Source organism: Pagrus pagrus (genome assembly GCF_965226575.1).
Source record: "Pagrus pagrus genome assembly, chromosome: 20".
NCBI lineage: Eukaryota > Metazoa > Chordata > Actinopteri > Spariformes > Sparidae > Pagrus > Pagrus pagrus.
Window position 1 is genome coordinate 6,729,901 of NC_140207.1, and position 111,110 is coordinate 6,841,010.

At 41.3% G+C, this 111,110-nt stretch overlaps 8 protein-coding genes across 10 annotated transcripts; 4 read left to right on the plus strand and 4 right to left on the minus strand.

Moving 5' to 3' along the window:
• The first annotated feature begins 1,327 nt into the window (after positions 1–1,327).
• Positions 1,328–8,742, plus strand: acbd5a (acyl-CoA binding domain containing 5a). The gene is made up of 13 exons (XM_084340768.1): positions 1,328–1,427; positions 1,701–1,827; positions 2,529–2,649; positions 3,270–3,342; positions 4,005–4,122; positions 4,547–4,771; positions 4,909–5,091; positions 5,374–5,468; positions 5,558–5,783; positions 6,029–6,231; positions 6,991–7,050; positions 7,151–7,260; positions 7,378–8,742. The coding sequence occupies exons 2-13, from the start codon at positions 1,731–1,733 to the stop codon at positions 7,388–7,390; spliced, it is 1,524 nt and encodes a 507-aa protein (XP_084196894.1). The 5' UTR covers positions 1,328–1,427; positions 1,701–1,730; the 3' UTR covers positions 7,391–8,742.
• Positions 8,743–8,798: 56 nt separating this feature from the next.
• mastl (microtubule associated serine/threonine kinase-like) lies at positions 8,799–14,958 on the minus strand. The gene is made up of 12 exons (XM_084340767.1): positions 14,666–14,958; positions 14,444–14,581; positions 14,209–14,348; positions 14,024–14,112; positions 13,821–13,927; positions 13,573–13,732; positions 13,262–13,413; positions 12,016–13,020; positions 11,788–11,929; positions 10,376–10,489; positions 10,117–10,218; positions 8,799–9,728 (listed from the first exon to the last, which is right to left on the minus strand). The coding sequence occupies exons 1-12, from the start codon at positions 14,831–14,833 to the stop codon at positions 9,571–9,573; spliced, it is 2,475 nt and encodes an 824-aa protein (XP_084196893.1). The 5' UTR covers positions 14,834–14,958; the 3' UTR covers positions 8,799–9,570.
• A 355-nt stretch (positions 14,959–15,313) lies between these two features.
• Positions 15,314–23,473, plus strand: LOC311249524 (ATP-dependent zinc metalloprotease YME1L1-like). 2 transcript variants are annotated; one of them, XM_084340614.1, is made up of 18 exons: positions 15,314–15,603; positions 16,207–16,326; positions 17,104–17,272; positions 17,428–17,529; positions 17,651–17,760; positions 18,176–18,326; positions 18,450–18,557; positions 19,020–19,193; positions 19,348–19,500; positions 19,588–19,720; positions 19,821–19,883; positions 20,537–20,649; positions 20,873–21,028; positions 21,171–21,322; positions 21,417–21,543; positions 21,752–21,825; positions 22,297–22,383; positions 22,479–23,473. In XM_084340614.1, exons 1-18 carry the CDS (start codon positions 15,568–15,570, stop codon positions 22,629–22,631), a joined length of 2,181 nt encoding a protein of 726 aa, XP_084196740.1. In that variant the 5' UTR covers positions 15,314–15,567; the 3' UTR covers positions 22,632–23,473. The 2 variants fall into 2 exon arrangements, with proteins under 2 accessions (XP_084196740.1, XP_084196741.1); XM_084340615.1 differs by having other exon boundaries at positions 18,450–18,533.
• Positions 23,474–24,567: 1,094 nt separating this feature from the next.
• Positions 24,568–31,881, plus strand: pks1 (polyketide synthase 1; the record flags this gene model as incomplete). The annotated part of the gene is made up of 6 exons (XM_084341118.1): positions 24,568–24,625; positions 24,706–24,859; positions 24,933–25,093; positions 25,187–25,390; positions 26,117–26,298; positions 26,386–31,881. The coding sequence occupies 6 exons, from the start codon at positions 24,568–24,570 to the stop codon at positions 31,879–31,881; spliced, it is 6,255 nt and encodes a 2,084-aa protein (XP_084197244.1).
• Positions 31,882–35,351: 3,470 nt separating this feature from the next.
• Positions 35,352–43,543, minus strand: LOC311249803 (phenolphthiocerol/phthiocerol polyketide synthase subunit C-like; the record flags this gene model as incomplete). Its single annotated transcript, XM_084341119.1, has 6 exons — positions 35,352–40,904; positions 41,036–41,217; positions 41,351–41,557; positions 41,787–41,947; positions 42,863–43,016; positions 43,486–43,543. 6 exons carry the CDS (start codon positions 43,541–43,543, stop codon positions 35,352–35,354), a joined length of 6,315 nt encoding a protein of 2,104 aa, XP_084197245.1.
• A 2,230-nt stretch (positions 43,544–45,773) lies between these two features.
• rdh12l (retinol dehydrogenase 12, like) lies at positions 45,774–50,941 on the minus strand. The gene is made up of 7 exons (XM_084339873.1): positions 50,787–50,941; positions 50,406–50,521; positions 48,432–48,587; positions 48,245–48,349; positions 47,039–47,248; positions 46,698–46,890; positions 45,774–46,333 (listed from the first exon to the last, which is right to left on the minus strand). The coding sequence occupies exons 1-7, from the start codon at positions 50,798–50,800 to the stop codon at positions 46,231–46,233; spliced, it is 897 nt and encodes a 298-aa protein (XP_084195999.1). The 5' UTR covers positions 50,801–50,941; the 3' UTR covers positions 45,774–46,230.
• A 31,946-nt stretch (positions 50,942–82,887) lies between these two features.
• Positions 82,888–90,117, minus strand: LOC311249082 (carbonic anhydrase 1-like). The gene is made up of 7 exons (XM_084339818.1): positions 89,880–90,117; positions 89,407–89,604; positions 87,606–87,724; positions 87,046–87,138; positions 86,872–86,934; positions 86,213–86,368; positions 82,888–84,391 (listed from the first exon to the last, which is right to left on the minus strand). The coding sequence occupies exons 1-7, from the start codon at positions 89,911–89,913 to the stop codon at positions 84,272–84,274; spliced, it is 783 nt and encodes a 260-aa protein (XP_084195944.1). The 5' UTR covers positions 89,914–90,117; the 3' UTR covers positions 82,888–84,271.
• A 2,404-nt stretch (positions 90,118–92,521) lies between these two features.
• Positions 92,522–95,211, plus strand: rbis (ribosomal biogenesis factor). Of its 2 annotated transcripts, none has more exons than XM_084340435.1 (4): positions 92,522–92,626; positions 94,073–94,188; positions 94,289–94,405; positions 94,744–95,211. In XM_084340435.1, the coding sequence occupies exons 2-4, from the start codon at positions 94,078–94,080 to the stop codon at positions 94,810–94,812; spliced, it is 297 nt and encodes a 98-aa protein (XP_084196561.1). In that variant the 5' UTR covers positions 92,522–92,626; positions 94,073–94,077; the 3' UTR covers positions 94,813–95,211. The 2 variants fall into 2 exon arrangements, with proteins under 2 accessions (XP_084196561.1, XP_084196562.1); XM_084340436.1 differs by lacking the exon at positions 92,522–92,626 and adding an exon at positions 93,746–93,965.
• Positions 95,212–111,110: the final 15,899 nt, after the last annotated feature.

Below are 111,110 nucleotides of genomic sequence, written 5' to 3' on the forward strand. Positions count from 1 at the left end.
GGTTAGCAAGGCTTCAGCTATATCGGCGGTGCAATTTACGTGAGCCTGATGTTGTCGTTAACTACATAGCTGAACAGCTACGAGGTCCCGGGTATCTCCATAATCTCAGGCCTATCATATCACAGTCATTATCTCGAGATCTCAAAAAAAATTATATCATTATCTCTGGAAAACAAAGTTTCGTTATCTCGAGATCCCAAGAAAATTATCTTGTTATCTCGAAAACACGGCAGTTGTTATTTCGAGATAATAACTCAAGATCTCGAGAAAACAAATGAAATTAACTCGTTATCACGGGAAAACGGAGGAAATAAAATGTATGAATGCATGGCCCTTTATTTTATTTCCTCTGTTTTCCCGTGATAATGAGTTAATTTCATTTGTTTTCTCGAGATCTCGAGTTATTATCTCAAAATAACAACTGCCGTTTTCCCGAGATAACGGGATAATTGATAAATAATCAATAATAAAGTGTATGAATGCATTGCGCTTTATTTTATTTCCTGTGTTTTCCCCTGATAACAAATTAATTTCATTTGTTATTTCGAGATAACAACTCGAGATCTCGAGAAAACAAATGAAATTAACTCGTTATCACGGGAAAACGGAGGAAATAAAATGTATGAATGCATGGCCCTTTAGGGCTTCCGTAGATATGCTCCTGCTCCTGCTCCTCTGACATTGCTACACTGAATGATGTTTCCTGCAATGATATAATATACTACACTGTTGTTTTGTTTCCTCCAGATCTCGAATTAATTATATCGTTATCTCGGGAAAACAAAGTTTCGTTATCTCGAGATCTCAAGAAAATTATCCCGTTATCTCGTGAAAACAGCAGTTGTTATTTCGAAAAAAAAATGAAATTAACTCTCTCAGTCACGGAAAAACGGAGGAAATAAAATGTATGAATGCATGGCCCTTTAGGGCTTCCGTAACTATTAAAATAATCGACTAATTTCTGCTTTTGACTTGTCGTACTCGGAAATAAAGACACAGTGAGAGCTCTTGCTTTTCTCTCCCGTGTATATATCACTCTTCCAACTGAAGAAAAAAAACATGGATCGACTGGAGCATGATGGGATGTGTAGTTTTACACTAAACTCTAAATAAGTACATGGGCGTTATAAATGCAGGATGGCATTACAATATTATAACATTACATTTGTTATGTTTCACCTGTAAATACTTCTCTGCTATATCCAGGAGACATTTTTAATTTTCTGTAAAAGCAGCTTTCAGGTCCTGAAACTACATTTCCACAAAAGACGCGGAGGATTATGGCGCTTGTAGTACATGTCGATATACGATAGAAAACTACAACTCCCAGTGTACACCTCTGCCTGGCTTTATATTGTTCATGGCGTCTAGTCCAGGGCTAAAGACAGGTCGCCTTCGCATAAACAGATAAGCCGTTGACTTTAACGGTAAGTGTCATCGCTTTTGAGCGTTTCCGTCGACAGTTTGGAAGTTTAGGTTGTATTTAGTACAAATATCGAGGTAGTTAGAAGTATGTCGCATATTAAATATGTGTCCTACATACACAAACGACCAGCCTCCTCCTACTGGTGGTAACAACACACTGTAGCTACAGTATCTGACAAGTTAAGCTAGTCGCAGCTAGCTTAAATGCTATTATAGAAATGAACATATCTTTGTCAGCGCTTCTCGTGTTGCAGTGGTGTGTTTACTGTCTGTAGGTGTTGTGTTGACTGCCTCGGCGTGTCACGATGGAGGTGGACAGAGTTAACGTGGAGGATGACAGGCGTCTGATCCAGCTGAGGTTTGATGCCGCCGTCAAAGTCATCAAGAGTTTACCCCCTGATGGTGAGTGGTCTGCAACTTGCACTCGGGCCAGTTTAACCAATTCACTGCAAGGCTTAAACAGATAGGTATCAGACTTAGGCAGGTGCAGTGCAACAGCTTGGTCTGCGCGATTTAAAAGGCTTAACCCACTTTACTAGCTGTGTACAGACCCTTGTCTCCCTGCCAGCAGTCTTAATGCACTATCACAAGAGCCACTTATCAGAGTCTGTGTTGTCTCAGTCATTCACAGATGTGGAAGAAAAGTGGCTAACACTTCATTTTACTGTTTCAGAAATATCATGCTAAGAAGGTGACAATTACAAAGTAGTGTATTTGAAATTAACTAGTTTCTGTCTAACTTCCTCTCAGCAGGCCATTATATTAAAGTGAGTCGTTGAAGCTTAATTTCAATACTTTCTACTACTAGTGTCTATAATTTAAGCAGATCAGTTCAACTTTGGAGCAGTTTTCCTTTTTAATAGGTAGCCACATATAAATACAACTTCATAAACAAGAATCAAATGACTTAGTTACTTAGTGAGAGTAATTTTCGAGGTAATAATTGTGGTAATTTGGGGGTAATTTTAAAGAAATTTCAAATATGGTGCTTGGTAATTACCACCTACTTACCATGCAATTTCTGGACCTGTAAAATGAAGTGGTTAGTGAACAGACATTTTGCACATTTTCAGCTTTTATAATCATAGCTTTATTTCCCTCAGGTCCCTTTCAGCCGTCCAATGACATGATGCTCAAGTTCTACAGTTACTATAAACAAGCCACTGTGGGAGCGTGCAATATACCCCGGCCTGGTTTCTGGGACGCAGTTGGCAAAGCAAAATGGTAATGACAAAACATAATTTCCACTCCGTTAATATAATTGTATTTTGTCTTGAGTGCAGACAGGGTGTCTACGCTAGTTCGCCTTTTATTGGGGCAAAAGTTTGTGAATTTAATTGCACCATTTATTGTTTGTTTCTAGTTGCATAAATGCCACAATCTTCAAGGCAAATCATTACATTTAATGTTTGATCATGCAGTGAAACATTATTTGACTTGTGCATGTTGCTCAACACTTTGACCTCACTGTGATAAACACAACAGGGTAAAAATTCTCTCCACTCATCTCCCTCTGTTTGGTCTCAAGGTGTGTAAGCTAATCTCTGGACTCTGATTGGAATGTAACCTCTTACCCACTAACTTGGACAGTTTCCCTCATGGTCCCCTTACGTTAGCAGGGGGGTTGCAACACACGTAGTTTAGTCACAGCTCCTGTTACAAATGAATAGTTAAGTTTCACCGTTTGACCCACTGTCAACAAAGAACACACTGACCGCACATAAACTGGCCTTACTGACCTAATGAATCTTGATGATTTCGACTTTTTACAGTAAACACGTTTGATTTTTACTTGATAAAGTGATATCATAGTTATGCAGATTATGTTAAATGTAATTCTTCAGGGATGCATGGAACTCTCTTGGAGATATGCCAAAAGAAGAAGCAATGGCCGCCTATGTTGATGAAATGAAGCTGGTATGTTTCTCCATTCTCCACGAGTCACTTTGACAGCAGATAATGATAATATTATTATATTGTATGAATATGTTGCACAATAAGAGTTTTATTACATGGTAGGGCTGTGCAATATGACCCACACCTCATATCCTGTTAGAAGACATTTCATATCCAGATCAGGGTTGCAGAGATATATTGGTTGAACTTTTCATGGCTCTACATTATAACATGCATTGCATGCCACGCTTCTTCTTCTTCTTCTTCTTCTCCTTCTTCTTCTTCTTTTTTTTCTTCTTCTTCTCTAAATTTATTTGCAGAATGCAATCCAACTTTAAAAGTGCTCATGCCACCTGCTGAGCATTTAGATGCAGCCCTTGCTTGATCAGTGAAAGCATTTTGGCTGCGTAGTATTGTCTCAGTTTATCAGCTGTAATTTCACCGATACAGATAAATAGAAGATGATATAAATTTCCCAACATCAGATGATTTATAGCTCCAATACATACTGACCATCACTAAAATAAAAGCTACACACACAGGATAGATATTGTCATACTGCACAGCCCTATTATAAAGAAATACTCACAGTTTGAACTTAAATTCAAACCTTTCCATGACTGTTTCTGGAGCTAAACATCGCTGTCATTGAGTTTGCATTTGTTGCTGTATCTGATGCGTAGATCCTGGAGGGGATGCCCATGACTGACGAGGTGGAGGAGCTCTTGCGTGTCCTTGGCCCGTTCTACGAGCTGATAGAGGAGAAGAAAAAGATCTCACAGATATCAGACCTGAGCACAGGTGGGTTTTTATCAGCAGGTGTAACTCCTCCACCTCCTCCTCCACCTTTAACTTTGCTTGTTGTTGATATCACAAACAGCACGTGGAGCTTAACCTTTTATAATTTGCCTCTTGTTTGATGCTCAGCCCGTTTGACAATGTTTGCTAGGCAACTGGAAGGCAAGTATATGACTGTATAAATATGTTTGTGGTGCCATAGTTTAGAATTTGTTTGGTGTTTTGTAGCTTAGATGCTTTTAGTGTCACGTATGCTTAATTAGTTGTACAGAACATCTGGCATAGCACGCTTTAAGGTTTCTTTTGCTATCAGAATTAGAAATTTTCATACTCAGATAAATGATGATAAAACGTGTTGTTTTGTTTACTATATACCTCATTTATTCAAGTAAGCATTGTCTTTAGTTTGTTGTTATATTGTACACAGGCTTTGGCACAGCGTTGAATTCAATGCAGTCAAAAGGCGTCACGAAGAGCATCATCAGGACGATGGAAATGAACGGCACTCTGGAGACTCGTCCTGCCAGGCTCAAATCAAAGGAAGTGAAGGAAACGTCAGAGGAAGAGACACCAGAGGAGGAGGAGGAAGAAGAAGAGGAGGAGGAGGAGGAGGAGGAGGAAGAAGAGGTAGTGACAAGGGAGGTCAGAAAAGGTAACAAAATTAGGAAAAGCATTGAAAGGGTTTCTTACAAAGTCTTGAAAGTTTGGAAAATCCTTCATTACCTGTTATGTTTTCAAGGTTAGGAATATACTTAATTATACTTTTTCTTTGTTGTGATTTTATTTCAGACAAGAAATCAGCAGCTTCACAGCCAAAGAAGAAGGGCTCAGCCAGGAAGCACAAAACGCCCGTGTCAAATGGTAAAATGGCTAACGGGGGCACCCATCTGACCAATGGGAATCATTCCAGGGTAGCCCTGAACAGCGAGGAGTCCCAGGAGGGTGAGCCGCTGCTCAACGGTCACCACACAGGTAGGGAGCAGTGACTCTCTTGATGGTACATTGTGTCTGAAATGTTTCTAAATGGTTCAGCTCACTCGCTGCCTGTGCCCAATTATCAGTGCACCATGTGATCACATAATCTGCTAAACTTCATTCCTGGAGCTGTGGCTGAAACCTAACACTTTACACATCAGCTGCTCCAGGAAGAGTTTTAATGGCTCTGTTGAAATGGGACACAAAGTTCTTTCACTATTAATACACTGCAGTCTGAGCATTTCTCTTCTCTTGTTGTGCCCTCTGTACTGATATCAGATCCTGGTGTAGATGCCCCTGGCCCCGGTCACCTGGCCAGCGACTCAGACAGCGAAGTCTACTGTGATTCTGTGGACCAATTCGGCCAGGAAGAGGCAAGAAACCGTTTAAAACCCTCTTCTTAAGCACAGGTGCCGTAGCTCTTCCTCCATTATTGATTCATTGTAATGTGCTTCTTCTCCAGAGCTCAGAGCACAACCGCTCTCTAGACGACCTGGATGAAGAGGAGAACCACGTCCTGCCTCCTCTAGACGAGTCGCAGGTGACGCAGGAGCTCCAGGAGGAAGTTCACAGTCCACCACAGGTCATCAGGTGCGGAGGGGAAGATGGAGAGAACGGTGGAGGGATGACGCAGAGACAGAGGCTGAATGCAGGCATGCCGGACAGCTCTCTGGTCAGAAGAGGAAGAGGTAAGGTCATCCTAACAGGGTTTTTATATTCCAGGAATCAAACAAGGAATTTAAAGACATCACAGTTGGCTCTGAAAATTATGGGTGATTTGTTTTAGGGGCAAAAAGTTTCATTTAAACAGATTACTATTATTATTTACTGTCAAATGCACATGATTTGATTGGCCACTGACACATTAACATGATCTTTGGATGTATGTATTGTGTGAACATGTATTAATCATAAATAACTTCTGTGTTTCAAGGCTCCAGGTCTCCAGGCCTCGGCCCTGGATCCCTGGTGCCCATGCACGGTGGTGGCGATGGGGACGGGGGCCACTGGGGAGGAGCGGGGACACCCAAAGGGAGCCTGAACGAGCAGATCGTCGTGGCGTTGGCCCGGCTGCAGGAGGACATGCAGAGCGTCCTGGAGAGGCTGCACACCTTGGAGGCTCTCACTGCAAGCCAGGTCAGACCAGTCTGTCCTCTCATTCATCTTTAACTTCAGAAAGAAGAGCGACATGAAAGGAATAATGGTCCTAAAACAGTTTAGTTTAGGTGATTATAAGAGAGATAACTAAGAGATTCAGCTGGTTGAGTTCCAGTGCAAATACCAAAAGCAAATAATTCAGATTATACTGCGAGTTTTTAGAAGATTGGTTGGAACCACAGAAAATCATGACCTGGTTTGAACCACTTGGGACGACTTACTCTGTTTGAATAACAAGAGAAACTGGATGGAAATAAGAGAGGGGTAAAGGTGACGATCTATTTTTGGTGTTTGAATAAATGTTTGCTTTGTTGTAATAATTTACAAAGCAATTTCGTTACATCTAATAGAGTGAGTCAACAGTTTTTAATATCTAAACGTGTGTTAATCTGACTGTATTTTAGTACTCGATACAACTTTTTTTGTGAAATGTTTTTATTATGGATGTCTGTCATATTATAGACGTTGTAACTCTAGAGGAAGCTTATTTTTATACTTCTGAATGAGTGTGATCATATTCTGACTTCATGTAAAGACTAACACGTTGGTTAGACAGTAACGCTGTGTAAAAATTAACACTGCTAGCTGTGACTTCAGAGTGGAGATGAGGCTTTGAGGACAGAAGATAAGGAGTTTGTACTTTGTACTTTTGACTGAAACGCTCATATGTTGATGCCGTTTACTTTTTTTTTCCCCTTTTATGGACTTTTCTTTTTTTTTATTTCTCGCCCTCTGCAGGCAAGATCAATGTCTCTGTCTCCAGTTTATCTACCACCTCCAGTGAATAAGAAGAGTCGGGTATAAAACGATTTAAACATATTTGACCATATTATGATGTTTCATCTGAAATAATGTTCATTGTTGCCACTTTAACTTATTCAATTTTCCACTTTCTCAGAAACCATCCTGGTGGCCTTTTGACATTTCTCCGACCAGTTTGGCCTTTGCGGTGATATGGCCCTTTGTGGTACAGTGGCTTATTCGCCTTTACCTGCAGAGGAGGAGAAGGTATTCTTTCACAGCAAAATATCAACGTATCTACCAGGGTTGTGTTCATCATAAGTATCTCCTATCATTTTCATGCGATACCCAGTTTAACTCCTTTATCTTCTCCTTCGTTTACAGACGAATCAACTGAACCTGCTCTCACCCAAACACCCATGGGCTTTGACGATAAAGAAGAGTCCTCTTTATGTCTTTGGCTTGGGTTGCTAATGGCTGTAACTCCCCCCTGCTTCGACCCACAGCCCAGTAATTTGCTTTTGCACTATGAAGAAGGAACCTAGAGTAACGAGCGAGAGGGCGATACCTCTGAAGTGTGTTGTACTGTGGATGTGGAATCAAATAGAAACACGAATGTATGGGCTCGCAGCCTGCGATTATACAACCTTTTGAAAGCTGATACCACTGTACCAGAATCTTATTCTCTGTAAGATCGAGAGGGGGAAACTGTTGGGATGTCGTCAGCGTCCTTGTAAGCCAACAAACACAATAGCTTCTCAATTATTCCCATAACTAAGGCTTTGTTGCACAAAAAATGGGCCCTATACTTTGTTGTTTTGAGCATAATGCTTTAATTTCACAGTTCACTGTCATTAGTTGCCCAGGCAATGCTGCTATGATAAAATGTTGTAATAACTGTAATAGTTTAGAAAGGAGAATTGAATGTAAAATATATTCATATGTGAGATTCTTTTAAATCCTGAGAATAAGTTAATATTTATTGCTTTTAGCAACAGTTACAGTGAAGGCATCGCAGGCAAGCTTTTGGCTGCGTAAGTGAGATTTTTGTTTAAGGTGACCGCTTTATTGTTGTGTATAGGCTAGGCGAGGTTCTTATCACGTGTCCTACAGCATATCAATTTCAGTGCTTTACGTCCGAGTCTGTGTTGTTTTTTTTTCAAATAGAAGAAGTGCCTCAACATCACAAGGTACATTTATACTGTAGGTGGCATTATGATTTTCTTACGTTCACATATAGTAGCATAACTGTTCCAGTGCTGGACCAAATAATCATTAATCACACTACCTAGTGAGCCATGAGGTGGACGGCTGTCTGATGCATAACCCCCGTCACTGTCTGTGTTGTTTACGCGGTCACGTTTTTCTATATTGTATAATTTTAATGTGCGATGTAACAATGTTTGTACGACTATTGTGGAAAGATTTTGTGTGAATGATAGTAATTGTGTGCAAAGCAGTGAGATCTATACAAATTGTATACAATAGCTGTACAGTTCAGATTAAAATGCAGTATTTTAATTGCATTCCCATGAATTACTATTATTAATATAGAATACTATATCATATTTACAAATGTTTGCATCTGCGATAGCACTAATCTTTCCAGAGCCATTTATGTTTTAATAAAAAATGAATAGGTTTAACTTTCTACTGAAATGTACTAAGGCTTTCTCACCCTCTCTGCCTGTGGATAGAGTGGTGTTTGCATGTGATAATCCAAGCCTAAAATAAAGTTTTCATAAATCATTCGTCTAGATTATTTAACATATACAGGTAATTTACAAGAAACAATAACAAGTACATCATGTTACAAACAGATTTTATTTGTATTTTTCATTTTTATAGGTTGAACAAGATAAAATTTCACGAGTAAAAGAAAGCCAAGTGAATTTATCTAAAAAAAAAAAAAAAAAGACTAGTAGTGTAGAAAACAGAGATATCACATCAAAATTATCAATACAAATAACATAAAAGCAGCAAAAAACAGTCCTGTTAGAGCACAGAGTACCCAGCCAAGTCTTAAAACAAGAGCACTAAACATTATTAACAAGATTTACATATAAAATACATTAGTGGTGAATATATTAGCATGTTTCTCTTCGTAACCCCTCAGAGAGAAATTCAGGGGGCCCGCCCACCCAGTCTGCGAACAACAGGGGAACATGAACAGTGGAAAGGCTGTAGGTGCCCCGGTCACATGACTTTACACACATATTTATTTTGTGTTTGATCAATATAACACTAAACCAACACACAAACCAAAGCCTATTATAAGTATCTACTAGTATTTTGCTAGTAGAAGACATTTAAGAGACATAACTACTGAACTGGGTAATACTTAGTTTTAAAAGAAGTTGCTAAACGATGCAAAACTACAGTGAGTGAGCAGTCTCCTTATGACCAGTGATTGCACATAGGTAAAATGTTGTTTTTTTTAATATAACAACCGTAAACAGATAATCATCTTTACCGTGTATTCATTCATTTAACGGATCTGATTTTTCCAAGTGTTTCACAATGAAAGTAAGTGATTCATCGACAGCCGAACGTGGTCGACTGCTGCTGTTTGTAACTCTACAGGCTGAAGCCAGACACGGCGATGTGCTGAGCGTTGTTCCTCGCATCAAAGTACGAGGTGTCGGTTTCGTCCTCTGGCTGAGGTTTGAAAGGCATCGGCTGGTTCTGCAGGTTGTCCCAGTCCAAGCCCTCGAACAGGGGGTGACGCTTGAGCTCTGGTGGATGTTGAGACGAAATGATCAGAGTGCATTTCCCATTTAATTGACAGTTATACCATATACAACATCCTCAACAATCCATTGTACAGACTAGATTGTTTCCCTTTTATTTATTCTTCTGTCATGTAGCATAAAGGGACAAAAATACACTTTTACAACACCGGTGCTGTAAAATGACAATAAATGAACCTTTTTACCTTTTAGTTTTTACCATAATTGAAAAGTGGGTTGGAGATGAAAACTATCTTAAAAAATTAAAAAACAAAATTTGCCTGTTCACTGTCGATCACTTGTTCTCCCTTAATCAACTTTATTAATCACTTTATCTGAGGACCAGCAGTGTTATACATTGTTGAAATAAATTTAAAAAAAGAGTTGTCCTCACCCTTTAGGCCAGCTCTTTTGGTCATGTCCATGGTCAGGAGGATTTCAATTGCATTTCTTGAGTTGACACACAGTTCCTCCTCCTCCTCAGGCCAGGGAATATCTAAAGTTGTTCAGGTGGTACAAGAAGCCCGTCATTAACAGCATCAGGTTTGTTCAGCAGCATTTGTTCAACTAAAACTTTCACACAGCAGATATGTATTTGTAATACTTGTCAATCATATATTTTAGAGTGTCTTGGTGGTAAAATCCGAACCCACCTCTGTTGAGAATATTCTGGAAGACCAGCTGAGGCGTCTCGTCGTTGAAAGGCGGCACACCTGTGAGGAACTCATAAAGACACACGCCTAGCGCCCACCAATCCACCATGCAGTCTGGACGGGGGCAGAGAAAAAAACAGTCACATTTCATTTCAGACAGCAGCTGGCTTCAAACAGTGCGATTACTGTTAGAGTGTGCGCTAATTGAACTGCGGTGGCAGAAGCAAGGACTAAGTTAGACCGAAGATGGAGGGATTCAACTTTCACATTTCTTCAGAATTATTAGGAACCGATTTAACACACATGGACTTTTGACATTTGTGTCTGGCATTGTAGTTTCAAATAGTTTTGCATCTCAATACCTAAATTACAATAATCATGACCATCTATCATGGAGCTGAGGAAAACCATGACAGCTGATGAATACACACTGACACACAGGATCGTTCATGTCACAGACTGACTGCTCATGAATCTGAATAGCAGCAATCATGCTACAAATGGCATTGTGCAACTGACAGGAGATACTGGCCTCAGTGGGTTCAAATTTCAATGACTAATAGCACATCAGATCAATAGGCTATTATTAGATGCTATTTTAGATGTCAGTTGCTGAATGTCAGAGATAAAGCCAGTGCCACAGCACATTGATATGTGCCAGAGTTTCCCAAAATCTGCAGATTTCAAGAGCAGAAAAAAACGTTTTGTCCGGTTAAAAGAACATCAGCCACAACAATTCTGATCCCCCACCTGTTAACAATGATGTTAGGTTAATGTTAAAGAGATCCCGTTTATTTAGTCTTTGTAATCACACATTGTAAAATGCCATCCCCTTTCCTCTGATCAAGCCCCCAGTTTATTCACCAATCCAAGGGGAACAAACAGAACCAGAGGGGAAAGCAAAATGGGGGAAGAATCAGCTCATTTCCTCTAGCGTATTAGCAGGCTGGGTGATCATGCAAGCTTGCTTGCAAAAACAGCAATATCATTATAAACTTACCGTACTGACAACTTCCTGAAACTTAAAGAGAATGTCTGTCACAAGGACTGCCAAGTCAACCATCCAGAGTCAATTTCATTAAGACTGTGTTGGGCTATTTCTGGCAGTCAAATCGAGTGCTGCAGAGAATTTTTCAGGCTAACCCGGAAGTTAGCATCGCCCCGGTTCCCTCAACACAAACCCAATTATTTTTTCCTGTAGATTTTGGATTATTGTAGAAAATAAAAGTTTATGATACTTGCACACTTTGTTCTGCAAGATAATCTTCACAAATGAACGCCTCTTTTATGTCTTTTGAGGCAGCCGAGGTAACCGGACGTGCAAACTAATTTCTGGGTTTTAGGATCAATTCCTGCAGCACTCAACAGAGCCGCTGGTGTGGTGTTTGGGATTTTGAATTCCCTTTTCTTACCATGTGGTTTTCCCAAAAGAAGCTCTGGAGCCAAATAGTCAGGAGTTCCTAAAATGGGAACACCCTCAGCAGGCAGCGCACCCCGTCTGACGCTCTTTGGAGTCCTGAAGGGTGTGTGAGAGGTCGTCATGGGCTGAGGAGTCTGATGTGAGAGGGAAACAACAGGAAATGAGGAAAAATGGCAAAAACTGTATGACATGTTATCATTAAGTGAGCTTTCATGCTTACCTGATTGAGAGAGCTGTAACCGTTTGGTCTTTTCTGCACTGGTGTTGCAGTGCCGGACGCAGTGTGATAAGAGGCCGTTGTGGACATGTCCATAGCGTCGACGGACCCGATGCTAAGCCGGGACACCCTTGACATGCTGGAGCGGTTAATGGAGCTACAGTAGCTACGGAAAGCTACGACATTTCGCGGCTTGAGGAACGAGGGCGACTGTTCGACACTGCAGGCCAGATCAGGGAGCCGGTTAAAAAAGGAACTCTGAGATTCACCTCTCCAACCAAAGTTACCAAGTTTGGGTGTTTCAGTAGAAACAGCACATGGATTTTTTGGGAGCAACTCAGGTGATACTAAACCCCTGCTTTTTGAACACTTGTTTGGATTCAGAAATGCCTGACTTTCAATAGTGAGAGACGTTTCATGCATAGACCCGTCAGAGTCGAGGCTCAAGCTCCTGCAAATGTCACTGCTCCCAGCGAGCGGTGATGTGAAGCTTGAATGCGACAAGTCTTTGGCTCCATCTTCAAACACGTCCTCGGTCGGCTCCTCCAGTTCACAAAACAGACTTTTGGTCACAGCGATGGGGCTGGAGCGATTGGGGATCCGCTCTCCAGCAAACCCAATCCCCTCTGTGGAGGCTATGAAGTCACCTATTTGGATGGTGGAAAATGTTCCAGTCAGGCCAGTGTGAAACCTCGCAGTCTCCTCTGGAATCTCGTAGCATCTCTTGTAGTTTGCGTTACTCTTCTTGGCTTGGATCTCCGACGGCTCTGGACTTCTCTCAACATCAGAAAACATTCTCTTTACAGACAAGGCCGACGGACAAATATCATCCCGAGCTGGTTGGTTTGCTGGAGACTTTTTCTCTGCAAACTGGTCCAGATTTGACTCATCTGAGGCCTTAGCAGAGAGGTCAAAGGTGCCAACTTTGGTGGGCGCAGAGTCCTGTTCAGGCCTTTTGGACTGAGGATGCCCTCTTCCCTTCTGCTCATTTGTATGCTCATTTTCTTTCTGAAGAAGAAAGATAAAAGAAAAATAAATTACTATCAGAGCAAAGAATGAACAGTGTCGGATCTGATGAACGCATTTTCAATGACTCAGTAGCAAAGTTAGGGCTGGCCTGTGTAGATGCAGAAACTGTGTGGATTCAGGATCAATTAAGTATCTATCTATCAATCTATATAAAAATAAGAACCTGAATATTATGCCACGTGTATTAAGTCATAAGTGACATAGGTTTACAATCACTGACCTCCTCACACTCCCACAGTGGGCTGATGCCACCTTCAGTGTCGGTGGTGGCGCTGCCGGCACTCATCGTCTCAAACCTCTTCCTGGTCTTCAGCAGCCTGGGAGTCAGATTTTTAGCCAGGTTATGAGGACTGAACACATGGTTGTTCGGCCCTGTGGAGACAGAACAGAACAGTCAACACAGTCAGTGTATTTGACACACATTTTCACTGCCAAGATCTCACCAGGGAGTCAGTCCTGCATTACCAGTTATTCCACAAGGTTAATGAAGGAAAAACAAATGACGTCTCTTGGATATCTGCCGTAACATACCCATTTTCCAAGGGTGGCAAGTCGGAGAGTACGCCTGATCTTTCTTCTTCATCAAAGGAGAACCGAGAGAGTTATTCTTCTGTCTTATTTTGCCGCAGGACATGGGGCTGGACACAGCAGATGTGCTGCAGTGACGCTTGCCCTCGGCTGCAGGTGTATTCTGTGTTAAAGGTAATGAAATTAAGAAGAGTCAATATGCATGAAGCATGCAAATAAATAGGAAATCTCTTCACGTGAAAGTCACTTACAAATCCAAGGGAGCTGATTAAGGAGAGAACTTGACCCGGTGTGCGGAAGTAATCTTTATTTGGTTTCGCCAAGGATGGAGTAGTGAGGATATCCATGAGGCTGAGCTCTGAGAGAGAGAACAGAGACAAAATAAGGGAAATATTACTCATGTTACTAGTGATGGTCACAATGTGTTCAATGACAGGCTGATAGGAGTTCCTACCTCTGTCAAGCTTCACTTTAGAAAGGCCGAAGTCTGTGAGTTTGATGTGACCTTCGTTGGATATGAGCATGTTGTCTGGCTTCAAGTCCCTAAAAAGTGAAAATTCGGGTAAATGCATTGTCGTGAGACTAATTAACCAATGTTATACTCGTTTAAACACACTTGAAGAATAAGTTTAAAAGTACCTGTGGATTATACCATGACGATGGAGGTAGTCCAAAGCCAGTGCAACCTCTGAAATGTATTTCACAGACATGTCCTGGTCGAAGTAACCATAGATGTGAAGCAGGGATTTGACATCTCCACCAATGAGGTATTCCATCACCTGTAAGCACCATAAAAATAAAAGATTTAACAACAGCTGTACAAGTAACAACTTCACAAAGTAGCTACTATAAGTTAACTGCCAATAAATGTTACCAGATAGACTTTGGTGGCTGTCTGAAGGGAGTAAAACAGGTGAACCACGAAGGGGCTTTTGCTCAGAGCAAGTGCATCTCTCTCCGCCTTCATCTGGCCCGTCATATTTTTATCAACCATGTCTGCTTTCTTCATCACCTGAAGACAAAAAATGCACAATTTAAAAACTAAAATAAGCCTTACTCGTTCATTCATAGTCGTCAAAGACCAAACCCAACTCACTTTAATGGCATATAATCGGGAATTACACTTCTTCCGTGCGAGGTAGACCTTGCCAAAGGCACCGCGGCTGACAGGCTTCAAAACGGTGAAATCCTCGATTGAGGGCGGTTTAGGAATATCCACGGATTTTTCATTCGCGCCGGAGTCGTGCTTTTCATCCGCGTCCATGTTGTTAACTAGTTCTCAAAAGAGGCACTGGGTTGTGTCTGTAACAGCCAGCGAGCTGGGAGTAAACACTCGCATGTTAAAACAACAGTCTCGGGTTTGTTTTGAAATTTTGAATTCTACTGCTCCTTCGCGGGGTCCGCTGTCGTTACGTTTAGTTGCCCAAGTAACTGCCTGCGTGAAAAGCGTAAAATATCCTTAAAGTGCGCGGTAATTAAGTATTAGTTGATCATTTCAGGTACAAAATGATCACGTGTTTTACTTTCTGTCAAAATAAGATATGTTATAGAACGACTTTTATATTTTCGATATTGTTATTTTTTGTCAGGCGGTCAGGAACAGACATGGAAGTCAATATAGAAATTGTGTAAGAACAGACGAGCTTATTTTTCCTGTAAGCCACAAAATGGGAAAATGAAAATAAAATACGTGTTCTCATATATTTTTAGGCATTTTCAATTAATTTTTTTAAACAAATTTGCGGGTTGAGTTCCGCAAGCGATGTAATGATGCAAGCAGCAACCGGTAATGATTCCCCTTTGACGTCACTTTGTAGTCCATTTGACCTCGGATGCCGGAGAATCCATTTGGCGTAAAGCTAAGCTGCTGAAAGTTGTGTAACAAGGAAAACAAAAGGACACGGCTCCCGGGAGGACTCGTCCATTTAAGTTGCACAGAGGGTACCTCCTCATATATTAACCCTCCTAATCCTGATTTTGCTTCATCATCCGGCAAAAATGTTTTCTCTGTCAACGTCGTTTCAGCCACAGCAGGTAAGCCGCCTGGATAGCAGCTCTTTAATTTAGCTAGCTGGTGTGTGCCCTTTTAGCAATTTAGCGATATGTGTCCTTCAGCAATAATGTCAGAAAGGATATTAGGGGTGTTATATCAACAAGAGGCTCTGTTTATCGTTGCTTATGTCCCGTCTTCTCTCACGGTCAATGACAACTTTAGCTCGGCTAATGCTAGCAGTAACAAGTCAACGGTACATAATCAGCCCACGCTTACGTCACGTTGTCTTCGTAAGCTATATGAGAGCAGACGAGCTGTGTACGTGCGGTTTGGGTCATCGTGGCTGTATCACCTGGGATGTGAGGGAACAAAGATGTTTAAAGTAATATTAAGTGTGCTAAACCAATCTCCAAAGGGTCGAGGTTACATAACTCCCATACATCTGACGTATGTGACCCATACCGCTCCGTGTGTTTGTGTGGAGTCAGCTTGAATAACACTGACATAACAGTCCTGTCTGGAAGATACTAACCTGTAGCAACTTATGTGAGCGTTCAGTACACATAACAAATACAAGATTATGCATGTCTCTCCATGTTATGAGAGACTGTTCTTCACCCTCCTCTTGTTTGTGTGTCTGACAGATGATCCTGCCTCTCAGCCAGCTCATCAACGCCCTCCACTCTCTGAAGAACTCAGCCACAGCTTCAGTCCAGACCCTGCACAGAGACTTCGCTCCAGAGCACACTTCATATCTGAAAGAGGTGAGAAGGACATTGTGGACAAGGAGGGCACAGTACATAATCATCAATGACTTTGGTCCGAACTCGAATGACTTCACATACACATTTATTTTTATTTTTTTAAAGAGTTAGTGGGTGATACTGGACAAGACGTAAGAAAAATGGATTAGTTACTTTGGACCACCTATAGTAAACAGCAGATCTGTAGCCAGCAACATCTTGGAAACCTCTTTTCAGACACAATCACATATATCTAAACAAATCCCTATTTTTAAACTTAACTGAATCTTTACTATTATGCCTTTTAAAATTGCCAGGTTTGGTGTTTCTCAATTTTAAACCAGCTAAATTATGTATTATGTACCTGTCAAGTTGTCTGTCCGTGTACTGTTCACACTGATTACTCAAAATTAGTTAAGGATATTAGGATATTTTAGTGGTTCACTTGATTGCTTATTCTTTGACATATCTGAATTTATTTTGTGTGTTGTGAATATTTTTGGTCCTCAAAAATAATGCGACGCATTTCATTTGACTTTAATTGCATGTCCATGCACATGCATTTATGCATCCATATCCCTAAATAATTTTGTGTAGTGTATTTTGCAAATCCTGGAGCACTAAAACAGGTCAAACTTGTTCAGTGTATCTTTCAATAAGTTAATTTCTGTATGTCTTTTCAAAAGTAAGTCAAAAAAGTTTGTAAAGGCTTTAAAAAGCCACATAGGGGTCATTATTTTCATAATTATTGCCTTACAAAGGTATAGATTACCTGATTTTACTCTCCCTCCTTCACAGCCCACTGTGAGCCTGAGGGACCTTGGCCTGTCAGATATCAGGGTGAGTCAGCTGGATGAGCTGGTCAGCCGGTTACTGCCTACATCGGGACCAGAAGAACCTCTTGCTGTTCCTTCGCCATGGAGGACGAGTCACGTTTCCGGAGACAGCTTCTTCCACAACAAGCATGGTGAGCAGCTCGGGCCGCTGAGCTGAAAGGCGACCCAGCTTTATGGTTTTCTGAGAAAATGTCTTTTTGACTTTTTTGTTACTTTAAGAAACACATTTTACACATTTGTTGATATATGTAAAGTGAGGTTAAGTTGTGCACTTCTTGCCTGACAGGGTTTTCACACAGAAGGTTGTCGGTTTTCGGCTCCCCAATATTCCACAGACAACACCACAGTCCTCTAAGAGAAGTGTGCTCAGAGCTACAATTCCTGCCTGGTGAGAAAGTGACTTTAATAACACAACCTGCTTTGTGTACGTTATCTGTGTGTATGAACAGCTTGGCATTCAGGGTAGTGTTTAATGTTTTCATGTTCCTTACGTGTGTGTCTCTGTTTAGTATGGGTCCAAAGTCGGGGTTTCAAGACACTCAGAACAAAGCCAAGACGAATGGAGTCTGGTTATGACGGCCCGGTGGAGTCTGAGCCCTACACACCAGCCTTCATGAAGGTCAGCATGTCACTGCACAGTTCAGCAGTGTAACATTGTGTCCGCTGGATAGATTAGTGGCACCTTTTTGTGATTGTACACATGAGACTTAAACCAAAAGTAGCCAAAACTTTTAGTCCCAGGAATTTCTTTTCAAGGAACTAAAAGGTTCCTTCAGCCGGCTATTGTCTGCATTTCCATCGCAGTCTAGAGACCGGTGAAGTTTAGATACATTATCTGCTGACGTATAGGAAAGTGACAGCTTTTTCAAATGGCATTTTTGGGAGCAACTACAACGTTGTCTGTCCATCTGTTGTGTGTTTCTTCTGTAGCTCTCATGTTGATGTGTCAAAACAAACTGTTTATACGGTGAGCACTGAGAAAAGAGTCGAATCTTGAAGCTTACCAACCAACTCTCCGTCTGTTTTCATCACAGGGGTTGCTCCAGAGGGAAAAGGGACCAGAGGCGCAATCGCTGGACCAACTGCTCCAACAGAAGAATCTTCCCGACAACCAGCAGGAGGCTTTCAAGACTGGTTTCACTGAGGGCTTCATGAGGTCTCAGGCCTACACTCAGAGAACACAAGGTATGTAGTCAGCCGCTGCAGCAGGGTTTCTTCGGTTGGCAGTGTTGAGTTAAGACGCAGAGATCCTATGATTGGCACAAAGGACTTCTTATCTAACCTTTTATCCCTGCTCTGTTTTGGCAGACTCGCTGAGGAGAACCAGGGTGATCCTGTTGGTCCTCCTACTTCTTGGTATTTATGGCTTGTCAAGAACCCCGTTTCTCTCGGGTAAAGGCTCCTTTTCTGATGCTGGTTTGTTTCAGTTTTATTCTTTCCTACGCTTGCAAATCAACCCACAACCCTACATGCACACGTTAAACAGAACAAAGCTTGTTAGTCTCTATTTTCAGCTTAAATGGTTGATATCATATATTTTTAATGTGTATTTTCAAGCTAATCCCTTAAAGTATGTCAGATAAGACAACTCCTGTGGTGTGCATGTAGAGTTTAACTGATAATTGCTACAAACTATTGTGTAGTCGTGCTTAAAGATTGATATCAACTATGTCTGTTTTCATGCCAGCGTGCTGGGACTTTTCGAATAGTTGGAAGTGATAATGGTAGAAAAGAAGCATATTGGATGTTATTGTATTTACATATGTAACGCAGTAAGAATAATGTAGCCAGCAGTTATACTGTCTGTCATTTGAGACAATGTAAAGTCGTTCATCTGCTGTTACTGTACTGAACCTCAGTTGTTTTGGGATTTCACAGTGAGGTTCCGCACCACATCTGGTCTCGACTCAGCAGTTGACCCCATCCAGATGAAGAATGTGACATTTGAGCATGTCAAAGGGGTGGAGGAGGCGAAGAATGAATTACAAGATGTTGTCGAGTTTCTCAAGAACCCCCAGAAGTTTACTGTTCTCGGTGGAAAGCTGCCTAAAGGTCTGTTTTATATTTTCTCCACATGCTCCGTTTCCTCTGTTTTCATTGTCCAAGCAAAAAATGCTGAATGCACAAATTTGTCAGATGGTTTTGTCTTGTATTTTTTGATATGCTGTGATTGTATCCTTATTAGTTTCCTCTGTTATGCTCTCAGGGATCCTCCTTGTAGGTCCTCCAGGCACAGGAAAGACTCTGTTAGCGCGAGCTGTGGCCGGGGAGGCCGACGTGCCTTTCTACTACGCCTCCGGGTCAGAGTTCGATGAGATGTTTGTGGGTGTTGGTGCGAGCAGAATCAGGAACCTTTTCAGTAAGTCTGCTGAATGTAGAACATTTCAGTAACCAGTTGAGGAACCAACCAAACAACGACAATGTCTTTCTTTTTTGTGGTTTGCAGAAGAGGCAAAAGCGAATGCTCCCTGTGTGATCTTCATCGATGAGTTGGACAGCGTTGGTGGAAAGAGGATTGAGTCTCCTATGCATCCCTATTCCAGACAAACAATCAACCAGCTGCTGGCTGAAATGGACGGGTCAGTTTTCAGGATGTGACATTTTCAATACCCTGTAGTGTTCACAAAATGTTGTGAAGAACTTTTACTTCCTGTTTTTAAATGTTTTTGTATTTTACAGGTTTAAACCAAATGAAGGCGTCATCGTTGTTGGTGCTACAAACTTCGCAGAGGCTTTGGATAAGTATGTTTACAATACAAACACAAATGTTTGTATTTCATTTAATTTTTTTAATTCTAGCATTTCACTTGCTTATTTAAAGGGGCACTATGCAGTTTTAGAGAAGAAATTCAAACTCAGAAATCTAATATTTACAATATTAATGAGGTAATAATACAAAATCGGAAGTATTTATCATTTCCATAACTCAATATACAAGCTGTTCTCAAAAGTTTGAAGCTGGAAAGGTGTCAGGGTCCTCCAGATATAGTATGACAGTTGTCCTTTGAGTATGTAGATATAGTCAATGTATACAAAACTGTTCCGTTTTTTTTTACTTCCCACTCTGTAACCTTTGTCCTCTGACAGATGCCTCGGCCTTCTAGCCTTGTCCTAGTTTCTGTATGACACTGTGAATTGAACCATTTCATGGGTTGGGGTATATTTAAAGAAAATAATACAATTGTGCCACATTTTGTCAGTTTCTTATTACAAACTGAAGTTCCTCCTGAGGAAGAGCATTCATTTCAAACATTATGAAACACAACCAGCACAGAAACAAATGTACCTATCCAGGAGTTTCACTTGCCACCTGGTTTTAAAAGAAGTAAACTTATTTTTATTAATTTAATTAAACAAAAGAAAAAACAAGATTTGTGTACTATGATTCTTTTTAGTGCTCTGATAAGACCAGGAAGGTTTGACATGCAGGTGACGGTCCCTCGCCCGGACGTGAAGGGACGCACTGAAATTCTCAACTGGTACCTCTCCAAGATCAAAGTGGACACTGGTCAGTCTGAGTAAAATATCCCAAATGATTAAAGATATAGTCTGAAACTAATATGCGTTCTTACCTGTGATAGTTTTTGTTAGCATTTCAGTGATCCTGCACTTATAAGCTGTTGAAACTCTTTTAAAAGCATTCAAAGCTGTTAAAACGCTTGTGTTGCCTCTCGAACACTGACAACCTTTTTATAAAGAAGGCATTTTCTACTGTGTTTGTTCTTTCACAGCTGTGAATGCGGAGATCATCGCCCGAGGCACAGTGGGCTTCTCTGGTGCGGAGCTGGAGAACCTGGTCAACCAGGCAGCCCTGAAGGCGGCCGTGGACGAGAAAGAGATGGTCACAATGAAGGATCTGGAGTTCGCCAAGGACAAGATCCTCATGGGTGAATACACGCTGTGTTTAGACCCGCTCTGCATCCCTCACGTCACATGAGACGGATTAGCTCGACACACTCTGGTTAGGAGACAGGAAGAATGTTAACAAGAGAAAACATGAATCCTTTTATTTATCCTTTTTTAAACCAGGCCCTGAGAGGAAGAGCGTTGAAATCGACAAGAAGAACAAGACCATCACAGCCTACCATGAATCGGGCCATGCCATCGTTGCCTATTTCACCAAAGATGCAATGCCCATCAACAAGGCCACTATCATGCCTCGAGGCCCAACTCTTGGACATGTGAGCCGTCTACTTGTGGCTTAACATTAGTTTAACAGAAAGTGCTCAGTGTTACATAAACTAAAGCTAATCCGTCCTGTTCTCTGTCGTCTAGGTGTCCATGCTCCCAGAGAATGACCGCTGGAGTGAGACGAGAGCTCAGCTGCTGGCTCAGATGGATGTCAGTATGGGCGGTCGAGTAGCAGAGGAGCTCATCTTTGGAGATGACAACATCACCACAGGTGCGAGAATATGACAACTTGACTTTTTAGTCTGTAAAATGTTGAAAAATGTTGATCAGTGTTTCCAAAAGCCGAAGATGACATCCTCAAATATCTTTAGAGAGATAGTGATTAATTTCATATTTAACGTGTGATAATTTTGACTCTATCCTTCTGTTGTTTGTAAGAAAGCTTTGGTTAAATCTTCTCCTGTTTTTGTGTATGTTAGGAGCCTCCAGCGACTTCGATGGAGCAACCAAAATAGCAAAAATGATGGTGACCAGGTTCGGAATGAGTGACAAGGTGAAATTTTAATTTATGTGGTTGATGAGTGAACATTTTTATCCTTTCCATGAGCATAGAAGACAAAGTTTCTAAACAGTGCTGTCCTGGGGCTTTTACTGTGTATACATTGCTATAGGAACCTTTATTTATACTTAATACAGGAAAGTGTTTACACAAAGCCAAGTGTAAATATACTTTTGAACCGGTTATCAATACTTGACTTCTTTTTGTCATTTTACCTACTTGAACCATGTAAGGTTGTTTTCGTTACAACCAAACGCTACAGCAGTTAATTTCAGACACAGATTTATTGTGAAGTTGGACTGAAAACCTGCAATCCTCTGACATCACTACAACATATAATTACACCCAAGACAATTCAGCTCTGTCTTACCCTGAACTCCTATCTTAGCGTATAATGATGGGAACTAATGCTTGAGAAGGTCTTTTGTTCATTCAACTAAGGATGTAATTTGTGTGTCGCTGCAGCTCGGTGTCATGACCTACGGTGACGTAACCAAGCAGAGCCCCGAGACACAAGCTGCCATCGAACAGGAAGTCAGGGTTTTACTCAAGGTGAGCTTTCCCACGGCGCTCTCCGTGTTTATTTTAATCTATTAACGCCTCTTTCATTACCTTTTCTAATTAATCAATCTTTCCCTTTTTTCCAGGACTCGTACGAACGTGCTAAAAACCTCCTGAAGACCTACAGCAAGGAGCACAAAACGCTAGCTGACGCCCTGCTACAATATGAAACTCTTGACGCCAAAGAGATCAAGATGGTGCTGGAGGGCAAAACACTGGACCACCAGATACCTCAGTAGATATTTTAGACTCTTGTATCCTGTATATATGAAGCTGTGCAATTATGCACAGGCCTTTTGGAGGCCTTTTATTTCATTTGTTTGTATCCCTCTTATTATCAATGTGAAGACGACACTGAAATGATTAAGTTTCACCCCCTTACACAAAGTTTTATTTGATACAGTTATTTGCATTTCCCTGTAAGGACGAGGTTTCACAGCAGTTTTAAAGCACTTTGAGGTTTAATTGGATTTGTTCTCCACATTTTTGTCTACTACAGTTCACAAAGATGTTATATCAGTGGCCTCTTTGTCATCTGCTCGGAAGATAAATGACTTCTGTCGTAGTTTTATACATCAGAGTCATATTTGGTATCATAACAAGGTTCCAATACGAATGATTTAGACAAAGATCATGATTAATTAAGGTGAGATGATTTAATTCATGTGTCTGTGTCTCATTTTAAATCTGTACAGACTTGTGAACACCGTAGGACCTTAAATTACCTCAATCTAGAATGTACCATTTGGCTGTAGCAAGGTACAGGTGATACCGATCGCTGTTCATGCTGAACTCTTCATTTTACAGTGTTGTTTCAAAAACATGATGTCCTTCAGTTGCATCCACCATATGCTATCTATTTTGTGTATTCTTATTTATTTAAGTGCCCAAAGGTGTGTCCTCTTTTTCTGACATTAGCGATAGGCCCTCACGCCCTACTCTAAGATCACCTGTAACTGATAAACGAGGGGGAATTTGTAAATACTGTAAGCGTGTACAAGGATTTGGCTTTGTGCTTCTGTTTGTTCCTTTAGACGAAGGCCATCTTGAAGCTCAAATAAAGGTTACTCTTACCCATGAAGGTGTTGTACAGTTCTTGACTCAAATCAAACATAAGCTTGCATTAACTAACATGTTTTGGCCACTGGGGGGCAGCGCAACAAGGTGTAGCCTGGCACTGAATACATTCATATCCACTATGTTCACCTGCTATTTGCTAACTTTCTCAGTCTGCTGGAGCTGTACAGATACAGACACCTACTGGCTTTTTAGTCACCTGAATATGTTATTAGTTAACATTTACACCACAGATTCATCCAAGATTGTCACATTAACCATCTTTCACATCGGGAGGTGGAGGGGAGGCTGCCAAACAACCGATATAACTAACAGATATAAAAGAATCATTTAAATGTTGCAGAGTAGAGTATCACGACAGATTCAATGTTTATGGTGTGAAGAGAATAATCTTTGTAGATAGTGATCGAGCCAATTAATATACACAAACGAGGCAATTATATTTAACTACAACCAGCACAATGATTACATCCCGTAAGAGGGAGCCACAACCTTTTCAATTAGACCAGCTTTAACTAATTCACTACTACACTGTACATCCATATGAGATGGAAGCATACCTTTGTCTTAAATTATAGAAAAATGTCTTTCCTCTTCTGTGTTCTTTATCTCTTTGAACGCCTGATTAATGCAGTAATGTTCACCTTCATGGTGATACGTTCAGGGAAATCCTGTCACAGATAGTGTGGCCACAGGTTGCAGTCAAAATGAAGAGTCAGAGGACTTTGAAGTCTGCTAGTTAGAATTAGAGTCTTAGTACACAGTGTGTTCTTTTGTTAGTCTGCAAAAACAGGAACAAAAGCGTATTCACTGCTCCCTTTGAATGATCTTAACTTACAGTGTATTTAGTTCCAGATGAAGCCAACTGAGATGCATAAAGACAGGGCATTGTTGTGCCCCCTTCTCCCTTTCCATTGATGCCTAGGACAATGTTTATAAAGGGTGGGAGCTACAAAGGCACCAGTTCTGACAAAAGACAGCAAGCAGGACTGAACATTACGCTTCACTATGGAGAGGCTCGAAATTTCACTTTGGCTTTTTATATAAAATAACAATAACAGGTCTCCAAAGCAATTTCACCAGCATCTCAAAGGAACAATGGAGGATGCAGAGGATGACATAGCTGTAATCGGGATTGGATGCAATTTCCCTGGAGGTAAAATGAAAGCATTATGAATTTCACAGAGTTGATGTTTCTTTTTCACTTGTTTTAAGGTAATTATCTATTTTATTTAGGTGAGGGGTTGGACAATTTCTGGACGGTTCTGTTGGAGGGGAAGAACTGTGTTGTGGATATTCCAGCAGAGAGGTTTGACACCACTTTCTGGTACGACGCTGATGATAGTAAACCAGGAAAGACACAGACAACCAAAGCAGCTCTTATAAAAGGGTAAGCAGATTAAAATGAAGTGCTATTCCTCTATTGAATATCAATTATGACATGCTATTTTCATTTTTTGCAGGTTTAATGAATTTGATCACAAGTTTTTTGGCATTACTGAAGCAGAGGCTGATTCAATGGACCCTCAGCACAAACTGCTCCTGCAGTGTGCCTACAGGGCGCTAGAAGATGCAGGAGTGGCGATGGAAAGCATCAGTGGAAGCAGAACTGGAGTTTACATAGGTGACCGATATCGTTCAATGACACATTTAAAACTCTAAGAGATTTCATCATGCATACATTGTGACATACTCTGCTTTTCTAATGGTGTTGCAGGTCTGATGAACAAGGACTACGAGATGCTCCAAAGTAACAGTTCCACTACAATAACCCACTACAACTGCACTGGGACGGCAATGAGTGTGGCTGCTAATAGAGTTTCCTTCACCTTTAATCTCACCGGACCTTCTTTTGCCATCGACAGTGCCTGTTCTTCATCTCTGGTGGCCCTACATTTAGCCTGCCAGGCTATGAAGCAAGGTATTTGGTTCAATTTATATAATTTAAGTTTAATATATCAAAAAGATTAACTAATATTATCCACAGCATGTAAGGAAACAAGCGTTCAAGTGTTCAAGTTTCATGGAAGACATCTATGTACTGTGATGCAGAGGTCTACTTAAGTTAGCATGCTAACCGGCTATCTCCAGCCTGTCCTGTCTCCAAATACTACTTTGTACCGCACAAGGCAATAGTCGGATAGCCCCCCTAATTTCAGCTGAGAGATATATGTAAACAAAATAAACTCACAAAATGATAATAAGGAAATATTTTTACACCTATTTTCCTTACTAAACAGAAAAATACAACCGTCTAAATTCAACTTTCTCTCTTTTACCGAACTAATATGAGCTTGTTTGCCATGTTAACTCATAGTAAAACTCACTTTTTCACTTTTTTGATAGAAACAAAATTAAACTCACCAAAACAGCCTCATTTGTCTTTCCAAAATCCCCTCTGGTTTGATCTTTTGTGGCTTCATGCCCCCCTTGTCCCAAACTGCCGTGTTCCTTGATCCCTGAAGGCAGCTAGTAAGGCCACTTAGCTCCACGGCTAACTGAGCTACTTGCTAACAGAAGCTAGTAGCTGCAGCCAAAGATAGCTGAGGCATAGAGAATAGTGAACAGCAGTTAGTGGCAATGCTGCCTCCAATAATTTTTAAACTTAAAATGTTCCATCTTTTATTTCACTTTCTATTTCAACTAGGAGACTGTGAGATGGCTCTGTGTGGAGGTGTCAGCTGTATAATAGAGCCAAAAGTGTATGTTGCTCTCAGCAAGGCCAAGATGATCTCACCTGAAGGGACCAGCAAACCTTTCTCCAGCAGAGCAGATGGCTATGGTAGAGGGGAGGGCTGCGGCATAGTTCTCCTGAAGCCTCTGAAAAACGTAAGCAAGTATTCTGTTTTTTTACATTAATTTCACTTCATTAAAAAATGATGTACAGTGTGTGACAGTGTGACTTTCTATAAAAAGGCTTTAAAAGACTGCAACAAAATATGGGGGATCATCAGCAAAACAGCCGTCAACCAAGATGGTCGTTCAGTCACTCCGATCACCAAACCATCCATGACACAACAAGAGGAACTCCTGCGAAGAATCTACTCAGAGTCGGACCTTGCAAATGTCCAGTACATCGAGGCACATGGGACAGGAACCCCAGTAGGAGATCCAACGGAGGCAGGAAGTATATCTAACATAATTGCTAAAGCCAAACCTCCTGGTTCAGAGACTCTCCGGATCGGCTCTGTGAAGAGCAACATTGGACATACAGAATCTGCAGCTGGAGTGGCCGGACTCATTAAGGTACTCCTAATGATGAAGCATGCAACCATTGTTCCCTCGGTTTTCTACTCAGAAGACAGTGCCAGTATAGATGTAAAATCTCTGAGGATGAATATTCCGATTAAAGCTGAAAGATGGGAGACGAATGGGTCTTTAGAAAGGGTTGCTGGGATCAACAGCTTTGGGTTTGGAGGCACAAATGCACATGCGATTGTAAGAGAGTACAGACAGATCAACGTTCCCTCACAGATCCCAAAAGGCTGTCCAAAACTCTTTGTAATATCTGCAGCCTCTGAGAAATCATTGATCCTATCCATCACTGACACCCACCAGAGGCTTTGCAGTGACAAAACAGTTGACTCACAGGCACTGTCGTACACTTCAGCATGTGGAAGGAGTCATGTGAGACACAAATATAGGAAGGCCTTCCCAACATCTTCCCTCTCAGAGTTAGAAAGTCAGCTGACATCTACATTGAAAACCAAGTTTGAGTCAGTAAGGTCTGACATCCAGGTGGTCTTTGTGTTCTGTGGAAATGGGGTTGCTTACAAGGGTATGTGCAAGCAGCTCATGAAAGAGGTTCCTGTTTTTAGCGATAAGGTCAGAGAAGTTGAGAATCTCTTCAAGAGCCATCAAAGTTTCAGCATCAGTCAGTGGCTTGCTGGTGAGAATGACAATGATGGTTTCAGCAAGCCAAATGTCGTTCAGCCTCTTCTTTTCGCGGTTCAGGTTGGCATTGCTGCTCTCCTAAAGCATTGGGGTGTCAAACCTGATGCCGTGCTCGGACACTCTGTTGGTGAAGTCGCTGCTGCTCACTGTTCTGGTCTCCTGTCTCTTGAGGATGCTGTGAAAGTATTGCACCACCGCAGTACTCTCCAGAGCAAAGTCACAGGAGGGAAAATGCTTATCGTTGGTAATGTAGCTGTAGAAAAGGTGTTGAAAATCCTTCCAGAGTTTTCTGGAAAAGTTTGTGTCGCAGCGTTCAACAGCCCCCAGTCCTGCACTCTGTCAGGGGATGCGGATGCTATTAACCTCCTCCATCAGAGGCTGAGGATTTTCTTTACAGAGAAAAATATCTTCCTCCATGAGCTAGATGTTCCAGCAGCATACCACAGCCATATGATGGACCCTATTCTAGATGACATTGAAAAAAGTATTGATCCTTTGGTTGGCAATGACAAGAACTGCAAACTTTTTTCAACGGTGACTGGAGACAGTTATTCTGATGGTGACTTTACAACAGGCAGGTACTGGGCAAGGAACATCCGAGAGGCTGTTTTATTTGAACAAACACTACGTGCTGTGACCAAAGACAAGCAGTCAAGAAGAAATGCAGTCTTTGTGGAGATTGGACCTCGAAGGGCTCTTCAAAGAAACATACATGAGACTTTGGGAGATAACGCCATAGTTCTTTCCTCTGTCCAGCCAGGGAGAGATTACAACACAATCTTATCTACCGTGGCCAAACTATTTGAACTGGGCATCAATGTGGACTGGCATCAGCTCTACAAGTGTTGTGAGACATTGCCCACAACTTTTCCAGTCTATCAGTTCGACAACACAAAGAAAGAGTTGAATTTTGAAGCTGTTAGAAAAGCTAAAGAATCATCTGCTTTTTATCCTCATACGCTCATATCCCAAATAAAGCAGGGTGACAAAGAGTACACATGCGACCTCTCATTAGACACTGCATCATATCTGTGGGAGCATAAAAACAAAGGTGTTCCCATTGTGCCAGGTGCATTGTATGTCGAGCTTGCTTATGCATCAGTGATGGCAAGTTTAAGGCCAAAGAAACCTGTTTCTCTGATCCAGCTCAGTGTAAGATTTGAGAGCCTGTTTACACTTAGCTCAAACTGTAATCAGTTGAAAGTGACGCTGGATCATGCAGAGAATGAGGCTTCATTTAAGATACAGTCTTCTGTCGCAACACATGCCTCTGGCACATACACATGTACAGATGGCACACCACTGTTGGAAGAACCAACCGTTTGTCTTGACTCGATTTCCCAAAGGTGCAAATCGGTTATGAGGAGAGAAGAGATTTATTCAATTCTCTCTCAAGCGGGATTTGAATATGGCTCTGTCTTCAAACAGCTTGATGATGTATATTTTGGAGAGGAATTCAAGGAAGCTGTGGCAACCATTCAAGTTCCCGATGAACTTCTGAAACACCTTCATGACTATTTCATTCACCCTGTGATATTGGACTATTTCTTGCAAATGACTGCTGTGGTAGCTATCAGACAGCTAACAGTCAAGCAAGGATTCCCCTCAGCTCTCAGTAGTGTAGTCATATCAGGACCACTACAAGAGGAAATGGTCATGTACTTACGAGCCACACAAGAGACTCCAGACTTCCTTGAGGTATGTGGTAGCTTTTGCACCACAGAGGGTCGTGTACTAGTGGAACTGAAGGGTGTGAGGATCTCGTTTTTGGGCAACTGCTCAAATGTTCTTCTGTCTTGGTTCTTCCACAATGAAATCAATGCAATTCCTGTGAAGAGAGACTTACAGAGCTGCCAAATAAAAGCAATAGTTTTTGTAGATGAACTTGGCATTGCTAAAGGACTCCGGCCATACATACACTCAGAGTCAGTGCTTGTGGAGAGCAAAGAGCATTGGATGGCAGACCAAGTTCGAAATGTAGTGTCCCATGCACTGAACACCAATGAGGATTTAAAAAATGTTCTCTTTATTTGGGGTGTTGATGATCTAAGTCACTTATCACCTGAGATGACACTGGACTGCTTGGTGTCCTGCTGTGAGCTTTTTCGCCAGATTGTTTTAGCCTTGAACGAGAGCAAACGCTCTTGGACTGTCCATGTCATAACCTATAGGTCGACAGAAACAGTCGTGGACCATGTCAATCCTGGTTTTGTGCTGGCTGGTATGACAAGGGCTTGTGCAGCAGAGATGGTAGGTCTCTCTTTTCACCTGATTGATCTTGCTTCTGTGACCAGTGAAGACATTCAAACGTTGGTTCAGGTAATAAACACCTGCAAGCAACAAGAGGTCATGATCAGCAAAGGGAAAGCATCAACAACAAGAATAGCAAGGACCCCGATGAAGGAAGGTGGTTTAAGTGACACTGATGTCGACTCAGTTAATGTGAGCGACTTTGCTCTGCTGACATCTGATCCATACAGAATGGCTCACTTATCCGCCATCCCCTTCGAAACAAACATAAATCCTGTCCAAGAGAAGTCAGTTGAGATCCAGTTAACTAACTTGTGCGTGCATTCGTCTGACTACTTTCCTGTCACCGCTTCACATTTGAACTTTGGCAACACAATGTATTGGAACAAGCATACGTCGCAGAATCACAAGCTTCTCGCTTTAGATTTTAGTGGCATTGTCACCGCTGTTGGGAAAGATGTTTCTAATCTAAGAGTGGGAGATCACATTGCTTCATGTTATCCAGTCGCTGCTACTGCAAAGACTATAATACCTGAAGCAGCGTGCTACAGCACAAAGAGACTCCCATTTCTGAAAGAGACTCCATGTGTTTCCTACTTCATACTAGCATGGGAGATCCTGCAGAGAGTGCTGTCTAAGGTGAAACAACAGCAGAGAAAGCTGCTCATTATCTCCTCCAGCTTAGCCTCTGCTCTGATGAAAGTTTTGGCTCTGACAGCAAACAGGTCAGGCTGGAACGTTTCCTCTTGGCCACATTACAGACGACAACTTTTACATTTTGATCAGAGCCTTGCAGTTGTTTTTCTGCCCCCATTTGATCACACTTGGCAGGAGTTGTATGACAGTGGAGGACATGACAGACACTTTATTTTTGTATGTAGCAATCAAATGTCATCCTCGCTGCCAGCAAACATGTTTGCACTGAAGTGTGAACACATGCATGTACATAAAGTTGATATGGCTAATGTTCTCCAGAGAGCCAATCTGCAAGAAAATAACAGGAGTATCTCTAATTGGCTGATGTCTTTAGGCTTTGATACAGCATCTCTACCTTTAAAAAGGGAGACTCTTCAAGTATCAAGCACAAAGGAGCCTCAGACCAACGCAGATGCTGAGTCCTACTTCACAACAAAGACTGTGCAACAAGTTGTTCTGCATCACAGAGAATCTGATTGTCCAGTGTCTGATATCCCTTTGCTGACAAGGCCTGGACAACTCTTTAAACAAAACTGTGTTTATATTGTTACTGGAGGGCTCTCGGGTTTGGGGCTTGAGACATTAAAGTTCATTGCCCATAATGGTGGAGGTTGTATTGCAACAATGTCAAGAAGTACTCCGACTGATGAAATGCAGTCTGAAATGGAGCTCCTCCAGAGAAGATATAGGGTTAAAATCATGAATGTCCAATGTGACGTTTCTGTGTCGATGCAGGTAGTTGATGCAATCTCAAAGATTGAACACAGATTTTCTTCTTGTCCAATCAAAGGAGTGTTTCACAGTGCAGCAGTATTACATGATGCGTTAATCGAGACCCTTGATCAGTCCCTTTTCCGAAAGGTGCTGCAGCCCAAAGTGAGTGGAGCTCTAAATCTTCACTATGCAACACTTCACAAAAAACTGGATTTCTTTGTTTGCTACTCCTCGATCTCTTCATTCATTGGAAATCCCTCACAGTGTAACTATGCAGCAGCCAATTCCTTCCTCGACACATTCTGCCATTATCGGAGAAACCTTGGACTTGCTGGACAGTCCATCAACTGGGGTCCTTTGAACCTTGGTCTCCTGTTGAACAAAGACCATTTCCAAAAGTTCCTGGAGGCAAAAGGGATGATGACAATGGATGTGTGTGACATTCAAGAGGCGCTTGAAAGGTGTCTTCTGATGAACAGACCACAACAAGCCATATGCAAGTTCAACTTCAAGAATCTTCACATTCATGTACTTTCCCAAAATGCGTCTCTCAGAGAGCGGCTTTCAGCTTTAGTGGAAATTGAGCTAAAAGATGATGCAAGTAATGAACTCAAGGATCAGCATTTGTCTTCCACACATGGAAGTCTGAGAACAATTGTGAGTGACATCAGCAATGTTAGTGTAGACGAGCTGCACGATGACTCAGCTCTGTGTGCGCTGGGTATCGACTCGATGTTGGCCATGACTCTGCAGAATAAGATCTTCCAAGAGACAGGTGTGAATATACCTTTGGTTAGAATATTGGACCCCAACAGTACACTGACCACTTTGGAAACTATTGTAATGAAGAATGAATAATTACATGTACTGTACTACATCAAAAATGCTTTGAATAAAAGTAAGTCAAGGTTTTGTGATTGTAAGCTAATTTTAGTTTTTTGTACAGGGACTGCACTTCTGTTAGGGTTAGGGTAGCCGTCAAATGTGTTATGTTCGGGTTGCTGGCGGACCCAGAGGCAGAGACAAGGAGAGGAGTTGTTGAGTAAAAGGTTTATTTTTATAAGGGATTTTGACGAAGACGAGGGCAGGCAGGTGAACAGGTTGAGCCAGGAGCCAGAGTGGAGTGATCTCACTAGGTTCCCAGACAGGAGCAGAAATCATAGGTGAGCAAGTGCTTGTTTACAACCCTACAATAATCTTTTATAGTTACTAAGTATATTATATAGCTGTGGTTAGACTGACATCTTGGCACATTTCCAACTTTTTAAATACAGTGCTGTACTACTTTCAGATTTTTGATTATAATGTGTATATTTATGTTGTTAAGTTAGGTTTTCTCTGGAATATCTGTAAAATAACTGTGATTGTCAGTGTACTTTTGTTACATTTACATTTCCTGGATGTGTTGCTATTCAGCTGACACTTTTTTTTGCTTAAGTCTTGTTGCAAAACAGCTTATTAAATCACAAAATGAGATAGCAATAAACAAAAGCACTGATGTTATGTTTTAAGTATTGTTTAAGTATAAGTATTGTTTATGTACCCAAAGCCTGATATAGCTCATATCTTCATGCCATGGAACACAACTGTAGTGTCACTATTTGGGTGTTGCACTTACACTCAATGCTTAACATTCAAATTAAAATGTATTTCTGTCTAAAATGACTTTCAGATGGATTTTTGTAGCTGTACATATTCATTTGATTTTGTAATACTGACGCACAGCTGCATATTTGAAAGTGTAAAGAAAAAGAATAGGCCTTCAAATTGACTTCTTGTGTTGTAAATTGCAATTGCGTAATCTGCATGAAAGAAACAATTGTAAATTAAAGCTGCAAGCAGCAATGAACAGGCCCTCGCCCCCCCACGTACGTCGGGCCGTGGCGCCGACGGAGGGCAGACGCAGAGGGCAAGTTTGTCCACTATGTGGCCCTAGAGCTCACCCATCAATTATATGTCATGTTGTAATGTATGATTTGGAGAAAACAGCCTGTGAATGTCATGTAAATTGGATGATGTTTGTCGTCACAGCACATAGCTGAGCGAAAGATAGCGCCTCAGTAAGCTTCTGTCAGAAATGCATGTATGTGTATGTGTGAGAGAAAGTGTGTGTGTGTGTGTCTTTTGGTTTCACTTCTGTTTTGTTGTGCTTGCTTTCATTGTGTGAAGCTCTTTGTGCTACATTGTAAATAAATGACGTCTGATTGATTGATATCAGGCTGACCCACAACACAACATAGCCACCTAGTGGACAGTTTGTGTCCAACACACACCACACATTGACATGGCTCTTGCAGTGGCCAAGCATTGAAAGTTCAGACTGTCATGCCCACCAGGAATAACGTAGGCGAAAGCTTTTTACAACTTTTCATCATCAAGGTATGAGGATGAGTCTTAGTGACTGTGAAGTCTGTGGCGTTAAATCTGTAGGGCAAGTTAATTAAAGTTCGAGCCATGGAAATGGGTGGAAATGGCGGCAACATCTCAACTTTGAACCAAAATGGCAAACTTCCCGTTGGACTGAGGTTATGGGTCCAAGAGGCTTTTTTGTGCGTTTGGTCAGGATACTTATGCGTGCCGAAATACGTTAGCATATGTGCATGTAGGAGGCGGGGCTTCAAGTTTGACAAAATGGCCACTGTGAACCAAAATGGCCGACTTCCTGTTGGACTGAGGGTTTTGGTGCCGAGGGGTATTTTGTGCGTCTGGTCATGATACATATGTATATCGGAGGCAAAAGCTTTTGACAAGGTGTCATCATCAAGGTCTGAAGATGATATTTAGTGAGTGTGAAGTCTGTGGCGTTAAATCTGTAGGACTAGTGAAATAAAGTACAAGGCGTAGAAATGAAAAAAAATTAATGGGAAAAGCCATAAGGGGGCGTTAGGGGGCGCTACTGAGCTATTGTTCTGCACATGAGGGCAGTTGTGGTATCGATTGGTGAGTCTGCGAACATCCTAAAGTCCCGAAAAATGCGTTGGAAAAATGAAAATCGCTGCACGCCATTCAAGATGGCCGACTCCCTGTTACGGCAGAAATTCTGACAAAAATACTTCCAGCCTAAATCCTTGAGACCCATGACCTCTGTAAATTTCAAGATGATCCGAGAAAAAGTTTGCGGGGACAAAACGACGTTAGGTGGCGCTATGGAGTCCCCTGGCCACACCCACCCCCAATCATTTTGAATTATCAAATTTTTCACCACATGTGATGTATGTTCCGATTTTGGTGAGTTTTGGGGTATGTTAAAGCCGCCAAAAATGCGATCTTGTGGATGGAAGGGTCCTCGCACGAGATTCGTGCTCGGGCCCGAATAACTCAACCTTATCAAGAGCACAGATAAAATGGCAGATTGTTTTATTGCTCATAAAAAGGCAGAAAATAAAAGCAATAACATGTTGCTATGACAAGTGTTAGAATTCATTGGTATTACATTTTAAAACAACAGCGATGGCCATTAAAAAATGCTACATTATCAAAAAAATACAGTATTTTACAATTGCTGCAATATGCCAAATATCTGTCCATCTATAGCCAAATCATTTCTTGATTGAGAGGATATATATTGTAGAAGAAGATCATTGCTAAAAACATGAACAAAATGATTACTGCATCTGTGTTTATGTTATTTGCATGTATTTCCTTGTGGTGGCAACATGCACGAAGAGAACAATGTCCTTGTCCACACAGTGTGATAAATTAGTGGTCAAACAGCAAATGGCTCAATAATCATATAAGCCCCAATTGAAGATTTATGAGACATGCCAGAATACTGTATCACATGCTTCTTTCCATAATCATAAATGTGATAATCAACATCAAAATTGATGAGCTGGCAGTGATAACAACTGACCATGACCTAACAGAGGTGAGTGAATGTAAAACAGGCAGATAAAAGAAGGTTGACGGTAGCATTATGTGTACCGAAGCCTGTGGGACACTTGAAAAATTACAGATTAGTTTTAAAGTTTATTAAACATTACTAAAGTAATAAAAAAAGAAGGTACTTAATTAACAAATTATTCGCAACTAAAAAAAATACCCATCCATTTCAAATTGAGCATGTCTCCAAAAGAGTGAGTAAAATAATATGGTCTGTAGTAAAAGTGAAATACCAAAATGAACCAAAACAATAAACAGAGCCAAAAATTTACAAAAAAACCCAACAAAATTGACAAAAAACAGTATGAACGTGTGGCATTAACACAAGATTGCTGTTCTATTACAATGACCCTCATAAAATACAAAGAAAAACATTTCAATAAAGCAGTATTGTGATGTTCTGATAACTAAACGTATTTACATTTCTGTATGTGCATTTGTAATGTTTACAATCTAGTAGAATCACCCTTAATGACTGCGACTGGAAGAGGCTCTGAGTCCTCGCTGAAACTTTCACCTTCACCTCCTTTGCTCAGTATATCTACTACTGTTGACAGCGTGGCATTGGGATCCAATAGTTTCACCAACGGCACATTGACACCTCTCCCCTGAAAGATGAGATTCTGCAGAGTCATGGCCTGCATGGAATCGATGCCTAAAGATGAAAGAGGTGAATCATCTTTCAGCTCATTTCTGTCCGTGCCGATGGTCTCACTGAGCAGAGAGATGACGTACTCTCTAGGTGAAATAGACTCAGCTTGTTTAGTCTGAGATTCTGTCTCTTTGGTTTTTTGGAAAGCCTCCTCTACCAGTGCGGACAAGCGCAGGGTCAAGGCCACATTTTGAGAGAGGATGTTGTACCTGATGTTTCTGAAATGAAACCTGCAAACAGCCTGTTGGGGTCGATCGATCACAAGGCATTGCTCCAGGCTTTTATGAATCTCAGCCACATCCAACACCATCATCCCCTTTGCCTCCAGAAACCGCTGCATGTGTTCCTTGTTCAAGAGGAGGCCGAGGTTTAGAGCTCCCCAGTTGATTGACTGGCCAGGCAGCCCGAGTTTGCGCCGGTACTGACAGAACATGTCGAGGAATGTGTTGGCGGCTGCATAGTTTGTTTGGGATGCGTTTCCCAGAAAAGCTGAGATGGAGGAGTAACACACAAAGTAATCCAGCTGACAGTGCTGTGTTGCATTGTGCAAATTCAGCGCACCATTTACTTTTGGTTTGAGAACTTTCTCATAAAGAGATCTGTCAAGGGTCTCAATGAGCCCATCATGCAAGACAACTGCACTGTGAAACACTCCTCTGATTGGACGACCAGCGAATTTCTGGCCGATGACACTGATGACCTTGTGCACAGACTCAGACACAGATATGTCGCACTCCATGGTAGTGATGTAGTTTCCACACTGTTTCTCCACATTATGTATCTCTTGCTGCACATCTTGTGTGGGCTTGCTCCTGGAGAGTATAACAACGTTCTCACCCCCTTTCTGTGAGATGAACCTGACGGTTTCAAAGCCCAGACCAGAAAGCCCACCTGCCACTATGTAAATGGCTCTCTTTCGGAAAAGCTGTTTCTTTGTTGGCAGCAGAGGAATGTCAGACTGCGGACTGCTGGTTTCTTTCTTCAGAGAAACAACAGCCAGCGTCTTCGAGTTGAAGTATGATTGTTGTTTCTTTGAATTAAGGCTCTTGATTCTTTCAGATTTCACACCCTGCAAGATGAAGCTTTCAAGAGCAAATTTCCTACTTAGGTTCAAGGACTTCAGCCAGTGATAAATGTGCGGTCTTTCTGCACTCAAGGATCCCTTTTGCAAAATGACCGGCATCTGAATTGTCTGCACACGAACACTTTCCTTCACACTTTGGAACACATCCTGAGCAAGCGAACACTGGGTCTGAGTTTCACAGATCAAGACAACATGTTGGACACCTGGGAAGTTGCAAATTTTAGCAATCAGAGACTCATCAAATGGAGGCAAGAGGACAAATGCATCTATTTGATTGGCATCTACAAAGGATCCATTGCAGTTGGTGCCAACAACCACATTCCAACCTGACTTGTTAGAGGTGAGTGCCAAGACTTTCACCAGAGCCGAATCAACCACAGACGATACGATTCCAAGGTTATGTTTGGTTCTGGGCAAGGTTCGGTGCAGGATCTCCCATGCTAGCACAAAGTAGGACACACAGGGTGTTTTTTGAAGGAATGGGAACCGCTTGGTGCTGTAGCACACTTCCTCTGGAACTCTGACCCTGCCCCCTGCCACCACAGGATAACAGGAAGCAACATGGTCTCCCACTTTCAATTTCCTGACATCTTTACCAACTGCTGTAACAGTACCGCATAAATCAAGAGCCAGGAGCTTGTGGTTCTGTGTTGAGTGTTTGTCCCAGTACAGTGTCTGGCCAAATTTCAGATGTGAAGCACTGACAGGGAAGTAATCAGATGAATGAACACATATCTTAGTGGGCTGAATTTCAACTGATGTATCACTTAGTGGCTGGACCTCCTCCTCAAAGTGAATGGCACTCAGTTGAGTCATCTTATGGGCATCAGCTGTCTGAAGGACGTAAGGCTTAGACGTCATAGTGTTAAAACTGGCCTCTGAACTGTCATTGATTTCAGGCGGAGTATGGACAATGGAAGGTTTCAGAATCAGTCCATCTTTCACCACCAACTCTGGGTACTTGTCGCAAGGACAAGATCTTAGGAGCTCAGACAGAGCTGAAATGTCCTTAGCTGAGACAGTGCTTATGTCAATCAGCTGAAACGAAAGATCTGGTATCTCTGCGGCAAATGATCTGGTCATGCCAGCGAGAGCAAAACCTGGACTTATGTGGTCCAGTGTGATGTCCGATGAACAGTAGGTGACCGCTCTGATGGCGTTCGGAAAGCGGATTCGCTTTAGCTCAAGGACTATTTGGCGGAATGTCTCAAGACAGCTTGCCAAAGTCTGCAGGACAACATCAGCTGACAGAGAAGTGAGGTTCTCTTTGCCCCACAAAAACAAGACCTCATCAAAGTTTTTCTCAATATCTGTTATTTTGAGATTTGCCAACAGAGAAGGAAACCCATGGCTCAAGATATCATTTGCATGTGTGAAGGAAACATACCTAGACCCAGAGTCCAGATGTTGTTGAAGGCCTTCAGCGATCCCTATTTGGTCACAGAAGACCAAGGCCCTGGGCGGAGTAGCAGATGTGATGCCTTCAGGGACGACACTAAAGGCATTATGGTAGAAATACTCCTCAACCACATGAGAGCGACTGCCAAGGTACCTGACTATCACATTTTTAACCTCAACCAACACTCTTCCTTCTTTATCTGCAAAGCAACCACAGACCTCAAAGTGATTAACGCCCACATCAATCGCTCTCAGATGGACAATCATCTCATCTTGCAAGGGTTCAAACACGGTCAAACTTCCTATTTTGGCAGGAAATCCTGGCCTACCTGCAAAAATGTGCTCTACTGCAACTGGGAGGAGCTGCATCAGAAAATCCAGCACAACAGGATGAATGCAGTAGTCATGCAACTGAGACTGCAGTTCATCTGGGACTGTGACAACTGCAAAAGCCTCCTTGAGATCCTCCCCATAGTGCACATTCCCCTTATTCTTGAAGACGTCTCCATACTGGAAGCCTCCTAAAGCGAGGTACCCATAGAACTCCTGGGAACTCACCACTGACTTGCATCTTTTGTAGATGGAGGGTATTGAAATGCACTGCTCCTCAATCAACCTCTCTTTCTTTGAAACCACTGTGCCTGATGCATACACTGCAGATGGGGAGAGTACCGTGAACTTAGTTTCTTTCTCCATTTGTTCTAGCTGCACCTTCATTTCTGGTGAATTCTGGGTTAAAACAAAGGGGCTGTGAAAATTGACAGTGAGCTGTACTGAGCTGAGCGGCACTTTCGGTTTGGCGGTGGCCATGAATGCGGCTAAACCCAACTCAGCGTAGAAGGCACCGGGGATGATGGAAACATCATTGTGCTTGTGCTCTTTCAGGTAGAAAGAAGAGTCAGACTTCAGATCACAGCTGAAAATGTTGCTTTCACTTCCTGTCTGACAAAGAACAGGATGATTACTTGCTGTGTTTTTTTGGGCTCCTGCAAGTATAACATCTCTTTTCGAACAATCGAATTGGTATTTCGGGATGGGTAGTGGCATTGTCTCATGCCCTCTGTAGAAGGTGTTCCAATCTACGTGGACACCCAGTTCGAACAACTTAGAAACAACAGACATTATTGTTTCATGATCTTTCTCTGGCTGCACCGATGCAAGAACAGCAGTGTCATTACCCAGAGACTCCATGATGTTTCTCTGCAACGCCCTTCTTGGCCCTATCTCAACAAAGACTGTGTTCTTCTTTCCTTTAGTTGCTGACCTCACTGCCTGCTCAAAAGCTACTGGCTCGCGAATATTTCTAGCCCAGTACTCCCCTGTGCAGAAATCACTCTGCTGGACTTCCTTGCCTGTCACTGTTGAGAACAACTCTGTGTCGAGATCATTCACCTGTAAGGAGCCAATTGTCTCATTGATTTCTGGCAGAATTGGGTCCATCATGTGGCTGTGGTAAGCAGCAGGGACATCCAGTACACGAAGAAACAGATTCTGACTGTTAGCGGATGTGCTCAGCTCCTTATGGAGGCTCTCAATTGCATCTGCATCACCTGAGAGGGTGCAGGACTGCGGGCTGTTGAAAGCAGCAAGGCTAATTCTACCAGAGTATCGAGGGAGAAGAGCAGTTACCTCTGATACGGCCATGTTGCTGATCACAAGCATCTTCCCCCCAGTGACTTTGCACTGGAGAGTGCTGCGGAAAAAGATGACTTTTACCGCATCTTCAAGAGACAGGAGGCCAGAACAGTGAGCGGCTGCAACCTCGCCAACAGAGTGTCCGAGTATTGCATCGGGCTTGACACCCCAGTGTCTGAGCAGGCAGGAAATACCAACTTGGATAGCGAAGAGGAGTGGTTGGATGACATTTGGTTTATTGAAGTCACTGTCCTCAAACTCACTCTCAAGTGCGTCCAAGATGTTCAGCTTACTCAGTCTTTGGAAAAGCTGTGCAATCTCTTTGATCTTATCTTTGAATACAGGCTCCTGTTTTAGTAGCTGCTTGCACATGCCATGGTAAGTGACACCATTTCCACAAAAGACAAACACTAACTTTGGATCTGAGTAGGATGGGCTAATGTTTTTGCCTACAGTGGCACTTAACTTCTCTTTAAGATCAACTACAGATGAAACCACGATGGCCTTTCTGTATTTATGTTTCAGATGGCTCCTCCTACATGCTGATGTGTATAACAGAGACGCTAGGTCAACTTTGCTACCTTCCTCTAGCTGTTTAATGGTGTCTTCCATCATCAGAGTAAGAGATTTTTGTGAATTTGCTGACAAGACAAAATACCTTGCCTGTTTCTCATCATTCTTTCGCTCAATACTTGACTGTTTGTGCTGTTTGACGACAGCGTGTACATTTGTACCCCCAAAGCCAAAGTTGTTCACGCCGGCAATTCTTGCACCAGAGGCTTCCCACTTTTCTGCTTTCGTGGGAACTTTAATGTTCAGGGCTTTGGCATCTACACTTGCAGTCTCTTCAGAGTAGAAAACTGAGGGAACAATGGTCTCGTGCTTCATCATTAGAAGAACCTTAATGAGTCCGGCCGCCCCAGCTGCAGATTCTGTATGTCCGATGTTGCTCTTCACAGAGCCGATCCGCAGCATCTCTGAACCGGGAGGTTTGACTTTGGCGATGACGTTTGAGATGCCTCCTGCCTCTGTTGGGTCTCCAACTGGGGTTCCAGTGCCATGTGCCTCTATGTACTGGACATTTGAGAGGTCCGACCTCGAGTAGATACTTCGCAGGAGTTCCTCTTGTTGTGTCATGGAAGGTTTTGTGATTGGCGTGACTGAGTGTCCATCTTGGTTGACGGCTGTTTTGCTGATTATCCCCCAGATGTGGTCGTTGTCTCGAATAGCCTGTAAAGCAACAACAGAACTAAAATGAAACATCAGTGGCTATTTATCAACATTAGTCTGATATCTGATATGGTCGGCTGTTAATAAAAAGAAAAAGGAAAGTGTTGCATTTTTATGACTGATATTCTGACCTGTTTCAGAGGCTTCAGGAGAACAACACCACAGCCCTCTCCTCTACCGTAACCATCTGCTCTGCTGGAGAAAGGTTTGCTGGTCCCGTCAGGTGAGATCATCTTGGCCTTGCTGAGAGCAACAAACACTCTTGGCTCTATTATACAGTTGACTCCTCCGCAAACAGCCATGTCACAATCACCTGATAAGATAAAACATTCATGAATCATAATCTCACCTCATATTTTAAATTAAAACCACAGTGCCAGGGCACGGCTTTTCAATTAGTTGCTCTAAAAAATGTCAGTGACTTTAGTCAGACATACTGTACAGACCTTGTTTAATGGACTGACAGGCAAAATGAAGAGCCACAAGAGATGATGAGCAGGCACAGTCTATGGACAGCGAGGGTCCAGTGAAGTTGAAGATGTAGGAGATCCTGTTTGCTGCGAGACTCATGGCGAGGCCTGTGCCAGTCCAGTGGTTGATCACACTTGGGTGCACGTGTGAAGCGTTTGTCTCATAATCTCTGTTCATTAGGCCTGCAATAAAAGAACCATAAAACCGTTACGAAAACTACAAATAAACTGGGTGTTACCGCATGAAGATTATTCAGAGATAATTCAGGCAACAATAGTAAAAATCTGATGGAAATTCAAATTGTAAAGAAGAAGATCCAGGAGAAAATACTGGAATTTAAGTCAACATGAAACACGTTTTCCTACTATTACACCAAACTTTAACAGTAACAACACATTTATACTGACTTACCAACAAACACTCCTGTCCTGGTCCCACTGGCCTTCTCCATAGGAATTCCAGCATTTTCCAAAGCCCTGTAGGCACACTGAAGGAGCTGTTTGTGTTGAGGGTCCATTTGTTCCACTTCACTGTCGCTGATGCCGAAAAACTTGTGGTCAAATTCATTGAACCTGAGAAAATTCAAAACCATTAGGTCTTATGAACAGATCATAATTGAATACTTAAATTGTCCAAAAAAAAGTCAAATAACTTAACCTGGTGATGACAATAGTTTAAAATGAGCAAATCTGCAATGATTAATTGACTAGTTGACAACTTTGGGAGATTATCTTGAGCTTTGGGAAACATTTCTCATCATTTTCTGACATTTTATAGACCAAACAATTTATCATTTAATTGAGAAAACAATCAGCAGATTAACTGACGGTGAACCTTAACCTGCAGTCTTTCATTGCACAGCAATATAATTTAAATGAATACAGGTAAAGCACAGACACTGTGAAGGGGGCTTTCCACACACCACTTGGTTTGTTTCAAATACCAAAGTGTTAAGTGCGTCTAGATCTGAGGTTTCTTTTGAATGTGAGGAAAGCCCCTTCTTCATGTTTGATAATCTAAAATCACTTCTATCACGAGTTAAACCCTTTTTCTATAGTTTCCCAATTCCCATTTTTCTACATTAGAGTGTGAAAGATGAGTTAAGGAGTCTCACGACCTGAGGAAAGAAGCTGCTCCGTAATGATCAGTTAGTTTTAAAGATCATATATATTGAAGAGAAAATGGGATTTACGTTTCTATCCATAAATATGTTTGTCACCAAGAACATACCTTGAAGACTTTTGGATTAATGTCCCAAAAATGTTCAGATGTCTCAAAAATACAGAAATGGTCTGTTTTCATTTACCCATTACCCACATAAAAAAAATAAAAAAAATAAAATGTAGAGTGGCCCAAGCCAAAAATATTTATCTTTTAGAGACATAAGACAAAGACAAGTCAATAAGACTATCTTAAACACATATTTACAAAATACATTTAAGTAGGGCTATCTTAAGAAGTTTTTTCATACGGTTTAAAGGACATACCCGTCAACGAGAGCAGCCTTGGCCGTGCGGGATTTACCCGGTTTGCTGTCATCGGGATCATACCAGCTGGTTAGGTCAATCCTTTCTTTGGGAATTGGCACAGAACAGTTTTTTCCATCCACCAAAACCTTCCAGAAATTGTCAAGCCCTTCTCCTGCTTGGAAACATATATAAAGTACAGAAGAGCTCAATTGTGGTACTATAAGTTGTAGTAGATAATCATACTGGTGATGTTGTTAAACATTTTATAGCTGCACAATTTCCCTGATTTGCAAAGACAAAGTTATCATGAAAAGGGTATAAATTTAGCCATAGCATCCCAATTGAACAAAATATACATCCTTTTTAGGATTACAGGGATTCATTTTTACAAACCCTGATGGTCGTAAGAGGTTGTATGTCTGAAGTGAAAACATTTTTCCATCCAATAATGTTGAAATGATGCACATTGTTGTTTTCTTGTAGTTTTCTGATTTTAGATTTTCCATAACTACGTTTCCGGGATATTGTTCATTTATCATATTACACTTTGTGAGAGACAGAGAAATCTGTGAATCTGCAAATTGTCAAATAAAATATTAAGTTAAAAATTGAAATCGAGTTCTCAAAAGCAAATGGCTCACCCCCAGGAAAATTGCATCCGATGCCTACCACTGCAATACCGTCTTCAGCTTCTTCCATTCTGACTGAACATCACTGAGAAAGAAAAATCAAAAATCTTTACTGCATCACCATGTCAGCATCTCTTTTTCCTCCAGCATCCAGGAATAAACGTGTTAAGCATTCTTAAAACTGTGTAATGGGTCCAGTTTTGAAATGGCATACTGCATCCTTACATACCGTTTGACTTTGTCCTCAGTGATGGTATCACTGCCGGACTTGCGGGTGATTCTTATAGCCAGCTTCTTGTCTTTATTAAACATTAATGATTGATTGTATACGTGGCCATGGAGATGAAGGACTTCAGTGCACACATTTATGGCGCCTCGCAAATGATTAGACCAAGTTTAATGAGTACATCAATATGTTAAACAATAGGGGTGACTCTGGGTCTTGTTTCACTGGACCTTATCACACTAATACCCTGACTAACAATCATCCAATCGATCAAGGAAGTCAAGTTTAAAATATTCTCATGGGCAACGTTTTCAAATGAAACCTCACAACTTCATCTAAGATAATAATTTACCGCTTCTTATATTAAGTAACTGTTAAGATGTCTTTATGAGACAACAATTTTAGCATTACTACAATGCATTATGCAACGTATACAACACATGTTAAGTAAGAGTGTGGCCTTAATTTACCGTCCGTGAGCTTTATGTTGCGACGTTAAGATCAAAGTAGATGTTGAAAGATGCACTCTCGACCAATCAGGGAAAAAAAACTCTCCAGATGTTTTTTTTTACTGTAACAAGTAGACTCTCTTCTTCTTTCCACATTCAAAGATATAATGGCCATTAATAACAATGTATGCAAAATATCTTAGGTTTGCATGTTCTTATGTTTTGCAAATAAAAATCAGCCAAAGATCACTTTTATAGATGTTTTTACACCAAAAATTCACTCAAAGGTGCTGTGTTTGCTTTCATTTGTACTGTAGCATTTGAACTATTTTAAATGAAATACCTAAAAAACAACCAAAAAAGCCTCACTTTATATAACATGATTTTGTTCTTGGTTTGATAATTTGGCCGATGAAAAGATTTTCCAAGGACGCCATGTGAAGCAGAACCTGGTTATCTTTTTATCATTGTTTTATTGTCTTTATCAACCCACCACAGTCAATAACAGATCATTCGGTGGCATCAAAGTCGTAAACTGCGGTTGACTTTATTGTGCTCTATCGAAAAGGTCATAGAGGTAATGTGTGGGCGTAAGTGTAACTGTTGGTAATAAAAGAAATCATCTGGATCAGAAAGAAACTTGACTATAACTGAACCTTTAGATTGATTTTGAAACAGCAATAATGTAGCAGCTCAACCAGTTAAATCACATTTGTTGACAGACGCTAGCACGTTAATCTGTATTCTGAAGGCAGGAAGAACCTCCACCCTGTTTCAAAATGACTGACTCGTTCATTTTAGGCACAAATTGAATGCTCACAAGAACAGGATTTAGTTCTCTTATGTCCTTGAGATGCTTGAGTGACACTTTTTCACTGTAAAGGTGAGCAACTCAGCATCAACAGCAGATATTGAACAAGAATGTGGTGCAGACTTTTCACATTTTCTGTTGTAAATAAGTATGCAGTTGGACACAAATGTGTTTCTTGTGAGGAAATCTTGGCAACAATTGGTTTACAATAGGAGTAACATTAATAAACATTAGTTACTGAAGTAATAAGCATGAACTAACTAGTCATTTAACACATAAGCAGTGTCTAGCGATCATTTACAAATGGAGTTCATGTAAGCTAAGGTACACAGTATTTAATGGTTTGTAAAAAATACCATTAATATTGATTTATACAGTAATAACCATCAATTATGGTACAAAATATCAGTATATGTTTAAAAAGATGTAAATTAACATTTAACAGTTTATTTTTTATAAAAGTGTATAAGGGTAGTCACTGTCCACTGTCCGTCCTCCATCTTACCGAGTAAGTGGACAAGTGGACCGTGCACTGCAAACCCTTAATAAACGCTAACAAGAGACATTTGTTAATAGTTACTCAATGCTAATTATTCTATCAACTGTAAATGCTTATTACTATACCAACAGATGTCAAAAGCATCTTAATGTTAAATAATGTGTAAATTAATACCTCCGTTAATGTGTAAATAATTACCGCACATTATTTAACTATTAATTAACCGTTAGTTGATGCTTATTAAGGCTTTAAATACTGTTAATTTGTATACATTGAAATATCAAGGATGTGCAAGTAGGGACAAAAACAAAAGGATGCAGTGCAACATTGAGTTTAATTTGAGAAAATACAGGTACAGAAAAGATTTGAAACATGTAATATGTAAACATCTGTAGTATGACTCATTAGAAAACAGTTTTAGTCTGCATTATTCTACAACTTTATCCAAGTCTCCACTGCAAAACTGTTCAAAAAAATAACTGAAATGTATTTAATACTTTCTTCAAATCAGAATCGTAAACTTCATACAGATTATATGCTTTGTGTTTTTCTTAATTATAAGTAGTGCCACGTTGTGTAAATATGTATGTTAGTAAGTAAAACAATCCATATAAGAAGTGTTAGAAAAATAAGTAGCTGTAAGACAACTCATGCTGAGATAGTGTCTTGCACATTATTTCTTGGCAGACAGTAGTGAAAGAAGTTACAGTATATTGCACCGTTTAGTAAAGACACCCAACAGACAGAAGCGACGGATTTTATGTCGAGTGCCTCATTCCCACGTTAACGACAGCAGCTGACAGCTCAGATCCCACAACTTCTCTGCAAGGTCGTCGTTTTTACCGGCCGTTGAGCACTTGGCAGGAGCACAGTCACTGTGAGCAAACACAGACAAGGTGAGCAACTTCAAATTGATCTCTTTCACATGTTCAGTGTGTTCTTGCATGATTCACTGCATAATAAGTTTAAGGTTCAGTTCCTAAGGCGGGGAAGTGAGATGCATGTCAATGCCAGGTGTGAAGTGACGGACCTAAAGCTGTCCACTTGGGATCGGATCACTCAGGTTGACCAAATGTAGACGTGAAGGGTTGCAAGATGATTAACAGGATTAAAATGAAATATGATTGGTTTTCCAGGCCTTTAAACATTATTCAAAGAAATCAATCTGAGAAGGAAAAAAAAACAACTTTCATTCTTGTTGATATGGAGTGAGAGACATGGCCTCGAAGTTTATTGTACCTGTAGTATCCACCAGTCTGATTCTCTAGTGATGGCTCCACAGCGCAGTAGATGGTCGTCTGAGCTCCCTGGACTGAGTTTTTGGTGAATGGACTGACCATCTTCATGACGAACTGTTGAGGGCCACTCAGGTGACGCCATAAATCTGTCTGGACCACTCCGGGGTGGAGGGAATAGGTCGTCACACCGGTGCCTGAAAGACAAATCAATTACGTTGTTACTATACAACATGAATGAAACAGTATGTGTGCAATACCTGAATATCTGACTTCTGTTACAATTCAGGATACAAGACGCATTTGAAATGGCTAAAATGACTCAGGGATGAGTAAAATGCACACCTTCTAGTTTCTTAGCCAAAGTGTGGGAGAAGAGGACGTTGGCTAGCTTGCTCTGAGAGTAGGCTTTGCTCTTGTCGTAACTCTTCTCGCTGTTGATGTCCTCCAGGTTGATGGAGCCCCAGGAGTGAGCCATGGAAGACACAGTGACGATCCTGGCTGGAGCCGATTTCTTAATCAGGTCAATCAACAAATATGTCAACAGGAAGTGACCTAGACAACAAGGAAACAAAGTTTGTTGAAGCAGAAAGAGGATATTGTAGCAAAACAAATCTTGTTTTACATTTCCAAGCTTGTTTTTGTGTAATCCTGCTGACAAACCAACCAACAGGGTGAAAACATTCTCATCCTTGGTGGACGTAATTAGACCTCTGTCATTTCTGATAAAAAAATCTCCGTTATATTACCTCCTTCCTCATTTGAATTTATTCCTACATATAGGGTATTAAAAAAAATCTTGTCTGGCAGTGTGAGAAAAGTGTCTTTATGTTCATCAAAAAGAAAAACTGCATGGATTTTTTACCGACCAAATGTATTAGTTATTAAAAGTGTCTTTAAAAATGTGGTACTTTGTAACTTTGGCAGGGACAAATGTTCTGATCGCAGGGTGATAATAGGTCACTTTATCTGACATATTTGCCTTATCAGAGAGCAGGCTCTAATACATCAATCAATATTTAACAGCAGAAGGATATTAAGTACAATAGAGGGCTATATACAGGTGAGTGTGAAAGGAATAGATGTAAAATCCCCTTTAAACTCATCTCTCTTTCTCTGTGTATGAATGTGGTTATAATTTGAGCTTTTAACATTTCCAAAGTAACAAACAAAACATTTTTGCAGCAAAAGTTAAGCACTGTTGCATTCAAGCATCTAGAATGAACACAAGTTGCCAACTGCAGGGGCAAGTCTGCCTCCTCATGGACGTTACATGTAGGTGTGGGAGGTGTTGAATGTCCTGATCACTCCCACTGCAGACATAAAAGCAAACCTTGGACTAAGAGTAATTAAGTGATGGTGGCAGTCCAACCTGACAGATAATCAAAATTATTGGTGTTCCTCTGATACAAAAAGGGCCAACTATCTGCAAAAATTCATATAAAATGGATTTTCTAAACTATTGAATATGAAAAGTATATGTTATTAATGATAATTTAGGTGTTAAATACAGATTTTTAACTCCTTAAGCGACAACATCGGTTTATTTACCAAAGTGATTGACACCAATCTGCATCTCAAAGCCGTCTGCTGTTTTCCCGTAAGGACAAACCATCACACCAGCATTGTTGATGAGGATGTCGAGTTTGGGCTCATCTGCAAGAAAACATCAAGAAGTCAACTGGTGCAGCTTTAACATCCCTTTATGTGTTCAGCTCTCTGAGGAACAACTGTTAACCTCTGTTGATGGCTTCAGCAAATTCTCTGATCGACTTGCTGTCCGACAAGTCGAGTTTCAGGCAGGAAACATTTTGGTTGGCTGAGCGTTCGATGATTTCTTTCACAGCGGCCTCTGCTTTCTCCATGTCGCGACACCCCATGATGATCTTTGCCCCTGAGTGGAAAAATAAACAACATTTAAAAGACATCAGCATAAGCAATGTTTGCATACACATGCTGGTTTTGTAGTGTGCACTCACAGACATGCATGTAATCTGGGTGAAGAGCGCCCCCTTGTGACATAATGTTTACATGATGTGTAGTAGATTTAGTAAAGTGGAATTTAGAAAGAGAGTCTCAACCTGGTCAAAAAGAAATGAGCCATTATTTCTACAATATTTTACAATTTGCTGGGTTTTAACAAGGTTTCCCTTGTTGTGATTTCATGTCAGTGAACTGTGTGAAGCAGCTGCATGAAAAATGAATAGTTACATTTAATAAAATAATTTAAAAAAAAAAATTCTCATAAAGCAACCACAGGATTTAGTCTCTTAACTACAGGTTCAGCTTAACAAGAGATGAAATAGTTTCATATTAGAAATGTATTTTCTTGATTCCCCTGCCTGTCCAAAGTCGAATATTCAGCTCTACAGATAATAAGACTTTGTAACTTTTCATTAGAGCTGAATATCAAACTCTAATACTGACTGAGTACAGACTGACATGTGCCACTGAGCACTGAGGATCAAAAACTATCAAATTCCAGTGCAGAAATGTTTTGTGGACTATGAAACTTCACCTGACAACATAAGTAGATAATGACTGAATTTTCATTTTTGGGTGAACTGATCCTTTAAGTCTTACAATAATTTGATATTTCATGGTTTAATTTAGGGCTGCCCAAAGTGGGGGCTTTGCCCTGTCAGACATCTCTAGCAAAAACTTTAAATAAAAGTAATAAAAAGGAAAATATATTGTGAATCGCTCTTTAAATAGGCCTATCTAGGATCCCTAATTGTAATCTGGTGACAATTTGTGCATGAAGTCAGTCAATTAATGGAACTTGGGATCCTTCTATGGAAGCTCTGAGCAGCAAGTGAAAAAAGGAGCTTCAAGATATTATCCTGGCAAACATTTTTTCATCTGTTCTTCTGTCAGAAGCGCCATTCACACTGTACTTTCAGTGCGGGAATCATGCGCCGATTCTCCGCGTCACCGTCTGTGTGAAAGTTACAGATGCGGAGAGGATGCGGCTCTGATCCACCTCCGGAGGTATCAGAGCTGCAGCAGAGGCGAGCCGGCGTCTGTGTGAATGGAAAAGCCGGAGGCGCGGATCACACAGGAGAGGAAACTATTTTGATTAGACATAAGAAATGTATCGCCAGATTGTTTTCTTTCACTCAATTGCCTCACTGGGCTTCCATATGGGACCATTTTGCATCTTCACAACACAACACAACACAACACAACACAACACAACACAACACAACACAACACAACAGGTGCTTGGCCCATGGTCCACCACTAACTTTCAATTTTGGCCCCCAAAGAAAAAGTTGGGCACACCTTTTCCAGTCACAGTTTCTTGTATAATAGATTTAAAAAGCCTAAATTCTAACAAATCAAACATGTAAATAAATTGAAATACAATACAATTAGTTATTTATGTTCCTTTTTTATGTGAGCATTTGCCGTTAAAGCTAGAATTGCCTGAACGTCTAACTTTGTCTTTAACGATTTCTACTGTATATCCTTCCAGGTGCTGTTGTGTTGTCACCGCAGAAACCAAGGTATCCAACCAAACCAGAAACCAAACCAGAAACCAAACCATCATCTTATCTGAAGAATGTCAAATAATGCTCCACCCAATTTGGGATTGGTATGACAACACAAATGTGCACGTCACAATGACAAAGCACATATCAGAGGAGCATGAGGTGTAAATTCAGAAGTCAAAATTCAAACTGTATCCTCAGATTTCAGTCAGACCAACCTCTCGTAGCCAGGTCGAGGGCTGCCTCTTTGCCAATCCCAGTGTTGGCACCAGTGATGACCACAGTTTTGCCATCTAGCTTTGCAGTAGACGACCAGGGACCAGAGAAGAGATTTCTAGGGTGTTAAGAAATCTGTGTTACTTCACAGCCAGCAGAACAGGGAAGCAAAAACACACCCTCCAAAAATACATAAAAATAATAAAATAAAAAGCTTGTTTGCTGTCAACTAAAGGAAGAAAACAAGTGTGTAGCAATTAACTTGTCAATAAAGTTATTCAAAATTAAGCTAGCTATCCACCTGAGCATAACTGATACTACATAATTATTAGCAGCAGGCTAATTATGAGTATTTCCATGAATGTAATGTACAGAGTCCATACCTTAAAGACTGCATCTTGACTTTACTTCAGCTGTCAAGCGTTGGCTGTCGTCAAAATCTGAAAACAAACCTTTAATCCCTCATTCAACAGGACCAAACTTCTTAAAAAAATAAACGTCGCTACATTGAAAACTGGCGATGCGGAAATGTCGTGGGGTAATTACACTTGATAGGCAGGGACCTCAGCCAATCAGCGGCGACTCGATCGCTCTCGGAGAACGCTGATTGGCTGAGCGTTGTGTTTGGGTCCGTCCTCTGTGTTGTGGGTGTTCGATTAGTAATACTGTCGCCGCCGGAAGGGTGGGAAGTGGGGTGAAGTTGACAGAAGCTGTTATCTGACAATTAGATAAAGAAACTGGCAAGTCAATTAGGACAGAGGGCTTTCTGACCACTATTAATCGGCAGTTTATTATTATTATTATTATAATTATAATAATAATAACGTTTATTATTGTGATTTTCCCATTAACAGATGCCACATCTGATAAAGGGAGAGCCACACGTAAGTCAGAAAGTGATGATGACTGTGACTATCACAAGTTTTGTTATTTATTATAGACATTTATTTTATTTATAAGCGTCTTTGCTACTATATTTATTACATGCATGTATATTCTTGATGACCCCAAATGACCCCAACACGATTTAATTATAATATTGTCCTTTTTTCCCTAATAAGCAGTTGATAAATAGTAATAATAATAGTAATTTCTTTAATATATTTCCAGGAAACTTCCAACTGGTCTCTGCTTTTAAAACTAGTTTATGTCCACTAAATAGTAGTGAGGTATTTATTAACTGCTTGTTGGAAAATAGAATATTATTATTGAATAATATTGGGATAATTTCCCATAAATATTGAGGTAATTATTGTGATGAATTTGGGGAGTTATTTCAAAGAAATCTCAATTATGTTACTTGGTAAGAGATATTTATGATTTTAAATTATTAAATAAAATAAACAACATATGTGTATTTTTTAAAACGGCAGGGGAAATGAATAAAAACAAAGCAAAATGCTTGTTTTGTAGGCTGTTAAGAGATATAACATGTACAGTACTAGGAGTGTTTAAAAATACAGCACTCAGTACTACGTCCCATCACGCCTCTGTACTTCAAGCTTTCTCCAGCAGATGGCAGTCAATGATCACCTTCCACCATGAATCAGCTGTGGGAGCCACCAACCTTGAGATACTGTGTTGTGTCTGTAGACAGATTAACAGGTTGGTATTTGGGGAGATCATGTCCTTGGCTGAATTCTCACTCTGCTGGCAAATAATTTGCAGGAAACAGAAAAGACCTAATCAGCCGTCGAGCCTCTCCAGAGCTCCATGAATGGTTCATTCATACCTTAGAGACATTATTACAGCATACAGTGGGATTACACTGTGGCGAGAAGGTCATTAGAACAGGAAACACTGTGCCGGTCATCAGCTGATTGTGCGTAAGCAAACATTTCCTTCCCTTTTCTGTGCAAGACTAGTCAGCAAAGGAGTGTATGAGTGTGTTGTGTGTGTGTGTGTCGTGTGTGTGTGTGCCTGGATATATGTGCATTTTGACAAAGAGCAAAGAGAGAGGTGTGTGTGTGTGGGATATAATTGGATCCTTGCTGATTAGAAAACAGTCTCCAGTCCTGATTGTATCCCCAGACCCTCCACCTCCTGTCTTTGACTTCCTTTTCCCATGTTTATTTAAGCAACAAGTGGTGGCAAGTGGGACAGGAAGTGGTTGTAAGTGGCTGTTGATTAATTTTTCATTTATTTATTATATCATATACTACATGACAGCATGACTTATTATGATTAACTCACAGTGTACATGTTATTTAACAGGTGCAACAGGTAAACAAACAAAAGTAAACATTAAAGTTACATCATTCATGTGCTATAATAACAATCTATGTGCCTATTTGTGTATTATTTGCATGTCATCTTCCTCCCTTATGTTTGCTGTTGTTGAACTACTGTTTTGTCATCAGTGACAAAAAAACATGAGACATAACAGTTTACCTATGAGCTATTACTGGCGCCGCATTAGCAGCTTCCCAGCAGCAGAAGACAATGGAGAGTCAAGAGGATGCACTGAATAAACTATGAGAACAATCCATTAGCTATAATGGGATATTAACTTTACTTCGGCAGATGGCGAGCGAGAGGATGCCAGTTTTTATTTTGGTACATGGGGGGGAAAACACAAATAAACGAGAGAGAAGAAGCTGAAGGAGAACATCCGAGGCTGATATGACTGCAGGTTTAGCAAAAGTATGACTTAAAGATGATGAAGTTGTCGATTTTAAATGTGTAAACGCTAAAAAACACATCCAAGAAATGTGGAACATAATCCAAACCACTTAGTCACTGTGGTCAGTGGCGTGATATACTACCCCGTGAAATGTAATTACCCTACAAATGGCATTTAGTAGACACTAATTACTAAGATTTCACACAGACTCTGACTGGCTTTCATCACACAAGACTCAATGTCTGAATAATAACAATCAAGGTAATAAAAGATAAATGAAAATAACATTTTTATTTATGTTGTACTTCAAAACAAAGTTACAGAGTACTTCCATAAGAAAATAATAAAAAAGGTAAGAAGATGTTGAAGATTAAAAACATGCACAACTTTGTCACTGATAAAATGTTTCCACAGAAAAGTTTAATCACTTTGTTCAAAACCTTTTTGTGACCAGCTTAAAAAAAAACATTAGTTAGTTTTACACTGTTCACACAGAAAGCTACAAACATATCAAAACAATTGACTAACATATAAATGCAGGATGAAAAAGAAAGAAAAATGTCTCCACCCACACGGTCCAGCCCTAACCACATTACATTTATACCTGCAAGGGCATTCAGTAGAGCGCATACCTCCACCAAGGCCCATCAGACCCCTTTAATTTTATCAAATCCGTCCCTTTATCCTGCAAAAGTTAAAGGGGTCTATTCTGGTCCGTGACCGATCCTCCATCCAAGTTTTGTGGAAATCCGTTCCGTAGTTTTTGTGTAATCCTGCTTACAAACCAACCAACAGACAACATACACGGGTGAAAACATAACCTGCTTGGCAGGGGTATTTCTGTGACTATATACTGGAGTCACAGTGTATCTTTCAGATATATTTACATGTAGGATTTAGCTAAATTGATTTAAGATTTAACCAAGTAGATAGCAGCTATTTCCTCTTCCTTAAAGCAACTATATGTAGAAATTGGCATTTTTGTGCGAATTGCCGCCCCCTACAGTCTCCGAGTGAAACACCTCACATCTCACATAATGTAGGCGCTCACTACAAACAAACTCGTCACTTCTTAACAATGTTATGTCTTGAAAACGTGTATCTCTAAGTAAAAGTGTGTGTAACGCCGTGATCCTACTTTGAAGTTTGACTTTCCGTGATACTGCACACGGGCTGAAAGGTCCACGTCAACATTTAAAACACGGTGGTTTGGAGAATGACTGTGTTTAAATACAGAATACAAATAACACATTTCTTGACCTCTAAAAATCAGGTCAGTAGCAAAGCTGGCAGAGCGATCCGCCCTGCTGTTTACATTACAACAATATCTTTCCAAGGTCACATCCCTCGCTGCCTCCCCTGACACACACACAGGCGACCAGCAGTCTGCCTTGTACGCTGAGCTCTCATCTACCAAACCTCAAACGATCTGAAGCTGTGGGAGGCGACAATCATCTCCGAGTTTCTTCATCACCTTTACTGTACAGGCAAGCCTTCACCGGCTCCCCCAGCACTCACACTCTGTTTAGTCTAGCCCCCCGCTGTGCTGCTGTATTTAGATCCTCGCCCTCTTAGCCTCCCTCACCTCTTGCACTGGTTACACAACACATAAACGGTGCCATTCATTTGCTCAGACTGTCCCCTCTTTACTGATCCAAATCTCCGACCTGTAATGGCTTTTTCAACTGCTGCACCATTTCCCCCGAGATAGCGATCTATACTTTCATAATTACAGTCTTTCTTTAAACTGAGGTCTTGCTTTAACACCAGATGACAGATCCCTTCATCTTACCCCCTCGCTGTTGATTCAAACACACCGCAGTGTTTAGCGCTGCCTCATCAGCTCCCCATGTAATTGGCCGACAGCATTTTTCTCACCAGTCTTGGTTTTCTCAGGAGAAACCAGCCACTGCACAAACTGGAGGGTCATGCAAAGGTTTCCCTGTGTGATGCAGGCCAGAGTTGTTTTTTTGAAGGAATGGGAAGTGTTTCCTGTCTCATTTATCTAAATCATACGACATGTTTGTGAAAAAACAAATGTTACACAACACCTCCATCCCTTATGGACTCAACTCTGCTTTTTGGTATAAATGTACAGGTTGTGTATGAGCCTTTGTGCAGGAATCAAAATCTCCCCTTGCACGATTATGAGTTTGAAACTAATGGGATATATTACAGATTGTTTAATGTTTAAAGGGTCCCAGACTTAATTAAAAAGCAGCAACAAAAACAGCAACATAATCAATATTAAACTATTTCTGGCTTCATCAGATTTTTGCCTCCTCAGGGGGTTGTTAAAAAGAGTCCAGAGCTCCAACAACACAGGCCTATAGTATAAACAACAACTTTATTGTCAGACCAGCATGTTTTGGTTTGTGGCCTTCGTCATCATCATCATAAAACACTTGACCAAGAACATTTCAATAAGATGGGAAAAATAGTTTCGTAAAGGTTAAAAAAATCTAAGAAATAATCAGCCATTGGGGCAAACACACACGGATAATCTTGGTGAAGTGAAGTGTCCCTTTAAAAGGGGTCTAGAGAGCCAATAAAAATGCAGCATACCAAAGTTCAAATTTGTAGAAACATTGGTTCATTTTATGATTTATTTCAAGTGAAACACAATAAAACTCCCTTAATCTGCCTCTTCACGACGGCCTGGGTTTGGTTTCGATCACATTTGATGAGCAGTAAAGAGCAAACAGCCCGACAACTGTCATCAGAGTCTGATTCAACCGTTCAAACCAGTGAGAAGGGCACACAATACATTAAAAACACAGAAAATCTATCACTTGAAATCATCAAAACACTTTGAAGCTTCGCTGAATCATAGATCATAGACTTCATCACTCACAGGAAGAAGCTGATGGAGAAAATAGGTTGTGATTCTTCCTACAGTCTCACCTTGCCTTTCTAAAATACTCCAGAAGAGGTGCACCAGATGCATTAATCAGCTTCCTGCAGATATCCCACCTTTCAGCTCCTTGATTTAATATCCAGCTTTTGATCCTCGCTGTTTCATCTCGGTGGCAGCATGCACCATCCCCGCATCTGTGTCCGAACGCCAACCTTAAAGCTGTTAATGTGCTCTGCTCCGTCCATAATAGAGATAATTCAAGATTGTCGCGAGATGGCACTGTGGTAGATTAAGGTTGCGTTGCCCTTTGAGGGTGAGCAGACAGTCATTAGGGCCCTGGGAAAACAGGCGTCCAGTGCTATTTATAGAGCCGTCTCAAGGAGTCAATACTGTAGTTCAAAGCTGTGACAGTGAGCTCCTTGGGGGACAGGAAGGCCTGTTTTAATGGCTGTGTTATGACATTTATAGCTGCGTGAGATATAAAATCACATTTCGGTGTAAAAGTCTGTATATTATATCATACTAGCAGGATGCTTTTAAGAAGCTTGCATGAAATTTGGTCAGGCTAAAGGGGAATAAGGCAACTTAGAGTCCTACTGACCCCTTCCTCTGACAGGCCAGATGGTTTGTTACATAGAGCCATCTGGAGAGGCACTAGAAGCTGTATGGAAAAGGGAACTTTATCAAAATACTTGGCACGTGATTGGACGAACCATCCGTCTATCACCGTCTATCAAGGGCTAGCTTCAACCAATCAGATCAACAGTCGGAGAGCGAAGTCAGCTGGTAAATCAAACTCAGTCGAAGAAAAGAGGTGACACGTCTTTTCCATCGAGAAAAGCTTTCAGTTCTTTGCTCGTCTTTCAATGACACACACTCTCCAGCTCTGAAATAATAACTGATGCTACAGCAGCATCGACGCTATTGATGAAAAAGTGAGGATAGTTTGACTAGAGATTAGAGCAAAGGCACTGACCACAGGATTAACCTCTTTTACATATTTTGATTGTGGAGGAAACAGGAACACGCATGGGGAGAACATGCAAACATGAGAACAGATAGGCCCTACGCCAACCAGGGTTCGAATCCCAGAGCTTATGAATCCAGGGTAAATGACTCCTAGTTGTGACTGAGGGGCCACTAGGAGTCACAAGAAAGACAAGTCTCTGATGCCCTGTACGTAAATAAAACACAGTTGTACAAGTCTACAACTGCTTTCCCCAGTGTCTCTTGTTCCGGCTTCACAACGTATGTCCTCACTCAGGTCATTGCCCTCCATCCTTGAGACACTCGATTTACAACTAGGTCACAGAGCATCAGGAGCGTTTGAAAAGCCAAGAGGTTGGGGCACTTCTTTGTCTTTCCAGGTTGAATACGCACCAAAAATCTCAGCACTAAACACTTTTTTTTCAACCTACAAGCTCTCCAATGATTTTGCGCACCAAGTTTTGTCTCAATGTTTTTCCTAGAGTTTTGAGGCAACACGTGGATGATCAAGATTGATAAATTATAACAAGCAATGCGGCCGATGATGGTGGTGTCGGCCACATACTTCATTATAGAGTTCCCTTGATGTGTGGGAGTGCAGTCAGCGGTGAACAAGAGGGGCTGAGCAAACATCCCTGAGGGACTCCGGTGTTGAGCACTAAATTAGAGGTGTGACTGTCAATTCTGCCTTGTGAGGAAGTCCAATATCTATTTGCAGAGTGTGGTACTCGAGCCCAGAGTGTGACGTTTTCCAATCAGCTTCATGGGTGAGTTTGTTTTCAAGGCTGACGTCAACAAACAGCATTCTCATGTGGCTGTTCTTATTCTCAAGGTAGTGAAGACTGATTGAAGGGCAGTGGATATGGCATCATCTGTTTATCTGTTGGTTCTGGTGAGGGTCCGGTATGCTTATTATGAAATAGTTTCTAGATCACTGTATACTATAGACATATTTTTTGATATTTCTTGGTAGTTTTTTTATTTATTTTTTTATGTCCTTATGATATTTTGTCTGTCCTCACTTTAATTTGGCTGTGATCATCTTGTGTTGTCGACCGTAATTGACTTTTTTAATCAGGAATGAATTTATGACCTTTCTACAGCCATGTGAAAAAACATTTTTCATTGCATCATGTACCCTTTCACAACCCTGCACAGTAACTGATCCTGTAGTATCTTTCCATGTCCTCGCCTCATGACACTTTTACTCTCCTGGTCGTCCCAGATGTCACCTTTGCCAAATACTTCCCATGGGAGCGGCACCCTCATTACGCGATATCAGAGTGTAATATATTATTTTACGCAAGCAATTACAATAAATCAACCAGTATGCAGATGAATTTTATCAACATCTTTTATTGCTCAAGAACTACAGTTAAAGTGTAACCCTCTGTCCGACTGAGCTGGATCCAGTGCCAGCTTCCTCTTCCCTCAGACGTATCAGGTGCAGCCCCCACTCGGTGTGAACTTTATCCAACAATTAGTGCCAAAGAGAAAGCCATCACCCGTCAGCACTTGAGCAACTGGTGTCTGCCTTAGTGACCCGACTGTATCATCTGATCCCTGTGATTTACCCTTGACCACCTCGCCAGGATTCCCCCACAGACCCCTGTGACATGGAGTATTATAATATCGGAATATCGGAATAGCTTGAATATTTTGATATTAATATCAATCATTATTGATGTTATTGGAGCTACCTTTTGCCCTGTTATTTCCATACGCTGTTAGTTTGTCACAGGAAGTTACACCACTGGATCAGCAGATTGTTGATATCTTCTCTGCCTGTCAACATGACTTTTATGATGCCTTTAAAAGCGTAAATATCAGAAAATCTACATGAAAGAGTTATTTATATCGTGGGTGTTTGTTGTGTCCACTGTTCCCACACCGGCTGCTTTGACGCTTTGACATTTACAGTACACCTCGTAATTCATCAGGCGGACGAGGAACAGTTGCGATGGAAGCTCTTTAGCAATTATTGACACACACAACTCCCTGAGATTAACAATCAATAATAAGGCGTGTTTGTATGAGTGAACCTTATCCCGCAGTCACAATGAGCAGGATTTGAGATAGAGCCAGGGGGAAATAACAGCTGCATGCTCTCTGATGAATGACTCTGTGAGGATTCCTGATGAAATACATCACTGTGTGTCTCTGGCTAATCAAAAAGGCATTTAAATGCTGACCAGAATATGTAACTAAACAAATCATTATCTCTTGGTTTGGATGATTTGCATGGACTGGAAGCACTGAGGCTTAAGTTGGTGTGGTAATGAATAAAACCAAGGCTCATCCTTGATCTGTACCCTCTCTGTCTTTCTGTCTATAGAAAAAAAAAGCACACACTGTCTATTTGTTCCTTTATTTTGCTGATGATGCTGAATAAGTCTGGACCGTTATTATTTCTTTTGTTGAGTCATGCACTTACATTATGACACATGTTTCCAATAAAGTTTAAGACCTTTGACCTTGCTCTTGTGTGTAAATGGTTCTGCTAATACTCTAATAACTCTCTTTTACATTTGTATTATGTGCATTTACTGTATGTATCTTTTGTTGTTGATGTTGTTTCTGTATGTTGATTGCAATGCTGTCCATTGATTTAGTTTGAATTATGTCCTTTTATTGTTTTCTTTTTTAAATAAAGGCAATACAGAGTTGAGCTGAAAATGTTTTAAATGAGTGAAAGCCGCCTCTCTGATCATTAAAGCCGAGCGCATCTTGCTATCTGAATAACATATCCTTTAAATTTCCACAAAAAATCCCACACCATTGACCTTAGATCAGGTTTTTGCTGGTCAATGGCACAAGCAATCACCCCCTGCTGCCTCAAGATAGCAACGTGCCCTCAATGCACCTCACCACACCTCATTTTAAGGTCAACACGGCCCATGCGTGCACAGTTGGGAAACTAGCAATGGCACTCGCACTCTGCTGTTTGCCATGAGTTAGATACAGTACAGCCACACAAGTTTGAAATGGAGAGCTCGACTTGCAGAGCGGTTGGAAGAGGTGGGCATCACGAGCCAGTCGCTCTAATTGAGGGTATCAGTCAATTTGTTTGAGCTTATGTGCTTAACCGGTTGCTAAATTCAGTTTCTTTCCAAACACGCATCAGCAACTTACTGCCACTGCTTATCAGCAAATGCACAACACAATATAGTACATAGACTAAAACAAGGCTGCTTGGCACGACAGTATACTGAACCTCAGAAGGTCACAGAAGAGTTTGATTTGAGAACACGTTGTGCTGCTCAGTTATTAGATGTTTGCATGTAATGTATTCCCCCTTTAGGTCGCTTACTCACCTGCTACATTTTAGTGTACTGTACAAACTAAACTCGCAGTAATTATGTAATTATGCAGAAACGAGTACGTCCCGTGACTTTGGTAGAAAGGGTCATTTTGCAGTCACACACACACACGCGCACACACACAAATGTACACAAACACACACACAGCACACACATATGCACGCTGGCCCCAAAGATAAAGAGCACATTTGGTCTGAGGGCAGGGTTTGTGATGGATGAGTGGCATGAAAAAACATTTGGAGGGGGAGTAACAACAGCAAACGACTCTGAACTCTTCTGCCCTTTTCTCAGACAGACGGGGTCCAAAAATACACAAACTGAGTCCAGATGATTCATTAGGAGCAACTGGATTGGGGACAATGTTTTATGTAATCTGAGTGGGTTACATTACAGCCACACATGATGACAAAGTACAAATCTGTGTTATTTAAGGGCCTCATTCATCCAGGGCCAGAATTTGCCACATATTCATTATGTGGAATATTATGACTGATAACTCAGTCAGCCTGCAGTGAAACTTTAGACAACTCGAGAGACGCTGAGGAAGAATGATAAGAATGACCTGGCAAATGTTTAAGCTGAGAGTTTTGTTTTCTTTTAGTTTCCCCTCGACACGTAGAGGAAATACATGAAGGTACAGGCCTCACACATCTGGTCAGTGTATGTTCGCTGACAGCTGGGAAATCACATAAATTACGAAAGCGGTATGCACATGTTCCTTACAACCTTTCTTAGGGAGTTCAACCGGTTGTGAAACGCTCACTGCCGGTTAAATGAAATTCTGAGGAACTTCGCTCGGACGCAGATTTGATTGAGTCTCCTTTCAGTGCAGGGATTACATTATGTAAGCCTTCACATAATCCCAATTTTTATTTAGACTACAGCTCTGATCAAATGGATTAAAAGGAGCTCACACACTGAGCATAAATCACCACTGTAGTGGGTCACTGAGTTGCTGTGCTATCTATATATTGTCTTTGCTTTACAACAGTCTGACACTGTTACTGAATATTTGTTTTCAGCCCAGTTGAAAAATGTTGACATTTTACATTTGTGCAAACCACGGGCATGTTCAAATTTGTACTGATACATATTGACATATCAACTTCAGTTATATTACGTTCACCGATGGAGACGGTGTTTCCACTGGACAGGAAGCCACTGGATATTTTACAACACATCCTCATACCTAAAAGAAGAAATAGGTCGATTGTCAGTGATTCCCAAAACAACATATATTATATTTCCCAAAATAGCGACAGGTGCCAGACCTTTGTCGTACAGGTAACTTAAGTTACGTAATGTACTTGACGTGAGTTAAAAATAACTCGGCGTTGACTTTGGGTTGAGCACAAACAGCGGCCTCCTGTGCTTGTTTAATCACTTGACTTCCTCCTTTGCTGCCGTAATATGTACTGCGACCACTAGAGGTCACCGCCAGACAACAAACGTCAATATGGGTGAGAGAACACCAAAGGAACACACTAAAATTAGTGTAGCTGCCCTTTAATTCATCCATGACTTTTCATAATAAAGGTTTACTGCAGATATGCAAGGACCTTGAAACACTGAATGCTGTTCTTGTTCTTGGTGGGCTGGAAATTTGCCATATTTGTGCACTGCAGTGATTCCACTAGTAGGTGTTATATTAAACACTGCACCAAACTGTACATACACCCAGACAGGTATGTACAACTGCTGCTGCCTGTAAATCACACACACATGCAGTACATGCAGTATATATAGAAGTACTGTTTATACATAGACTGTGCTCTGAACTGCTCTCTCTGCAGCCGTCAACATCTCTGACGCCAACAATCCAACATGCAGAATGACGACTATGAATGGACTGAAATACATTATGTTACCCGGTGTTACCATGCAAAGCACGTCTTCTCTGGAAACTTTTGTCACTGTCAAAAAGGAGAAGTGGTCAGCTGCGAAGGGAGCTCTTTGCTATTCACAGGACCCACTCGAGCTGCAGAGCCGGAGGGACAGAAAACTGGACTTTCAAAAAAGGAAAAGCGAGCCAGAGCACGGGGCCGAGAGAGAAACTCGCAGGGTTCATATGCATCTGAATGAGCGCCTGACGCACTGGATTTAAGCTGTGATCCTTGGCACTTCTTTTTATTCTGGTGGAGGAAAAAAAAAGAAGAAGCGGTCAAGCCACGGACTATTGATATTCCATTCATGCCTGTTTCAGTGTGTGTCCCTGAGGGCATTTCAGGTCTCAGCAGTTGCTAAACACACACCATCACCCAGAAAGTTGTTGTATAAACACTTTTATTCACCAGCAACAGGCCAGATCCTGATGGCTTCAGGTTTTTAATCTTTTTCATTAATTCACTTTATGAGAGATTTCCCAAAAACAAACAAGATTCCTACTCTTCTCATTTGTGATGAGCAATAAAGCAGTAAAATCAGAATGTTAGCTTGAACTCTCTGAAGCTCCCCTGTGGCTCGTGGGAAAGGATGATCAAGGATTTAAACCATTTCAGACTGTTTTTTTCCACTTGTCTTTTGTTTGTTTGACGAAATCAAACTGTGTTCGAGACGAAAAGAGGAAAAAAAATGAAACAAAAACAACAAAAACTCTCGGGCTTTCAAAGATTGTTGAACAGCACAATAACAAGACTGACACATCTTATGAAGGTTTAGTTGAACAAGTTAACATCACATATTTTTCATTCTTTAAACTACAAAAAAAACACCCATAGGTTTCAGCAGAGCCGCGTGAAGCTCAGTGTGGCAACTTGCTAGTGCCTGACTCCAGCTAACTCCTGGATAAGGCTGTGGTACATATGCAAATGCCGGTGCTGAGCAGTGTAGGATGTGAAAAACATGGAGCTCAGTGTGCTGGTTTGTAGTCCGTTTGTGGGGTCAAGCACACACATATCTTTGCTATTGGTTGTGGCTGCATATTTTGCCACATGAAGCCAAGATGTGGACTTGCATTGCAACCGGATGTGAATGTTTTATTTCTGTGTGTGTGTGACCGCATCCCAATCCAAAAATGGCCTGTATCGATACCAAAACCATTTTTTAAATGAATTCCTGCATGATGTTGTACAGCGTGTGGAGACTGTGGTGACTGGATCTGTTGAAGATGTGGGCAGAAAATCCTTTTTGTTGCATTTCAGCTCTTCGTTCAGTCGGCTCACGCCCACCCAACAGGTGACGCACAGGTGGCAGGTGGTGGTTGGAAAGCTAAAAAGAAAAGATGCTGAAATCCCTCCGCCAGCTTACAGAGCGCACAGACGAGGCTCGAGATTGCCACTCTTCATATTCACATCTTATCACACTGTATGTTGCAAATTGAAGGGTATTGTGTGTCACTGCAGGCGTCCTCTGTGCTTTCAGTCGCTCGGGCTTCAATAGGCACAAAAGGGAACTGGCCTTGTTTCTGTGCCTTCCATTTATAAGGCGTACAAGAGTGTTTTTTTTTTGAGGGAAGACTTGGCAAACGCAGTGTGTATGCTCTGTCCCCCACACCCGTTATTTCTGGCTCCCCAGTTACCCATCTCCCCCTGGTTTACTGGCAAGACAGCATTCTTACTCGTCCTCCTGTACAAGAGCCAAGGGCCACAAAAGTGCGTCTGTTTGCTTGTGTAGGGTTTCTTTTTAGGGACTGAATAGAGGAGGAATAACAGAAATGTTCTGCCTCGTTCATTCCCAAGCTTATTTGAGTTCATGCGGACATGACTGACAATGTTTCGAACAGATGGTCGTCCTCAGGTGAGGAGGGAGACCTTCCATCTGTCAGGAGGACCATCTGTTGGAAGTGACTTCAACAAAATGCCTCTTTTTCCAACAAAATCTAGTGTTTTTTGGACCCAAAGTTATCTATCTGTAGTTTAATAAGCTGCAAAAATCTGCTCATTTGGTATTTATTGCATCAGTACACCATTTTTTCTCTATTAGAGGCTGTTTGGTGTGAAAGCTGGGACATGCAGAGTATGGTGACCATACGATACATGAATTCTTAATGGACTGCTGATGAATTATGACTTAGATAAATGAGCAAAAGGGGACAACACTGATATCTGCAGGGCATCAGATTCCTGGAAACCCTGTTATAATATTCATAATGTAGAATGATGGATTATCCATTCGCTTGGATCCAATCCCTGTGATAGAATGGGTACAACTTACATAACCAGCCCCGTGATGTTACTGCTACAATGAATTTAAGGCATAAGAATCATAGGAATTCATTTGAGGTCTCAAAAACAACATTTATTTAGACTTTTTTTTGCAGATTTTGGGTTTAGTATTTCTTTAAACTTTAAATTATGTACACTCTTAAAGCCATTAAATCTATTTACAGGACACAAATTCAGTAAAAAATAATTCAGCTTTACTTTAAGTGAGTAATCAGTCATTTAACAGTGATACTGTAAATAAATCAATACATTTTCCACGCCTCTTTCTCTGTAATTCCCAAACAAAAGCTGCTGTTTTCTCTCTCTTTATTGCCTACTGTATTTTATGCCCTTTGTGTGCTCTAGTTTCCTCACTGCAGAGTCTTAAACCTTTACTGCTGCATCGACCTCATTTCCTGACATAGATCGATAACCTCTCACCATATCTTATCTTCACAGGGCTTTTTACTGTACCTGCTCATCACCACAACAAGGGCCTCATGTGGGTTTGGCACGGTGTGGCAAAAAGATGCATTGTGGTGAAACGGCACAGCCTGGCCGAGATCCTCGGTAAAGCCTGTAAACAAGTGCACAAAGTCTGCAACAATTGTTGAGGTCATGACTGGTTGTTGCCTGTGTTAAAGCCTGCAGTACTTTAATATGCTAATCCTCTTTGTGCCACGGGAAACAATGCATTTAATCCTGTGTTGCCATGTTCAGACATGAGACGGAGAGAAATGGAATAAAATAGAGTAACAACATTGTGGCTATTAGCTTGTAATCCAAGTGAAGAGCATTCGTTCTTTGTCATGTGTTGACATCCCAACACGTCCTGAAACCATCGGTTGAATGCCGATGACTCCTAAAACGACATGGCCTAATGTATATGATCGCTGGAAAGCACCAAGAATAGACGTACTCAACAGTTAATCGCACCAAAACTTTGTTGTTATGTTACGATGTCATCTTTTGTCAGAAGCCGATATATCCCAAGTCAGTATTTCCGACTTCCAAGCTAAAAGCGTCCCAGTGCACCTGCTCTGAAAAACATGGACGCCTGCTGCAAATGAGTGTTTGAATTAAGTCTTTAGGACTTCTGTTGAGCACAAATCAACTGGATGCAAGTGAAAATGAGAACTACAAAGTTGTGTTCATTGCACGTTTCACAAGAACAACATTATATTTGGTAAATAGTGATGAAAAGGTAAAAATGCAAAGGAATCCCTTCATACTATGCCACCTGACTTCCTCCTTTGCTCCTGTCATAGAGGTCGCCACCTAAAAATAAATATGGTTCGAAATAAGACGACCTTTACGGATGTTTTTCCCGCGAGGACAGGCAGTGACATCAATATCGCCATGTTTAGCTGAAAAGAGTCAATAAATGTTGGCAATGTACGTTTCTACAAACCAAATGCTGAAACTTAACATATCTCTACGTTGCGACTCTGCATTTGTCTAGGTTAAATTTTTAACTTATGTTGCGACAGTGCTGTGCTTATGCTGTGTTTAGGTCCAGGCACAAAAACACTTGGTTGGGGGTTTCGTAAAAGATCATGTTTTGGCGTAAATTACCCGTTTCGGTCAACACAAACATGTCTGAAGATCGTCCAGAGGTCTACTTGAAAATACTCATTGGTGTCACACCAATACCGACACACTGTCACTCCATCACCACCCCCTCACCTCCAGATATGAAAGTCTTGTCAAACATGTAAATGTTAATGATTATGTGTTATGACACGTTTTGTACAAATGTCATTTGAGGACATCATTCAGATTTCACGCAGCTCCTCTGGAGCTACAAAAGGCTTTACACAACATTTCTTCACGTAGTTCTTCCAAAAACTGATAAACAGACTTTAATGTGTAAAATATGTCCCACTCAATGTCTGTTTTTTATTTTAAGGGGTCCTCCAACAGCAGCTTTAAAATACAAATTTGTTCCAGGCATTTTGCCTGTTTTTATCAAGCGTCTGTCTGATATGCGTTCTTGCTGAGAGGCTTGTTCAGAGGTCTTTGGGGAACTCAAGCCCTGTTTGACCAACAGAATTACAGTCTGAGGTGAAAATGGAAAATCTTATTAAACCCGTCTACCTGAGATATTTAATGGCCAGCGAGCATGCCGTCTCACAGCGCTACAGCCGGCGACTGTGACTGTGCGTTTGCTGCGAGGCTTTGGATTAAAGCTGTCGTGTGCTATATTAAGATAATGAGATCTACTTTCTAAGGACGGATCTTAAGAACGACCTTGACACATAACTGAGAGTGAGACGCTCACCAGCTCAGCATGTTTTTTACAATGCTTTTCATTGTTTCTGAAAGAAATACTCAGCAGTTCTCCGTGGGATCAGGTTAAATTCCTCAGAACAGGGGCTAAGCCTCAGGTGCAAATTAACACAATTAAAGCTGTCTTAATTATTCATAAAGCACACCTTTGTTCATTCGTAATCACCTTAAGGGAAATGCTGGTTTTGAGTAGAAGGAAATGTAATCTCTGTGAACCTGAAAACAGTTTGTTGTTGTGTTGTGACTCTAAATATTAGCCTCTGAAACAACCATGTAGCTCGTCGGCGCTAAGAACAAGTTCTCCCTTATTTATCAATAGGTTTATGTTCACCTTTATTGACACGCTGCAGGATACAATGCTTGAATGCACTTTGTCTCCTTTTAAATAAATCTAAAAGATTCACCCAGATCTTGGACTTAAGTTGAAGTAGCAATAGCATAGTGCAGAAATACTATTACACCAACATTAGCATGTATATTAGGGTTTTTTAAATGCAGTTAAACCAGGTTATAATAGACTTTTTCACATTGCAAGGAGACAAGTTTGCTTTTCTCTTGATTTGTTTTCTTGTGCCACATGTTGAATCTGGTTAAGGTGGTATAATTACTTAATATACGTCTTAATCTATAATATAACATACTTAATTTGAGTCATTGATTACATTTTGTATTACTGAACTTAATCTTCAAAGTAACATAACTCAAGTTAGCAAATAATTGCAGTAAAAAGTACAATATTTGCCTCTAAATTGTAATGGAGTAGAAATATAAAGTGGCGGTAAATGGAAAAAAAAGTACTAGTATCTCATAAGTACAGTACTTGAGTAAATGTTCTGTACCAACACTGATTTTGAATGGTCGCAAAATACAGCAGGGTTTGACATAATAAGCAGTTTTGGGAATTTTGATATTAACATACTTTACTGCCAAAAATGACAAAATAAAATGGGTCCTGCACCAAAACTGACCTTTTGGTCTGTTGTCACAAAAACAATTAAACAAAACTGAATCACAATCTGCCAAGACTTACTCCAAAACACTGGACACTCTCTGCTTTACAGCTTAAATACTGCTTATACCGTTTCTTTTATTTCGTCCATCCTCTATAAATACATGTCTAAACCCTGATGGCCACTCATGTGTGATGTACAAACAGATAAAGGTGATCATTATCCCTGAACACCTGACTTTCTTTGGGACAAACCTGTTCCCTCATCTCTCTCGTTATTTGTACATCAGTTCGCGCTGATACGTTGGTGCCAGACAGATCGTGTCTGGTTGCATAAAGAGGCCTCTCGACCCCTCATGCTCGCTGGGGAGGAAGTGTGATGGCAATCAGCTGGGCTATTACTCCGTCTGTTTTTACTTCAAATGACGGAGGCATTTTTGTGTTTGCTTTGCCAACACTGAGACACAGTCAGTATCTGGTTTTTGAGCTTGGTTGATAAGGCGACATCACATGTGTAGGTCAGAGAAATGTCAAGCGAATGAAGTCGTCCGCTCTACATCTACTTCAAGCTGAAATATGGGCATTTGTTGCAGCAGAGAAACCCCGGAGCAGTGTGTGTGTGCGCCTGCGTGTCAAAAAGTATTAAAAACTGAGCATCCAAATGCTGAATTCAGGTCAGCAGGCTTATGTAGCAGATTTGGGAAACAGCATCTCTCACGAGGCAACGGCGATAGAAAACAGCACCGGCTTCCTGATGCCTGTGTGTATTACAGCAAGATAATTAACTGCAATCATCGTTATCTGCGCGGAGATCAGGACAAATCATCAAAGCAGCAGAAGAGGAAGCACAGCGATGCTGTTACCTAATATGTGATGAACCCATTTTCAAACATCCCACTTTGCTTTCGTGTCCATGTGAGGTTTCTGTGAAGGGAGAATGATCTCAGAATACAAATATTATGCTATTTAAATGCAAAAATAGGTCCCAGGGAACTTTTGAAAAGCATGACTAAATTTATGAGTACAATTACAGACTCATAAAAGCACAAGTGCCCCCCCAAAAATCACTAAGGCTGAAAGAAGTGTTCAGTTTAACTCTTCTCGTAATAATGATGCCTGTTTCTTCTCTAGAGACCACAGATGGAAGTTACCTCAACCACAACTACTTAAATTACAGTAATTAACTAATTTGTTTATTACCAATTCTTAGAAAAAAAAAAAAAATCACCATTCGATGCTTCACAAATGCACTGAATGCATTTCCTTCCTCGTTTAAATTCATGATTACGCAATCTTGGCCACAGTTTCTGGTGCACACGTTATTATTTTAACATTTAATCATTCTTTGAGGTGAATTTGCTTTATTGCGACTGCATTTGGCAACTTGATATGCAGGCCCAGGTAAACTCAGGTAAGATCCTAAGAATTCATGGTCCCAACTGAGCTACACTTTGTTTTTCATGTTTGTTTTCCTCAGCATGCACCACACAGGCTGATTACCACCTACTGCAGCCCATTATGTAGGGATGTGCATGTACATCCTTATAAAAGAGCATGAGATACTAACAAAAATCAGAGCCCACTCATCAAAACGTTGCTCCGTGGCGCTACAAGTGGTCATAAACTGCACATGTGAACCTTAATGTCCATTTGATGCTATAATCTCGCAAAGCCTATTCTTTAAATGGATTATGAGCATGAGCATTAAGTAAAAGGTTGATGCAAATCTTTCAAAAACTGTGCACAAGAGACTGTTAAATAGACTGGAGGACAAATTCTTTGTCAAAGGTTAGAGCACATGTCTCAACAGTGAGTCTTCAGCTGCATCCGGCTGCTGTCCAGTATCTCAGAGAACACGTTTCACAATGCACCTGCTCAGGACGGCAACAGAGGTCGTGTTAATCTGATGAAGCAGATGTAGCGATGGCTCAACAATGCTCGCGCTGGAATGTGTCCATGCATCATTTGTAAGCGATTGTTGTTTATCTTTTTTCCCCCTCCTGCCATCTACACACACACACACAAACATGATTGCATAAACATCCCGCAGATTTTCAGCCCTGACCCTCGAGGTCTTCCTCGTTTCTTTTTTGTCACATTTACAACGGAGCTGTCGTTTCGTGTTCTCTCGAACAGCCGCCGGGCCCGGAGGCGCGCGGCTGTGGTGGATGACACTTCAGTTACGTTCAGTTTGTGCTACGCTGCACAGACATGCTGCAGGATCGCTTGCACTCTGGGCCTGTACTTCAGTGTTTTATAACCACGGCGAGGGAGAGCTTTGAGAATAGCAGAGTGGAAATACTTGATTTAATTGCGCAGAGTGTAAATGCTGACATTGAAGAAACACTAGTTGCCTCACACAAATAAATTCAAGACATTTGTGCTGTAAAATTTCATCCAGGATTAAAAAAAGGGACATATTGAAGCGTTATTAATGTCATGCCAGGTCTGCCTTCGTCGCTGTCCGCCACTGTCTGCCAAAAGATACTGAAGTATCTCTTACCGTGCCTATTTATCTCATGTGATTATTATTTATGAATTAGTCAGTATAGTGTTTGTGTGAATATGTAGCTTAGGTAATCAAAACAGGAAATGAAATCATACATACATGTACAGTATATTGCATAATGGCAGTTAAGTTTGTCTTGAATTGTATATTGTGGTGCAGTGCTTTCACACTGTACATGCTTTAGTGTACTAAACTGCATGTTAGGCAAGCCCCGTTATATGTATTATTGATTTGTAGTGAATATAAAAGGTTTCCAATGTAAAATATCAGCTACAAGCGTATTATGTGTACAGTTATCTTTACTGACATGCATATTATGCATATGACACTCACGAGGGTAGGGGGGACACTCAGGTTCGTGATGGGGGGGCGGGCACTCACGAGAGGGGTGGCTAAGAATTTTATCTGGTCCCAAACAGCTGCTAAATGGACCTTGTATTAGGATTGTTTCACTTCTGCCTTCATTTCTTAGAAATATATATATATTTTTATATATATATGTGGTTCAGGTGGTTCGGTTAAAAAATAGACGTATCAGAGGAAAAATAATAATTTAGATTCGTACGTTCATCTGTAGGTTAGTGCAGCTTTGGGTGGTCGTGTCCCCTCTCATGCTGTCCTCAGGAAGAACATACAGTACATGACGTTATCATAGTAACTGTATGTTATCAGAGGACCAACATACTGTTTGGTGCCAGAAGTCTGGAGCAGACTAAAGACAACCACGCCCTGTGAAGCATCGTATCTGATGCCCTCTCCCGCTGTTTGCACAGAGCTTAGAAAACTCATTGACGGTTGCTCATTTAAAAAACATTAACATTTAAATTTGACAAGAGCTCGGGCTGTCGACGTTGTCTCTTTTACACATTAACTTTCTTACAGGGGTCTGAACAAGGATAACCCTGGTGAACCATTAACATCATGTACACAGAGGGCAGTGGGCTGTCAATGGCTAAGTTTTCCACAAATCCGAAAACATCAATAAATATCAAATTCACACAGCCTATTCTGTTTAATTGCTTTCAGTTCTGTGACAACAGTGTCACAACCATGCTCGTCGGCTGCGTTCTCTGTCTGTGGGTGAACACTCGGTCGATTGGCAAGAATCTAAGATACAGTTCACACGTTATCTTCCTCATAATCCGTGGGAATGAGGTCAGTTTCTGTAAATTTAACGAGAACCGTGGCTCTGCAGGTGGCATATAGACTGTGAAACCCGTCATGAAACCCGACTTCCTCCGAGGTTTTGGTTTGTGTGGTATCGACGAACGCAGCGTGTTCACAGCGAGTTCATAGACAGAAGTGTTGGCTACTGTTGGTTACTGACGATGTTTATCATGATCAGATGACCCGATGCCCTGTTTGATATCTTTACCCCTGAGCTGAGCATGCTGACCACTGACCAGCCAATCAGAGGGAGTCAAACTGTCTGATCAGGACGCACAAGGCTACAAAGTAGCGACATGGGGGCACAGAATGTGATGAATTTCCTGTTTATCACATTTCTGAGAAATAGGAAATGATACTCCTGAAGGCCTGTGAGTTGGCGATTTGAGTCAAGACGTGACTGTTGTTGAAATGAGAGCTCTTTTGAGCGTTGGAGCAGCTCACTGGGCATCATTAATCATGGCTGAACTCGTTGTGTCCTTCAACATACAGTACTCGTGTACTCGTGTGTGTGACCCGTCAGGGGACCTCCAGAATCTCTATCATCTCCGGCCTGTTTGAAAACTGATGAGGGCCACTGCTGCTGCACTTTATCACCTCATCACCCCATGTTGGAGCAACACACTTCCTCTTCTTCAGAAGACTCTCATTGAAGCTATTTAGGCTATGTTGGTCTATCAAAGGCGTGATCTTTCTGTACTCCTGTTTACGTGCAGGAATTTCCTCCTCATACATGGCGCCAGACGAGTGTTCCTTTAAAATGAAAGGGATTCTTGAGGAATATCGACAATAGATGTGATGTTTTGTCGAAGTGGTGGTGCGCTGACAGATGTGTCTGTGCTGTGTGATAAGTGCTGGACCTTTGATTTTACTGTTTTTTTGAAGGTTTATCTTTGTGTGTTTGCGAGGAGAACAACGTGCAGCGGTTTGTCATTAAATAGATTCAATGTACACGGTATTTTCAATGTGTAATCGAGGGCAATGGCACTTTCAGGTGACAGCTGAATAGAGGGATCTCTCAATCCACCCAGCATTTTACTGTTTCTGTACCTCTTATGTAACATGTTATGTCACCATCGTCCTTTTCAAAATGGTTTCAAAGCATCTTTGGGGACAGCCATTTTGCTTTCCTCTGTATTTTAGACTAAAGCCTTGTCCACACATACAGTAAATGGATGTACGTCTATGTTCTGGCCTCTCCTTCACATGCGAATGGCGTTTTAGGTCATTAAAACAGAGATTTTTTAAAATGCTGAATTCAAATTCAGATAAGCTTTACTAACATGAATGTTTAAGCTACATTATTGCCAGCATATAAGCTGTTAATGATATTGATGATATATATTAATGATAGGAAACTATAAAGTTGAAAGAAGAAAATACATTATGAAAATACACACTTAAAATCATTTAGAAACATTTATTGTAGAGCTTGTTTCTCCCCACATAGATAAGGCTGTTTCTGAGGGTTGGGTCAATAGATAAACCCAGGATATATATTATTTAGATAATTAAGATAATTTCTCTCTTGAGTGAGATTGTGTCTCAGGCTCTTTTTGTCGGCCAGGTGAACACAGCCTGGCATCTGTTCAACGTATTCCTTACTTTTATATAAGTCTCGGTGGTCAGGTGCTCCACAGCACCATGTACTCTCTGTTTAGGGTCAGGTAAAGTTCAGATTTACTGAAGCGTTGGTGTGTGTGGGCAGAGCTTCAGGATCAGCTGGTAGAAAGGACTCTTAAATGTGTACCTCTAGGTAAGGTTTCAAATGCATGCCCACTTGGGTAATTAGCATCTGCCTTGAACACCAGCGACGGACTATCGGTTTGTTTACATCTGGTTAGCATTCTGTTAGCACTGCTAGCTCTAATTAGGTATTTACAGCTTTGGATAATTTTATTTAAATAGAATAAGCTCGTTCTGTATTGTTGAAATGGGCTTTATTTATTATTTACCTGCTTGTTTGAGCGTTTGTAATTGTTTTGCTAGATATTTTGCAAAACGAAGGTCATGCAGGCAGAATTTTTTTCTTTTACCCGTTGAGAAAAAATATTTTATATGCATGTAGACGAGGCCTGAATTTAACTTCCAAGGTGATTTACTTTGGCTTATCTTTATGAGTGTTGATGAAGGCTGCTGATATACAATATGTCCACACATAAAACTAAACTAAAATATCATTAAAAAAAAAGCAAACATCAGATCCGGTTTTCTTACTGAACTTTAGGTGACAGACTGGGTTTATGTTGTCAATATTTATTATCCATAAAATCTTATTTGTCTAATGTTTTCATGCTATCACCAGTTAAAATAAACAAAACACTGGCAGATTTTTGTATCAATAAAGTAATCATCTGTCACGCAATCTTTAAATCGAGTGCTGCCAAATCATTTATAAGGAGTGATGACTAAAAAAGTAGATTACAGTAATCTCCTGATAGTGGGGAGAGGTAAACCAAACACTATGTCCTTAATACATAATCTAAAACCAACACATCACACCTTCAACTTCTGATGGCGGTCAGGGTCCAACCTCTTAGATCAAATTATTATTACAAACGGCCGCTCCCTCTTATAATAATGATAAAGCTCTGACATCATCGAGGACTATGACATGTGCATTGAGCACATTTTTCACCTGACAGCTGAGCAGAAAACGTCGCAGCTAGATCGTCACATTCACCAGCACATGTTAAGAAGTGGTAACACGAGAGACATGACCTCCTGCAGCTCCACAGGAAACTCTACTCCTACGGGTAACGCTAGCCAGCATACCACCGACGGAGCACGGGAGCATGAACAGAAATCCGGTCTATGGCTGGATTAATTTGACTCTGGTCAAGGAGCAATTAAAGCAGGTGGGGGGGGAATCGGTGGATAACGACGGTGACGCGTTCAGCTGAGCGACTGGGAAAGAAGGGAACAAAGGGAGGACAGAGCGAGACAGTGAATGAGTGACTGTTGTAATCTATTCAGGCGAAACATCTCTCCACCTCAAAAAAGTTCGTCTCCTCGTGTGTGTGAGAAAAAGCGAGGCACAAAGAGCGAAAGGGAGAGAGAGTCGAGGAAGGAACAATCAAACGGACAATGAGGTGGCTGGGACTGGTACAGGTTTGGCACGGTCTCGCTGAGCAAACCACCAGTCTGATAGGCTCAGTGAATAGACTCATTCTTCTTATCAGTGTGGCCAGCGGAGCAGCAGGAGGAGGCGGTGGCGAGGCTCTGTGTAGGTGACCTAGATAAGGTTATTCCTGAACTGTACCAGTGCATGTGGGGCGGCCTCCGAAGGGCGGCACACCCCTCCGTTATCGAACCCCCCTTCTCTCTGTTATCAGTAGAAAATACTAACATGCTAGTCGGGAGATATCAGTACAGGGGACCTCACGCTGAACAGCACAAAGTCAATACCGCAGGTTACGTCATGTGGCTTTCGCTTGGACTGCCTCTCCTGCAACATCTCACGCTTAAAAAGACCCGACGTGGCTCTCTGATTCAGGGGTTTTAGTTATGACTCTCATGCCAATTCAACTCGAAACTCCAGAAAAAAAAAGGGAACGTGACACGGAGAGTGTTTCTCACAAGTCTGATAAGGTCAACCATTTATAAGGAAGCGCTATTGTGTCAGAAACAGGGCCGTCCACGGTGAACTGGATAATCTTGTTTCTTGCGCCGCTGAAGTCTTGTGACCATCCCGTTCGAAGATGCAGACAGATGTAGACTTCTGATTCACGGTGAACAGGAAGCAACAGGTTTTATATTTCAAGCTTGAAATGCAGCGTGGCGATTGAGTTATAGCATGCAGAGGCACAGGTTCAACCTGTTAGCAAAACGTTAGTGGAGAGCAGTGCCGGGACATTTACATTAATGTCATCTGAGACAAGTTCCCCAACACTGTGTTGCTTGTTGTCCAGGGTAGTGTACATGGTGTGGGAATCCAACATGTTCTCACTCCCAACTTGGTGATACAGCAGTAGCTCGTCTACTCGTGAACTCAGGCATATTTATCTACCTGAGTGAGGGAGCAGTTGCCTGACGTCACACAACAATGGCAGCACCCCTGGGAGGGGGTAGGGTGTATTTGTTGACTGCAGTACTTGTATAAAGCCACTGAACGAAATGTTAAGATACATTTCCATTTCTAGACGTACTGTAAAGTAAAACGTATAATGGCGTTTGTTACCTTGTGTTGTTTTCCCTCCTCTAGTTCATTTTTTGTGCAAGGATGAAACATCATGTTGTCATGTTGTTTCAAATTTGCCATCCGTAACTTGCGTGTGATACGTGACAGTTTCCACTGTATGATTGCATAAGGATTTCTCAGAGGAATTGATTTCACAAGAAAATAGCTCATGCTTGCTTGCAATAACTGTAAAAAAGAACTGCATGAGCAACGTCCACCATAAACCGAAAGGTCAGTTCCAAGTAAAAAAAGCACAAAAGTGAGAAAAGCCTCTTTGTCTCTGGGAACTTATGAGGTCACAGTCCTGATTTGCATCCGTCCAGTTTGTTGGTATCCAGTTCTTATAATTTGTTTGGTGCGCTTGGCGCAGGTTCCTTCAACAGTGCAATTCAAAAAACACATTTCTGGACGCACTCTATGACACGTAGCCTTTCCCAGGGATTACATAACACTTTCAAAGGAGGTTTGTTCTGGTACCGGTCCACACCATGTGACAGAAACACCTTTAACGTGTTCGCAGTGCCAACAGAGATCAGAGCCAGATACAGCCATCCTATACAACCGAACAGGGGTGAAATATTTTCTATGTACAAAAATCATTTATGGTCAATTTGTTCTTCACTGATTCCAACGAATTCTGATGATTAATCCTAGTTTAGACGCAGTTTCCGTGAACATGGGTACCTCTGAGCCAGGCAAAACATTTATAGACACTGTTGGATGGAAAGTTGGGCCCGCTTTCACTGCCTTTGGACCGAGTTTATGAATGCGGTGCCCGGTGATGTCATCGAGATGAATAAGCATCTTGTGGATTATGGGTTTGAAAAAACAGGCCCACACACAAAACGCACAGTCATCATTTTCCAGGCTGCCCACGACAGGGACGATTAAATAACTGAATCTAAACCGAACATAGCGTGTCAGTGAACGCACCATGTGTCTTAACCGTCCTTAATGACACACCCAGATTGTTTGATTCAGCAGGATTATCCGATGATCAGATTAAACTCACAGCTACAGTATGGGGACTTGAAACAGGCTTCTTCTTGTAAATATGGAGCAGCATGTGTGATTTTATTTCTCCATTTGCAGGATAAAGCTTCACACTGTGGCTAATTCGTCCATTGGAAGAAACTATATTTAACTGGAGACTGGACGCACTTGAGGTTTTGATTCTAGCGAGATAAGAGAAAAGGAAGAGGCCACAGTGGGAGATGATTAATTTGGACAGCATCTGTTTGTTTGCTTTTTCCTCATGAGAATCTAAATAAAGTGGTTCCCCTCCACATGAATATTTGCATTCTTGCTTTGTGTGTCGAGGGAACTGCTTCGTCCTGGTGGATTAACATGTAAAAACATTGCTGTTGATGTTTGAAGCAAATATCCTGTTGTCCCAAAGTGTCTTGGCTGCAGCCACAACAGTAAAACTTTACATCTATTGAATATGTTTCTGAATAATTTACAGTTTTTCCAAGAATACACACATTAATATAATGAATTCCCCAATTATTTCCTTGTAGCTCCAACTTCCTTGAGAACTTATTGCCTGTAGGTTTCAAAGTCACACACAGGGTCAATGTTTGTTAATATTGGATGTCTGTAATATAAAGTACACACCAGCATGTGCTTTATACAAAAGGATTAAGCCGTGAGATGCAATGCATTTGTTTAAATTAGGTCTGCCTCGTGCGTCATGTTGCCAGGTTAAAGGCCGGCGGGTGTTGAAAGCTTTATTTCCTAATCAAACAATACTGGAGAATAAAATGAATTCCGCTTTTGTCACCATGCACTTCAGATCTTCCAGATACGACGGTGAAACACTCTCCTTGAGAAGTGGGTGTTTGTATAATAATGGCAATGAAGACTGAGGGGAGGAAATTACAGAGGAAATTTGCTTTTGAAATGTTTACACAAGGCCATTCTTGCTCACAGTTTGAAAAATGCTTAGCGCTAAGTGGAGGGCTTCCTGAGGACTATCTTTAAACTGATGACTTCTAGATTCGGCACATGTGGGCACAGGAGCAGATATGAATTGTCATGAATATTGTTTTTGTGCTTTATCATCTCAAAAAAATGTTTTTTTAAACGTAACAGCTGTGAATCGGAGGAAACAACATGGATTCAAGTTGATATCTGAAGGTAACACATTCAAGTTAAGGAACAAAACCGCACTTGGAGCTCCCAGATATGCACCCAACAATGTTTCCTCCATCCAGGAGTGTGTGTTTTGTAATTCATGGGGCCTTTCGATCAGGCCAAAGAAAGCCACAAAGATGCTTTTGGTCGGTATTCAGCCTGAATTTCTAACCCAAAGCGTTGGTGTTTGACGATCTGGGAACGAGACTCAGCAATCTTTCTCCAGAATCGCCCTCCCTACCTTTAACTCTCAACCGCACCTTTTTTTTTTATAGGAATTTCCTCATAGTTTCCTCATGAATTACAAAACACACACTCCTACAATAATCCTAACCAAGAGAAGGCGCACAAATGTCTCAGGAATTTTGCAATCCTGGAAACAAACCAAAAATGGTTTACTCCTTCCACAAATGACATTTCAAACACAGTGTTCGACATCAGGCTTATTAGCGACACACAAAGACCTCCTTAAACACCCACACATGGTGTGTCACACGGCCTCATTAGCAAAAAATGATCAACACCACCTATAGGGGAGCCAGGATTGTGCAGACCCCAACTTGTGTCCCAGCAGCACTGGACTCATCGAGTGGTCAACCTCAGTGTTGTGCATCAGCACATTCCCATTCTGCAGCCGTATATAGAGTTACATGGTTCCTCTGTGAGACAATTTTAATCACAAATTCAACTCCTGACCAAGAGTGTGTTGACATTACCTCCACTGCAAGAGCATAAAACAGCATGAATACCAATTGTGTGATGCTAAGAAGGAGAATAAGTCTATAATCCTCTTGAGGGAAATGTAATTTCACTCCATTGTTATAATATGCAACCAACGACCCACCCAATTGTTGGGGACAGATGTTAGAGTGATTGGGCTGACATATAATCAGGTCCCCCGCGCAGTATGGGGGTTCGGCGCCTTGCTGATGGCAGGAGGCCAAGTTCGTATTGACTGAGCTACTGCTGTCCTTTAATTGTCTGCCCAAAAGGGGACCTTAACTCGATAAAGATGCGACAATGCCCACATCTTGACTTGTGTTGCACTTGACTGCCTGACAAATTCACACATCAAACCAACACATCCTCATGCCTGAAGATCACGGTTCCCAAAACAACATGACTCTTGCAGCGTACCACCAACAAGCGTACCGGGCCTTTGTTGTGCACTTGCAGATTGGTTAGGTTTAGGAAAACTTTGTGGTTTGGCTCAAAATAACGGCAATACTATACAACTTCAGTTAAGATGTTACGTACAAAGCTTCAGTTCACTTTGTAAGAGAGTTGATTTTAGAGTCTCATTCCAAACTTTGGGATTGTTGGTCGTGTTGGTTGCCATCCCAAAGCTTCGGTTTTTGATGAGCCGGGAATGAGACTCAAAAATGAACTTTTCTACAAAATAGACCATCAAGAACCATCACAGTTAACCCGTGCTTCACAGTGGACATGAACAGTGGTCTTCAAGGAGAAACTCTTCCCTATGCAGACTCTTCGCTCTTTGGACTTCCTCGCCTGACTCCCTCCTTTGCTGTTGTAATAATTACTATCACCACTAGATGTCGCCACCAAACATCAGAAAAACGTAAATATGGGTTGTAATAAGCTGAGTGTAGATCATAGCATAGATCAATAGTTATTCCCAGTGTTTAATGAATAATAATTATTATTATCTACCTCAAATGTTTGTTTGCTTAGTCTCCTGACAATACAAATCATACAAATGTCCGCATAATAGAGGTTGTAGTAATAAATATTAAGTGTTTACCATCCTGACTGCATGAGATTAAGTAAAAGTGCTGTGTCTCTACAGTCGACTGATGCATCTCTTCCTCTGGCAGTCGCTGTCACTGCCCTTGACTGGAGGTTAGATTCCACTCTGGCTCTTAATCACACAGAAGTGCAACGTCAGACCTGTGGGCTGCATACTGCAGTGGTGTGCATTTAAACAGCCCTCTGTCCTCGGACTCCCTCGCTCTCCCTTCACTCGGCTTCGAGGTGTCTGCGTGGTTCCTGTCTCCTTAATATATGTCACCCGCCTGCCACGCTTGATTACGCAACAAGCTGCACCACTGGTCAGACGCCCTGGGGGAGAAATGTGTGACATGCTGACCGTGTTGTGTGTCAAATCTGTTGTTATGCGCTGACCATAAAGAATTAGCCCTGATTTGTTTGCCCTCACTTTACAGATTCAATAAAATCCATTTAAACACCAATATGTCACCACTTTCACCCATATTTCACGTCGGACTCAGCCCAGTGTGACTAATAAGAATCGGTCCTGACCTTGACAGACGAGGCCATTGTGTTACATTCTCATCGGTGTATGAAAGCATGTGTCAGGGAGACCGAACATGCAAATAAGCGTGGCCACATCTGTTACATGACGGTACTCAGCAGGATCTTTCCTCTGACCCAGCTGTCACAACACCGAGTGGGATGAAAAGATGCAACACAAAGGCAGCACTGGTGAGATAACAAGACTGTGGAAATAGGAAGCTGTATTGAAAAGGCAGCGGGGGATACAAGTCATCAATGCCAGCAGGAGCACGATGAAAAGGACATCTTTGGTGTAATTCGCACCTTTAGTTCTGTTAGTTTGCCCTCACAGGACAGTGTTTGTCCAGTCGTAGCAACCACAAAGATCCAGGGTTAGCTTTCTATAGACTGTTCAGACAGAGAGTGAAATCAATTAGGGAATCGATAAAGAGTTGTACCACTAAACAGAATTGATAATGGCGATGGTATCAATACAATCTGGTCCATTCCCACCCCTTTTAACATGCTGGAGTGGTATGTATGGATCTGTACTCAACACTCAACGCTGTTTGTTTTCTTGCTACATGCTCACAACAGCAGGGATCAGCTTGCATTCATAAAATGCCATATTTACTCCGCTGTGTTGGATTTCCACACTGTGAGGAAGCTATTCCTGGATCCTATTAGAGATTAGATTTAGGCACAAAATGGTTATAGCTCGAAAAAAAACATAATGGTTTGGCTTGAGTAGCTGGCTGGCTACTGTTGACATCTCTGCCAGTGACTGATGTGGTTACAGGTGGTAAGAACAATCAGTGGTTGTCAGCTGAGAGTGAAGTTGGACTTGATTTAAAAAATGACTAAGAATCGGCCACTGTTATCATCTTAAACTGCATATCTGCTGTGCAATAACGAGGCATAAAGGAGAGCAGGGTTTAGCAAACGGTCAGGCAGAAGTTCATCATACTTGAGAAGCCTGACGTAGCAAAACAGACCGATGCCCATCGTTCATACACGGGTTTATAACTTGTTTGACCGCGGAGTGAATCCAGACATCACTGGTTTCATCTCCCGTTGTCTCCTGCAGCCACCAAAATAGCTGACCTTTTGGGGCGACCGGTTATAAAACGTTTCCCCGATGCTGCCACTAGCGATCACGAGGGAACCTAAACAAACTTTTCCATTCTGGTTTGTGTCAAAGACTTTTTTTTTATTATACAATTCCTGATTGATTCTGACTGGGGTAGACAGACAGACGTTTCAGCAGTCGATACCTTGTATTTTCATTGATATTTTGCAGCACACAGTGGACATGAGGGCACACCGGGGACTGAGGGTGCACTAGGGACAAGTTCAGCTCTATTTAGAGCTCTGTGTGGTCAAGCCAACTTCTACTGTACATAAGAGACGCACAAATTCCTCCAGAGAGCCTCAAGACCAGCTGAGAAAGACGACGTAGCAGCCTCGAGCAGAGGAGGTAGAAAAACTCTGCTCGCCGATTCAAATTTCTCATCTGCCTGTCGAGGGTTTGCAAGAGAGGCGAGAAGTCGAGCGCCGCTCACATTTCACAGAGGGTGAGATGCCACTGCTGATTAAAATCTTGAGGACACCGAGGTGTTAGCAGCTAGCGGTGTCTGTTCTTTCCAACGAAAGATGACAAGAGATCACTAATCGCCCACCATCTGAAAGGTGCTGGCACTCACAATTCTATATGTGTTTCCACTCAATGCAGTCCCACTCTGCAGCTGAAAGATTATCGATTAGCTAAAAGTAAACTTAATTATACATAACCTTAGGATGAGGCAGCAGTCCTGCTCCAATGCAGGAGTATGCACCTTCCCCAATGCTGCAGATGCAGTATTTTGGATTATAAGCAGTTAACATTTTATTCTTTGCAAGTACAGTATTTTCACAAGTGCTTATGAAATACAAAGTTGAGCAACTGTTTCTGAAATAGCTGCACACAATGCCAGTTGTGGAAAGTAAGAAGCACATATAAAGTACTGCACTTAGAAGAATTTGAGCAGTCTTTTGAGGTACTTTTACCTTAATCGAGTATTTATATCTTTATATCTTATTAAACTACATTCATTTGATGTGACTTTGAAATAATGTGCTTGAATAACATGTGATGCATTATCTAAAGTTAACTAAAATGTCATATGTGTAAAGGAACTTATTCACTTTCCTGCCTCTCTTTCTTGTGTTATTTACAGTAAACATGAAGCTACTGCCAGGATAGCTTAGCATAAATACTGGAAAGCAGCAGCCTGCAACCAAAACTTGTAACTTTTACACTTTGGTTAATTTAAATCTCAAATTATCAAGATATGAAACGTTAATTAGTGTGTTTTAAAGGTGCTTGTAGGAGGATGATGTTACCCTTAGACAGAGCCAGGCTAGCTGTTTCCCCCTGTTTTTAAGTCTTTATGCTAAGCTAAGCTAACATCTCCTGACTGCAGCTTCAAAGGTAACTGACAAACATGAGAGTGATATCCATCTTCTCATCTAACCCCCCACAAAGAGGTGAATGTCAAAAAAAGAAGAAAGGATCAATACTTCCTCCACCGCTGCATGCTGCACACTTAAGGCCACATATATTTATGTGGCTGTTTGCAAAGGTGCATAAGAAGTAAGATAACATTGAATTTCTTTGTTACAAATGACATCAATGTCTTCCTATAAACCACAACATGCACGTCCAGGAAGTTTGATCTCATGCCCACATTTATAGAAGTTTAAAAGTGCATTTCCCTTCCTTTGAGATAAGATTACTTATCTCACCCGTCAGCAGAGAACACGGTGCAGATGATTTGCTAACACCATGTCGTAAAGACACTCGTTTTCCAGTGAAACTTCACCAGAGCGTCAGCTTCAAAATAGAGACGCATGATGAAACAACCCCAGAATAAAGGTAACATAACATGCACTGAGTTTCAGGTGGTGACAGGTGAAAACTGAGTCACTAAAGGTGATTTATAAGAACAGCTGACAGCCTGTTCGCCACAGAAGAGTTTAAAGTCTAATCGAAGTGAAAGAAGCAAAGCAGATAAAAACACACGACACTTGTTATAGTCATAAAATATATTTATTCAACAAGTAAAACGTCCACTTCCAAAATAGAATGACAACAACACATACTCATTGGACGGCCCTAACAGTGATTGGCATAAGGCGTTTTTTTCTTTTTTTCCGGTTATTTACAATCTTTCTGGAAATACATCGCTTTTGTCAATCTTCTGTATTATTTCAGAGATGCATACAGGGCTACAAGCAGAGGCCTTCAGGACCTCACGTTGCCTTTTATTAGTTACTGTCCTAAACAGGGCCTGACACCAGGCTGACACTATAATCTGTTGGCAGGTTGTCTTCTTCCTTGGCTTCCTTGGCGGGGTAATTTTTGTCCTTGGCTTTGTGCATGAGCCACTATGGCATCACCCGCGAGGCGATTGTGCGTTTTAAGCTTTAGCACTCAACAAAACAACACACGAAGGGATTTTCTTTGCACGTTACATTTCAATTTCAAACCAGGATCATTCCTCCCTATTGCTATATTATCAGGGCATCAAAAAGCGCCGATGACCTTTTGGTTACAAAACGTAATATAGGAATCACTTAAGACTTATTTTGCATAAGCTTCTAGAAAAGACATAATCCATAATAATAATAAAAACACGACACGGGATGACAAAACACAAGAAAGATTCGAAGATCGGGTCGTAAAAACAGAGAAGTAAGCCGTTGTTGTGATGTTCAGTAGCTGCAGCAGCAGCCTGTCCTCGTGTCCTTACCCTGAATTTGAATCAGTAAGCAGGTCAGTGCCTATAGGCATCATGCCTGCATGAGACTGTGTGTGCCATGTTGTGTGTGTCTGTCTGTGTGTGTGTGCCAGAGGGGGATTTCTGAGTCAATCGGTTGTGATGGAGGCGGCTGCAGCGTTTCATTAAGCTGCTGTGATGCAGAGGCTGGCAGTCGGTCAGAGATTACAGACAGACTGGCAGCGGGAGGGTTTCCTGTGTGCTGCTTTTTATCTGCACCTTACCCTCCTTCACAGATGGTGATAGTTTCATCCTCCCCCTGCCTACTGCAACTAGCTTTCTGCTGACTCGAGAGCACCATTTTGACTGATCTTCGTTTTCCATCCCATTGGCGTTTGAACAAAGACGATGAAGTGTTTGTCTCCTTTAAAATAAATTATGACAGGGCATCTTTGCTGGCTTACGTACATAAAGACGAGAGACGCAAATCCTGGAAGTGCTTCATCTCACAGCTAGACTGCCCAGCTTTAAAAGCAACGGGCCACAGGAATCTTTCAAAAATTGGACGGAGAGAGATATGTGTGCTTTTGTTGCTCACTGCTAGAGAGGTTACTCTGGGTGTCTGACTGTTGGGCGGGGGGAAGGGATAGAGGGCAAAAGGGCAAAAAGGGTCACGGAGGGGGGAGGGGGGGATTTTACTTAAAGGAAGCACGGACAGCGCGACCCTTGAGCGGCTGGGGAGGACGGTAGTTGTCGACCATGCAGCACTCGGCCTCACCCTCGGCGGAGAAGAGCAGGCTGCGGAATTTGGCCATCTGTGAAAAGGGAGAAGACGTTTAGTCATTCCTGCCGACCTCCTGTGACTGTCACTCAGCAAACACATCACTAGTCTGGCCGCTGAGTCACTGACTTGAGGTCAGATGTGTGTAGGCCTAATGGAGAACTGACTTTGACAGTCGCGTTAGGGAATAGTTTGGGAAATAGGCGTATTCACTTTCTTGCCAAGAGTTCGATGAGCAGATCGATGCCGCTCTCATGTCTGTACACAAAATATGATGCTATGGTATTTAGCTGTTAGCTTAGCTTAGCATAAAGACTGTAAACAGGAAATAAAAGCTAGCATGGCTATATCCAAAGGGAGCAAAATCAACCTACTAGCACCTCAAAAGCTCACCAATTAAAAGCCGGTCTGGACGGGGCTCAGAGCTCACAGTACAGACCGCTAGCTGCACAGCTAGCTGAGCTACAGTGAGCAGTTAGCGGTTACTCTGGTGGTGAGCTGCCCCCTATTTCTGTGAATTCACAGGACGACAATTCTTAAAATATTTTACCTTTATCTAAAAGTAAGGACACAATTGTGTAAAAATACTTAAGCAATTTTACTTAATCTCTAATTATACATCACATTTTAAAAGCTAAAATTAGCCAAACAGCTGCCAAATAGTGGAGTTAGCTAGCTAGAACTAGCTCGGGGTTAGCCTTTGTGTCGGACTAGCCTAGCCTTTTAGCTGGGTAGGTCACTGTGAGGTGAAACCACGACTTGTTGTTTGTACACTTTGGTATTCGTGCGGATTAAACAAACAAGATTTAACATGTTAATCAGAGCGCATTAGAGGTGCAGGCTGACTTAGTTACCTTTGGACAGAGTCAAGCTAGCTGTTTCTAGTCTTTAGGTTACACTATAATGTGCTAACCTGCCGGCATTAGCCTCACATGAACCCTACGCACATGAAGTTGTTATCGACAAGTGGCCTCAGGATGGTATAGTGTGACCTATTTGAAGGGTTTGTCATTAACTCTGGCTAATGATTGGTAGTTAAACTGCTTCTTTAATGTACACAGTGAGTTATATTCACGGCTGGAACAATTCAGCATATGGGTGCTGATTGCAGAACATTAACTAATGACGACTATTTATTATTTTATTTTTTTCCATGTGAATGACTTCTTTCTTATTATCTGCTTTACCGGCTTTGTATTACACAAAGTCTAAAGGTTATGTCCACACATCTCACATGTTTACCCCTGAGACACACACTCGCATCCATGAAATAAACATTACACCGGGCAGTGTTAATTTTCACGTGGCCTGAAGACTCAAACCACAAGGACAAACCTGCCTGGAGAGGCCCTTAGTTTAGATTTACGGGTGGTTGGGAGTCAAATAACCATTTTCAGTCGTGGGATTAGGGGTAATTTTAGGAGCAAACACTAAACAAATGTAGGTATGATGTTTACAGATGAAATCCCACGCTCACTGAAGCTGAGTTTCTTCACCTTACAGAATGTGTTGCATGTGTGGGACGAACATTTCCTGTTGACTTCCCACATACTGACTCAGAAAAACTGTGGTGAGGCCCCATTACCATCTGTGGTGAACTCTGATCTGTCCTCATTCTCGAGATCGAGATTGTGTCTTTTTTTATTTCATAGTGTAAGGGCCTGCTGTATTGCATTTCCCCCCCGATATAAAGGATTCTTCTTCTGGTTTCAGCCGCGCAGCTAATCTGAACAATTAAGCCCTTGATTCGGATCGTAGTGGAAGAGAGGATTTGCAGACGGGGCTATTCTAGGCCGTGGGCTCGCAGCCAAGCCTTCTGCTACCGCTGAAGTAATTGCTCTGTGAGCAGCCATACCTGCGCAGGGCTGACGCTGATGGGCTCTTTGCAGACGATCCAGGTGACGCTCTCCAGCAGAGGGGGTGTGGTCAGGGAGCCGAGATACGTCCAGTAGTCTAGGGAGCCGGGGAGCAGGGTGGCAGGGTCGAAGTTGGCGAAGGTGGTCTGCTTGCCCTGAAAGCAATGAAGAAAATAACAGAAAGTGAGGAACAGGTCTCTGAACTGCAGGGACAAGGGTCTAAATTATGTTAAGGACAATATTTTACCCCCCATAAAATCCCTGCATGGGTTGATAGTACATCCCAAAAGGTCAGGAACTTTAGGGGTGGGGCTTGGGGATAAACATTTGTGATTGGTTGAGTACTTGCAGCATTTTTTTTTTTCAGCCACCATTTCTAAAAACCTGCAGCTGCAAACCAGTTCGTCTTTGTTCACTTATCTTCGACAAATCGACACATGGACCCGTGACAAATTGCGTCATTGTTGAATAGTCACATTCAAAAGATGTAAATCAGCGTGCTCATTTGCCTAATCTTCACAAGTCTTTACACCGTGATGGACACGCAGACAAAAAAAAAAAGGCTTAGGAAGTTCCCGTGACTAAAAGTTCTGGGTGCTTTTAAATAATCAAATGCAAGAGAATATGTTTGTTTTTTAAAAATAGAAAATAAACTTACTTTGGCCTTGATGGAATTGAAGGCCTCCAGAAGCTTCTGGAGATTGGCATTTTCAGCACCAATCTGAAAAAAAGACACATAATGTTGAAGCAGTTGAGCAGACAGGGGCCTACTATCCATTCCAGTAACTAAACTATACACTGTGGTGAATTAAAGCAGACGTATGCTACTAACCTGCAGGAATACTCCAACAACAGCGAGCCCATCGGGCTGGCTAGCAGCCTCACCAAAACTGGGGTATTTGGTGTTCCAGTGCACCAGATGAAGCTGGCAACAAAGAAAACAATCAAATTAAAGCCCTTCAAACATAATATTATTTATATGGATCCATTTTTGGAAAATCTCAATAGACTCTTAAGTTAAGTTTGATCGAAAACTGTTTTTTCTCATCACAACAGGGGTGGGAATAAAAATGCAAATGCTGCAAAACAGTAACGTGACTCAACATTTTGGAAACTGAATCTTCTCTGAGGTTAAATAGTTTTGATGGTTGAGTTAGAAGTCCAGCAACAGATAACAAGCAGAAAAAGCTGCTCTGAGTTGAAGTTAGTGAACTGGAACACATAAAAGGCAAAAGGAAATTACTTTCCAATTTAGGCCTCGCTAATCTGATATATTTCTTCCCTCAGAGCAGCTTTGCTCTCAAGAAATGTTAACGACCTGCGATGCAAGTCAAATTTAAAACTCTAATCTGACTTTTTCCTCCTCGCTACTCCACGCCAGAGCATCCTTACCTCAGCAGGAAACTTGCTGCCGGCCACGGTGTGCTCAGAGCCCTTGTCATCAGAAGCTCCCCAGTGGAAATGAAACTGCTTGAGCCTGTAGGTTCCTGTGATGGGTCCGTCCGTCAGAGCTGCAGAACAAACACACATCTCCTGTCAGTTCATCCCACGCTGAAGGTGGGTGGCGCTGCGGTCGGCCTCGACTGTGCAACATTGTCATAAAATGATGAAATGACTGTAAACTTGGAAAGAAATGTTTTTATTTCCTGTGCTGTAAAAATATGAAAACACAAAGAATAGGCTGAGAAGATGACACGCACTTGTGCCACCGTGGCAGACTTCCTATTTCATGGAGGCAGACTCGGTTCCTGTTGTGTAAGCTTTTGTCAAAGTGTGGGTTACATTCAGTTTGAAACAATGTCCACGTATTGTTCACATCCAGACTCCCGTAAATGTTACGTAACGTATCTATTTGCAGGAGTAGTAGTTGAAACGGTGGCAGATAATCCTGTATATTGTTCTATTTCTGGTGCTATTACGAAATGCTCTCTCTCTCTCTCTCTCACACACAAACACACACTGCCCTCTCCAGACAGGATATTTGTTTTTCAGTAGTCGGCCTCAAATGATAAGAAGATGTCGAACTGGTCATTGCAATTCTGAAGGTGTGTGTGCTAATAAAGGGATCACTGAGAAATAAATATAAAGAGGCTGAGGTGACACACAAACACATGATGCACGATGACACGCAGACCGAGCTCGTCCTTTGTTTGGGAGGGCAGGGTGGAAAATAAGTGCGGCGAAGCAAGATGTGAGAGGCTCTAACTCATCGAGCTCACATTCTCAGGAAAAAAAAAAGGTGCTTTTGTTTTGTCTTAATGTGTGTCCACTAGAAATAATCCATGTGATTGGGTTGATTATGTAACCATCCCCTGCATTAGACTCAGATCAGCTTAAGGACGACCAATCCCAAATCCTCAAAATACAAAAAAAAAACAAGAGAAGCAGAAGCGATTCTCTCTCCGAAACCAAATCTTAGATGAATTGAAATGCAATTAAAAAAAATAGAGAATAGAAAATCAAAGCATTCTTAAATTGTATAGTCTAGGAAGGAAAACAAAGCATCTTATAAGTGACTCATTAACATGCAGGGTTGGGGTTGAATAGTTAAGCAAGCCGGCGTCTGTTTGCAGAGTAACCTTGGTTTTTCTTTTTTCTTTTTTGGTGCTTTTGACCTCTCTGGCAGCAGAAAGGAGTTGGCGTGGGAAAGGTTTACCAGGGGTTACATTACCAATTCAATTAGTATCTGCGTGCTTTGTGCTCCGCTTTTGAATGGAGCCCCTGCAGCACATCCACCAAACTCCAGGCAGATTTCTCTTGATTTAAAAAAAATAAATAAATAACGCAGAATAATCGAATAAAATGACTAAATAAACATATTTTCTTCCTTTTCTTGTTTGGTCATGACGAAACCCTGGATAAATATTAACCTTATATTAACATGCATGGGTTTTACAGCCTTTAAGCAGGTGCAGCTCTAACACAAAGCAGCTGAATGCCGCATTTTTTGCAGGTTGCTGCATCAAATCACCATCAGTACATCGATTGTCTTTGTTTGCAACCCTACAGGTCCAATCATCCTACAGCTCCTCTAATATACCAACAAATCTTGCAGTAAAATAAAGGAAAGCATCGTGTTTTCTCCACGTTAAGGCGAAATATGAAATGCAAATTGCCTGATCAGATTCTGAGGCGTCGATATCAAGCCGAGCAGGCTGCGCTGATATTCATGCAATATTAATGTCACACTAACTTGAGCTGTCGGAGTCGTCTACGAAGGTCACTTGGAAGGAATGTCCGTTGTTGAGGATGTCAAGGCAGGTGGAGGGGTCGTACTTCAGGTTGAGCGGCTTCAGCGCCCCGTCGAAAGATGCTGCGCCAGGGACGATGTCAATGGGAGACTGGCGGGGTCCATTGGCAATTGGGAAGTTATCGCACCATTTTTCGGGTCCTAGAAATGATACAATAATGGAAAAATTGTGATTATTAAAATGTGAATCTTGAAGTGTGTTTGTTTGGGGGGTGATGTGCTTAAAATGCGCGTAAAAAAGCCCCCAAATGTGCAGAATTGCAATAAATAAATAAATAAAATAAGAAAATCTCTGCATGCAGTGACCCGTGCATTCATTGAGCACGTCCTGCTGGTTATGACTGGTTCTTTAAACACCCCATTCTCAGCAATGACACCCCTATAATATATAGCATGCAGGCCGATGAGCGCCTCACCGTTGTCGGCCGCGTATCCCCAAGCATGAGACATGGTTACAGTTTGGATCTGTGAGTGTCTAGTGCCGTAATCCCCTAAAGCGAGTCGTCCCCTAGCGCAAAGCAGCCAGTGTCCTCCACCTGACAGCTGCAGAGCTTATATAGGGTCCCACAGTGAGCGGTGCGCCTGTCAGGCTGTTGTTGGCCACATGATGTCCGCGCAATGACCGGGAGGAGTTTAGATGCGCCGACACGCTGCAACAATGTGGATCAATGAGTCTCTCTCTCTCTTTCTCTCTGTCTCTCTCTCTCTCTCTGCTGCGGTGGTGGTGGTGGTAAACTCCTCATTGACACTCCACAGCAGGCTACTACAGCTCGATGAGCTGGATGGTATTCCTCCATCAACGTGCCGAGCGCGTTTCCACTCTCCAGCTAACGGGTTTAACTCGCCTGTCGTGTCAGGAAGTAACGGAATTACGCGACAGCAGCGGTGACAGCGTCACCTTCAAACTGAAAGTCAGCTTCAGCTGGGACATAACAGAAAGACGCGCCGTGGAGACGTGGACATGCGCCGCGTAAAAACTGAACATGTGCAAATACAGATTAAAAAAGTTGGTAAAGTTTTACAGTAAGGCAGGCACACACACACACACACACACACACACACACACACACACACACACACACACAAATGTGAGCAGTTACTGAGCTGCACGTGAGGAATGAATCAGGAACAACTTGATGGTTAATACATTGTTAATGAGTAATTCCTCAATAACTGTGATTTGAGGATTAAATAGTGGATAATGATGAGTTACTTGAGAACAGACGGGGAGATAATATATTAAGGAATCATTAGGTAATGATTAGTTCATTAATATCTGTGAATTAACATACTATCAACCAGCTGCTATATAATGAATATTGATTACTACTCAGTATGTCTCACTTTAATTGAGGGTACAAAAAGAGTAACTGATGATTAAGTAATTAGTAACTAATGAGCTGTAACTCAGCGGCTGGTTGATAGTTAATCAGGAACAACTCATGAACAAAGTGATCAATCTGTTGTCACAGATATTAATGAACTAATCATTACCTAATGATTCATTAATATATTATCTCCCAGTCTGTTCTCCAGTAACTCATCATTATCTACTACACAGTCCTCGAATCACAGTTGAGGATTTACTTGTTAACAGTTCATTAACCATGAAGTTGTTCCTGATTCATTCCTTACACACTCCCCAGTAACTACTCACATTTTTTGTGTACCTTATTGTAAAGTGTTACCAAAAAGTTATTCTAAAATATCAATAAAATGTATTATTACTAGTTAAAGACCTCAAGTTGGGTGTCTCCAAACTAATAAAGACAGTAACTTTTATTATTCTGTACACAAAAAAATTAAAACATGTGCTTTCTGACTTGAAGATAAAGGACAGCAGAGTTATCTGGCTTGTTCTTGCACAGCTCAGCAACACAGATGACGAAACTGAAGGTCTGCTGGAGGGCCTACATAATTTGTCGGCGAGTGATGGAGCTGCAGCAGACGGACACATCTGTGGTGCAATGCCCCAAATGGCTGACACATTATAATCACACACCTATTAGTAGCCTACATGCAACCAGCATGCCATAATTTGCATAATAAATAGGTATATTAGAGAATCAGAACATGAAAGCAGGTGTGTGGTTTCCAATTATAAATAGGCTAATGACAGCCACAGTGTGGCTTGCAAATTTCCCCTGTCTCTCCTTCTCTTCTCTTTTTTCTCCTCAATAGTAAAAATGCATTCAAGTGGCCAAAACAGCTCAGTGTACACTGGCAGCACAGCTTTTCAGGAAATCATACACCTGTCACGTACACAGCTGTGGTGGTACTATGATGCCACCTGCTGTTGGTAAATGAGACTGCAAGCATTTTTAGTTTATTTTTCGTTCAAAGGGGGGAAACCCTTTGCAGACAAACATAACCAACAAATGACCTTTAATTCCATGTTAATCTTATAAGTGCATCAAGGGTATTTCAAGGTGTTGAAAATGTCATGTAGGCTGTTGTAATTTCTACAAAATGTTACATCATTAAACACAGACTTACCATGAATTTCAGTAGTAGGGTCACAGGGTAACTCGACGCAAAATGTGTTGCCAAAAATGTGTTTCCAAACTGATTTTGGTGATTTTCGACATATTAAACATCTGATATGGAGTATTAACAGATCTAAACATTGTGCTTTTATTTTGAATAAAGCGGAAGTGTTGTTTTCATGTTATCCGGTTAGCTTAGCGCTCCCTTCCGCACCGAAAATCAAATATTGAGGGTGTATTTTAGTTTTACGAAAATAATTTCAGTGGAAATAATTTTAAAACCCCCTTTTTTAAAAGAAAGGACAACTACAGGTTTAACACACGGTTAATATTTACACCTCGTCGACGGATATTTTTAAAGGAAACACTTCAATTCACTGAAATCGTCTTTCAAAATAATGGCGTTTTACGTCGCTAATTTTCAACTTTCAGTCGACTGTAGTACGCAGCAAGTTAAATTAAATTATGTATTGGTTTTAACACAGTAAAGCGTGTTTTATTTATTTTACAATACCTTTCTTTCCCGCTGTTTATTGACGCTAACCGAGAGGGATTTAACAAATGTCAAACGGGTGAGTAGTCGACGGTGGTCGCACAGAAATGACGTCACAGAGAAGGCACGTTGTTTGTACTAGCACATGAGGATATCAACACAAGCTAACAGCTCCACAAACAAGGTCTGTCTATGAGTTTCTCTGCTCGTTAAGTCGTCAAAATGTGAACGTATTGTTTTGTCAAACTAGTCCTGCTTAGTAGAATTAATCGACTTCATCTGAAACGATGAAAAATAACTAATAAGTGACACAGTTTCATGTGTACAGTGAGGCAGGCAGGCAGTAGCTGGTAACAACATCTGGACGTTTGTAAGGCATTTTAACTGACTTGTGTTTATCCAGGTTTATTAAGAGTCATTTAAATGTGTCTGTAACAAGCAGACTAGATGCTTGATGTCTATTTATATTAATCTATTAGTAGGACTCATATTTCCCCTGAGGTGACAGGGACTTAAACAAAAAAATAGAAGACACAGGCTTCACAGTACATGAAAATATCTGTTGAGTTATAAAGGCTGTCTTTACACTTGCTGGTGCGAATTTGGGAAGTTGTATAAATAACTTTCTCCATGTGGTAGGCCAATTTTTTTAATGTATTAAACGTTCTTTAAAGTTTAAAGTCATTAATCTCAGTGCATTATATTCATGTGGGCGCTTCTTTTCTGAAAAGCAGTTTATATTTTTCATGGTTTGGGGTTTTCCATCAGCCCTACAGGTAGCTGCCAGTCGGTTATTGACCCAGAGTCAGGGGTTTGTTTTTGCCTATGATGCAACCGTCCGTCAGTTCCCCTGTAGGGCCCAAACTAAAATGTATTGTTGGACCACGGGCCATGAGCAAACACCTGTTGTGTCAAGATGCAAAAAGCGTCTGGGAGGCTTCTGCAGCAGTGGGAAAAATTAATTCTGGTAACCCATTTTCTAACTCTGATTAAAATATATGTGGAAAAAAATGTTTTACCAGACTAATCTTTCAATTTATTTTTAATTGGCTCTACATAGTACAAGGATCCTGACTAACCTGAAGTGACTGACTTCCTACACAAAGTGTCAATCTTCCCACCGTGCTCAGGTTTAAAAAAAGAAGTAATAATTAGGGTTCATGCATATTTAAAGAGCATTTTACCTCATGTTATAATTTTATTTTTCTTCATTTATATTTCATCTCACTAGAAACATCTGGTGGCCCAAATAAAACTTTATTGCGGGCCAGCTTTGGCCCACAGGCCCCACTTTGGGCTGCCCAACTTGGTGTGTTTGGTGTCACATTAAGAATCCCTTCAATTACGCTTATTCATACATCATCTGAACCTCTTGATCCTGTTAAAGTCATCTGACTCTGTCTCAAGGAGTGAGCATCTTGTGTGAACGGATGTGTTGCTGATCAGGTGGCTGCTGAGCGCAGGAGGCTTACAGGTAACCTGGAACAAGGTCAACATTGGCCTTTTCAGAGAGCAGCGAGCAGGTGTGATTAATGCGGAAACTACCACTTTAGTGCAGGCAGACACAGTAGTTGCAGAGGCTATGGTATAGAAGTTAAATCTCCCCACTCTTTGGTGTTTCTCTCCCCAGGTAACATGGGGAAGAATAAGCAAAAAGGGAAAAAACAGAAGAATGTCTTTCAAGTCGCAAACAAGCACTTGAAGCCCAAGAACAAAGCCAAGCCCGTCACAACAACACTGAAACACGTAAGATCTCTCTTTCTTGTGTTTTCTCTTTTTCTTGAATATATTTTGTATTCTCTTTTTGTATGCTCCATCAGCTTCAGCATAATTTGTGGTTTCACAGATCAATGCGGTGAAAAACGAGAAGGTGGAGAACCTCAATCAGATTTTCACAGAAGTCCAGAGGGATGTTAAGAGCGTTTCAAAGTCTGTTGCTCCTGAGCCAAAGAAACGAACACAGGTAGTGGTGTGGAATTGCAAACCATTAAAAACTTGTATTTTTCAATCAACAGTTGAATTCTCTTGATACACTGCGAAAACTCAAACTATTACCGAGTATATTTGTCTAATTTCTAGTCAGAACATCTCATTACACCTAATATAAGACGCAATCACATAGAAAGTAACATTTCAGTGAGATGCAGGGACTTGTTTTTCGACATTTTCCTTTCTTCCACTGACAGATTTTCTTTAATGTTATAAGCAAGAAACTCCTTGTATTCGTTGTTATTTTTATTTATCTATGAATGACATTTTTCCAGTGTGTGATCAGTGATAATTATTTTTTGTCTCTGCTAGGTCGTCAGAGAGCCACCAAAGGAATCTGTAAATGTCGACAATGCAGCTCAACTCTTCTCTCAGCTATAATGGACCATTACCATCAAGTCTTTGGTCAAGAACAGTGACCAACTGTTGGACTGTATTTTTCTCCATGTTGGACATTTGAAAGTCAGTTTACTTCCAATGCATCCTGACATTTCATGCCAAAATGAGGACTGCGGATAAGTTAAAATCTAGAAGAGGTTAGGGTTATTGCATGATGTGTAATTTAAGCATTCTATATATTGAATGCAATGAAATATAACAAATTGACAGACTTGTGCGCTGTCAATCGGGATATTTTCTATTTATGCATATTCTCTTGGGTAGAAATGTTTGCTTCCTCTTTAGGATGCAACTAATGATTATTTTCACCATCATTTAATCTGTTGATTATTTTCTTAATTGATGAGTTGTTTTGTTTATAAAATATCAGAAAATAGTAACTAGTGCTTATTATTTATATTTAAATCTTACTAACAGTCTAAAACTGTTACTAAATATGGAATAGTTAGTAGTAGTGTAGTGCGAAAAATTGTTTTTGCTCTACTTTCTTTACATTGTTGCTATGGGTGCCTTGAATCTGTATGCAATAAAAGGCAACTAAAGTTTATGTTGAACACCGTATTTTTACAAATAATTTTATAACCATGCACAATTTATCCCTACCCTTTTTGGAGTTTTGTTTTGTCAGGCAGTTTTCACACCCTTTTTTCATTCTCTTCGTGCCTCGGATTAAATGCAAATGAAGTCACAGAGCAGACTGTTGTGACTGGTGTTTGTAGTGATGAAAGTGTTTGCCTCAAAGAGTTTTGTTACCATCGGTTCTTATGGAAATCATTAAAAGTTAATGTAGAAGTTGCCGGCACAAAACAATCACAGAATTTAAATGAGAAACTCACATGTACAGTACAGTAGCATCATTGATTGTGGTATTGCTGTACTGGACTGACTCATATCATCAGGCGTTTCTTTTTTTTTGTCCACCCCTGTATTTATTTACCGGCTCTATGTCAGGGCTTCACACTATCATTTCCATCAGGAGTGCACCTGAAGATGAAGTTATAGATTTTCCAGCTCCATGCGAGCTGTTATCAGTATGCTGCTGCCGCTACTTGACAACAGAGTTCACAGGTGTGCCGGTACCCGGCTGATTGCTTGTGTACACGGCGACCTCTGACTGAGTTAGTTGGTCAATAAATCTGACGAAGGTGAATGCACGAATGAGGCTGGTAAACAAACCAGTGCATGAGTGTGTTGACATAAATAAGAAAGGTATTCAAGATGGAGGCAGCTGTACTGTGCAAACTGTAAACAGCACTGACATATAACCTTTGTGGTTGATATGATGAAATTGTGAGCAAACAGTTGCCTATTTAACTATAACATTCATTTAGAGTCGTGTTTGTGTCCACCTGGGGAATATAAGTCCAATATTCAGTCTCCTTTTAGCTCTGTTTTTGGTCTCCACCACCTCCTGAGAGAAATATGGGCACTTTAGCTGCTAAATGTGTTTAAAAGCTAGTTGGTAAGTTAATTTATCTGTAATTTGAGGCTTGGCAAGTAGCGTACAGTCAACTTTTTTGCTGGAATAAACACTGATGAGAGCAGTGATGGTAAAGTTTTGAGCCATAAAACCAAAACAATGTGCTGAAAGAGGCTAAAATGCTAGCTAAAGCTTGAAGGGAATGGAAGAAACCCAAAATGTTTTGTCTGATGTCTGAATAAGGTCTGTAGTCAACACCATCTTAAGAGATTGGTAACTCCTCATTTTACATGTCCACAAATTTCATCATATGAAGGTGATAATTACCAAGAAACATTCAAATTTCTTTAAAAACAGCCCCCTGGTTACCACAAAACTACTTTAAAATGTATTGAAAAAGACCCCCATATGATTTAATAACAATATTCTGGTGAGACTGTAAATGGTTAAAAATGTGCGTCAATTTACTGACCTGCAGAAGTTAGTCAGAAACATTTTGTTAAACCGCATGTACTTTTTAAAATGTTAAGCTTTTTTTCAACATAATTTTGCCATAGAGAACGTATGAGAGGCACATGATCACAGGGTTGGTCAGTTGGTTTATTCAGTCATGAAAACAAAGAAAGCTTGAGCATAAAAAAAGTCAGTCAATGAAGATCTTTCTCTTCTGTTTAAAATCTCTTTCCCAAACCTACAAGATAAACATGTATGCAGGATGTTGCTGAGAAAGGGCAGCAGAATCACAGGGATTTTCAACAAATGTGACAGATTCGGTCTGAAATGCATTCAATCTACGCCTTTGGGGCTCAAACATTTATTCCTAATACGGGGGGAAAGGGTTTCCAGTTGGAAGCGACTGGCGAGGAGAGTGCAGCAGATGCCGTGTTAAGGTGTCACGTGCTCCCCGCTGAGATCCAGATGGCTGCACCACAACACAGGCAGTGGGGTTGCACCAGCGCACACCCTGGGGAGGCAGATATCATGCCAGCACACGCGCACATTGAATTCGAAATGCAATTTACATGAGCTGGTGGGGGGTAGTTGGAAATGTGGGTAAGACCGATTTTTTTTGTCGCTGTTTGTTATGCAAAAAACATTTTAAAAAGTTCTGCTTGTTGCTCTAAAACTCATCCCTTTGATCCCACTTCAAACTAAGAGTCATGAATTAAAAAAGGAGTTGGCTCAGTGTGTCTCGCTGAGCCAAATGCCAAGGAGAGACAGAGACAGACAATGCTAATGACGCTATATTTTATAATGGAGAGAATTGATTTCCATAAATTGGATTCATAATTGAAATCGTGTCCTTAAAGAGGAGAAAAAAAGCAGTCATAAAAAAACTCCCGGGCACTTCTGATTGAACCTGATGAGTCAGTTGCTTAATTGAATGTAATCAAAAGTGTCATTTTAGACAACCACCAGAGTTGGAAATGTCCACAAGATGGTGCTCTGGATGGGCTTATCAATATGCATGGTGACAAGCGAGGAAGTGGATCTGAGTGTGTGAGTTAGGGGCACAGAGGAGAGAGGGAGAGAGAGAGGAGGAGAGAGGCTCCCTGAATGCCAATAAGACGCTGAAGGCCTATTTGCAGTATGTCATTCCCACCGCACAGCTGGGTTTTTCACTCTGACAGGACTAGCAGCAAAAGGTTACAGCACCTGCACTCCTCCCTGTGACAGAAATAAGAATCACAGTGTTTGTCTGTGCAGGAGAGACACAAACAGCAAGTGTTTGCCTATGCAGATTTGCTTTTCACAGCCATTTCCAGATAGCAGCAGTTGTCACGACCCGCACGTCATGTTTTTCTTGCAAAGCCTTGATGGTGATTTATACTTTTCTCTCACCTTCATCCCTATTCAGCTTTCTGAAAATAAAAATGAATGCCTCGGGGCGTAGAGGACATACATTATCAGCTTGAATGTCCATTTGAGATATGCCTTTTTAAAGGATTAAAGCTTTTTCTGACAACTTGGTTTTTATTTGATCGGTAAAGAGAGATGGTGATATGTTCAGTAGAAAAGAAGACATTTAATTAACGGGCGCAATTATAGCGTTTGAAAGGTCGGAATGCCATTCAAATGAAACGATTAGTCATGATAAAAAGTCATGAGAAGATGTGAAAGTTAATTTGACGGGGCTGTTAAACAGGTATTATGTCTCACTCTGCAGTACAAGAAGTTTTATAGTCTACAAAAACATTTTTCGGACCTGTTTTAAAATGTAAAGCAACCGAAAAACACACAATCTGGTTCCATGCAGCTCGTCTCTGCAGTGCCCTTTCAAAACACGCTGATTGGCACAGATTGTCTGGTAATATGAGAAGTTTACAGATCAACATCTCTCATGTTCAAATCGCACTAAATTCGACACTGCGCCTCCTCAGGTCCTCAACAACAAACCTGCAAAGTGTGAAGTAGACCGGATGAACGGTTCTTGAGATATGTGAACCGCAGACAGACATACAGGGAGTCCTTGCTGTATAGATAGAAGACAACATAAATATCCTCTGCTACAGTGAAGATTTGTAGCTTTTAAAAAGGTGCAAGTATAATTTTTTCAAATCATTTTGGGATCTTGCAGCTTTTGGAGATTTGATTCACATCAGACAAACTGACTGGAGCCATTTTCTGTTCAGTTGTTGAGAAAGCTGTTTTGCTGTCAAGGTCCAGAAATGTTTTGTGGACTGCAAAACTTCACCTGACTTTGCATCAGCGCAGGGGTCAGTAACTAATGACTGTATTTTCATTTTTTGGGTGAACTTATCTTTTAATGGGTATGCACTCATGAAACTCTCTTCACAGAAGCACATTTTGTCATTGACAGAACAGCGCTCCCCCTCAGAAATTGAGCTCTTTTTCCTATTTGAATCTCCCTTTAATGTCTTCAAAGGCATTTTGCCAGCAAGTTAGACAGCCAAGATTCAAATTATGATTAAAGTTTGCTCTTCAGAGTGACCAGAGTTCAGTTGAGCAATGTCTCACTGTGTCTCCACAGGTGCCCAAAATTCTCCTCACGCTCTCATGCCTGCAGACTCACCTCATGTGAATCTGCAGGTTTTTCTCCAGTCTACAGTGTTGCAGTCAAAGATTTCTGTGCCCTCACTGTTGTGACAGCCCCCCTGCTTGGTTCACCCTGCTGCTGCTGCCTGCTTTCTGTCTCCAGGGCTGCAGACCGATTGGGAGGTTAATCAGCGACATGGTACACACCTGGGCCCGGTGTGCATATAAAGCCCGAGCAGCAGCACGTCCTTGGGCAGATCTCACCACAAATCTATGCGTTATAGCTTTTGAGTTCCTTTTTGCTTGCTTTTACCAAACAATCAAAACTTTGCTCGTCCATCCCCAACACTACCGACTTTACATTCATCCCATCTATTTGTTTCAATCCAATGCAAGTCAGAAGTCTAAATCTGAATGCGCCCCAGTGCGTCTGCTCGGGGAAAACATGAAGGTTTGCAGCAAATGAAAGGCATGTCTCTGAACTTCACAACCGACTTCAGCAGCTGATTTAACAGATTAGGGCACTTAAAAAAGAGAAGGGAGGAACAGGCACGTACCGCATGCTCACAGAGACTTCTATCAAGCACAAATCAACTGAATGGAAACAACAAAGTTGTTTCACAGCACAAACCCTGCATAGAGTAAAAAGAGAGGGAGATGTTACAGTTTAATGCTGCGTCCCAGTCGACATCAGTGGTCAGAATTTCCGAGTTTAAATTTCCAGCTTCCGACCTTCAAGCGTTCCAGGTGCTCGATGCCAAAAGTGAGCAAACAACTTGTCTGACCGTGACAAAATGTCTCTTTGGCAAGTGCACACACATTTAAAACCTCAGGAGGAGGGAAAACGAGGCTACAGATTTTTATTTTACAGCATTTTTATACATGTTAACGTGTAGCAGACTGATTCCTGATTGAGGAGTGGAAGCAGCTTGGGGCATTTCCCTCCCAGCCAAACATGGTGTGATGACACCCTTTTTGTAGCTTAAAAGAGGTGGGAAATGGCACACAAGATGGGCTTTCCCCCCCCAACCCAGTCTGAATCTCTCCCTGAATCACTGAGAACCTCGTCCCCTTAGATTGCCAGCCAGAAAATCTGGTCTGTTTAGTCCCTATTTTGTTTTCTTGGCTACCCACATCTTTATAGTGAAGAAACTTTGTTTATTTGGGAACCCCTTTAAACCCAAGCCCCTCTACACTTTCAGTTGACCATTTTATTTCCCTGGGGCTTGTAGAAGAGGCATTTGTTTATTGGTTTATTGTCCAAGTAGCGGCTATGGCTATTGACGATGATGACGACATGCTAGCATAGCAATTGCCAGAATACATTTAAGCAGCGTACATTTAGTCGTACGTTTATTCAGGTTCAATTTTCAATTTAATGTCGTGACATCGCTGTGCTTATGATAGGTTGATGAGGTTATCACCCTTACAAATTTTGAAACGCAGTCTCGAACTGCCGTGACTGGCTTGCAAGCCTGTGTTCCATGATATGACACGCCTCGCAGAAATGTTACAGCCTATGACACCTACAAATGTGAAAGTTTCAGTGGTTTGCAGAAAAGTTAACTGCCAACGTGTTATCCTGGTGAGCACAGAGCTAATGTTTAATTAATGTGATTTATTCATGTTGATTCAGAAAACTTTGAGCAGAAGGGAAGAACATGACAGATGTTCACTTGTTGTCTGCTAAGTTTTTGATGAGGTGTGATAAATCAATCCTCTCCCTGATGCTGAAGTCAATCCCTTTGCCATCTTGGAACTGAAACAGGAGAGAGCTACTATCTGACCAACATCACAGCCGGTGGGGTATTGATTGTCGATTTTTCTTTTGCCTTAAAACAACAGTTATTTGTATCTGCCAAGCCAATAAAACCTTTCCCAGATCCTGATGTCAAGGCTCAGCCCGGTCCTCATCCTTTCGCCACCCTGAAACTCAAATGAGAGAAAACAAAGTATTAAATTTAGCTTTAATGCTACTTTTACAAGGACAAGTGTCATTGCAGAGGCGTTTTTGCAACAGAAGTTTTTAAGCCTGTTATAATTTAATTAAATCTTCTACATGTGTCACTCTTAACACCTGGGGAACAGTCCAAAAGTCTTCTTTTAGAAGCCTCTTTACTGAGTTAATTAAAGTATTTAAGCGCAGACATGATTCAAACGGTCTGACTTCTCTTAATTCTGGCACAAAAAGGTTATTAACAGTTTTTTCCCCCCCTGTCTCCTTTTATACTTAAGAGACTGGCACAATTCATTGCTTCAGGAATGTACAAAACAAACAATGTCTTTGCATCAAGGTCAGAGAAGAAACAGAATTTTTAAGAGAGTGTGGATCCAGCTCTGGTGGCTGTAGGTCTTTGCCTGGAGGAAAAACAAACAGACTTAACTTTGCCAAAATCCAAAACACTAAACAAAGATTTATAGATGTGCTGCTGTAACCTGAGGATACGAAACTACGATGGGTGGGATAAAACTGGCCGTTGAAACCATTTTTTTAATGTAACCAAGCCATAAAAAGTCACTTCTAAACTGAAATTAGTCAAGATTAACCAAAGTGCCTCGACATCTTCTCACCTGCAAATCATCAAGACCAAATGCTTATCATTTAATGAATTTAAAGGGCCGATGTGGAAGTGCTGGAGGCTGGTCGCTGGTTCATAGCCTCATACAAACATATCCAGAGTTTACCCAGAGGAGCTGTATGTGTGAACACATGTCTGGACTTTACCGTGCCAGCCCCCTAGTCCTCCAGGCTCTATTGTAAGTCTATGACATTTTGGTTTTGAAGTGTTTTAAAGTGTATCTTGAGAAACCTTTTAACGCTTTAAGTCACCAGAACAATTTATTTAAAGCTTTTCTCATCCAGTAAGCATTTTGAGGACTTATCTGCCACTTTTTCTTAACATACACACACAAACAAAAAAAATCAAACTTGGAATTGCTTCAGCGCAAAGCTCGGTACTGACCACTAAGAGCTTATGATCACAAGGCTTGGTGCTGAGCCGAGGCGAGTCCCCCGTCAAGTCCACGCCCCGAACTGTATCTGGATCACTACCAAATGCCAAAACAAACAAACCCAAGCCTCTGCACCTCTATTTTCCATCTGCAACAAACCACCAGAGCGTCAAGCCACTGCAAGCTGTTTGGCTCGTAGGGAATGAAATAGGCTTTACACTTGAGAGAACACAGCACACAGAGTTGCTTTCTTTTAATAGGATCCCGGGCACGTTGCTGGAGTGGCCGGTGAGGTCCCACCTGCGGGTGCCGTGGGCCGGCTTGTGGCTGAGGGGGACGGGAGAGGGAGGAGAGAGGAGCACGGCTCAGAGGAGATCTGCAGAGGAGCGCCTGCTTGCTTGTCAGCAAAGTGGATAGGGGAGAGAGCTTTCTGGTACACCTGTCAGACGCATGAACAAAGTACATCTGTTCATCCCCTCCTCCGCCGTCAGATGTCACAGTCTAAAAACAGGGCTCTCTAAAAACACAGCACACTTCTTCCTGCCTGCGTCTGTCTCCCCGGCCTCTTTGTTTCTCATACGAGCGCACACACACACACACACACACACACACACACACACACACACACACACACACAAACAGAGAGAAAGTGGTGCAAGATGTGTTCAAAGCAGATATACTGTTTACAGCATCAGGCCATCAGGCGTCCTCCACGGTGGTGAAAGCATGCAAATCTGTCATATTCAAGGCTGCAACAAGAAATTATAAAATTTTAATTACCGCCTCGGGCTAGAAAATGTTTTAACAATATGTAGATTTTTGTGAGAAAATATTTCACAGATAGGCTGATGCATCAGGAGCAGGGGAGCAGTCACAGCAACTCAATCGCCAAAATATAAAGTTGGCAGTGTTTCCTACAAAACAATGGATATGAAAAAAAAAAAACCCACTTAAGTTAGGAAAAGATCATGTTTTGGCTTAAAATACTTACTTTGGTTGACACAAACACAGCTGGACATGTCCTAAGGTCTTGTTGAAAACACCTGGTTTTGTCACTACAAAGCTGACTGGAGATGTCCCGACTTCCAGTCAAAAATATGTGTTTTTTGTTGGCTAAATATGTCCCATGGTCTTGTTCAGCACACCCAGTTTTGTCAGTACGAACATGGCTGGAGATGTCCCCAAGTCTCTTTGAAAACACCTAGTTTTGTTGCCACAAAAGCAGCTGGACATGTCCCAAAGTCATTGTTTAAACATCCAGTATTGTCGACACAAACATGGCTGGAGATGTCGGGTGTTTTTTTTTTAATGAGAACTCCAATTTTTTTCACCACAAAGACAGGTGGAGATGTCCCGACTTCCACTTCAAAACATCCAGATTTTGACGCCACAAACACGGCTGGAAATCGTCCCCTAAGTCTCCATTAATATCCAGTGATGTCTATAAATCCACCACTGTCTCCTCCACGTCTTGACATGAAAGTGAGATCATGTGATATGAGGCGTTCAAATGTGACCGAACCAGTGGTCTGTACAGAAGTCAACATTTTATTCTGGCGACTGGGCAAATCAGCAATTCAGTGCATATTTCCTGAGTGTCATGGTTGAGTTGCAGAGAAAAACATCTATAAGTGAACTTTTTTAGCAATCTTCTCTCTGTCTTAAAATGTATTAATAAATACATTTCTTTTGTGTGGCTGCCTGGAGGCTCTGCTGCAGAGAAGGTTTTAGGTCTGATTCTGAGATTCGCTTGGTCTTTTTCCTGCAGTGTTTTTTTTTTGGCACTGATGTGCAAAAATCTCACTAAATCGAGTTTTGAGTTTCAAAATGCATTTCTCTCCAAGGTCTTGAATTTCATTTCATGCCGAAGTAAGAGCAGCTTTTATTAGTTTTTATTTCAAATGAGAGGTTCCTGTCCTCGCGTTCTTGTCCTTGCTTTTCATATTTGGTTTGAAATAGATGTAGCTCAGATGGAAAAATGTGATGTCAGTCAGACTTTAGGGGTATTTTAACCACAACGTGACGACAGTTTCGTTAATCAAACTCAAACAACAGGCCAAGAGAGCTTAGCACTTTTCATGAATAAATAAGAGTGATTTCTTTTTGTCGTCTTTTAACTTCAATTGTTGCTGTTGAGTTGTGAATATTTAAAATCATAGGGAAAGATTCACAACCAAGATTTAAGGAGCTTTAAAGCGATTTTTTTGATTATTTATTTCGAGCTGTTGACACTCAAAATTGGAAATATGGAAAGATTTCCCCTTTGCTGGGAGTTTTCGTGTGGAAAAACAACATCTTAAGACTTAAATCCACGTGAGACTGGCTTGATATCGTGAAATCTTAAACTTGTTTGTTGTCTCACGCAACTTTTATGCTGCACCAAGGAAGGTTGTTTCATCATTGAATTTCAAAGTTGGGTTGTGGGGTGCTCTCGCAAACTTAGTCCTAGTTGCATTCCAGAAAGTGTTATTTCAAATTTCATCATCTTCTCCAGTCATTATGTATAACTGTTGTTTACTCTTCGGTCCAGGTTTGATTTATTGAGTTTCTCCTGGTGCTGAACTGCTGAACAACGATGCTCTTGTGGTCACTGTGCTGATTTCCAAGATTTATCTAAACGGCTGCGATGGAAGTTCAGCGGGTCCCGGTTGATGGATCTTTTCCACGGCAGGCAGCAGATAACTGCAGCACTACAGGGAGCGTACAAATGTAAATAAGCGTGTGAATGTGGAGGTATGCATGCTCAGCAAATCCTCCCTGAATGTAGATAAAAAAAGAGATGGAAAATATGCTTCTCATCTCTCAACACCAATTTGTTGTAAGAATGCAATAACCAAGACTCTATTCCAGGTCTGCAGTTTGTGTTGCATTGATATTTAGTCATAAAAACCTCTTGTCGTATTGGTCTGGAGTCTTATTTTTCACGGCGTTTGAACACAGATGAGGTCTGACTCGAAATCACTTAAAGCCAGAAATTTGAATCTGACCTCCTGACGTTTGCATTAAGCAGTCAGCCGGTGCCAAAATAACAAGAATTGGAGCCGATAGAGAAGTTGCACAGAGGACAAGGACGGAGCGAAATGTTCTTCATTCATTTCCGTAACGAGGCAGGAACACTTCCAGAGGAGGGCAATAAGGGAGAGAGCTCCGTGATCCGGGGGAGACGGGGACGGACGTGAAGGGCTTGTTGATGAGAGGAAGTCTCGGTGGAAGGAAAGGAGCCTCGGCCGTCCTGACTCGGGTGAGCAGGTCAGCGGACCGTCAGGGATCCAGGAGGAGGACGGGCCGAGCAGAGGAGAGGTTGCCGCAGGGAAGGGTGAGCGAGGAGCTGGGCGGGAAGGCAACATGGAGCCCTGGCAGGACTGTAGCCTGGAGGGGAAGTGGTGCCAGCAGAGTTAATATCATGTTGCATTTCTGGTCTTATTCCAATATCCTGAGACATTGTGCAGTGACACAACAATCATTTCATTTTTTTCTGCTGATAATGGATGATGTGGATGGGAAAAGATCCTGATAATCACGGACGAAAGAATGTGAATAATTAACACTTTGGCTGGCAGGGTCTGAAACTAGACAAAGACGTTTATCGAAACAAATATTTCTCTTACAGTCGGTTCAATAATTGCTGGGATTGCAGGAAAATGAAGCCAGAAATGCATCCAACGAGGCAATAATCATAAAGAAGTTGGTTTGACAGAGTTATTTGGAGCAGAAAAGCTAAGGCAACCTGTTATATGACTACCCTGACTGTCTGTTGGAAACATCTGTCCAGACCTCCTGTTCCAACCGTCACTGATATTGGTGAATCTGGATCATATTTCACGGAGAAAATGTTTTAATTTTTTTTCCCTGATATCCTCCTGCTGCTCTGCCTCAACTCTCTGTGATTTACAGAGTTTCCTGAAAGCAGCCCGTAACTGCTGCGTCTCGTAGCTACTGTACAAGTTAGCTGTGAGAAGAGAAGTGAAAAGAGTGCAGGCTATAAAAACCCATAAAAAGTGTATATTTCTGGATTTTGAGGTCTCATTTGCTACATGATGCGTCAATTATCCGGTGACTGGCATGTAAGTGGCTCAGGAGAGAGGAGAAAGAACAGAGAGTGGGTCTCCTGTCTTTGCGATCACTCGCTGGTTGTTGTAGGCTCCAGGACGGGCACAGAAGCTCCTATCTGCTCAGTGAGGCGTCAATGAAACGGCTGCTATCTCAGGATGTCCGCTATGGAAGGATAATCACATTTTGGATTAAATGAAAGCAGCTTTTTGGATGTTTTATCACCATTTATGCGTGGAATACTGTGTTTTGGACTAGAAAACGGCTTTTGTTGGATTTTGGTACATGACTAAAACACCCAGACACTCCATCTGTGAGTTGGCTAGTTTGTTTGTAGATTGTAACTGCCTGATGTAGTTTTACCTTGAAATGGTTTGCATTATCCAAATGCCAAGAATTTAAGCTTTCTAAAGATGTACAGTATGGTTTGAGTATCCACTTAAACTGAGGCACTTTCCCTAAAAACAATAAGCCACTATGATCTCCATTAAAATCACTGAAAGCTTTTAAACTTGCTGTTTGGTTGATCTTTCTTGAGAAAAGTCCTCTGGTCTTTTTCAGTTACCAGAGGCAGCAACGTTATTTGTCTGGAATGAATAGACGTCACCGTCTACGGAGACTCGGCCTTCATCGACGGAAAAACTGAGGGAAGATTGCACAATATTGCACACAGCACTTGACTGACAGGCAAAACCTGAGAAGTGACTGCTTGGCTGCTTTGCAACCAGGATGTCACCAAAATAAATGTTAAAAATAAGACTTTGCTCTCTGTAAAGATTTCAGAACTAATAAACGAAATGATCTTTGGCATGTGTGTTGCTGCCACTGCTTTAGCTCCAGATGAATTCAGACACTTGTGAGTGGAACGGCTCTGTTGGAGATGTTTGCCTCGGCGAGTGAGATTTAAAATCCCATCGTTCAGACTGGTGTTTAGGCCTCTTCAGACCGTGCAGATAAGAGAGGGAAGTTTTCAACCTGCAGACAAGCAGAGAGACGATGATGACAGCAGGGCTCACCTCACCCCGGGGAGGTGAGGAGCCCAGAGGTGTTGTGAAGAAATGGATTTCAGGAGCGCCGCTGTGCACTGAAACGACTAAAATGGAGGAAAGTGGAGACGCACGCAGGTCGACATCAGAGACAAAATGGGAGACACAGCTGAGAGTGGGAAGGGAGGGAGCAGATAAGGAGAGGAGGAAGTTTGAGATCAAGACAAAAAGACAAGACATGGCTCACTAATAAAGCAGTTTTTCTTCACCCAGGATAACAGGGTTTGTGTCCTGTGTAGAAAGAAACGTCAGCGATCTTTTCCCAAACCTTGTGCATCTGTTTGAGCAGTTTTGGCACCTAAACCTACCAAATTGACAACCTGGGACGCGAACATGTTAAATATTCACTCTCTTTTAGCTCCATGTTTGGTCTCTACCAACCAGCAAACTGGTTCGCTAGCTGCTAAATGCTACAATATATTCACCAGCTAAACTTTGTCAGCTGATTTTGAGCTCAGCAGGTCGTATACTGCAGGTTTTTAGCTCTATTTTTGCTGAAAACTGCCTGCTGCGTCTTAAAACAACGCTCACGAGAGAGGTGAGAGTGAACCAAAACATTTAAGTTGCACGTTGAAAAACCAAAACAACGAGCTGAAAGACACTAAAATGTTTGAAGAGTGGAACTGCAGTGCTGAGTGATAATTGTCTGTGGGGTCATGAGCAACCCCATTTACAGTATCTGTAGTTGTGCGATCCAGACTTCTGCAACTTGAGGTAATCTTCTTATTATTATTATAACTTGTAAATTTAGCAGGAGGTATTATACGGCTCAAAGTTAGATGAATGCTCCTTGGATAAAGTTCCTTGAAACAGTCTTTTCTATCATCTCTGCATTGAAACCAGAAGCGCGAGTCTGCTTTAGCTGAAGGACAGTACTTCAGTGCATATCTGAGTCCCTATTCAGTCAGCTCAGTTTTGTAAAGTGAAGTGGTGTGAGTCACAAAACGAATGACGGAAAGATATCAAGTTCTCATTCCCTCTTAATTATATCTTCTATCTCTTTTCATTTTCCCACTGACTGAGAGAACGAGTAGTTAAGCTTTTTTTAATTTTAATACATATACAAAATGTTTTAATTAAGGGGAACCTATAGACGGTCTTCTATCAAGGTGAAAGCTCCGAAGCTGTAACTCCTGTGGGTTACATTTCTACGCAGCGGGAAAAAGGAGGTCAATTTGATTTCGGCTGAAGTGTCTGAAGAGTGAAAACTGTGGGACTGAAAGCAATTTTTCATTTCTTTCTGTAGGTTTGCACTGGACTGTGAAGGAGGGAAAGAAAAGACGAAAACTCAAACAAATAGCGAGAAGTGAATACGAGCACATATCTGAGGCTGAACTTTTGAAGCTGTAAGGTTTCTTGGTGTGAAATGTTTTTACTTCTGCTGGTGTTTACTTCACCGTGCATATCAGATCGACCTTTTTCTCTTATTCATTATTAACTTTCAACGTGGCTCTCAACACATTTCAACCATCAGAATGTTTCATTTATTCTCTGGAATGGAAGCTGACAATCTTTCAGAAGAGGGTCGGTGTGTGAAAGCTTCTCTGAATTGAAAAATTCATCTCTCCTTGAACGTTTCTTTTTTTTTTTTCACTTTTTTTAGATTCATTTCTAATGGAGGTATCTGGCCTGATGGAAAACTGGTATCTGCTATTCTGATTGCTGCTGAACTTGCCGGACAATATAACAAACTTTATTTTCAGTACTGATAATGAATAAGCGGTGCATTTTTTTGGTCTACATCCTCCACGATGTTCTTTGTCGGATGGCGCTTACTGATAAAGAATCCAGTTAAAATGTCAGAATCAACAGGACATCCATGTATCAACTCCACAGAACAGATGATTCGTTGTGTAACTGTGTGAAATCTTCAGTGAAAATGCAGCAATAAGAGAAAGAACATCTGCTGCTGGCTGCAACCCACCAGAATAAATATTGGCAATGTGTAAACCTTGGATTTGTTGAAACTCACTCTTCTTTATGTTGTTGCTTATAGTCTAGATAGATTTAGTCACAAAGGGTAAAGAACATGTTTTGACTTAAAATATCACCACAAACCCAGCAGGAGCTGTCCCACCTTTGTCATGGTTTGAGTTGTTTCCTGTTTTATATTGAACACTTCCTGTCTTTGTGTTTTTTCCCAACCTTATTGATTGCTCTATTAGTTTAACCTGTCTCTTAGTAGTCTTCATTCCTTTGTGTAGTTACGTCTGTGTCTTTCCCTCCATCCTTGTGGTTTTGTCCTCTCGTCAGTCCTGCGTTTCTTGTCCGTCTTGTTTCAAACTCGTCTTTTTCCTGCGTCCTCGTCTTATCCTGGTTACTTAGTTAATTTTTTTTGTGCTCCGGGATTCCTGATTTTGTTGCCTGTCTTTTCTTTTGTGGATTCAGTCGTCAATTCAGTTTACGTCAATAATGGTGCGACCATCCAAGGAGCACATGAAAGCAGCAGAAAACTACCTTTTATTTACGTATTAGTAACACCTTAGTGTCTGCCCTTTTTTGCCAAACCTTAACAAACTACCTGTAAAAAATATCCTGAAGTCTCCTTAAATAATATCCAGTGGTGTGACTGAACTGTGGTCACTGGCTTGGCAGTCTTGTCGCCTGTAACTCCAACGCTGTCCCCTCAACTTCTCATGTAAAAGTCAGATCACAAACATTTGTAGAAATGTTAATATGGTACATACAAATGTGAACGTATCAGCGGTTTGCAGAAACACTAACTGCCCACATCACATCCTGGTGACTGGGCTGAACATCCACCGATTCTACACAACAGGCAGCAGGACTGTCTCTTTGCTTCACAGCGGTCCTCTGTGGTCTTCAGTGTCACAGCAGACACTTGTTGTTGCCCATACAGTCTGTACATGTCTCATGCGCACTCTGTATTTTCACAGTACTGTTCTCAGAAGGCCATCTAAGTAATGAACTGTGTGAAAACCCATCTGTGCTCCATTTTCAATTTGGCACATCTTTGCAACGCTATTAATGATCTCCCCAACACATTTGTATGCAGCGTGATTTGCAGGGTAGCATCTCTCACACCACACAACATATTGATATGTGGAGTCTCATGATTGGATTTAGAGTGAAGTCGAATGTGGTGTAATATCTTCGCGAACAGGACATTTAGAAGTCGTTTTCCAACACAATGACTGATTTGAGAAACAATGAAATAATTCTGAAATAAAGATGCTTTCTAAACAGCTCCATTTATTAACAGATGAACAGTGCCTGAAGTGTTGAGAAGTTATCATCAAAATACGGAAGATTCGGTGTGTGAACAAACGATTGTTTCACTATTGAATTGTGATTAATGTGACGACATTTTGATGAATCTCTTCACAGGTATAGAAACCACTTGTCTGGTGGGCTGGTACATGAAAACAATCCTGCAGGAATGATTTATTTAGTGTCTTTAGAAGCAGTGATTTACAGAGCTGGGCACACTGGGATATAGAGTGCAAACAAATAAGACAACTACAATAAAACCATCATTGTAACACAAACTAAAACTTGATTCTGGGTTTGTTTCTTTGTCAACCTCTCTGAGGTTTTTATTTTGATTTTGAGTCTGTCGAAAACCGACATTGATTTGTTTGTCCAGCTGGATCAAATGAGGTGATACTGTTAAACTTGATCTTTCTTGATGGAGGAAAAATCAATTCTTGATGCAACACTGCAGAAATCAAGATTTTGTTTATCTCACGCAGAGCAAGAGAACTGTGGCTGTACTGTTTTTTGCAGGACAAATATTAATGATATTAAGAATATTCTCAGAGCTTTCTGAAAAACAGCTTCCTGCTGATGCTTCA

Coding starts and splice junctions, on each gene's coding strand:
- acbd5a (XM_084340768.1), top strand. CDS start 1,731: ATGGAGGTGGACAGAGTTAACGTGGAGGATGACAGGCGTCTGATCCAG. Junction 4,772..4,908: donor GACAAGGGAGGTCAGAAAAG/GTAACAAAATTA, acceptor ATTTTATTTCAG/ACAAGAAATCAGCAGCTTCA. Junction 5,469..5,557: donor ACCAATTCGGCCAGGAAGAG/GCAAGAAACCGT, acceptor CTTCTTCTCCAG/AGCTCAGAGCACAACCGCTC.
- LOC311249082 (XM_084339818.1), bottom strand. CDS start 89,913: ATGTCTCATGCTTGGGGATACGCGGCCGACAACG. Junction 89,605..89,879: donor GGGATACGCGGCCGACAACG/GTGAGGCGCTCA, acceptor TATCATTTCTAG/GACCCGAAAAATGGTGCGAT. Junction 86,935..87,045: donor TTGTTGGAGTATTCCTGCAG/GTTAGTAGCATA, acceptor TCTTTTTTTCAG/ATTGGTGCTGAAAATGCCAA.
- rbis (XM_084340435.1), top strand. CDS start 94,078: ATGGGGAAGAATAAGCAAAAAGGGAAAAAACAGAAGAATGTCTTTCAA. Junction 94,189..94,288: donor TCACAACAACACTGAAACAC/GTAAGATCTCTC, acceptor GTGGTTTCACAG/ATCAATGCGGTGAAAAACGA. Junction 94,406..94,743: donor AGCCAAAGAAACGAACACAG/GTAGTGGTGTGG, acceptor TGTCTCTGCTAG/GTCGTCAGAGAGCCACCAAA.
- rdh12l (XM_084339873.1), bottom strand. Junction 47,249..48,244: donor GATTGGTGTCAATCACTTTG/GTAAATAAACCG, acceptor CTTGTTGTCTAG/GTCACTTCCTGTTGACATAT. Junction 46,334..46,697: donor CAGACTGGTGGATACTACAG/GTACAATAAACT, acceptor GTTTGCTCACAG/TGACTGTGCTCCTGCCAAGT.
- LOC311249524 (XM_084340614.1), top strand. CDS start 15,568: ATGTTTTCTCTGTCAACGTCGTTTCAGCCACAGCAG. Junction 17,273..17,427: donor CTTCTTCCACAACAAGCATG/GTGAGCAGCTCG, acceptor CTTGCCTGACAG/GGTTTTCACACAGAAGGTTG. Junction 18,558..19,019: donor AGGCTCCTTTTCTGATGCTG/GTTTGTTTCAGT, acceptor GGGATTTCACAG/TGAGGTTCCGCACCACATCT.
- mastl (XM_084340767.1), bottom strand. CDS start 14,833: ATGGACGCGGATGAAAAGCACGACTCCGGCGCGAATGAAAAATCCGTG. Junction 13,928..14,023: donor TAAAGTGAAGCTTGACAGAG/GTAGGAACTCCT, acceptor TCTCTCTCTCAG/AGCTCAGCCTCATGGATATC. Junction 13,733..13,820: donor TAATCAGCTCCCTTGGATTT/GTAAGTGACTTT, acceptor CCTTTAACACAG/AATACACCTGCAGCCGAGGG.